The sequence below is a fragment of the Notechis scutatus genome, chromosome 4, assembly GCF_049901735.1.
Source record: "Notechis scutatus isolate UNSWTSFEM ecotype Mainland chromosome 4, rNotScu1.2, whole genome shotgun sequence".
Classification (NCBI taxonomy): Eukaryota; Metazoa; Chordata; class Lepidosauria; order Squamata; family Elapidae; genus Notechis; species Notechis scutatus.
The window spans coordinates 20,793,953-20,938,131 of record NC_142012.1 but is presented as its reverse complement, the minus strand read 5'-3'; the positions used below and the strand labels follow the sequence as shown (position 1 = coordinate 20,938,131).

The 144,179-nt window shown below is 38.0% G+C and overlaps 6 protein-coding genes across 6 annotated transcripts; 4 read left to right on the top strand and 2 right to left on the bottom strand.

Moving 5' to 3' along the window:
• Positions 1–13,561: 13,561 nt before the first annotated feature.
• On the top strand, positions 13,562–16,796 carry DDIT4L (DNA damage inducible transcript 4 like). Its single transcript, XM_026672692.2, has 3 exons — positions 13,562–13,672; positions 14,597–14,729; positions 16,168–16,796. Exons 2-3 carry the CDS (start codon positions 14,639–14,641, stop codon positions 16,650–16,652), a joined length of 576 nt encoding a protein of 191 aa, XP_026528477.1. The 5' UTR covers positions 13,562–13,672; positions 14,597–14,638; the 3' UTR covers positions 16,653–16,796.
• Positions 16,797–36,836: 20,040 nt separating this feature from the next.
• Positions 36,837–47,243, bottom strand: LOC148130665 (uncharacterized). The gene is made up of 5 exons (XM_087962891.1): positions 47,049–47,243; positions 41,728–41,869; positions 40,227–40,272; positions 39,163–39,249; positions 36,837–37,474 (listed from the first exon to the last, which is right to left on the bottom strand). Exons 1-5 carry the CDS (start codon positions 47,241–47,243, stop codon positions 37,381–37,383), a joined length of 564 nt encoding a protein of 187 aa, XP_087819017.1. The 3' UTR covers positions 36,837–37,380.
• A 4,950-nt stretch (positions 47,244–52,193) lies between these two features.
• On the top strand, positions 52,194–56,235 carry H2AZ1 (H2A.Z variant histone 1). Its single transcript, XM_026672691.2, has 5 exons — positions 52,194–52,393; positions 52,968–53,045; positions 53,426–53,539; positions 54,587–54,716; positions 54,824–56,235. Exons 1-5 carry the CDS (start codon positions 52,391–52,393, stop codon positions 54,883–54,885), a joined length of 387 nt encoding a protein of 128 aa, XP_026528476.1. The 5' UTR covers positions 52,194–52,390; the 3' UTR covers positions 54,886–56,235.
• A 701-nt stretch (positions 56,236–56,936) lies between these two features.
• Positions 56,937–79,225, top strand: DNAJB14 (DnaJ heat shock protein family (Hsp40) member B14). The gene is made up of 8 exons (XM_026672690.2): positions 56,937–57,388; positions 61,677–61,851; positions 63,450–63,595; positions 66,015–66,197; positions 66,775–66,869; positions 67,765–67,874; positions 71,367–71,539; positions 73,518–79,225. The coding sequence occupies exons 1-8, from the start codon at positions 57,256–57,258 to the stop codon at positions 73,640–73,642; spliced, it is 1,140 nt and encodes a 379-aa protein (XP_026528475.1). The 5' UTR covers positions 56,937–57,255; the 3' UTR covers positions 73,643–79,225.
• A 2,927-nt stretch (positions 79,226–82,152) lies between these two features.
• On the top strand, positions 82,153–91,350 carry LAMTOR3 (late endosomal/lysosomal adaptor, MAPK and MTOR activator 3). The gene is made up of 7 exons (XM_026672688.2): positions 82,153–82,287; positions 84,749–84,788; positions 85,233–85,267; positions 87,120–87,178; positions 88,140–88,273; positions 89,228–89,291; positions 89,869–91,350. Exons 2-7 carry the CDS (start codon positions 84,780–84,782, stop codon positions 89,940–89,942), a joined length of 375 nt encoding a protein of 124 aa, XP_026528473.1. The 5' UTR covers positions 82,153–82,287; positions 84,749–84,779; the 3' UTR covers positions 89,943–91,350.
• Positions 91,351–93,304: 1,954 nt separating this feature from the next.
• DAPP1 (dual adaptor of phosphotyrosine and 3-phosphoinositides 1) lies at positions 93,305–125,718 on the bottom strand. The gene is made up of 9 exons (XM_026672687.2): positions 125,458–125,718; positions 114,147–114,269; positions 112,641–112,774; positions 104,232–104,362; positions 102,650–102,697; positions 100,434–100,496; positions 98,555–98,640; positions 97,236–97,323; positions 93,305–94,911 (listed from the first exon to the last, which is right to left on the bottom strand). Exons 1-9 carry the CDS (start codon positions 125,541–125,543, stop codon positions 94,864–94,866), a joined length of 807 nt encoding a protein of 268 aa, XP_026528472.1. The 5' UTR covers positions 125,544–125,718; the 3' UTR covers positions 93,305–94,863.
• Positions 125,719–144,179: the final 18,461 nt, after the last annotated feature.

The following is a 144,179-nucleotide window of genomic DNA, read 5'->3' as shown; positions in this document are numbered from 1 at the left end:
ACAGATGTTGTTTGGGAAACATGTTTTGTTGATCTTCCTTGAATTCTTTGTTATTCCTTTGTTCTTCACATGCTGTGTTCGATTCTTTCTCAGCAAAACCTTTTTTGATCCGATTTCAGTTATCTGATTTTGGTCTACTTTGATTTTTCAATTCATACATGATCATAAACACAAATGAAGCTACAAGCTATCAGTATCCAGGGCATTATATAATAAGTGGAATTATGTGCTAGCAAATGTAAACTGGCATTAATATACTGTTGTACAGTTCATTAATTAATGTATTTATGCATTGTGGATATACAGAGTCATCATGCAATGCGTACTATAGATATGCCGTAGCTCCTGATTCAAGTACCCAGCTATTATTATTAATATTATTAGTATCATCATCATCACACAGTCAGCCAGATGTTCAAACTGGGCTTGGCATTTTTGCCTACCTATCAAGTCCTTACCAAGGACCTGGGATAGGCAAATCTGGATGTTTGATGGTGTTACAGATATCATCAAAGGATGGAAGCAGTTCCAAGTAAAGCTGTCTTCTGCAATTGACTGATGGAAAATTTGTCAATGCCAATGATGGGGTTCAAGTGGTGCTCCAGTTGTTTTGGGACTGCACCCAAGGTGCCTATTACTATTGATACTACACTTGCCTTTACAATTATTATTATTATTATTTGCACGCTTCTAACTCATTCTGTCATGACAGTGTGCAACAATATAATATATCACAAAATGTCCTTGGTAGGGGTGAAAAGAAACTCCACAAGCATAAAGACAGATTAGTATTCAATTAAAAGAGCTGAACAGATTAGTATTCAATTAAAAGAGCTGAACAGCATTGATACATACCTTTTATTATATAAATAGTTTTGAACTAATTTAATTTAATGTACTCAGATTCTCATATCTTCTTCTATCCAATGTAAATCTGGCATTCCATTTTTTGCTCATTTAAAAGCTGCAGCATCTCTCCCTTGTTTCCTACAGCAATAAATAAAGGTCTGTCTTCAACTTGAAAAATCTCCTCCTTTCCAAGTATTCTAATAGCAGAGATAGTGGGTGGCCACTTGAGAATTTTGACTCAAAGAGATGAATAAGGTCAATAGTCCAGGTTTCACAATTATGTCAAGTGTAGTCCTTCCAGACATAGGCACAGATTTTTCAATGGCCAGCTGCTGTGTAGGATACAAAGTACATACTGAATTACTAACGCTAGTATTAACAGCATGGTCTACTAGAGTTTCGACTCTAAAAAGCATAATACGCTTGTCTGTTCATATTCATTTCAGACTTTGAGCACAAAACCACAAAGGTACAGGGTACAGATCAGGCAGTGCTGTGCTTGTTCGAAAACCAGTGCAATTATTTTATCTCATAAATTATTGTTTTTGTTAGCTTAATCATATCTTACAGTTTGGGACCAAGGTTTTCTATCCCTCTGCAAATGTGCTCAAGCATTAAGGTAACCTATTCTGTACATTGTAATCAGAGTGCACAAGTTCTATAAGCTTTAAGGGATTGCACCAAGCTAAGCCAAAGTATGGATGTCTCAAATATTTGCATCCATTTTGCTCCTTAAAATCTCATTTAACCACTCTCAAAGAGCAAAACAAAAAACAAAAACTAAACCTTCAAAACAAAAATTTGGCTTTATCAATTTTCAGGGTCCAGCAGTCATGAGAGGAAGGTTAATGGGTCAATCACATGTGTGCCCTGATCCTCACTGTTTTGGATCCTGCAGTATGTTGAAGTATCAAGTGTCCGCATAGAATCAACCCACATGCCAAGCAGTTGAAAGAGTTGAATGCCAAACCCAGGAAATAATCTTCTTGGCTATGACCCTGCATAGAAGCTTTGAGGTAGGGTGGGGAAGATGATGAAAACAGCATCATGTCATTATACTCTCTGTAAGCTTTTTTCCTTTTCTATTTGTGCTGTGATATCTCAAGCACATGCAGTGGGTTAGAGTTAGGGTTATTCTGTTCTTTGGTTTCTTTTAATGTGGCTTGGATGATTGTTACAACAAAAATATTATATGTCATTTAAAACTATTTTTATTTTGCATAGGCTTTTAAATACATTGTTAATGCAAATTCTGGATTTACATCTACTCTGAGATTGGACTGTGGATTCTGAGTTTTCAATTAATCTCTCTCCTTTTTCACCTCTCTCTCAAATCCTTTAAATATTTGTTTCAAAAGCAAAGAGAAAGGGAGAAATATTTGTATGATTGGTTTTCCCCCTATTTTGTTAAAAAGACTGGCTTTGGCTTTTTAAGTGAAGCTACAGCGAAGGAGATGCATTCTTGTCTATGGTGAAAAGTTGACTTCATTTATACTGAATGTTATTAAAATTCAGCATTCTGCTGAGATCCAGCTAGTTCAAAGCTTCAGATAGGAAAGAGAAACAGTGATATATTCCACCTGGATAAGATTGGGGGGGGGGATATTGGTATAGCAACCTTAGAAACATTTATTTTGATTCCAGTACTACTGATATTTGATTGTTTGCTGCTATCCAGCTTGATATTCTAAGTTACAGGTAGTCCTCAACTTATAACCACAATTGAGCCCAAAATTTCTGTTGCTAAGTGAGGTAATTGTTAACTGAGTTTAGCCCCATTTTATGACCTTTCTTCCCACAGCTGCTAAGTGAACCATTGCAGTTGTTAAGTTAGTATCCCTGTTGTTAAATGAATCTGTCTTTATAAATAAATGAACCCTGAGATAAAGGGTAGAGGATATAGAGAACAAGCAGATTTAGAGGAGCTCCATTGTTTCTGCCTCCAGATTCTATCAAATAGATTGCTATCCCTGACAGTTATTTTAGCCAGTTAGAGATAGTGAATCATAAGAAAGCCTTTTCGATTACACGATGTCGTCTGCTTCCTTCAGCCATCCTGGACAGCAAATATAAGGGATGGTTGAAAGGCTTTGTCCTTGTGATTATGGAGAGGTGGAAACCTCTGGACACAGCCTTCTTCACTGCTCTTTTTATAGACACATATAAACCAAATTTATTTTCCTGATAATTAATAGGTATCCTGGCTGTTCCAACAGTTATCTTCAGTGGTTGCTTAAAAATAAACAGATCATAACCCTAGCGCAGGTAGCTGGATTCTGCGCAGCACACTAAAGTTTGGTGTAACCTGATGAATAATCCATTATAATCATTTAAATTTACTGCAGAAAAAACAATTACTACCAACCTTCCTTCAATCGAGGACCTGTATACTGCACGAGTCAAAAAGAGGGCTGTGAAAATATTTACAGACCCCTCACATCCCGGACATAAACGGTTTCAACTCCTTTCCTCAAAACGACGCCATAGAGCACTGCACACCAGAACAACTAGACACAAGAACAGTTTTTCCCCAAAAGCCATCACTCTGCTAAACAAATAATTCCCTCAACACTGTTCAACTTTACAAAGTCTGCACTACTATTTGTTTACAAAGTCTGCACTACTAGTACTATTAATCTTCTCATCACTCCTTATCACCCATCCCCTCCTACTTGTGACTGTGTGACTGCATCTTTGTCACTTGTATTCTTACGATTTATATTGACTGTTTCCTAGTATGATGTGATTGCTTATTGTACCCTATGACTATCATTAAGTGTTGTACCTTATGATTCTTGACTCTTAACAAATGTACCTTTTCTTTTATGTACTCTGAGAGCATTTGCACCAAGACAAATTCCTTGTGTATCCAATCACACTTGGCCAATAAAGAATTCTAATCTAATCTAATAAAGAATTCTAATCTTTACACAATTAATGCACCCAATTTTTTAGTATTATTGTCCTGTATTTTGGAATGTAATGACTATAGGTTTTCACAATTTAAGGACTAATATTACTATAACTTAGGTTGCATTCTTGCTTATATGCAACTGATAGATAGAATGCCAAGTTAGATTTTTAAGCTAGATTTTATTTGTCATTATTTTATTCTAGAACTTTTAGCTAGATACTCTTTAATTGTATTGACCTTTGACTGTAATATTTCAGTCCAATTCAGTTCACTAAATGGATGAGAGGGAGTCACTCATCTTCCACTGCACGTGTGCTAGCTCCAATCCTGATGAAACCATTGGTTTCTTGACTTTTAAATTATGTTCTTTTAATTTATGTCATTTATATTGTGTTATTGTTTAGAAAAAAGGAAGCATTGAGCAGCCAATCACTTTTCAAATGGTTGGGACACTAACCAACATGGAGAATTACCAGCAAATTGCTTGTCCTAAATTTGCTCTATCATTAATCCATGGGGGAGGGGGAACCATACCCTGCAATGTCATATTAACCTGCTCTTACTGAAATGTTGATATTTGCCAGTAAAATCATGTCGGGGCCAAGGTATAGCAGCTGTCCCATAATATATAAATCAGCTTCTTTTTGAGATTGCTATGCTAAGTGTTTGTCGGTTACATGTTCTAAATCAGGGGGTGTCAAACTCACGTCGTCACGTTGTCATCACGTGATATATTGGGACTTTTTCCCCCTCACTAAACCAGGGGTGGGCGTGGCCAGAACGTGACACATCGGCCCTAGGCTGTGATTTTAACACCCCTGTTCTAAATGAATTTCTATAGGAACACACATCATAGGATGGTGCTGATATTTCACAGTATAGAATCACTGTGCTATGTTCAGAATCAAAATACAGCTCAGGTTGTGATCAAACATATATTTTCTAACCAACAAATTATTGAGTGTTTCTTAATTTGAAACTTCAATGAGATCAAAATGGGGGCAGGGGGGGGATAAACATGCTTTCAGTTCTAATGTCAGCTAATACAGCATCTAAAGCAAATCATGGCATCTGAGATAAGGCCTCTAGTGTTTTTTCCTACATAATAGCAATATTAAAAAATATAAATCAAAAGAACATTGAATTCATATTTCATCTAATGCATTTTTAAGAAAGCGCTGAAACAATAGATGTGGGTCAGTCTCAAAAAAATGTAGCTGAGGTGCATAGCTTAAAACAAAAAATGTAAATAAAAAACAACCAGGAGATTTTGGATACAAACACATATACTCCTTGAGAAGATTTTAAAGATTAACATACAACTGAAATTGGAGGCTTTTCTTTTGGAAGTAATCGGAAACATCTGGAAACATAATGGAAACTTCTTTTTAAACATTTCAACTGTTATATGCACAATAGTGGATAGATTTGATATTACCCGCAAAGAAGGAATGGTTGGTGAAGCTGATGGAATTTGCAAAGATATCTAAATTGCCTTTCTTAATTAGAGAAAAGACCTTGTCTCTGTTTGTCACTAACTGAAAGTTGCTAATAGCCTTTTTTGATTTAGTTTTGATGATTAAATATAGATAATAGAAAAAAGGGAAACTGTTTTTGTAATCATAGAGTAAGAGATAAATGTTATTTGTAATTATACTTGCTATAAAGGAAATCAGAAACAACTTCTATTTCTTTCTATTTGTTCTTTTTACATTTTTGGCTTTTTCATTGTTCTTTCTCTTTTCATTTTACTTTATATAATTTATTGTATTTATTTTTTCTTTAAAATTCTTAATAAAAATTATTGTTGCTATTAAAATGATGCATTCCCTGTTGAAAAGGAATCTGATGTAAAGCTATAAACTTCATTATATATTTATAAAAATATATGTGCATTTTTCTATTCTGTGCATGTAAAAAAAAGGATACTACAGGGAAGATATGAAAAAAAAATACAATTGAGATGGCCAGGGGCAACTGCAAAATCTGCACGATGAAAGATTTGGTTTATTTTTAAGCTTTAAGAGGAATAACAAAATAACAGAGTTGGAAGGGGCCTAAACTATATAAAATGATTACTTTGGGCTTGAGGTTGTAATGATTGGGTAGTTGAATCAGGAAAGGACTTGAGAGGTGCAGATTGAAGGTGAGATCACCACTCTCAGGTAGACAGGGTTGGAATGGAATGGAATGGAATGGAATGGAATAGAATAGAATAGAATAGAATAGAATAGAATAGAATAGAATAGAATAGAATAGAATAGAATAACAGAGTTGGAAGGGACTTCGGAGGTCTTCTAGTCCAACCCTCTGCTTAGGCAGGAAACCCTAAAGCATTTCAGATAAATGGTTGTCCAAGCTCTTCTTTAAAACTGCCAGTGTTGGAGCATTTACAACTTCTGAAGGCAAGTTGTTCCACTGATTAACAGTTCTAACTGTCAAAAAATTTCTCCTTAGTTCTAAGTTGCTTCTCTCCTTGATTAGTTTCCACCCATTGCTTCTTGTCCTGCCCTCAGGTGCTTTGGAGAATAGTGTGACTCCCTCTTCTTTGTGGCAGCCCCTGAGATATTGGAACACTGCTATTGTATCACCCCCAGTCCTTCTTTTCATTAGACTAAACATGCCCAATTCCAGCAACTGTTCTTTATGTGTTTTAGCCTCCAGTCCCCAAATCATCTTTGTTGCTCTTCTTGGCACTCTTTCCAGAGTCTCAACATCTTTTTAACAATGTGGTGACCCAAACTGGATGCAGTATTCCAAGTGTGGCCTTACTAAGGCATTATAAAGTGGTATTAACCCTTCACTGTTATCACTTCACACACAGAAAAGGGTGGATTAATGTTAGAAAAGGGTTTTGTTTTGTTTTTGTCATTGAATCTTCTGCTCAGCTTAATGTCAGATCCAAATTAAACCCTTCCTCACAAATAGCTCGCTATCTAGCTTCTGCTTCAAAACAGACGGTGAAGAGGAGCCAACTCTGTATCTGGGTAATTGGTTTCACTGTCAAACTGGTCTTTTCGTAGGAAGGTTTTCTTCAAATTTAACCAGAATTTCCCTCCCCATCATTTAAATTTATTTTTCAAGATCCTACACACTGGGATGACAGAGAGTGGGTTTTTACTCCTCTGTTTCAAGAACTCCCTCAGGCATCTAAACAGTGCTGTCATATCCCACACTCAGTCTTTTCTTCTCAAAACTAAATATACCAGTTCTCTTAATATTCCTTCATATCTTTTTATTTTCCCGTTCTTGAGCATGATTGTAGTCTTTTCTGCAGATGTTCCAATTTTAAGTTTCCAAATTTGGACTCAGTACATACAAAAGGAGTTGAACAGTACAGAGTACGGTCATCCATTATTTGAAACCTGTATTTCTATCGGTATGCGTATGCCCCAAACTAGATAAACTGTGTTCATCTAAAATATTTTTTCAAGTAGTCTTGTGAGGTCTTGTGAGAAAAGGAGTCAACATATTCTCCAGAGCACCTTAAACCAAGACAATGGTTTAAGCAATTGATAGAAACCGATCAAGGAGAGATCCCACCTAGAACTAAGGAATTTCCTGGGCAGTTAGAACAATGAATTAGTGGAACAATTTGCCTCCAGAAACTGTGTCTGGATTTGATGAGTCTTAGTTAGAGCAGTTTGGATATTTGCCTGGTGACTGCACACAAGGCATGCCCTCAACAATCTAGCACTATTGAGGGGAAAAGGCATGCCTTCATGTCCTAGTAGACAATCATTTAATTATCAGTCAGCAGTGTGCTGGAGCTGCCAAAAAAGTTTCAGGCTGCATAAACAGAGGGATAGAATCAAGATCACATGAGGTGTTAATCAGTGGTGGGGTTCAAATTTTTTTACTACCGGTTCTGTGGGCGTGGCTTGGTCGGCGTGGCGTGGTGTGGCTTGGTGGGCATGGCAGGGGAAGGATACTGTAAAATCTCCATTCCATTACTGGGGGAAGGTTACTGCAAAATCCCATTCTCTCCCCACCCCACTAACCTGCTTTCCAGCTCCATTCTCTTCTGCAGGGCAACAAAAGAAGACCCAACCAATTAACTGGGTTTCGGGAGGCAAAGAATAGATGGGCGTGGGGCCAGTCATAGATGGTATTTGCCGGTTCTCCGAACTACTCAAAATTTCAGTTACCGGTTCTCCAGACTGGTCAGAACCTGCTGAATACCACCTCTGGTGTTAATACAACTTTATAATGCCTTGGTAGGGCCACGCTTGGAATACTGCATTCAGTTTTGGTCGCCACGATGTAAAAAAGTTGTTGAGACTCTAGAAAGAGTTCAGAGAAGAGCAACAAAGATGATTAGGGGACTGGAGGCTAAAACATATGAAGAACGGTTGCTGGTACTGAGTATGTCTAGTTTGATGAAAAGAACGACTAGGGGTGATATGACAACGGTGTCCCAATATCTAAGGGGCTGCCACAAAGAACAGGGAGTCAAGCTATTCTCCAAAGCACCTGAGGGCAGGACAAGAAGCAATGGGTGGAAATGAATCAAGGAGAGAAGCAACTTAGAACTAAGGAGAAATTTCCTGACAGTTAGAACAATTAATCAGTGGAACAACTTGCCTCCAGAAGTCGTGAATGCTCCAACACTGGATGTCTTTTAAGAAGAGATTGGATAACCATTTGTCTGAAATGGTATAGGGTTTCCTGTCTGTGCAGGGGGTTGGACTAGAAGACCTCCAAGGTTCCTTCCAAGTCTGTTATTCTATTCTGTTCTAACATATAGACTCAAAGAAGTCTGTTCTTCCTGACCTGGAGCGAGCAGAAAATACTCAGGTTTGAGTCTTGAAGGTAACAATCAACACCTTGACTTGTACCTGGAAACAGACTGATATCCCGTGTAGGTGTCAGAGAAGAGGCGTCATATGGGCAAACTAAGACGTCTATAACTTTGAGCTATAGTTTCCAGGTGGCCTTCAAGGACAATGCCACATAGAAATTGGAAGATGACTTATGCTAAATCAAAATTTATATGCACTTAGACATACACGTAAAAGAAAATCCAGAGTTACAAAGGAGTGAATAATCTGTTATAAACGGTGATTCACAAACAACCAGAGAAATCTCATTAGTGTATTAAACAAGTACAACTGCCTGGAGCTAGGCTTTATTGGATTTGTGATAATTACTACTTCTTCCATATGTTCAGGTGTTTTAAAAACACTAGTTGATACCCTGGCCAAAACATCTTTGACTAGACTGAAATAGATTGGATAATTGATAATTCAGCATGTTATAGGACTCTAGCTATTAGCACGTTTGTGTGAATTAATACATTAGCTTAAATCATAAGATGTTTTATTTAGGCATAAGATTTTATGTGACTATAAGAACTGTATTGTGTAACCTAAATTTAAAAGCCTCTGGCTTTTGTACAGAAAATACAAAGTATCTTGCAAAGATTTAGGATTTCAACTGGTAGCCTGAAATAGAAACTCAAAAGAAAGGGGGACTAACAAAATCTTTGTTGATGACTTTTCTGAATCTGAGCTCTTCTGCAGTGGTATTTTGCATTTCAAGATCACCTTCCAGTGTAACTGACACCATGTTGTTGACTGTGTTTGGAAGCACGTTGATCTATTTCTGAATTTTACGGACAGTCTGTTTTGTCATGAGTGGAAGTATTGCCTTGTCCTGACTCTTGGATGTGAGCCAGCCATTGCTAAAGCCCCTGCTTCCAAGGTGTAGTGTTCTGTTCCTACAGCTTCTCCTCTTACATACACTGGTTGGAGCTTCTCTCTTTCTCCCAATACAGTGTCACAGTAACTTGCAATCATGGCCAGCACTGTGGGGAAAGTATTTACTTGCAAAAATTGGTGGCATTTTATCTTCACACTTCTCAGGGGGCTTTTAAATGTAGCAAAGAAAGTCAGGTGGGAAGCCTTTAAAACATTTGTTGACATTTCTTAGAATTAAGGGCCCTCCCTTATAAATAGTTCCTTATAGCATCTTTTCACATTTTCTTTGCCAATACCTAGAGAAATGTATGCAAAAAATCAATTCTAAAGAACACAGAGAATGATACAACACTTCATTATCTTTGTAAGACATAACAGTGGGACTTTTTTTTTTTACTCCATAAGGGTTGGTAGCTCAGGGTGTGGGAATCCAATTGGATTATATTCCATGTATTCCTCCTCCTTCTGCAATTGAAGAAAGTTAGAAATGATCAAATCAATCATAGTGTTCTCTCTTCACCAATCTGGTTCTTTCCAAATGGTTGGACTAAAACTCCCAGATTCCCAGCTACATGGGTAATGTTTAACTGGAAATTATTTATCTGGAAATTGACAGGGGATTGTAGTAAATGCAGGCTAAAAGAGAACAGTGTAACACCTTTGACTGGATTCATACTTCTCCATGGTCAATTGAATCTACCATAAGAACAATTAACCTAGCCAGTTTTCCAAAATCAATCCAGTTCTGAATATTTGCTGAACTCACAGGTTGTGTCTCCATAGTGCAGCAACTTAAATGCATGAGGTTAGTCTGTCAATGCAAGATTAATGCAACATGGAAATTTATCAGAGAGCTTCAACCTAAAACTAAGGAGAAATTTCCTGACACTGAGAACAATTAATCAATGGAACACCTAGCCTTCCAAAACGCCAGTGCTCTAGAGCTCAATCTCTAGAGGTTTTGAAGAAAAGATTTGTCCACAATGGTATATAGGCTGTTCTGCTTGGGCAGGAGATTGGATTAGAAAACTCAAAATCCCTTCCAGCTCTGTTATTCTGTGTTCTATATATTGATCACTAAACAACACATGTTATTGTTTATCATAGGAATGATGGACAGGCAGCAGCTCTTGTTCCTTTTCCATCTGCACACCAATTGATCACATCTAATTATTCCCTTTCTTCTCCCCCTCCCCCACTAAATGGGTTAGGGATGTCAATCAATGGTTGACAGGTGCCTTTGCAAATGTATGTATCCAGTTCATAATCGCTACAAATATAATAATACACCTAGCAATTGCATCAACAGCGGAGGAAAAACTTTTTGGACATGAGATTTTACCACTAGTGGTGGAGGAGAAAAGGAACAAGAACTGGTGACAACTAGAACTTTTGCATACCTTCATTTTTGTGCATTTCCTGAAACTAGAGATACTTTTCAAGGTCAGTCCTGCCTTGGCTAGCTCCAATGGATTACTTCAATGTACTCTACATGAAGCATGATCTGCCCTGGACACCATGATACACCTAAATTGCACCTTTGTTCTGCAAACTGTACTGCACTGATTGCCAGTGGGCTTCCAGGTGTAATTCAAGATGACGGGTGTCACCTGTAACGGCCTTCATGGTAACCAAGATAACGGATATTTGGTAAAAGCTATCTGAGTCTGAGGCAGACATGTAATTTGAGAAAAAAACCTGAAGACTTGACCTCTCTTAGTTCTCTAGAAAATAAAAGGAGGGAATGGGGAGATTAAAGATTTTTAATATTGTAAGTGGTGCTAACATCCTAACTTTGGTTTCTTAATCTGGTTTACCTCAAAAAGAGTTTAACTCTTTTTGTTCCAAGGCCCTGGCTTTTATAATTTTGTAAAGCTTTAAAACATAACTCTTTTCCTAGGTGTGGGGATTGAGAGATTAATTGGACCCAGAAGACTGAGAGGTCATTTTCAAACAACTGTTCTCTTTTGTCTTTGTGCATCCGAGGTGGTATTCAGCAGGTTCTGACCAGTTCTGGAGAACCAGTAGTGGAAATTTTGAGTAGTATGGAGAACCAGCAAACACCACCTCTGACTGGCCCCGCCCCCATCTATTCTCTGCTTCCTGAGTCCTAGCTGATTGGCTAGGTCTTCTTTGGTTGCCCTGCACAGGAGAAAGGAGCTGGAAATCAGGTTAGTGGGGTGGGGAGGAAATAGAGATTTTGCAGTATCCTTTCCCCTGCCACACCCACCAAGCCACGCCCACCAAGCCACACCCACCAAGCCATGCCCACAGAACAGGTGGTAAAAAAATTGAATCCCACCACTGTTGTGCATGTTTATTATTCTAAATAGCTGAATCTGAGTTTTAATGCCATATTACGGTAGTGACCCAAAGTCAGTTTGAAATAAGCAGCAGTACAAATTGGTCAGAGAAAACAAATAAGTCAGCTTATAAATAAACCAGAAAGAGATGTTTCTCTAACATAATTTTTTTCTCAACCAGCAGTTTTGAAACAGTCCAGATGAGCTAAAACACAACTTCTCCAGGACATCTGACCCAGCAGCATTGTGCAGACTTTCTGCTCACATAGCAGTTATTTCAGATCTGGGAGAAGCCACTGGATCAGATTTCCCCTTTAACTCTAAAGTCTCGTTTTAAGCATACTACTAGTAGGACTTACACTACTCTAAGCACATACAAGACTGAAGTTTTACGTTGCTGCCACTTTGGTTAGAATTGGAGAGTAAATCTGGTGGCCAACGCTGAAATGTCTCCTAGGAAAAAAAAACCTGATTTGATCACTTCTGGAATGCAGGATATGTGCCAGGTTGAACATCCTTGCAACCAGCATTGTTCAAAATGTCCCTCAGTTGTTCTTCCAGCTCAAAAACCGAAATGGTGCACCTTGATAACGCACTTTGGGTCAGCTGTATTAACCACATGGTGAATTAGCAGCACTTTGGCATTATAACCCCTTTTATTCAGTGGAGTCCTTGGTGCTCTCTGACCTTGGTCGTTTGCTTGCAGACGTTTCATTACCAGAGCAAGGCAAACTCTGCAAACAACCAAGCCCAGAGAACACCAAGGACTCCACAGTTCAATCCTGAGCTGCAGATATTCTCTTCTGTTGGCTAATTTATTCTTTATGTTCAGCTGCCGAGGAAGGGGGGAAGAGGGAGAGAAGGAGCGGAGGGGGAGAAACAGAAGGAAGGAAGAGAAGGAGGAAGAGAAAGAGGAAGAAGGGAGGGAGGGAGGGAGGAAGAAGAAGGAGGAGGGAGGAGGAGAAGAAGAAGAAGGGGAGGGGAGGAGGAGGAGAAGAACAAGGGGGAGGAGGAAAAGAAGAAGGGGAGGAGAAGGAGAAGAAGAAAAAGGGGGAGGGAGGAGAAGGAAAAGAAGAAGGGGGCAGGAGAGAAGAAGAAGGGGGAGGAGGAGAAGGAGGAGAAGGAGAAGGAGAAGGAGAAAGAGGAGGAGGAGGAGAAAGAGGAGGAAGAAAGAGGAAAGAGGAAAGAGGAAAGAGGGAAGAGGAAGAAGAGGAAGAAGAAGAGGAAGAGGAAGAAGAAGAAGAAGAAGAAGAAGAAGAAGAAGAAGAAGAAGAAGAAGAAGAAGAAGAAGAAGAAGAAGAAGAAGAAGAAGAAGAAGAACCGGAGGACTCGCCCGTCTCCCTTTCTGACTCCAGAAGTTTACCGCTTCGGGACCTGGACCCCGTGAATCAAGGAGCCCTGTGGCCGCCCACCTAAACTTTCCCCCGGCTATTTCAAGGCCGCGCCGAGCGGGAAAGGAGCAAAGAAGCGGCTCCGAAGGGGTCAAAACGCTCCGGCAGAAGTGAATCAGGTGACTTTGACTGTCTCTTTTCCCCCCTCAACCTCTGGTTCTTCTTCTACCGTTCCCCTCATCCAACCAAATAGTCCCCCGCCGGGCTTCTCTTCTTTCCAATTCAAACCCCTCGCTCTGCCGGCCACCGCCTACCCTAAAAGAGCAGCGACCAATGAGAAGAGAGCTTGGCTGACAAATTGGGAGGGGGGCTGTTTGGCTAGCAGGACCTTGACGAATAGGGTGGGGCTGGGCCGCGGCGGAGGGTTACGGTCTATAAATGTCTAAGCTGGCATTTAAAAAGGACAGGAGGCTCATTGGTGGCTAGGACTTCGTATCTATAATTCCTCTCTTTATGCTTTCTAGCGACACGGGAGTCCCTGTCCTAACAAAGTTTCCCTCCTTTACTTTTTCGCAGGTAAGAGCTTGGGCTGGAGATTGTATTAATGAACAAAAGCAAACTTGAATAACCATGTTCCATTTCCTTTTAAGATTTTTTTTTTTTTTTTGCATTTAAACTCAAAAGACGTTTTAGAATGTGCTTTGTGCTAATGAAATTTTAAAATGTGTTTGTGAGTGACATGAGATTCACAGGGTGCAATTCATTTACCCAGGAGTAGCCCTTGTAAAAGCTGGTGGAATTTACTCCTGGGAAGTGTCTGGCTGAGCAGGTGTCGGTCACTAGATGAGCTTGGTTGATCTTGAAAAATTGGAATTTCCTCTGTTGTTTTTTTTTCCTCTTGGGGAGGGGGAGAGAGACTGTCAGGTAATTTCAGAGTTTTTGGGCTAGATTGGGGAGTTGGGGGAAAAAACATTTTAGAATTGGGCATGGCCTACCTGTCAATGAATACTTCACCTTCAACCATAACAATACAAGAGCACACAATAGATACAAACTCAAGGTTAATCTCACCAGACTTGATTGCAGGAAATACGACTTCAGCAACAGAGTGATCAATGTCTAGAATACTCTACCTGTCTCTGTGGTTTCTTCCCCAAACCCCAAAAACTTTAACCTTAGACTGTCTATTATTGACCTCACCCCTTTCCTAAGAGGTCTGTAGGGGGCATGCCTACCGTTCCTGTCCTATTGTTTTTTATTTTTCTTATATGTATCCATGTATTTATAACTATGTTTTTACTTATACCTATTATCTTGTACGCAATTGACAAACCAAATGATAAATAAATAAATAAAAGTCTGTATCATTGCCAAGAACATCGCAGGGTTGCCTTAGGTCTCTGGGCATGGCCCTTATTTTGCTGCTTCCCCTTCAATAGTGTTCACCTGCCTTATCTTCTAACAGTCTCTCAAGTCAATTGGATTTGCTTCCTCACACAGTAGTCAGAATTGTAAGGTGCACCACGGACTTGTTGATGGTGAATGCACTTCTTCAGAATGGTTGCAACCAACAACTTAAACAATAAAAATTCTGAACTGATACAGCAGCGATTTCAGCAGCTATCCTTCTCTGGTAAGTAAGATAGGATGACTGGGATGGGGCCAGGTGTCCAGATTGTAGTAAATTAGAAGTTGCCCCATCTGATACTGTGAGGCCTCATTTAGCCAAACTTCTTTGACAAATAATGCCTTGTAATAAAATACAATGTTAAATTTTCATCTGGGCTCACTCACTACTTTTGGAAGTCATATCTCTGGGTGTCATGCAAGCACCAAGTGTGCTCTTTGCCCAGGATTGCTACATATAGTATTATTGTATGAAAACATGAGGTGTAGCCTAATATTATATTTAGCATTTTGAATATTTTCTCTAATGCCGTATTTGTAGCTACCTATCTTTTGTAGACAGAAAAACAAAAGCACACAGTGAAACTTGGCTTCAAAATTCCATACCCTTTTTGGATAGGGTAAATTTAAATAAATAGCTTAATATTGAAAATTGTACTTGATTCATGGATTAAGAGGTTGAGGTATAACTTTTACACTTTTCTACCAGATTTAGACATCTCCGCATAATTTATCAAAATGATAAATAGTTTGCATTATAAAAAACAATGGAGCCCAAACTTGCATTAGGCTACAAAGATAAATCTTTTTCAGGTTTTGCTGAAAGAAGGAATAGTTCCTTCAATGCTAAGCCTTAGCCGTTCAGAAGCATATTGGCGTATTTCAGAACTTTAAGACTTAATTAGAAACTGTAATTATAAATTTGATGCTTCACTGGCATGCAAGCCAGCTGGATCAGAACCTAGATATTTAAATATAATTCCTTTATAAATAATGACAACTTTGTTGTTGGCTATGGGGATAATAGCCATTTAAAAAATAATAATGGCAGCAATAAAGATAATTTATATAATATCTAGTTAATGAAATGTAAGTAAATTGAATGCATTACTAGTTTCTGCAAAACTGAAGTCTGAAGGATTTGTAGAAAGACCTAAAGTTTAGGTCTAAAGCTTAGAATTAACCATTCAGACATGAGCTCACTGGTGTTTCACTGAAGTGTGAACAATGTGTGAAAATGGCCTCATTTTCTCTTATCAATTTCAATTGAGGGGTGCATCTATGTCCAGGACTCTCTTAATTTAGCAAAGTAAACAAGTTCATTCTTTTTTGGCATGCAGCGTGGAACAACTTAGCTCTGTTCTTGACAGCCTGCCAAAATTGTAATCTTTAGAAAAACATAGTTGGGTCTCCTTTTTTTTTAATGTGTCTATTGTGCTGGGAGTGTATTTTTCTGCATTTTCTGTTCCATCTGGCAAGCTGTCTGTCCCTTCTAGTGGCATTCTAGCTTTGGTCTGATGACCCACAGCTGTTTGTGATGGTATGTTTGTGCATATGATACTTGCAATGAACTTAAATATAATAATGGGATGCTAGAAGTGGTGGGTGGGCTAGTTCCTTGACAGTATGGAGAACCTCTTCTAATTTTCACTTTTCCCTTGCAGACTTTGACTATTGGGATTTTGTAGCGCCTGAACCCAACTTTAACGAGATGGTGTTTGAGGAACGAACGTGTCAGAATCTAATTAGAATGCTGGAGAACTGCCTCTCTAAATCAAAACAGACTAGACTGCATTGCTCAAGGGTCTTAGTCCCTGAGAAATTAACTCGGAGGATAGCTCAAGATGTCTTGCGTCTCTCTTCTACGGAGCCTTGTGGTTTGCGGGGCTGCATTATTCATGTCAACTTGGAAACTGGAAATGTATGTAAAAGGCTGGATAAGATTGTTTGTGAACCCAGCGTCATTCCTACTTTTGAGTTGACACTGGTGTTCAAGCAAGACAATTGCTCGTGGCCCAGCTTCAGGAGTTTATTCCCCAGAATTTGTTTTACTTCTAGCTATAAGCAGACTCTGATCTTGAGCCCTGGGTTTCGTCTAATTAAGAAAAAATTATACTCCTTGATTGGGACAGTAGTTGAAGAATGCTGAAAAAGGGCACTAAAAAGTGTACTGGAAAAGAGAGCTGAGCTTGCAGCCCTTAGAAATAGAAGGGATATTTGCACAATAAGCCATTGATGGTTTCAAAACTATCTGGTGCTATGTTAGAATAAGGAGTGCAGCTCCTTGATACTTGAAACATTCCTTGGTTAGCAAAGATATGGCATGCCCAGTAGCCATGATTGCTATTTATTGCTAGCAGTTGAACTAGATGGTTTGGCATTCTTTGATATTTATTTTTAATATGAGTTTCCTGGATTCACATTGTTTTGAATCCAATTTGGGGAAAATTTCTCATAAGCTTTCAAGAAACAAACTAGTCTCTAGAACTAAATAGATCAAAGAGGTAGGAATGATGCTTGCAAAATGCTGCTCATAGCTGCATTGGCACTATCAAATAAAAGAGACAGGTCATAGGATAATTATGAGAGATTTTGGAGCTGTTGTTGCTTTTTCTTCAAGGTTGTCTTCTTAACTAACAAGATTTGTCATAATTCCATTCAGAAGCCTTACCCTGGTTTCCTGCAACCTGGTATCTTCTTGAAAAATTTTGAAATTTTGAGTAGTTCAGAGAACTAGCAAATAGCACCTCTGGCTGGAGATTTTATGGTATCCTTCCCCTGCCATGCCCACCAAGCCACGCCCACAGAACCAGTAGTATCCCACCACTGATCTTAACCTGTGAATTATGATTTGCAACAAAAAAACCTCACTTGAATTAAAAATTGCTCTTGTCACTTGAAATTTCTCTGGATTAGCAACATTTGAAAGTAAATTTGGGGATAAATTCTACTCAGTTTAAGTATTAGTTATTTGGGCATCACTGTGAGAGAAACACAGTTCTCAGCATATGTTCAAGCCTAGGAAATGTTTACCTATAGCTGACATAGACTATTTTGTTTTTGTTTTTTCTAAAATAAGCATTTGAATTCTTAGTGTATTTCCTATTATTCACTATTTTATCTGGGGAGCAATAAGAACCTTCCCTTGTTTTGCTTTAGGTCTCAAAAGAAGTTGGGAATTTTCTGCAGAATTTGTTTTTCTAAAAATCTTTGCACTCAGATGAACTCAAATCTTCAATGCTTCAATTATTTTATATTTTATTGAAAACAGACTTCCCAGGAGAAGAACATCATGAAAGATGAAAGACAGTATATAGTTGTGAGAAAATCCTGAATTAAGTTTATTGTGGATTTTTGTGACAACTATGTCAGGACTTGTTCCAAGCCATAACATCTTTTGTTTGCAAGATCCAATCTGGGTTGGTCACTCTGATAAAGCAGTAAATCTCTAGTCCTGGTGACTGACCAAGAATGGATCGTGCAACGTTATCCTGGGACATTTATATTTGTCTTCATATTTTGTTTGGTTTCAGCTTAGAAAATTGTGAGAATCTAACTACAATGGTTTATGATTGAGGACAATATATAATTGGCCAAAATCACTTGTGTATTTGTGTGTGGGCAAGCAAGAGTAAATACTTGGTTTTTGCTACTTATGCTACTTTCTCACTCCCAATTTTTGATGGAAACAACAAATTTTCCCCATCATACACATTGAATTTAGCCCTTCCCTTCAACTGAATGTAGTAAAATTAATTGAACTACATTCATATATCATTTCTCAACTGCAAGGATAATGGAACCTGTACAAATGGAAACTACAAAAAAAGTTGCACTCTAGAGTGCTATTTTGAGTTTCTCTTTCTACACACACACACACACACACACACACCATTAAACATTCTCATTTTGCCCATTTTCAAAATTTAACATTATCTCAACCATTTTGACATTGTCTTCTTGGAATTCTTTGAACAGGTGGTTTTGCTTTGGCTTCAGAACTAACAGTGCTCATTGCTGGAGCATTAGAATGAAGTGGAGAAATTTGTTGGAGGGAAAACTACATTTTAAGTTTTGGGGAACTATTTATAATTTTTCAGTACTCCTTTCGAATGCCCTGAACTTCCAAAATGATGTTTAATAAATCTTGGTTTGGCATTTGCTTTGCTTCAACAGAAATTAATTGGCATGAGAATGCAGTAAAAAGCCAGCAATACCTAAAGGAAGTTTGGGCATTTTTCCCCCCTTTTTCCCCCTTTATGCACTTTGGGATTAAGCCAAATCCTTCCAAAAAGCTGGCAAAAAAAATCCACTCTGTATCTCTCTCGAGTCCAAAGGGGAACATAGTAAACATTTCCATCTATCATTCAGTGCTGCAGAGTGCTGAGAGGGTGAGATTTAACAACTGGTATATGATTAATCATTACAATTGGTCCTCTTTTTTTTTATATTGAAACCTGGAAGAGCAACCTGGAAGAGCTGAAGCAGAGGTCTTGACTGTGCTCTGTGTTTGTGTGTCTGCATGTGTGCATATTACAGAGATACATATCTTCTTGTTTATGCTGACTGTTACTGCCTTTTATGTTATTTCAGCGGTCTCCAATCTTGGCAATTTTAAGACTGGTGGACTTGTGAGCTTTGCTGGCTGAGGAACTCTGGGAGTTGAAGTCCACAAGTCTTAAAAGTTGCCAAGGTTGGAGACCCCTGTGTTATTTTGTCAATTATATTGTATTCTATCACATTTGATCATTACTGCCATGTCACCTGCTATTAAAAGAATGAAAAATACAGAGCAATAAATAAAGGAATGTTAGAAAACATTATATTTTTTGTCAATAAATGCAGAAAGGAAGAGAAGGATAGGCAAAAGGTGTTTTTTTTCCCCAAATGAAGACTATTGAACTGGGGGAAAAATAAACCTGTGTGTCCTTCATTTGGATACTACCAGATTCCAGGTCCAGGTTGCCGCAACCAACGAATATTGCCACTAATTGCTCTGCCATTGGTTCTAAGGAGGCTGAATGGTCTCCAAGCTTCTAAGGATGTGGTTGTGCTTGAGAACAAAACTCTTTGTGTTTTACTGGGTGGCCTTTTCTGGCTGATTATTAAAAGAACTTTCCCAGTAATTCATGTACTGCAGACTCTTAGTGAATGCTGCCTTTGTGAGCATAATTGGCAACCTTAGAAGACTCACGATATGGGCAGTGGTTGTTTTTCATTAGTTTTCCAATTTATTGTTTGTTTGTTTACTTACTTGCTTGCAGGATTTCTGTTTTACTGGGTTGCTCTTTTGCTGAAGTCAGCAAGTAACAAAACAAATCTGGTCAGCCTATTATTTAGCCAGGGCAGAATCTACTCCAAATTAAGGATTTTTCCAACTTGCTGACCAATGAGAGATTCCAGCCTGCAATTGATCCTCCTGTGGAAAGCAGTGAGATGTTTACAGGTATTGCAATTTCATCTGGATGGCATTATAGGTTTTACGACTGCAAAACTTGGTGTGGAATGAGAAGGCACAAAGGAAAGAAGAAGTTTCTTTCTAATCATCAGCTTCCTCTTCCAAGCTCTATTCCAGTGTTTCTCAACATTAGCCATTTTAAGATGTGTGAACTTCAACTCCCAGAACTCCCCTGCCAGTGTGGTTTATTCCCTGGAAATTGTATCTTTCCACATAAAAGGATTGCGGCAACTTGAGCCTTGCACCACAAGCCTGTTTTCGGCACATGAAAGAGTTTCTGCAATTCTGCTGACTTTGTTAACTTCCTCATTTAGCTGCAAAGATTGTTTTACATATTTCCTTTGCAGCTGTGGGTTAGTTGGTTTCCCACTGGCAAACACTCCTGCTTTTTCCTGTTTCCTGGTGTGTGGGATTCCCTCTCCCCTCCAGAAGTTGAGGTGTCAGAGTGATTTGGCACATTATTTTCAGTCAGTCCAAAAGGTGATGACACACTGGCGGGGTTTTCTTCCCCTCCTTAAAAAAATTAATATTGTGGTACTTCGATACTCATCGTTAATTGGTTCCAGGAGGCACGATGAGTACCAAACTATTTTTTCCCATAAGGAATAATGTAGTGAGTCACAAGGCAGATAACACCAACAAGTTCTAGCTGGTGCATCAAGTACCAAACAAACAATGAGTACCAGGACAAAATTTTCATGTCAAAATGCATTGAGTGCCAAACGCAATGAGTTTCGAAGCAGTTGAATACCAAGGTATCACTGTATACAGATAGTCCTCAACTTACAATAATTAATTTAGTGACCGAAGTTACAACAGCACTAAAAAAAGGGGACTTGTATCATTTTTCACACAACCATTGCCGCATCCTTGTGTTCATGTGAGCAGTATTCAGAAGCTGGGCAACTAGCATATGATGGTTGCACTGTGTTATGGTCACGCGATAACCTTTTGCAACCTTTTGACAAGCAAAGACAATGGGAAGCCAGATTCAATTAACAATTATGTTACTAAGATGATCAGTTACAGCGATTAATTTAACAACTGTGACAAGACAGGTCGTAAAAATGGGACAACTCTCACTTAACAACTGTCTTGTTTAGCAATGGAAATTTTGGGCTCGGTTGTGGTTATAAGTTGAGGACTATCTGTAATGAGCAATGACAAAGAATGAGAATATTTAACAGGATTGTTAAACCACTGTGGGCACCTCAAAGAGGTTATTTGGCAGCCAACCATGAGGGCACTTGCATAGTAGCGTGATTATAAAGGGAGAAAATGTGACTGTGTGAAAGTGCCTTGAGCAAACTCTGGTGGTTCAGAAAAAAAGGTATAAAATGGAGAGGGGTATTATTTCCATTCTCTATTGCTATAACAAAAAATTAATTTGATGATGTTGCTTTGCTAGAATAGCCTCGAGAGAGAAGGAACAGGAGTAGGAGGAATAGGAAATGCCCAGGAGAAGGCCCTCCCTGCTCTGCCCAAGCACACAAAGCAGATTTTAAAACAAAATAGTACAAAAATACCACGCAAGCCTTCACCATCCTGAAATACTATTTAGAACTAGGCTAATTATAACACTTACCTGTCATCCACATACAGGTGATAATGTACCTGTGACTTTTCAGAGATGTTGCTTACACATTCCCTTCTTTTACCAGAGGCAAAACTACCATTTCAGTAGAATCATCTCGTAAAACTTCCAAGATAAAGTTTGAAATGTTTATGCTAACAAATAGATTCACTTTGTTCCAGTGGTGGGATTCAAATATTGTTGCCACCGGTTCGGTGGACGTGGCTTGGTGGGTGCACTTTGCACACGTGCACACACTTTGCATGCAGAGGATGCACACTTTGCGCAGAGGAGTTTGCACAGGCACAGAGGCATTTGCGCAGGTGCAGAGGCATTCTAACTCGCCTCCTGCAATCCTGCACGATCCTGATCGCTTCAGCAGCTGCTGCGCACCACTATTCTCTGCCGCGCAAAGCAGCTGCGCTTCAAATTCAGCAGATAAAAGTGAGCATGGGAGCCCAAGTGGGCCCAACAGCAGAGCGGCGGAGAGAACTTGTTCAGTCTCCGCTGCTCATCACTCCTACCGGCTCGCCAGAACTGGGCCGAACTGGTTGAATACCACCACTGCTTTGTTCCCTCCAATATTATTGTACAACATATATGGACAGTAGATCCCAGCAGCCTCAAACCAGAGGTGGGATGCTACTGGTTCGGACCGGTTCTATAGAACCGGTTATGATTCTGCGCAATTCAGAGAACCGGCAAATTGTGCCCCTGGCTGGTCCCGCCCCTTTCCCCCCACCCCTTCCCTCCCCGCCCAGTCAATCCTTATCGCGTATGCGCAACATTGTGCGCATGCCCAACATCACTGACTGGGGTTCTTCCCTGCCCAGTCACTCCTAAGGCATTTCTTTTTCTTCCCTCCCGCCCATCCGCTGTTTTTATGATCAGCTGTGCGAGGATTCTCCTGCCCCCCCCCTCCATTTTTTGCCCTCTTGGGCCCGAGGGAAACTTCCTGGGAGTAAAAACACTTCCCAGGAGGCTTTCCTGAGGCCCAGAAGGCCCCCAAAATAGGGGGTGCTGCCCCCCATTTGAATTTGAATCCCACCCCTGCCTCAAACCATGAAGAGAACAACAGTAACACAATGACATTGCATGAGGGCAAGCAAGGAAACTCTCCATGGTTCAGTGGGGTATCGAGGGCCACACAATATGGATTTTGTAATACTTGCAATATGGTTGTTGTGGTACTGTCATACTGGCCGACTAGCCTGGGTTTTCTTGAAGGTTAAAGCTTATGGCAAATCATTAGCTATACATTTTGAAAAGGGCAAATTTAAAATACATATGTATCACCTTCATTAGTAGAAAATTCTATCTGCCAACACAGTTTTCCTCTCTACAATGGGCAAATTTTATTAAATGTGAAGTACAGTGGTGATTTATCTCATAATAAGTATTTGCATTTGAATTTGATCCTGCAACTGTGGCCTTAAACAATTTTGCAATTAATTACATAAGATTGTAATTCGAAGTCATAATCAAGGGTTTGCCAGTATGAAAACATTTCAGAATGTAATATTTATGGGCCTATGACCTCTTATAGCCAAGGGATACTAATTCTTGCAGTGCCATCTTTGGTAGCAGAGTTTCTGGGATTACAAGATTTAGAAGCACAAGCTAAAGATACGGTCTCAAGGAAACAGTCATTCCTCGAAATGTTTTGACTGCAGCTGCTTGTTTTGAGTCATTAAAGCATCTAAAACACTTTTTGTGTGCAAAGCTTCTGCAGCCTGGATAATGTGATTCCCAAAAACAACCTTGGAAGACAGATTTGAAAGCCTTGCTTTATGTGAAATTCAGACAAATTAGAGGGCTTTCCAAAACTGGTTTTTGAAATGTTACGCGCTCGACTTCTGTTTGAGAACCACAGTGAGCTAAATGTCCGTTTTTATATAATAAGGCAGCATTTCAATAGGATTGGCAGCAGAGGTGGTATTCAGCAGGTTCTGACCAGTTCTGAAGAACTGGTAGCAGAATTTTGAGTAGTTTGGAGAACCGGCCAATCCCACCTCTGAGTGGCCCTGACCCCATCTATTCTCTGTCTCCCAAGTCCCAGCTAATTGGCTGGGTCTTCTTTTGTTGCCCTGCACAGGAGAACAGAGCTGGAAAGCAGGTTAGTGGGGTGGGGAGGGAATGGGATTTTGCAGTAACCTTCCCCCAGAAGTGGGGAGGGAATGGGGATTTTGCAGTATCCTTCCCCTGCCAGGCCCACCAAGCCACACACATCAAGCCACACCCACAGAACTGGTAGTAAAATTTTGAATCCCACCACTGGCTGGCAGCCTGATGTAGGACAAAGGACCCCAAAATCTGAGTCAGGGGAGATCTTGAGGTACTCCACATGACCCCACGTAGCTACTTCTCATCAGTAGCCTGCTCAAATTGCCATTTCACGGTTTGCTTATGGGTTGGGCAGCTAGAAGTTGAGTGAGAAACCATCTTCATTCACAGTTGTTAACACAACCTTTTTAAAGGTCATTCAGCTCCATTAAGTCTCAATTCTTAATCATTTGGATTTGCATTTTTTTCCTGTTGTTTAGAAGTATTGGGACCTTTCAAAATGACAAGTTATACTGAATTCATCTAAGTGACTTGCCTTCTCCTTAGAGAAAAATAAATATAATTTTTAAAACATTTGAAAAACATCTTTTGGATTAAACATCAGTAAGGTGCTCAACATTGGATTTTAGTAAGTTTAATAATGGATTAAGGATTCAGATGGATTTAGGATTGCAATTTTAAATTTTTGAAATAATTCCTTTTTCTTTAGTGAAAACAAGACAATGGGACTTTAAAAGCTAGACACTAGAGGAGGTAGAAAAGAATGGAAGGGAATATTCTAACAGCTGTTTGATGAAAAACTATGAAAATTTAATGAAAATTTGAGACATACTGTATGGTCTTTAAAACTCTCAGAAATGATGTGTATAGATTGTCAGTTAAGGATGCAATGGAAGAAGAAAAAGATAATCTGGATAAGTTTAAAGTTTATTTATTTTATTTATTTATTTGATTTGTCAATAACCTACAAGATAATAGGTATAAGTATAAACATGAGTAAGAATACAGGGAATAGGTACAAAGAAATGGGGACAATGGGACAGGGATGGTAGGCACAATTGTGCACTTATGCACGCCCCTTACAGACCTCTTAAGAATGGGGTGAGGTCAATAGTGGATAGTTTGAGGTTAAAGGAGTTGGGGGTTAGAGGATGTAACAACAGAGTCAGGTAGTGCATTCCAGGCATTGACCACTCTGTTGCTGAAGTCGTACTTTCTGCAATCAAGTTTGGAGGGGTTTACATTGAGTTTGTATCTGTTGTGTGCTCTTCTATTGTTGAGGTTGAAGCTGAAGTACTCATTGATTGGTAGGACATTGTAGCAGATAATTTTGTGTACTACGCTTAAGTCCAACCATAGACGACTTAGTTCAAGGTTGTCCAAGCCCAAAATTTCAAGCCTGGTGAAATAGGGTATTCTGTTGTGAGCTGAGGAGTGTAGTACTCTTCTTATGAAATACTTCTGGACTCGTTCAATAGTATTAATGTCCAATATACAGCGGATTCCAGACAAATGAGCTGTATTCGAGTATTGATCTAGCAAAGGTTTTGTATGCCCTAGCTAGCAATTCAATATTACCAGAGGAGAAGCTCTGTAAGATTAGATTTACAACTCTTAATGCCTTTTTAGCAATGCTGTTACAGTGAGCTCTGGCACTTAGGTCATTTGATATGGGTACTCCAGTTATAAATATGGCAAGTAATCAGAAAGATGCAGAAAAGGACCTGGAAACTTTCAAATGAAACAGGATGGACATACAAAAGGTATCTCTTAAAATTTTGAAGGATTTTCAGAAAAATATCAGGAAAAAAAGAGGGACAAATTACTCTTACTGGGAATTACAAAACTTGATTTGAAGGGATTAAGAATTAAGAGCATTAAAAGTATAGGAAAGGAATATAAAATTGGTTTATCTGATCAAAGCTAAGATTGATAATTAGTTCTATATGATAACCCTTACTGGATTTCCCTGCTAAGGAATGAATGATGAGTATTTTAGATCTTATTTTTAGCTAAGAGATGAGATATGGGATGAAGAGAGTGTATGTTGTAATGTAAGAGTTGTTGATAAATTCATTTATATTGTGTATTCTTGTTGGGATGTAGGGTTGTTCTTTTTCCTTTTTTACACTACTTTTAGATTTTTGTAATTTGTATAATTTTTATTCTTTTTAATTATAATCTTTAATAAAATTATTTGTTATGCACCCATCTTAAAATTCAGCAGTAAACTATACAGGCAATGAAACTTCCTGCCCCTTTGTTGATCCATAGGCTTCCTTTCTTCTGGATTCAGTCATGTCTGACTTTTCTCTCATGGTAAAGAATTCTTTTCTCTGACTTGTCTGACTTTTCTCTCATGGTAAAGAATTCTTCTGAACCCTATTAAACACAGATGGACATTTGCTTAGTAAGATTTGGATCTGAAGGGAAGAACATGAATGAATTACATTGCCTTCAACACATCTTGAACCCATTGGGAATGCAGCTTGCACTTGTGCTTTCATAGTCCATGTATAAAATACTGATTTTTTTCAAGTTGTTGCCTAAGCTTCAGGATGACTAAATCCTATCAAGGAAAGGGGCAAAGTCTGGCCTACTTATATTGCTGATTTGGCTTTCCATCCAACCTCCAAAGACTTATTTTAAGAGCTGTTGGCTTTTGGCAGCAGGAGAATGGGGGCTTTTCCATTATGTCTCTATGTCACGTCTCCAACTTCATTTGCCCATCCATATATTTGCAGCTTTGTGATGTTCCTGAGATGGAATCAGAATTGAACGCAGGAGCTATGGAAATCTAATTGCATTTCATTCCAAAAACACAGCATTGCCTTCGTGTGCAACACAACCCAGTCACCAAAGCCTCCGTTTATCATAAACCAGTAGTGGCACATATGGAATATTTTTCTGGTAGAATTGAAGTCAGATGGAGTCAGCTACTATCACTTGTCCCAGCTCCTGCCAACCTAGCAGTTAGAAAGCATGCAAATGCAAGTAGATGAAATGGTATCACACATAAACATGCGAGAAGATAACAGTGTTCCGTGTTTCACCATACATTCTGTGCTACGTTGCGATATCATGCTGGCCACATGACCATAGAAACATCTCCGAACTACGCTGGCTTTGTGGCTTAAGAAATGGAGGTGAGCATCATCCCTAAAAGTTAGTTACAACTAGCGAAGTAAAACTTGTGGGGACATATTGCAATTTAAACAATCCTTCACTCCAAATGATGGAAGTGTGAAGATCAAAATGAGTGTTGGGACATGCTTGAGCATTCACGTAGAGCCAGGGGTGGGCGTTCGGGAGAGCCCCTAGCTAAGATTCTGTGCAATTTGGAGAACCTCCAAATCCCACCCATCCCACCCACCCCACCCCGCCTATCCCAGGAATCACCACACAGCCCATTTTGGACGCAGGTAAGTTCAGGATGCACGCGGAGGCTCGGGGAAGGCAAAAAATGGACCTCTCAGAAGTTTAGGATGGCCAGAAATGGGCCCGTTTCAGTCTTCCAGAAAGGAAAGCCTCCAGAGCCCGGGGAGGGCAAAAACACCCCCCACTGCCATGGTGCAGGAGGCTGACTTGGCCACGCACACCCAGCAACCGAGCAGAGAACCCTTTGCTAAAATTTTTGAAGCCCACCCCTGCATAGAGCCTGTTGAGGATACCTTAAAGCAACTCCATTCATCTTCCCAGTCATGACCCAAAGATACTTTTCAAAGGGTGTTCTGCTTCTTAATATAAGGCAGACAGAGTAACTCGACAAAGCATCCATACAAAGTCTTTTTATTGGTTCATCAGGCATCCTCAAATAACACGGTTATGAAGAGATTCTTCTCAATGTCCAATTCTCTGCATAGCTGCAGTTTATGGTGTAAAAAGATGGTAATCTTTTATCCCTTTCATCCCATATTGTAGGAGCAGGGATAGAGATGCTAGCATGAGGCTGGGTTCAGGCAAGAGTGAAGAAACCTCCCCCAACCCACCAAGGATCAATTCAGTGACCAATCAGGATTACTGATGTGGCCACATGACATGGATTACATTTCCCAGGATACCTTAACTACATTTACCATGATGCATTCCCTTAAGGGGACAGCTCCCAATTACCAACTAACTATACCAATTCCCATTAACTATAAACTGTCTGGATAGCATAAAGGGCAACTGGATTTTCTTGGTTCTTTTCTTGAAAACATCTCACTTTTGAACTGAAGAAACTTCTTGGATGAGAAGTGACATGTTTTCAAGGAAAAAACCAAGAAAGTCCACTTGCCTTTTGAAAAGCACCATGATGTGGGTGATTGACACTCTCCAAAGACATTCCCAGTCATAAGTGTCTGGAGTCAAGAAAGGCAGTACAATGTTATGTCGTGTCATATAGTGTTTAAACATACAGTATAGTTCATTTCTAGGCTGAACTAACTGCAGAGAAAGTTCAGCACTGTAGTATTTTGTAGTTAGATCCTCCCAGACAACCTTGTATTGGAACACACAAATGAAACAAATATATCTTTTGGAAGGGCAGCATATGCTCATAGAACATTTTATACCCTACTAAGCTAAAACAAATAGATCAAGGACAAGGACAATATTTTTTTTCCTGTAAACATATACAGAGAGGATGAACAGTTAATATATATCTTAACACTGGATTATGAAAAGTTTCCATAATATTAAGAAGGCCACAAAAGACAGAGGTGGAAAGCTGTTGTTTGTTAAAAACAAAAAACTGTTTTTCACAAAACAATTGCAGGGATTCATTTTTCTAAGTACAAGCGAGTTAGAATTAAAGTCTTGGGAGAATGTGATGGATCATTATATATGATTCTTTAGAATCATATATTACCAATTATGCATTTGTCTTCGGAGATGGTGTTTAAGATGCTGTGCTAAGTTCTCTTTTCAAGAACTGCTCTCTCATTTCCAGGGAGAAATGTTTTGGAAGTGTTAGAAAATATAAGCTGCAAGATATAAAGGGAAGTGTTGTAGTGATTAAAAATAAAATCCCTATGGGCTCTTTCTCATGGCCAAGTTGAAATCCTATCTAGAAATCCTTAAACCACCAGAATGCTATTCCTGCATAAAATTTATTCTCTCTCTTTTGCTGATTCTCATCTTATCTCAGATACAATGGCATCAAATAGTGCTTTCCTTATTTACAGTGTAAAAATCACATTAAGAAAAATAATTGGTGGATTTTCCCCAGCTTTATTTCTCTTCCTCTACTCCCATAGACATCCGCCAAAGTGGAAAACATCGGCATAACATGCAGTGGGAATAAGGGGGAGGGAAGCTGAGTTTTGACAGAGGGAATGGCAGATTTAGTCATTAAAACCCACTCCCCTCTTACAAAAATGAAATATTTTAGGATATACTAAAAAGGCAGAATATTTCCCCTAAAAGAGAAGTAGAAACTTAGAGAGGCAGAAACTCAGGGGCCCCCCACCTTTGTTAATGGACCATTAAGGCCTAGACCAATCTGTTCTACATAACGAAGATCTACCTTCTTCAGGCAGAGCCATTTACTTGCCCTTCATTGCACCACCACCCACCAAGTTTCAACCAAACGTAGCACACAGACAACCTACAAAGCTAGGTATGATCTGTGACAGCAACCAATCAGGATACTCTTCCTGTGCCCCAGGAAGTTCAAAGCCAGAGAGGGTATAAAATCCAGGGACTCTCAGCATGTCTTTCCTTTTTCTTCACCCAAGAGTTCCAAAGCATGTGATCCTGTCCACCATCCACCATTAAACCATCTTTCCATCTTTCCTCAATGTTTCCAGGGTCTTTCTCCCCACTTGGAACTGAACCCAGATGGATATTTCTTCCAACAGTTTGTATTCAAAAAAGTCCAACTATCAGCTGATACCAAAAGAAATTAAACTTGGTTTCAGTGCTATCCTGAAATACTCCCATTCCAAAACAGAGACCTTCTGGAATAGTGCTATTCTGGGATAACACATCCCATTTCCCAAAGTAGACCAACTATTAGCTGATACCAGCTAATAATTGAATCCTCTTTCATCAGAACCACACAAAATATTGGCCCAAAGCAAGTTTGGATATACAGTTCCTTTTCTACATGAGTTTAGAATAGTTTTAAATCCTTATTCAAAAAACAGCCCAGAAACAAAAGACAAGCACCAGGAAGCACCTCTCTCTCCTGTGTCACTAGCAAGCTTCCCTGCCACCATCCCTGGTCAGCTGCACCAGTTGCTCAAGTCAAAGGACACCTCAAAAGACCTAGCAAGTATAAAGCCTGATTTGAAAGGACCAGAATTTCTGTTGTGCAAAACAGAATTGCTCTGGAAAACAGGGAGCAAAAGATATAGAGAAGGAATATGCCTATATCATTAAGCAAGAGATTGTCAGCTGATCCCACCCGCTAGAAGTCAAGAGGTTTTGCCAGGTAGAGTGCTTGGTGTAGTGTACCTACCATACTTTGCATCATGCAATGGCAAAACTTAATGCATGTTAAAAGAAGGGACAAAATATTACTCTAACACAAGTATATCTAAGGATAGCTTGAGACTGCTTGAAACATGGACTGGGGATCAAAGGAAGGCAATGCTACAAAGAGCAGAAAGAAGAAATTACTGGTGGTTGTTTGTGGTGCAGCTAGATGCAAATGAAGAAGATTCTATCTTCCTCTGAAGTATTTTGGATTCATATTTATTTCCAATTCTTACTTAAATTAATGGCATCAATTGCTGATTGGTACTAGCAACTCAACCAAGAATTGGCTTCTGTATTACTTAACTCTCTGGGGCAAATCCAGTACAATGCACTTATAATTGTTCTACTCAGTAACCCTGCAAGGACAGGAAAAGCAATCACAGAATCCTGAAAGAGTCATGAATCTGTTCCTCCAGAGTTATTGAACTTAACTGACCTAAGCAGAAAACCCAGGAGATTAATCTAATTAAAATAGGATTTCTCCAGACTTAGATTTGATACCATTATATATATTTTTGAAAGCCAAGATGCTGTGATGATGAGATGGAGGCTACAAGTGTAATGCAACTTTTCTAGGAATAAAGCCCCAGTGAATGCAACAGAGTTTATTTCTGAGTAGACTTCTATATAAGCCTGGCCTATGAATGGGACGTGGTTCAGGAACCTAAAGTAGGAGAACAGGAAAAGTCACTCTCTAATTGTCTCAACAGAAGTCTATTATGATGTATTCTAATTTAAACTATTAAGAGCAAGGGTCTTCAAACTTGGTAAGTTTAAGACTTGTGGACTTCAACTCCCAGAATTCCTGAGCTAACATCACTGGAGGAGGAATTTTGGGAGTTGAGGTCCACAAGTATTAAAGCTGTCAAGTTTGAAGACTGATTAAGAGGCATTGACCTAATGCTCATAAAGGGATCACAGCAGTGGTATGATTCAATTTTTTTTACTACCAGTTCTGTCCAGGTCCAGTGAGTAGCAAACAAGAGCAGATTAGACCAAAGCAACAGGAGCCAAACTTCAAGTCACATTGCCAGTGTGAATTATTAGTTGTTGTTAAATTAGATGTTGCAAATTGCATTGGAAAATCACATGGGAGGAAACTGCTGCTTTTAGAGGTGTGTTTTAGGAATGTTAGAAAGTACTATCACACACTCCTTTCCGGTTCCTAGCAAGACCACCATATTTTTTGTTCTCTCAGCATTTGCCATTCTATGTTTCTTTCATAGTCCTTCTCTTGACAATTCCCTTTTCTACCTATTTCCAACTTACCGTATTTTAACCTATTTTCCAAAGCAAGACAAGAGGCAATGGATAGAAACTAATCAAGGAAAGAAGCAACCTAGAACCAAGGAGAAATTTTCTGACAGTTAGAGCAATTAATCAGTGGAACAACTTGCTTCCAGAAGTTGTGAATGCTCCAACACTGGAAGTTTTTTAAAAGATGTTGGGTAACCATTTGTCTGAAATGGTATAGGGTTGTGATGGCACCCCATTTGTGCAGGCACACGAGCCCCAGCCAAACTTACCTGCACTGCTCACGTGCATGCCTCCCAGCTGATTTTTGGCCCAGTTTGAGACAGTTTTTGCCCTCTGCGAGGCTCGAGAAAAACCTCTGCAGCCTTGGGAGGTCGAAAAACGGGCCTTCCGGAAATACTGGAAGTGCCGAAACGGGCCCATTTTCAGCCACCCAAGGTTGCAGAGGCTTCCCTTGAGCCTCCAGGAGGGTGAAAACAGTCTTAAACAGGCTGAAAATCAGTTGGGAGGCAAGTGCATGCACGGTGCAGGTAAGGGGGTGGGGCGGGGATGTTGCGCGTGCATGTGCAGTGGGGGCAGATTGCATTGCTTTGTGGTGTTGGCATGCGCGCACGCTATCACAGGCATGCACGCTTTTGGCACGCCATAACGAAAAGGTTCGCCATCACTGGTGTAGGGCTTCTGCCTGAGCAGAAGGCTGGACTAGAACAGCGGGCCCCAACATTTTGGGCACCAGGGACCGGTTCCGTGGAGAGAGTTTTTTCCATGAACTGGAGGGGGCATGGTTTCACATACTGCTTGCATCCCATGGATGGAGCTTTGCTTGCTTCTGCGGTCCGGTTTCTGGCATGCCACGGAGCAGTCCCAATCCATGTACCAGGGATGGGGACCACTGGTGTGATGACCCAGGGTAGGATACAAAACAAATACAGTCGCAGAATACAGGTGAATCCCCTTTTATTCCTTCAGTTTGCTTTCAAGGTCCAAATACCTTTGACGGAAGACATAAAAACTCCCACACAGTTACACGAAGAAGGAAAAAAGCAGCACAAACCAGGCAAGATAAGGGCTGGAGGATGTCCTCAGATAACACACATTGGGAAGGATGCCAAACTCAGAGAGGAACTATAAACTAGAGATATTTACTCGATTTGTTTCCAGCGTTTGCCAGTACACAGATCCAAACTCTTATTCAGTTGTCACACCTGCAGTCCATGAAGAGGATCACAGCCTTTCCTCCGAGGAGACCACATCTCTCCCTTATCCTCTCCTCCCTGCGTGCCCTAGGATGCAAAGGGGATGGGCCCGGGTCTTCCTCTGACTGCTCAGCCAGCCTCTGCCCTTCCCCAGCCTCCTCCACAACCTCTGGAGCCACACTTCCACTCCCTGCCAGCTGTTCCTCCTCTCCCTCAGAGTCAGTCTCCACCAGGGGCATGACAGCTGGACTAGAAGACCTCCCAGGTCCCTTCCAACTCTGTAATTCTTTTATAGCCTAATTTCTCTTCAAGTTGAGAATAAATAAAACCACCACTACTTCACCTGGAGACAAAGTAAGGATGCATTTATGCTTATTTAATAGCTTTTCAGTATTTGTCAGTTGGAGCTACCCAACAAACATACTCAGTTTTACTTCTTCCCTCTTTGGACCTAATTAGTTCTGCAATCGTGGCAGTCCTTTTCTTCTTTGGGACTATTTTTGCCTTGATGTCTTTTCATATAATTATTTCACCTTTTGCTTTGTTTTAATGTGTGGGAAAGATGGGCACACAGACTGCTGAAGTCAAACTTATTCTTGCTACAGTGCCCAGTTTGGTAGTTGTTGTTTTTTTCCCTGCTGGCTAAAGCTGAAAGGGCAGTAAATCGCAAGGAGAACATCAGTCACTTTACCTGTAATGAGTGGTACACTCGCAAATCAGAACATCATTTTTCACAGGAACTCGGAAAAGAAATAATAAGAGCAGAGCAGACACTGGAGACAGAAAATGTTATACCCACGTTTCTTGGGCCAGCTGAAGGAAAGGTAGATAGATCTTTAATATACAGTGGGAAAGGGCTTAAATCCCTATGTTTTGGGAAGTGATTTCTCAGCCTTGACAATTTTAACATTCCTGGACTGCAACTCCCAGAATTCCCCAACCAGCATGTAAGAAAAATGAGTTCATTAAAAGAAAATAAACTCTACGGAAATACAGCGAAAGCAATTATTTGACTCTTGACGAATGTATCTTTTCTTTTATGTACACTGAGAGCATTTGCACCAAGACAAATTCCTTGGGTGTCCAAACACACTTGGCCAATAAAAGAATTCTATTCTATTCTATTCTATTCTATTCTATTCTATTCTATTCTATTCTATTCTATTCTATATTTTTGAGATATTCTAAACATGTGATTATTGCTAAATAGTCAAGCTTACCACTGCAACAGGGTACAAGTAGGCAAGTGTCAACCATATCCATAGAAATCTAATGACTCTAACATAATAATGGTCTGTTGAATTTTGGAAAATTAAAATATCCACCTATGTCAAAATAATCGTGATAAGATATATCAGCTTAGAAAAAAAATTCTACAAATTTTTTTTTTCCTCTGGGAGAGCAGTCTACATCTGAAGTATTGGATGAGCATTAATTTATGTTCATTGTATCTTTACTTTCAGTAGAACCAAAATGTAAAGGCTGTATTGCATTGCATGTGTACATCCAGTTCTGTCCAAAACAAGAATTCGTTTCTACAAATTATTCAGACAGTGTGCTGGAGACCCCTAGTGTCCATTAAATGAAATGTCATGGCCTTAATCAGTAATAGTGAATATTTTTCTTAAGCTCATAATCGCCAACAGATCACCAGGTTGAAAGCAAGAATTTAGAGTTCCTTATTTCTTTCTTTTAAGTAAACAGTGTGTTTTCTAACAGAGTAGCATAGTGGCATAGAATTGCTTTTTGGTTTTTCATTTATGTTAATTTTCTTTGTTAGCTCGTTTGCTTCTGACAGTTTTTGCCATAAAAGCAGTTCATATTTTCTCAAGAGCAAAACAATCCTTTTCCTCCCTTCCCTCAAATTCTGGTCACCAGGAATACAGAGTATGTTGGCCTTTGGTCTAATCCATCAGGACTCTGATATCCATCTATAGACATATTAAAAATCTTAGACTTAGAATAACTTTATTGTCACTTTAAATCTACACTAAGCGGCACACATTAAAATGAAATTTTGTTACATACAGCTCTCAAAGGGCCTCCACTTCTAATATACACTACATAAACATAACAAAATGAATAAATACAAAATTATGCATATACCCACATATATGACATGGAGAAACAACACAGTCTAGTTCAGGTACATGGTGAGAGAAACGAATCTTGTGAGTTTACCAGACGGGTGGCATAGGGAACAGAGCTGTTACAGAATATGGTAGACCTGCTAGAAATACTTCAAAACCTCCCCCCAGAAGGGAGAAACAGAAACAGACTGTGAAGTGGACATGTGGGGTCTCTAACAATGCTTTGAGCTCTAAGCACATCACACTTATAAGCAGTATCCTGAATAATGGGAAGTGAGCTTCCTATAATCTTCTCAGCTGTTCTCATCACTCTCTGTAGGGATTTTCTATCTGAGGCACCGCAGCCACCAAACCAAAGAGTGATTCGGTTTGTTAAGACGCTCTCAATTGTGCCTCTGTAAATAGTGGCCAGGACAAGAGAAAGATGTGGTCTTCTCACCCGATGCAGGAAATGCAGACGCTGGTTTGCATGCTTCACTAAAATGACGTGTGGAGAGACCAATTCAGATTGTTAAAGAATAAAATATCGTCTGCTTTTCTGCCTGAGCCAAGAAGGCTGTACAGGTAATCCTTGCTGAACAACCCTAACTGGGACCAGAATTTTTGTCATTAAGTGAAGTCATTAAGCAAAGCATCATGTGACAACATTGCTTAGTGACAGTAGTATTGACAGCCCCAACTGTGGTCATTAGGTGAGGATCACGCCATTGTTAGGCAAAGACCCAGATTTCTTCTTCTCTGCTGCACTTGCCTCCGGTTCAATTCCCCCCATCCACCTCTCTGCTCCCACATCTGTCCTTTTGTACACCTTGGACTCTGATGCCACCATCCCCAGCTAATATTCATCATCTTCTTCCTTTTGCTGCTGAAGAGGCACATCCAGCTGAGGCCACTGCTGGCCCTTTGTGAGTCCTCACAACACTTTTGCAACATCTCACGGAAGCTTTGCAAATGGTCAACAGCTGCCTCGGCTGTCAACTGGGAGCGGCAGGTGAATAGGGTGGCTAAAGGGGCAGAGATAGCAATAGCATTTATATACTGCAAGCAGAGTCAGCATACTGCCTCCAACAATCTGGGTCCTCATTTTGCTGACCTCGGAAGGATGGAAGGCTGAGTCAGTTTTGAGCCGGTGAGAATTGAACTACTGGCATTTGGCAGAGTTAGCCTGCAATGTTGCATGCTAACCACTGCATCACCATGGCTCCTGGGGCATGGGGGATGGGAGATACAGGCAGGTGGGGAGAACTAAGAGCAGAACTGCAGTCATATTATTGGGGGTGGATTGTCAAGCTTTCAAATTTTGTTCATGTGACTGTGGAGGTGCTGCAACTGCAGTAACTTCAAGAACCAATCATAACTACTCTTTGTTCAGGATCATCAAAGCTTCAAATGGTCTCTAAATTAAAGGTCTTTCAACAAGGACTACCTGCATCTTATATGAACCTGAACAAATTATTTCAGGAGCTTCCATCCTACTTCACTTACTGTCACCGTTAAATAAACTACAGGGATTTTGTGATACTCTGTAATGGTATGTTGGAGTGACCTTGGGAGACCAGACCAAGAGACGCCACCAAGGGAATGATCAGCAAAGAGAGAGCATGACCCACAGCTGGGGATAGTGGATGGGGCAAGAGGCTCAGAAGGGGCCCTCCCTAGTCTTTCAGATGTAAAAGAGGCACAGGGTGAATGTTTTTTTCAAACTTGAAAGATTTTATCAACATAGCTTTACAATTAAGTAGAATTAACACATCTGGTTGTGTTTTCTATCTGGCTCGCCCCTCAAGGCCAACAGTCATACATCAAATTGCTTAAGTTTTCCAACATATAAGTAAAACTCCTTCTCACTTGAATATTTTTTATGGCTTCTAAAATGGCCCTACAGTTGGGCATTTATCCCATTTAAGGCTGCCTTTGGGCTTAATAGGAGCTGGGGAGGAAACTTCTATTATCTGATGTAATGGGGTTGCAGTGGGCCTTGTTTGGGAGCCAGGAGCATCAATTTGGGTATGATAGGATTAGCAATAAGTGAAGCTGGGTTTGATCCTGGTCACATAAAGGAAGAAGAGGTGTAGCTTCCATTTCTCCATCGCACTAAATCCTCCTTTAGATTTCAAATCTGACTGTAGCAATAACTAACCTAGGTTGACTTGTAAAATGACTCATGTCCACAACAAATAGGTTTATCAAACAGTCATAACAAATGCAGTGCACAGCACAGTCCAAAATGTTGCATGAAACAAGCATTTAATATTACCCACAAAATGTAACACACATTTAAGGCCAGGAGTTATGCCTGTTGTATAACATCATTACTCCCTTGGGAACATAAAAACAAAGGTACTCTATGACAAACATAGAGGCAGCTTCTGCTCAATGTAATTAGTGTCTCCTGTGATGTGCATTGTGATAGTGTGATGGTTAACCAAAGGCGGATGCTAAATACAGGCAATGCCTATTATGTATTGCACGGTAACAATATATCATGTTTACTTCTGGCACATTCAATTATTGAAATGCTTAATAAACTGCATCATTTAAACATTAGTCTTGAGTTCTAAACTACTTCATTGGTCTTATTTTAATACCAATGTTTGGTACATTAAATAACTTAAATGGAGATACAGCTGGATATTTAATAATTTTGTTTCTTCTTGTACTATACAGTAAACTATGGCAAGTCATATCAAATAGAAATTTCCACAAGCAAGTAATACAATGGGGGAACAAGAAGAAGCAAATACACTTGAAACTATGTCCCTAAATAATTCTTGTCTTCAAGGTAGCTCTCTATTCCTGATGTTGTCCAGAAGATTTTGAGCTTCTTGGACGCCATGACCAGCTGCGACATTTAGGAGTTTTTCTACATCCCTGGAATAGATTAAATTAGTTGTATAGAGAATGGCAGAGAATGAGCAATTCTGTCCTGACGTAGCTTCTTTATTATTTCTAATACTAGAATCCATTTCTATTTTATTGTTGCACTGTCTCTTTCCTGTGTCTCCATTATCTACTGAATTACTATATTTTGAGAAGTATCACTTGACATTCAGAGAAAATGCAGTACGGTGGTAGTCTGAGTCATCTCGATATATATATATATATATATATATATATATATATATATATATATATATATATATATATATATATATATATATATATATATATATATATATATATATGTTTTCTGAGGTTCTCGCAGGTATTTGTATGTGGATCTTTGGTTATTCGGGTTTTCTCCCGCGTAAGATTCAAAGTATCTAGGCAACGTTTCGGCGAGGTGGCATATATAGTGATCTATATAGATATATAGATATATAGATATAGATAGATAGATAGATAGATAGATAGATAGATGATAGATGATAGATAGATAGATAGATAGATAGATAGATAGATAGATAGATAAAGTTTTTTTTCAATATCTCTCTTTTACATGAGATGTATTTATACACTGAATGTTGTATAAACACATGTCAAACCGAAGTTTGCTACTGAGTTTTCCATGCGCGCTATGCTGAATAGAAGTCCCAACCTTGCCTCTCTACAAGAGAAAGGGGCAAACTTTGGCCCATCATCTGTTTTAATGCTCTTTGCAAGGAATTAGTAGATTTCTGTCAAAAACCAGTGAATATCGCTGTGACTAGTTATGATGGAAGAAGGCAAAAACTTCTGGTCCTTCATAAACTCAGCATTCACAGGAGTGCACTTGCAGCAGCTTGCCTCTAGATCCCTTTTTTTTGCATTTGAAAAGACTGAGCATATGGCATTTCTCTGTCTCCCAGCAAGCATGATTTCCACAAAGCAGTGAAAATAATACAATGCTTGCTGTCTACTAAGGATCATTCACATGCCCCAATGAGATAGTGCTTGATCTGTGCCTTTCCTGGTCACTTGCTTGTCACTTGCTGTTGAAGGAGAAAGAAAAAATGTCAGCAAGAAGAGAAGGAGGAACCTAAAAACAAAATGGCTTCCCTTCCTTTGTATACAGGTAGCCCTAGACTTACAACAGCTCATTTAGTGACCATCTGAAGTTACAGCGGCACTGAAGAAAGTGACTTATGACTGTTTTTCATACTTATGACCGTTGTAACATCCCCATGGTCGTGTGATATACATTTGGATGCTTGACAACTGACTTACATTTATGATGGTTGTGACAAGCCAAGTCTATGGGGAAACCAGATTCACTTAACAACCGGGTTACTAATTTAACAACTGCCGCAATTCACTTAACAAATGGGGCAAGAAAAGTCATAAAATGGGGCAAGACTCACTGAATGAATTTCTCTCACTTAGCAACTTAAATTTGGGGCTCAATTGTGGTCGTAAGTTAAGGACTAGCTGTATTCTGCATTTGCTTCGGCCTTGTGTACTCTTGGCCCAGATTTCAGCCTAGAAATTCCCTCCTCCAGATTTCAGCCTAGAAATTCCCTCCTCCAATGGGAGGAAAACAGGTTCCCCATTCTTGTTTTTGATGCTATATCAATTTGGCTATTAGTTTCTGAGAATTCTGAGAACAGAACTCCCACCAGAGCAGGAAGCAGTAGACATACCTGTCTTTAAGCCCAGTTGTCATATTCTTCAGTTTGCCAACAGCCAAATTAAAAGAGGAATGGGGGTGGCCTTTCTCAGCTGCTTGTCTGAAAAAGAGGAAGCAGACAGGCAATCGAAACCCCTATTTCTAAGAAATAGGATGGCTTTGTACTTCTCATCATGCTCCTATTCACTGACTTGTCATCTCTGGATAGTCAAGAATAATTGAGGACAGTAACAGAGCCAATATTGTAATCCTACAGCCCCACATGCAGTTTTTAACCCATAATGCAGAGTTGCACAATCTATAGTCCAGGGCCATTTGTAGATCCTTTCCAAAAGCCTAGCATACATTCTTAAAACAATCCAACAAATCCATTGTAATATTTAAGGGGGAAACATTATTAAATACATGTGGAGCAGTAATCTTAGCTGCATTTAATTCCATCAATGTAACTTTAATTAATGTACATTTATATTAAACCCAATCATATTTTACTTTGTTCCTGGTCCCATCTCCACTTTTTGCAGTAGATTCCCCCCATTTTCAAAGGGAAAAATGTGATCGTCAGTGCAAAAAGAATTTTGCAGCTCCAGCTCAAAGGAAACTGATACATGAAGAACGTTAAAGTTGTTCTCCCAATAAAATGACAATGTCGATCCAACCTCTACATCACAGACCCTCACACTTTTCAAGACAAAAGAAGGAACACATCTTCCCCAGAGTTATTGCTACACTAAAATTATATTGCCTATACAAGACTGTGAAAGGAAAGGTGTTATGTCTTTCTTTGCAACTCATCTTCTTATTGGAGCTATTCGATGGTACAGTTTAAATAGTTCTAAACGGCTTTCAAATGGTAATGGAATAAATGTTAAATTGGAGACCCTCCCATTCTCTTTCAAGGTGTCTATCCCTAAGTGCTGCCAAAATTGAACAAGAATTGTGGATGCAAAGCACTTTGGAATCATGTGTCTATTCTTCAAGATCTGTTCTAATAAACATACAGGAGAGTTAGGTGTAAAAATTGAGGGCAAAAATTCGATATTAGATTACAAATCAAATTTACCCTAATTCACTTACCTGAACCACTGCATGGCCTTCTCTTCATTCTTTTCTACACCAATTCCTAGCAATGAAAGTCAGAAACAATAGAATAATTTGTTGTTGTTTCTTGCTCCTGTTTTATGAACTAGCAGCCTTCAACTAATACAACATGTGTGCTAAATATAGGAGTCAGAGTTTGTCTAGATCAGGGGTGTTAAACTCAATTTCATTGAGGGCTGCATTAGGGTTGTGTTTGACCTTAGGGGGGCGGGATGGCTGTGGCCAACTTATCACTCATGTTGGGGGCACCTGTGGTGGCCCAAGCACTCTACCAGTGAAAATGGGCTCCCGAGCTTTGTTTTCAGCTGCGATGGCCTCCTGCAACCCTTTGGCAGCAAAAATGGAACTTGGGAGGGCCGCATGGGCCTTGAGTTTGACACTCCTGGTCTATATGGAATACAGGCTTGCAGACTAGATGTTCTTGGAAACTATGCAGGGTTTACTGCCTATGATAGGAGCCAGGTTCTTTGATAAAGTGATTGCTAAAATTTAAGATGTCAAATGTTGATGTCCATTTCTTCAAGAAAAATGACAGTTTGTCCCATGGACCACAGTAGTTGTCAATGATAATACAGCACTCAGCTTGCCAGTGATTTAGAGCAAATTATTTTGGTAACCTTATGCTGTAGACTCCATTCCAGCTTTCTCTCATGATCCTCATATATACTTTAGATAGCAGAACTGCAACATCTCTTATATCCTTGAAGTATGTTAAAATCTTGTGGTTCACAAAACGACATGCACAATTGTTCTAAAGGCCATACCATAGTTTAGTCTTTGTATGCAAAGCATTGCATATTTTTCTGGTACCTCAATTTAGAGAAGAATTGTAACCTGAAGCAACTTGAAGCAGTGGCTCTTAGCTCAAGGGAAGGAAAAGAAGGCTATGACAATTTTGTCTGAAGTCCTGTAAGCCAAATGAGTCTAATGAGTTGCATTTGGTCTTTGTCTGAAATTTCCCCATAAATGATAGAAAGTATATATTCATCTCCCAGATAATGCTGTGTTGGGAAAAATTATAAATCCTGTCTAATTGAACACTTGCCATAAGTTTCAGGAACCATGATTCTATTAAATCTTTAAGACAGCCAATAATATTAATGACCGATGTGCTAGAATGCTATTCACCATTTTCTTTCTATGTATATAAAATACAGATAGGAGAAATTCAGATATGCAACTACTGATCTGTGAACCTCACAATTATGTCTCCTTTTCAATATTTATGTTTCAGCATAATATGTGAAAACAGCCAATCTACTTCAATCATAAACATACATGAAAACCAGGAATCACAAATTAAGGTAATGAATAAATTTCCAATTTTCCAGAATGTATTTAAATGTGAAAATAATTTATATTTCAGTCATGCCAAGGTCCATATAAAGAAACAAAGATCTCTCATGTGTATCATTTTCACAAATCCAAAGGCTGAAAACCTGGGTTAAGGATTGGTCACTTCTCAAGTCAGATTTACCTTTCAAGTATCTCTGTCCCACAATATGCTGGGCATTGGGATATCCAAGATGAGCATACATGTGAGCCACGTGGAAATGGAAATTTTCATAACACAGCAAGATATAAAGGAGCAGGAAAATGGAGCCAACAATAGCCATCAACTATAAAAATAAAATAAAATAAATTGAAGTAGCCTGAAGTTTTCTATAGATTTTTTTTGTTCTCATTTCTATGATATATTCTCACTTCTCTTCCTTATATCACAAAAGCATGGGGATAGGCCAATGGACTATTTTTCTGGAGAGAATAATCCATTTTAAGGACTTAAAGTTGCACCCAGATCATTTGTCACAGGCTGCATCTAAACTAAAGTGAGATGTGTTGCATTTCCAGAGAAAATACAACATTTCTAAATATGTGCCCACGGATATTCAAAAGTCATGAAAAATCTGTGGTGTGTGTGTGTGTGTGTGTGTGTGTGTGTGTGTGTGTGTATACTTTTGAAACAGAACTGATTCCTGCAGACAGAAGGTTTCTGGAAGTGGTTTGCCATTATCTTCTTCAGAGTAACTAGCCCAAAGTCACGCAGAGGGCTTTGTAGCTAAAACAGGGTTAGAACTCAACTAAGGCATAAATTACCACCTTCAAGTATTGCCACAATAAAGTTCCTCTCCACGGCTCCTGAGGAACTGAGAATGCGGTCCTGAGCAACTATATCTCTAGGCCCAATGTAAAACTGGTTTATAATATTTATCCAAGGCTCCAGTGTACCAACAGAGTGTACCTTTTGATACAAAATGAAATTATTTATCCGGAACTACTATTTTCTTGTGTATGAACAGAGCAAAATTAGGCTTTCTGATTTTACTTTGCAAGAAAGCAACTGCAGTGATTCCTTTGAATCAGGGATAAATGCCTTCATCATAATAAATTTCAGCTTTTTTATTACCTCTGATTTTTTTTATTATCTCTTATTTATTATCTCAGTAGCTGGGACTGAAAAGACCCAAACTCATGCATTATAGGCTTCCCATACTGGTTTGAGATCTTAATGCAGCTAATATGGTTACTGAACAATTGAAAAATAGACAAAGGAACTGATCTCTGGTGCAAATTGGCAAGGGTGTTGCAGAAGTTTCTAATTGGAAGAAATCAAAAGAAATAAAGTAAATAGGGGCTTAAATTAAACAAAGGATTAAGAAACATATTGTTAAACAGCATTAAACCAGAGCTGGTCCCTCAGAATACAGATGAAATATCAGCGAAACAGGTACAGTAACAGATACAGTAAATTTAGCCTGAAGAACAGTAGCCAGCAAAAATTCAAGGAAACAGCCTAAAAAGAGGGAGCATAAGAATACAAAAGGAGCAAGAAACAAAGCTTTAAAGCAAGACACAGAAAGGAGGAAAGCAGCTAAAATCCCATTCCCTGCAGCTAATAAGGGGAGAGGGCACATTAGAGTGTTCAAAAAACTCAGAAATATCAATTGACATTTGTTGGTCAGTGTGGGAAGAGAGAAGGGCAGGCAAGGTTTTTTTAGGAGGAAATCACCCACTAATTGGCTGGTGGAGGCCAGAGACTTGAAGAGAAGGAAAATTGAAGGATTTAGATGAGGATAACCAAGCAGCAGGAATAGCCTAAAATTGCTCAGACTTTTGTAGTGAAAGGAATTGCTATGGGCATTTTGCAAGGGAGGGAAAAGAATATAAATATGTACCATATTTTAAAAATGCAATTGCACTTTTAATGAGACTGTCCAGCCTGTAATATACAGTATAATCTGAGGAACCTCTTTTTTTACAAGTTAAAGAGAGATACACTGAGCTTAATATCGTAGTGTCCTTTAAAGGTATTGTTGGAAGAAATATCCATCTGGTTCAGTTCCAAGTGGGGAGAAAGACACTGGAAACATGGAGGCTGTTTGTAAAGAGAGTTTATTGATGACTAGAACCACATGGGTTTGAAGTCCTGGTGCAGCTGAACACATGGAGTGGACAGAAAAAGGTATTCATATCCTCTCTTGGGCCTTTTCCTTGAGCTTCCTGTTCCTTTGCAAGAAATGTATTCTGCTTATCAGACTCCCAGGGGGTCATAGCTGAGGTTGTCTGAGATAAGTTTGGTTGAACCTTGCTGGGTGATGCAATGAAGGGGCTTGGTTGGGCCATATGATGAGCTCTGCTGATAGATAATCCTATTATGTCCTGGAGGGTCATGTCTTAATCCCATCATCCTGGAGCTGAAGGTCTAATTGTCTTGTAGATAGGATGGCTCCGTCTTTCTATATGGGCACCAAACATCTGCTGGCAGCAGGGAGCTGCTCTTTGTCTTTAAAAACATGTTTCTCCTTTTCTCATCCAGAGAAATATAATATTCTGCCTTTTTAATATTTCCTAGAATATTTCATTCTTCTAGGAGAGGGGTGAGGGCCAACTTTCTACAGTATATTTGTAACTGTGAGATGTTACCTATTTCTGTATATTGGTATGGTTGCAGCTTTTCCCATACAAGTAGTAATATTGTACTTGGTGTCCAAAATTAAATGATTTTTTTTTCTGTCTCTCATTGGTCCCTCCAGGAAATTGCCCCTTATCGTGGCCATGCCAGATACAGATCTGTTTAAAGTGAATTGTATAGGAGTGGAAAGGATCCTGACTGGAAGATCTCTGAAGAAGTCAATTTCTCAAATGCAGAGCAGCATTTTGGATACTATTGTAGATTTGTTTGGTTTTATTTCTTCTTTCGTGAAACAGGGTTTGTTTTTGTTTTAAGTATCCCTGCATGAGAAGACAAATGGAAGAATAGATGGATAGTTTTGTTTTAGGCAGAGTAACTGTGATCTGTTTTCTCCATGTAATAAAAAAATGGGGCATTCACACTGCTTTTGTACAGATTGTTGATGGGTTAGTTTATCACATATTCGCAGGCAGCAGCTGACAATTTATTGGAAGCCAAACAGTATCACAGCTAGAAAATCTCCACCTTCTACAATGGTTTAAATACCTACTTGACAGCCTCTGGCCAAATAAAAGTCAGCTGTCTTTTTAAGCCTGACAACTTGTGTTTTTAATCACCGTGTGCCTGGTTATCAGCAATGAGCTCTTGTAACAGAAAACACTGTCCTAGGGAACAGATGTCACATTGAATAGAGTTTTTTTATGCTTTAAAATTGGTTGTAATGTTTCTTCTGCAACTTTTGGATCTCTCCAGAAAGTTGTTTGAGATATTTACATACATTCAATCTAGGGATAGCTTGAAATATATTCTGTTTGTTTGTTTGCTTGCTTGCTTGACATGGACACTGCCTGATTCCAATTGAATCTGGACTGTTTACAAATTAAAAATAAACAACTGTATATAATCTAAATAAAAATCAATGTACAAGTTGGTAAATCTAGCTGATAATATTCATATACCCAGGAGTAGGATTCCACTGCTTTAACAACCGGTTTGCTGATCGCGCACTTCATGCACGCACGCCCCAAATGCACGCTCCGCATGCGCGCTCCGTGTTTAAAAGGGCTCTAATACTTACCTTCTACAGCAGTCCCTGTGAATAAAACAGCTGAGGCACAGCAAACCGCTTTGCCACATGAATCAGCTGTGCTCTAAAAAAAAAGAAATAAAGCACAGGAAAGAGCAGCAGCAGGCGGGCCCACATGCTCGTCGCAGCAATCTGGTTTGCTGCCAGCTGATCTTCAGAGCAAGGGGTTCCCCCAAACCGGTCCAAACCAGTAGAATCCTACTCTTGCATATATCCTACAAAGAGCTTCGGCTACCAAGCCCTAAGCCTGAGAGAACAGCCAAGACTTTAAAACCCTCCCTCATCTTACATGAAAAGAGATATCTATGCTGCATTTGTAAAATAAATGCTTCTTCTAGGCAGCTCATGTGTGATCTATATTTCATTTTCAACTTTCCTTGGGTTTAGGAGCATTATGGGTATAGCATTGCCAGAATACCTAGGATAAGATGGTCCGAAGGCAATCAATTGAAAAGTAAGGGGCAGAGTTCCATGGACCTATGGTTGTCTTCATGCAAAACTCATGCTCTACAGTTGAGCACCTGTCATTCTGCATCAAAGTTCTGACATCTCTAAAGAAGACTGAGAAAGCTTCTTGTTGGAAAATCCTAGAATATTAATTCTAGTCAATATGGAGATCAGAAGTCGGCTTCTTTTCTGACCTGGGTGCCATCAATTAATCTTCTGCAATAGCCTAGCCTTACCCCCACCCTAAAACTATATCCAAAATCTTGTAAGATTCCCAAATCGCAAGATTTTCAATCTTTGTTCTTGAAATCCTTTGAAACTTCATGAAAAAGGCAAAGAGCTGGTAAGATTTTTGTAATTTTTGTGAATGCTGTTTTTAATTTATAATTATTTGAACTTAATCTGAGAAACTCATGGAGAGCTTGGTTCTACAGATGGGTTAAACAAATCAATGGACTGATTTGGTATAAAGCAATGTCTTATACTTATGAGCAGTAGTTACTAGGAGTTCGGTCTGGTTTAGCTACGTAGCTCTCTCTATTCTGTATTCTCTGGGTGTGCTGGACTCTGATTTCTGTCTTCCTCAGCCAACGCAAATACCAGGTTGTTGGCTGGGGTGATAAGAACTTTAATCCAAACTCATGTAATGACAGGTTTTAGAAATGTGTCTGACAAGGACTATTAGGGATGCTAGCTAATAATTGGCAATCTGATCCAATATTTACAGCATCGACAGATATAAATGTGTCCTTTTCTAATGGAAAGTCTGTCAGTCTATTTACCAGGCAGACTGATGGACAGATAGACAAGGTAGATAAGACTATAATCGACAATTATGAATGAAAATACCAGTCAAAATTACAAATATTAATTGCGTATAATTAAAGTCCTTATTATGCTATAAATGCTGACTGTCGGGGGAAATGGCTTGAAAATTGAAGATTTGGTAAGGGATACAAAAAAAAAAAAAAAAGCCAAATGAAGTTACAGCTTCATCAGGTTCACTGATTCTATCTTGAACATTTCATGCACTTCAGTGTCAAATGTGGCCATCTCAGAAATCAGTAGGGGCCTGGGTTTTTATTAAATCTGAGCCCCAAATCACAATAAAAATGACAACACTTTAAACACAGTGTCCCAAATTATATGCCAAAACTTCAGTATTCTTAAAAACAAACGCTTTAATCTGACACATTCTTTAAACTTAAGCTCAGACTAGTAGGCTCTTTTGTCACCATTAGAATCCAGTTGATAATAAAATACTAAAAACATAAAGTTACAGGTGCCTTTGGACAGAGAGAGTCTCCTATAATATCCACCACCATCCCAAATCCCAACAATGGTCACTCACCTCCCATTTGCTCCACTTAGAAGGTGACGGTTTCTTAACCCTCTGGGGAAGATTAACTTCATTATTTCCTCGAGCACCTGCCTGGCTGCCCGCTGTCTGCTTCCGCTGTACCGTTCCTGATTTCATGTTCCTCCCTGCTCTCGCATGCTTATTATTAGCCAGCTTTTTACTCCAGTGAAGCATTGCCTGTCTCATCCTCCTCCTGTTGCTCCCATTCATGCTTCATACCCAATCCCTGCTCTTTTCTTAGCCACGCTTCTTGCTCTTGATTTATAGCCAGCAAGAAAAATAAAATATAGGGTTCATCAAGGTGCACACAAAAGAAACACCAGATTCATCACTTCTCTCTTTCCAGCAAGCAAGATTCCTATACTTTTTTTTTCCCCTGGGAAATAAAGCTTCCTGGATTCTGGGAAATTTGTCAGGGGATTTATTTATTTAGCGTATGACAAATACATGGATTTATAGTGGTTCAAATGTTAATGTCCAGTCCACCCAGCCATTCAAGGACAGGGTGGTCTATGTTGAAAAAAAATCAGACATTGGGCCGCTGCAAGCTCTTGATTTGACATTTGGACACAATGTGATGGATATTTTGTCGAAGAGCACCACAGTCACACTGAGGGGTAGAGGCAACACCCCACTTAAACAATGAGTCCTGGCAGACACCATGTTGGGTGCGGATCCTGTTCAGAGTTGACCAATGCTGGCGAGGAAGGTCAAAACCTGGCACCTTTTGTGTAGGGTCAACTACGGAACTGCCTGTATCTGGGCTTTCAGCAGCCCATTTGTCTTTCCACTGTGTGTTGATGTCAAAGTTGATAGACAGCTGTTGAGCAAGTGCTAGAGAGGGCTTTCTGGATTTAAGCCTCAGGGATACTTGCGTGAGATAAATGCAAAATGATGGGCATAATCAAACTGTCCTGTCCAACAAGGGAGATAATCTTGTTTTCAGCAAGCTTCTAGACATTTTTGGGTTTACATTTTGTTCTGTAAGACATTTTTCAGCTTTACTCTGATTTCTTAATAAATACCAGACCAATAAATACCAATTAAATGGTAACTAATTAGATATCAATTAAAAAAAGATGTGAACTATTTTAAAGAAACGTACAGTTTTCCATCAAGATAAAAGCAAGCTTTCCTTTGGCTTGAATTAAAATAATAGCCATTCTATTAATGTTCTAATAAGCGTGCATGTGCACAGTCATACACAATAGTTCTAACTGCATTGCTGCATTAAATTAAAAGTGAAATCTAAGTATTAGTTATTGCCATAAACTTTCAGAGTCTTGGGCATTTTGGGGAAGCACGAGAGGATATTTAAGACCATAGTTATCTACTTTTTATTTTTTACTTATATGCTCAATTTTCATAGCCAGCCATCTCAGACAAGTGACTCTGAGCGGTGAACAATTATAAAATAAATTAAAATCAGTACAAGCACCAATAAGTATTGTAAGTATTTGGCAGCCAAGTATTTATTTTTTTAGTTAATACACTATTCTACAACCTAGCATGAAAAAATTAAAATGTCTTCAAATCTTCTATATGCAAGACCAAACTTGAAATTTTAAAATATTGTTCTTACATATTCTTGCACTATACTTCACTTCCAGTTGAACAATAGAACTTCTTGATAGGAACGATTCCACAACTGAATCAATTACCTAGTGGGTGGCCAAAAATCAGTCTAGCAATCTTCAGACCAATACATCTTATTGAATAGCATACACTTGTGTGAACTGGAATGAAATTTAACAACTTGAATGTATTAAACACTCATTGTTTAAACAAGTGTCGTAAACCTTTTGATGTATTTAAATTAGGCAACCTCTCCTTTGATTGTGCTGGTAAAATTTCTTTTATTATTTGCTCATTTGAAATCAATCTTCTTGGAAGCCATAAGGCTTTGATATTACTTTGTCCTTTTTTTAAAATCTTGATGTCAAATTTGTGTCCGTTAATTCTTTTGAGAACGTCCGTCCTGTTAGTCCTACTAGAATCCAGAGGAGGGTATTGCTGTTAAACAATGGTATATATTACATTAGAGAAAGAATATGTGAAGGCATCTTGAACCTTGGATGTGAAGTTATTGGGGCCTGTGATAATGCTGTTGGTGTAAATGATGAGTTTCTTGTTGCTTGTGAGCTTTCATTATTGGAGATTTTAAGATAGGAATGTTTAACAGCTGTCTCTTATCTCTGAATACAACAAAATGGTAGTCTATATAGCCTACAGATCCACTTTAAGTACTATTATTTCCTGTCTCTCTTTGTCCTTTCCTCTTCAAACAATAGTGTCACTTCTTTATTTACTACCCGTCTTTCCCACTATGATGGTTGGACAAATTGGTCTCTTCCTTTGCTTCATTTTATTAACCTTACAACCTCGGTTAATTAATCTTAACCACCCTGACTCATAGGGTAGTTGGTTTCTTTTTCTCACACTAGCACCTTCCTTCCAATGTACTGGATTACAACTGACCCTACTTGTACTTTTCTTGGTACCAAATAAAAGATGGCTTGTAATTGTTCTCATTTGGGATATCTTATACAGCCCTGGTATTTTCTAGTGGTCTCCTGCCATGCCTGAATCTGCTTAGATTCCAGGCCCAGGCAAAATTAACCAGATGCTGCACCTGCTGAGACAATGATATATTTTCTTATAAATTTAGCTGTACTTGTTATTTAAAATTTATTTGCTTTTATCAGAGGTTTAGAGAGATGGTGGGAAATTGCCATATGCAAAGACCAATCTTCTCAATCAAGTGCCTTCAAGCTATATTAGGAGTGTAACTGGCTGGACTGTTAAATAGATAAGCTTCGACTGGTCACAGCTATCCAGGAGACATTTTGGATTCTATCTGAAAATGTCAGGTGCTGTACACAAATCTTTCTAAACACAAAGTGTATTAATCTACAATTAAGGTATAAGGTTCCTGACACAAAGTAGAGCTAAAAATTTTATAGTGATTAAGGCACTAGTGTAAGTGTAGGGAGACCACCGTATTCATGTCTATCATTTGTCAGGGAAGCACACTGGATGACTTTGGCCCAGTCACACTCTTTCAGCTAAAGACACAGTTTTGTTCTTGTGGCAAAAAAATGGAAACAGGGAGTGCAATATATATTATGAATTCCTAAAGGATGGTACTAACAAACAACAAGCATAATAAAGTTTTCTTTTCAAGAGAGAGAAAACTAAAGTTAATGACTATAACTACTTACTTGAATGTCCAATATATTTTTAAGAAAGCCTCTAAACTAATCACCTTCAATCTATTTTTATTGCACTATATTGAATGTACAGCAACTAATTAATGTACAAAGATTGGATTTCTGCAAACATACAAAATGGTTACTGGCTAATGTATTTCATCCAAGCTCAGCTCCAGATGTATTTTATTTTCTGTGGAAAAAAGCTGAAACCTGGACTAGCATACACATACCTCTCCCCGTTGTTCACCACTATCCAGTAAGCATATAGGATGGGTTTCCCAGGACATGCTGATTCATACATGACCCAAACAGTGGTGGGATTCAATTTTTTTTACTACCGGTTCTTTGGGCGTGGATTGGTGGGCGAGGCAAGGGAAGGATACTGTAAAATCTTCAGTCGGAGGTGGTATTTGCCAGTTCTCTGAACTACTCAAAATTCCCACTACCAGTTTTCCGGAACTGGTCAGAATCTGCTGAATACCACTCTGGACCCAACCCTATTTTAATTTGTATGGCATGCAAACTTCAAGGGAGTATTGGAAGAAAAATCCAATCCAGTGCCAAGCTAGGATAATTTTTTTTAAAAAATCAATGGAGGCTGGCTATAAGAAAACAAGATCTCTGTTTATTTGGTTTCCAGAAACTTCAGTGACAGGAGCATGTTTCTGGGGTGGCTGATAAAATGGCTGAGTGATGGATGGATCTTTATAGGGTTCTGGGTTTTTTGGGTTTTTTTGAGATGATCCAGGGGGTTGTGCAAAATAGTGGGCCTTGTGTCTTTTACTATTTCAATGGTGGTGAGTTAATCCTAATATGCCCTAAAAGTCATGTCCTATCCTTAGAATTTGGGGGGGGGGGGTGTAAATCTTAATCCCATCCACTCCCACTGAAGGCTGTAATTGTGGCTGAAGGTGTTTTGTTTATGAATAGATTGGCCCAGTCTTTCTGAATGGATGCAAAACTTGCATTCCTAAAGATCAGCCTCTTCAAGCTTCTTACTTTGAAACTGTTTTCCTATGGCAGAAAAACTGGGGCTGCTTTCTGCTTTTGTTAAAAAAAATTCTCTATTTCTCCTTTGGGGAAATATTCTGTCTCTTTTTAATATTAAGAATATTTTAAGGGGGCCTTCCTACAGGAGTCTATGTTTACAAACTGAAAGTTGATAAACATATCTCTAAAGAACTGGGTGTATCTTCAGTATGATTTGCTTTTTTCAATTTTGCTTTTTTAAAAGAGTGATTTCCTCAAGTTCTGCTTTTTTATAAATGCGATTGGATGCTCACAAACTTGTTTTTACATCCCCACCAGAAAGTTAAAATTGTGTCTTCTTACTTGATGGTGAAGGAGGAAGAGAAAAGAAAAGGAGTCAAAAGAAGTATCCCATGTATGTTTTGTTGACTAAAAACAAAAGAGGAATGCTTCCCATGCTGCAATGAACCTTAAAAGTAAGAGGACAAGAAGTACAGGATCTAAACTTATGCAGGAGAGATCCAACTAGAACTGAGGAGAAATTTCCTGACAGTGAGAACAATTGCCTCCAGAAATGGTGGCTGCCCCCATCATTGGAGGTTTTCAAAGAAAAGATGGGACAACATTTGCCTGGAATAGTACAGCATCTTCTGCTTGAGCAGGCGGTTGGATCAAAAGGCAACACTCCCCCCGCCTCCCCCCAAAAAGGTCCCTGTTATTCTGCTGTTCGAGGTCTGGGTCAAACCAACCCGCCTCGCCACGCTGCTTATGTTCTCTAATGAGAGATGGAGCAGCGAAGGACTGGAAAAGAGGCGGAGCTTTCAAGCGGCGAGTCCGCACGAGTTTCTCCGAACACTTAACAGTCCGTGGGTTCTTTTTTTTTTTTTTTCCCCATCTCACTTCCTATTGGTCGACGGAGAGCGCAGGGAGAACCGCCCCTTCGGGTCGATTGGCTGGGCTTGAGAGCAGGGTTCCCGGATGTTGAGACGTTACAACGGGTATAAAGGGCTCGTCGAAGGCGGGAGAGGGTGCAGTTTTGAACTGGAGTCGTCGTCAAAGAGCAGTGGCGGCAATCAAAAGACCGGAAAGTAGTCATCTTCGATTGGCCTAAAAACGATTCTCCTCCCGTGGGTGGACAGACCTCGTTGGAAAATGGTAAGATAACGGCTAAAAGGAACAATTTGGGAAGCGGGGGGCGCCCGGCTGAGCGGGCGGATTCTTCTCCCTCAAGGGCTCCCTTCAGAAGCGAGACAGCCTTGGGGGGGGGGGTACTTCCAACAGAATTCAGGCTTGAACGAATTGGGGAGGGGGGGAAAGCAAAGAGGGGCGCGGTCACGCACGCGGTACACCCTACTGCGGTGGTCGAGCGTTTTATAGTTCTTGAGGCGCATGCGCTCACAACCGTACTAAAGAGCGGTGGGCGCGTGCGCGGCGGCTATTTCAGCGGCGGGTGGGGGACGGCTGGCGTGGTTCCGCTCAATGCGCATGTCTCGTCTCCGCGCTTCCGAGGCTTTATTGGCTGAGGAACTCTGGGAGTTGTAGTCCACAAGTCTTAGAGTGGCCACGGTTGGAGCCCCCCTGCTCTAGATTTAAATGCCGAGGAACAGCCGCATCTTGTGCCTTTGCAAGGAAAAAGGGGCTCCTTTTCTCGGCGGCGGCGGGAGGCAAGAATACATGGTGTTAGTGAGGGACGTTTCTCGTGTAAGGGATTTCCTTTCTTTCTCCCCAGGCTGGAGGAAAAGCTGGAAAGGACTCCGGGAAGACGAAAACCAAGACGGTATCCCGGTCACAGAGAGCCGGTTTACAGGTGGGTAGGGCACGTTAAGAGTTTAGGGTATTTGTTTTTCGCATTTTCTGGCAAAAGGGAGGAAGCTAAAATATTAATCCTTTTAGAGCAGGGACCTCCAAACTTGGCAACTTTTAAGATTTGTGGACTTCACCTCCCAGAATCCCTCAGCTAGTCATGCTGGCTGGGCAATTCTGGGAGTTGAAGTCCACAAGTCTTAAAGTTGCCAAGTTTGGAGACTCCTGTTTTAGAGTTGAACTAGTTGCTGTTTGTTTTTTTTAAGCTACATAGATTTGAAACAAGTACAATTGTTACTTGTTGTAATTAGGTACAATTAAAAGATGAACAGTGGTAAATGTTGTATTTAAGTATTGAGCTTTTTTCTTCTTCTGAGTGTACAGTTTCCTGTTGGTCGTATTCACCGGCACCTGAAATCGAGGACAACAAGTCATGGGCGTGTGGGGGCTACAGCTGCCGTGTATAGTGCTGCTATCTTAGAGTACCTCACAGCTGAGGTGAGAGCTTGGTTTGGGTAAAAGCATCTTACAATTATAGGACCTATAGGATGTTGTTGTATTTTACCTTTTATTTCAAGTAGAATAGATGTATTTGTTACATTATTTACTGAATTTTTCTGGTCCAAAAGACAAGCTATAGTTATCCTAGAGCAGCATACAAGCAATATAAATCAATGCAAATAAAAGCAAATATTGTTTCAAAGGTCTCTAAGCATTTTTCTCTTGGCATAACTGATATAACTTGAGATAATAAAGGAAGAAATTCAGTGGAGAAAAAAACCCAAATTGAAATACAAAAGGGGATTGAAAAACACAATATGGTATATGAACTCCCAGAGTGTAGAGTAACTGAATATATTGTTGATATTGGTTATTAAAATCCAGGTGTAGTTGTCTACCAATTTACAAATAGAAATAGCAAGCACTCATGATCAATATAAGACATGACATTGGCTAATTGTCACTTTTGTACCTCACATTTTGGATTTCTGCCAAATTGTTAGTTTGCAGAACCAAATCTTTAAATGTTTTGGTTATTCAAAGCTTTAGATTAAAAAATATAAGATGGCAGCCTTAGTGTCCTCAATAGCTCCCACTGCAGTATATTCTCTGACTTATCTGTTCCTAAACTTCTGTTTCCTTCTGCAAACACTAACATCAGTTTTTTTTTCCATTCTTTACTACCCGAAATCACTGTTCAAAGCAAAGCAGCCATGGTTTGTTTGTGTGCATACACAACAAAATACCCAAAACATATTTTACAATGTGGCATGCACTACTGAAAATCACTGTTCCATAGGATGTTCTGCACATTTATATGCTATACTGATTGCCTTATTGCATTACCATAGCTCAGGGGAAATGTATCATTCTCCAAGTTCCTTTCCAGCATTTCTGATACGTTCCAGGAGCATGGACTGTCGAGACATCATTTGTTGTGGATACCAGCTTCTTTAACTTCTCCATAGGTCTCTATCTTCAATGAAGGCATGGTTTTAAATGGGATGCTTTGCAATTAACAATTTGTCTTGGTTTCATCTCTAGGTTCTTGAGCTGGCAGGGAACGCATCTAAAGATTTGAAGGTAAAGCGAATTACTCCTCGTCATCTACAGCTTGCAATAAGAGGTGATGAAGAACTGGATTCATTAATCAAAGCAACAATTGCTGGTGGAGGTATGTGCTAATTTTACTATTTTGTGGCATCTCTAGTTGGTGATGCTTTAACCTAATGATTCTGTGCTGCTGTCACTTAACTGAATCTTTTCCTTTTTTTCTTTCAGGTGTAATTCCACATATTCATAAATCTCTCATTGGGAAAAAAGGTCAACAAAAAACAGTTTAAAGGATTACTTATTAGAACTTTCAAAAAGCTATGTTGTCCATTGTTAGTGGATTTCCAATGGACTTCATCTGTGAAATACAATTTTGCCTTTCTTTAATCTTGAAGATGGAACCCATCAAGCTTTCTAACCAAAATTCTGCATTGAAGTCTTAATCTTATTTAAGTGTTACATGGCTTCAGAGAAGCTATTGTCTGTAGTGGTTTTTGACCGTTTTAGATATGTTGGATTTTAATGGGATTCTTGACATTGTTGCTAATATGTAATTTTTAATGCATTGAGTACATTTATTGAATTATACTATGACATTTAAAACAGATTTGGACATCAGCATTGCTAATTAAATGAAATTATAAAAACTTGAATTATAAAGCTTTGATGTTAATCTCTTGTAGTTAAGAACAAAAAGTTCCAAAAGAAACAAAAACTGTTTATGTCTTGTACAGAATCTGAAGGAGTTAAATGAATGGATTGCTTTAAGACAATATGTTTGAACCATTTTTAAGATGCTGACAATGTGTATGATTAGTTAGGTCAAGTTCTTGAAAAGTACTTTACAGTAAGCTATGTATTTATATTGTTTTAATTATTTGGTCCCCATTTCATGGAAGCTGCTGATCTTACTGAGTGCTAATGTGCATGCACTGTGCTAGCAACACATAAAAACCCTTGCAAAAACTGTTTCATGACCAATCACTGCCAAAGGAATCACATTAAGCCATATGACTTATATGGTTTTGGTTAATGTGTAAAGCTAAGCATTGTGGCTTGTATGCCACATCTGACCTGGGGTATTGTTCATGCTGTGCCTTCTAATGTTTTAAACTAATCTTCAGTACTTGCAGCTGTGTTGCTTCAGCTACCATTTGAAATAAGCATTCAGATAATTCCATCCAGTTCACTGTATATTAAAATTGAAATTTCCAATTGAACTTCATATACTCAGTATAAGGCTGTCCTGTCCCTTTCTTCACTCACCTAAAAATACATGCCTTAGAATGTATAATTTCAAAAAACTGACATTTTGTTACATTTGTGTCCTGAGTTTCCTGGGAAGAGACTATATTACTTGAATTTACTGTATTTCTGCCTTGTCAATGCTGTATGTCATAATAGATCATTAATTTCTTTACAGAAAAATGTACATTCTAAGTTTATTAAATTAAAACCAAATCATAAATCTTAAATATTTCTATACAGCATCAGTTTAGATTAAGTTGTTAAAAGATTTTTAACCATGATGGTTGTATTGACCCCAAATTAATGAGTTGGAAAAATGAAACAGGTATTACTTTACTTACCTGTTCTAGTGGGCATCATCTATAATGTACAAATAAAGTTACTGAAAAATATTTTGAATTGTGATGCTTACTTCACAAAGAAGCAAAGAGCTTTCAGCAATACAGTACTGTCATGTGGGAAAGTACTGAGTTGCATGCAGTGATTCATAGGTCTTGTAGTTCCAGACATGGCTTGCTAATGCCAGCAGCCTTGTCAAAAAATAAAGCATGTATCAGCCATCTTAATTTTGTCTTTGGGTGATGGGAGTTGATCATAATGGCCCTTAATGGTTACTAATTTAATTAGTAAATGGACTAGGATTCCTGAAACATGAAGAAATAACGTTAAACTGGTGTTAGAAAGTTTGCTTTTTTTTTTTTTTTAACTACCAAAGCTGTTCCCTGGTATCTGCTATCTTGCTTCAAGCACCTGGAAAAGTTTTGGAGATACTTAGGCGAAGGTCAAAAATAAATTTTGGGTAGTAGCACCCTCTTAATACTGCTAGTAAAACCAAATTTAAGGCAGCTTGCAAATACCTCAAGAGCAAAATCAATTGTAAAAATGACAGTGTTAGTCCACTAAGAATAAGCAAAGGCTGACGAGAACTTGAACCGTTGAAACCTTTTAAAAAGCGGAGTTGGATTAAAACTCAGCACTTTACAAGCAAACGGAGCAGGCCTGACTGGCGAGCTGTAACGACCACGGGCTCCGTGTGGGAAACCGACCGAGCAGCGAGCAGAACCTGCGTTTTAATCCAGGCAGTCCCGGCGGCGCGTGCGCAAAGGCAGCTCCGCTACCGGCTGCAGCGCTTCCCGGAAGCGAGAGGAGCAGTAGCGGATCCGCTGTTTGTCTCAGGCCGCCGCGACGTTTGCGGGCACCGGGTCCTGGGGAAGGGAGGACGATGTGCCAGAGGAGCGCCGGCGGCAGCGGCCTAAAGTGAGCCTTAAGGCCGTGCGAGCGAAGGCGTCGCCGCCGAGTCAGCCCCGGCGCCCGGTTTCCTCGGCGCCCGTCCGGCTGGCCCCGCCGCTCTGGCCCCGTCAGGCCCCTTTTCTCTGCGCTGCGGCGGGCGGAGGCGGCGGAAAGAAAAGCCCATGGAAGGGAACCGGGACGAGGCGGAAAAATGCATCGGGATCGCGCGAGAGGCCCTGGAAACCGGCAACCGAGAACGGGCGCTGCGTTTCCTCAATAAGGCCCAGAAGCTCTATCCGACAGAGACCGCCAAGGGTAAGCACGGGTCGCCCTAAGGCCGGCGGGGAGCCGGTAATAGCCAGCCCGGAGTCCTTTCCTTGCGGAGCATCCCCGCCGCTTGAGATACGTCAGTCTCGGTTAAGGGACGATGGCCTCGCGCGCTCCTTCTCTTCCTTCCTGGGTGGCCGGGCCGGGGCCGGGGTCTTTACCCCAGATGAGGTGGGAGAGCGAGGAACAGGCCGAAGCTTCATCAGCATCGAGGCTCTTAAACAAGGTCCTTAGATAAGCTATCCTTCGTAGACTAACCCACGTTCAACCCCCTAAAGCTGTAAAGTAAACCATAGCTTCCTAAAAGCAACATTTTGGCTTGTCCTTTGCGATACTGTAAGCCAAAAATCAGACCCTGGTTCAACAGCAGAAGTAGCTTGGAATACTGCGCTGTAACCAATTTGCCACTGAGGCTCTCTAATAAAGTTATTTATTCTAACAAATAATTAAGCCATGAGAAAAATAAAGGGAGATATAACTAAATCTAGTTTATATTATTACCCTTCAGTATACCTTTCCATACCTTTTTTTCAATGCAAACCATTTTTCCTTGTACTGTGGCCAGATACCATTTCAACACTCCCTTTTAAAGTCTTGTCTACCCATTTACTGTTCTTTCATAAATTTATATTCTAAATGTATTTGTATTATTTTGTGTTTTCTTTATAATTAGTAGAATGCAGACCCAAAGCTTATTGGCTTATAAAATAATATTCAGTTTAGAGATCATAGCTTACTTAAAGTAGTGTGAACATACTTTGGGGTTAAACTTGTCTTTGGTTGCAATTGTGGCATATTGGCCAAAATGTGCCAAAACTATCTTGGATAGTTGATAGTGATAATAACAATATTATCTTGATATTAGCAAGCAATGCTACATTAACAAGGACATAATCAATGCTGGTAACCTAACAAAGACTGTTTATTAGTTAATTAGTGATATGGTGTGTTTATGAGCTCACAAAATTTGGATAACCTACTAAACCATAGTTTTTATTATTAGATTTATATTGCACGTTTATTTATACAACTCAAGGTGGTCTACACAATTGTTCCCACCTCCTGTTATCTGGCCCAAAGTCACCCAGGTGTTCTAAGAATGGACTAGAATTCACATTTCCCAGCTTCTAATCTAGCATTTTAACCACTACAGCAAACAATTTAATGGATTAAATTAACTGTGGATAGCTATTTCATGTGAACATAACCACTGATGTAATGAAATGTGCAAACTCATCAGTTTCAGTGAACTATGTTTATGTGTAAAGTACTTTAGTGTTCTTGCAACGTTTTGTATTTTCCACTCTCCTATCAGTGATACTCTCATTTGATTCACATTTCTCCCCTTTTTTGATGTTCTTGCTGTGGAAGGATGAGTTATCTAGTCTTTCTTGTACTCCATTTTGTCTTGAGGGCCAACTTGAAATATAGGTTAATATAGACTTTTTAAGAAAACGTTATAACTTCAGTTAAACTCCAAAATAGTTTTATAATACAACATCCAAACAAATGTCTAAATTTGCAATTTCACAGTCAAGCAAATTCACCAGCTGACAATTACAGAGGCATATAATTGTTGAAACACATCAAAGGCATCATAAGAATAAAAAGGTTTATTAACATTTTCATTCTAGTTTTGAATATATTGCTTGAAAATGTGTTATTCTTTGATTATAGTTTATGGTTTTCACTTGGGAAAGGGAAAGGGAGAAAAGTGAATGAGATATATTAAGAAAAATTTATTGGGTATATTCGAGGTGCTGTTTTTTTTTAATTCTCAAATTATTTGGAGCTCTCAAAAATATTTGAGTTTAAATTAATGATTTCAATCCTATTAATATGACTTGTACTTTCTGAGTTGTTGATGAACATACTACAATAGCATTGTTGGAGATATCAATAATGCTTCTTCCTTTAAAGATTGTAAGCTGCTACTATTTATAGTAGTAGTTATATTGATAGAAATTAGCAGGTAAGGATCAGCATTAAAACCAGCTAATATTTTTATCTCAAGCTGTTATTTGAAGCAGTTATTTAAAACGGTTAGGTTTTCTTCCACTTATTATAAATGGATTATAGATGGAGTTTTCCGTCTCTATCCTTATGTCATTCAAAGCCCTGTAAGTTTAAAACATAGATTAGCTAAAGCAAAATTTAGTTTAAATCATCATACATAGTGTATGCTAAAGCTTATTCAGTCTAGTGTGCTCTAGTGGTGAAGGTGCTCAACTAGGAAGGAGCAGAAGACCAAGCTCTAGTCTACCATCTATCATAGAAGCTCACTGGGTGTCTTTCGGGAAGTCGCTCTCTCTTAGCTCAGTACACCTCAGAGCTAGTCATTGTTTTCCAACTGTTTCTTCAGAGACTGTTTGAAGCTACAGTGGTGTTGAAAAAGTAGGGTTTATGACCAGCCCTTTGAATTTGAGGCTGTCACAACATCCCCATGTTCTCATAGACATGATTGGAGCACTTGGCAACTAGCAACTTTTACAATAGTTGTAACATCCCATCATTATTTGCAACATTCCCTGCTGGCTTCCCACAAGTAAAGTCAGTGCAGAATCCAACAGTAAGTTGCAAGTCATGGTCACATGACCTTGCAATGAACAACCACAGTGATTTGCTTAAGAGCCACCGCAGTTGTAAGTTGGTCATGGTCATGTGAAGTTTCAATTAACAACCACATCACCTAGCATTGGAGTTGCTGGTCCCAATTGATGTCAGTAAGTGAGGAATAGCTTTTCCATTTGTAGTGTTTTTCTTGCTTTTTTTTTTTGTAATCAACTAAGTGTTGATCCACTGGTTGTGTGTGAAATTGACCAATCATCTTGTTGCCCAAGCTTGACATTGTGGGCTGAGAAAGACTGACTGGCCCAAAGTCACCCAGCCAGCTTTCATGCCTAAGGTAGGATTAGAGCTTGTGGTCTCTTGATTTTTACCCTGATACCTTAACCACAAGACCCAAGTGAGGACTACCTGTGTGAAGAAAAGTAGAATACTGATTGCCATCTTGAGCTGTGGCATAAGCTGCATGATGTATCTGAATCAAATAAGCGAACTAATAATTGCATACTGGGTGAAGGCATGAGTAAAAATATATGGGATGCCTTAGGTTAACAAAAAGAGAAATTCACCATGGTGCTAAATGTATTTGATAAGCTGTTAATTGTATGACATTCAGGGTACAGCAGTAGATTGTATCTTAATCTTTTTACTACAACAAGAAACAATTTACAGTTAACATATTTTAAATTAGGAATCTTAAAACTGACACTACAATTGCCAAATATTTCATTAGCTCAGATCCTTATCTAGATAGTAATTCATTTTCAAAGTTACATTATGTTAACACCTTGATAGCAAGCAATGAAATGAGAATATTTCATTTAGTTCATTAAATTTAAAAATTCTATAACTGCATTGGCTACTCCACACATATGTGATTAAATTAAATAACTTCATTATCTCAAATTTCATTCATATGTGCATTGTTCATGTAATCATGCATTTACACAAGTCTGTTAATGTTAAATTAATACATTATAAATAAACTCAATTGTTACACAGATTTTTATAGTTAGCCTTGGTTTTCTTTTATTACTAGCCTAATTTTAACTTGTAGCTACATGACAATTACTTTAAATGGTTTAACTATACACTTACTTATATGTGAAAAATTTCTCCAACATGCCCTCTCTCAGAATTTCTAGCTTGATGAATATGGGCTGCTTTTACATAAATTGTTTATATTTACTATGTCATTAAAAAAAAATTCATTAATAAATGATCATATACCTCTTACAGTGATTTAGATTATATGAAATGACTGTGCAACCACTTGGGTATTAAATGTTACAAATGTCTCCTAGATGATTGGCAGTGCCTACATTTATTGTAAGAGAAGAGGCTGATGTTCTTTGTTGTTTCTTTTCAGAAAGAGTAAGCCTACAAATCTATGCATGCTTACTCAGGGGATAGACTCATTGTACCCAGTGATAATTACTTTTAAGTAAACAAATATAGACTTGTGCTAGCAAAAGCAAGTACTATAACTAGATAAAAGTCAGATTTTTTTTTTTAAAAAAATGTATATCCCTACGTTATTAAAGATTGGAGCATGAAACCCTTCTCAATTTATTTATAAACAATGTACAGTGGTACTCTGTGTATGTATGTGCATTTCTACATGAACACTTGACTTTTGTATCTTCTCTTAGAACTGGCATAAGTGATGGGAATATTTGAATGTTTCATTTTCACTTTTTTTTCTCTTTAGTGTTATTGGAGGCAATTATGAAAAATGGGAGTGCTGCTGGAAGTGGTACTCACTGTCGAAAACCAGCAAGTAAGAATGATAAAAGTAAAACTAACAGCATGAAGGACAGCAGTGCATCTGCTGCAGGTGAACTTGGCAAGACTTACACCAAGGAGCAAATTGAAGGAGTACAAAGGTATTGATTGCTCTATAACACTTCATTAATGTAAAAATTAAATTTTAAAAAAATGTCTATAGGTAAATTAAAAAATACCCGATTTAGCACAAAAATGTGCTTTAAACTGTTTCATTGTACACTAGCTACAAGTTTGTCCTGATCTTTTTTCAACAATTTTAGGGAAATTATGTTTCTTACAATGATGATTTTAATGTCAGAGCAACCCTGAGTAACATGGTAGTAAACAGAATGAAGTTATCCAGTGAGTTTCGTAACTGAGTAAGAATTTTGCCTTACATTTATCATTTGCAATATAATACTCTTTATTGCCACACCAACATTGGTTTGTCTTGTTTTCAAGCAGAAAATATTTTTAGAAGTATTTCAACAATACGTGGAACACGTTGCTCAGTCTCTAAGTGGTAGTAATAAGAAATGTAAGAGAAAATAGGACAGCTAATCAATTCCATGTGCCTGAGTTTAGCCTATTTTGCTCTTCTCCCTTCTAATAATGTATGGGTAGGCACAAATATAAGCACCCAACGTAGACTTGTTTTCTTCTCTGCTGTGTCCTATACACAAGAGACAGTGCTCCCTTTCAGATTGTTGTAGCTCTTCAACTGAGTGTTGCTCAGTGACAGTTTGACTCAAGCGGGAGCTGGGAAAGATGCAATAGTTCTTTACTGATTGCATAAGTATGAAGCAGTTATGCATGAAGAATAAGAAGAGAACAAAGGGGTGCTCTTTTGGTTGTTGCAAAGGAAATCTGATAATGTCATAGGAGTCTTTCATTTCAGACTTCTAAAAAATGAACTTGGTTTTCTAATAAAGAAAAAGCATCTTCACAACTAACTAGTAATGTTTTGCTCACTCGACTTCAACTAACTCCCTAATCCATTATTTTTATGAATAAAACAAAGTTTTGTTATATTATATTACAATAAAATAAAGTGCTGTTTCTCTGAGAGAGAAGACATGAAACCTTTCCTTCTGAACTGACTTACTCTGGTCCATTCTGGAATAGTCGTGCTATCTATCCCTTGGGTGTTCTTTATTTTATAGTTTCTAGTGTTTGAAACATCTTTCTTAGTTGTTGCATCACTGACCTGATAATACTTTAATTAACAATGAAGATAATACTAATAGTATTGATAATGTTGAATAACATTAAAAATACAACTCATGTAACTTTGTCAGGTGACTGAATCTGGATGCACCTATTTTCTAGATGCTTTAATCTATCAAGAAAATAAATTAAATATATTAAAACATACTTTTATGTATGGGTTTAAATATTTGCAAGACTTTGGGAAAAAATGGTAATTGTTTCCCAATCAATCTTACATAAATAAATTTTAACCTCTGAAAAGTGTTCGTTGTTGTTAACCACAGGCACTTGCATCTCAGTTATAAAGATTTAGTTGAAATCATAGTGCTATAGATATCTGCTAGAGCATACCTGGTAAAATAAGTGTGAAGTCTAAGGTAAAAATATCAGCTCTAGAAACAGTAGGAAAGTTATGTAAGCTTGAAAATTAAACTGCTCATGTTGTGTTTTGAGATTTAATGTGCATTAATGTTTGGTCTCTAAAGAATTACTTCTTGTTATTCTGCAGCATAAAAATATGTAAGAATTACTATGAGGTCCTTGGAGTGTCAAAAGATGCAGGTGAAGAAGACTTGAAGAAAGCTTATAGAAAGCTTGCTCTGAAGTTTCACCCTGACAAAAATCATGCACCGGGAGCAACAGAAGCTTTTAAAAGTAATATTTCATTATTCTTTTATAAGGAAATGCTCCAAGGCAGAACTAGCTATCACTGCTGACCTACTGATTACGTTACTTATACATCTTTTTAAAGCAGGATGTATCCAGAAATTTATTCTAATGGCAATTAAAAAATAATATGTGTGAGGATAAAAGTTCAGTCCAACTTCAGTCTTTTGTTTGCCCAAAATGACCTGTCCATTCTACTATGAGGAAAATTCAGTTAGCATACTTACAGATGTATTGGCCAAGTACCTGTTGGTTTTCATTCTACTGTTGGATACTTGATTCCATCAAGCATACTCAACCTTTGCAAAGAAGTTAGTCAGCCTGAGTTGGCGAAAGAAAATTAATTATAAGCTGTATGCTGTATATCAGCTCTAGAAACAGTAGGAAAGTTATGTAAGCTTGAAAATTAAACAGTAACCTGCTCATGTTGTGTTTTGAGATTTAATGTGCATTAGTGTTTGGTTCTGAATAAATTGTAAGTTCTGAATACATGAATGAAGTACATGTAGTCCTCACTTTACGACAATAACCAAGTCCAATTTTTTGTTAAATGAAACATTTGTTAAATGAATTTTGCCCCATTTTATGACTTTTCTTGTAACAGTTGTTAAGTGAATCATTGCAGTTGTTAAGTTAACGTGGTTGTTAAGTGAATCTGGTTTCCCATTGACTTTGCTTGTCAGAAGATCATAAAAGCTGATCACATGACTCAGAGACACTGCAGCCATCATAAATATGAACCAGTTGCCAAGCATCTGAATTTTGATCGCTTGAATATGGGAATGCTGCAGCGGTTGCAAGTGTGAAAAATGGTCATATGTCACTTTTTTCAGTGATGTAACTTTGAACGGTCACTAAATGAACTGTTGTAAGTCGAGGACTATGTATATCAAATCAGTTCTGTCAATAGGTACTGAATTACATAATGCAAATATGGGGCAGTATTACAGCTTTGTTGCAGAAAAAGCTGTGATAATGTACTATATAACAATTCAGCTACAGCTTTGGGTTTCAAGCCTTCTGCTCTAAAAAGAAATTCACTGCAGTTTTTTAAATCCTCATTCTTTGCAGCTGCTCACTCTATTTTGTGGTTTGTTTTTTTTACATTGGTTGTTATTTCTTTTGAAAATGCTAAAAAAGAGCTACAGTTACATCCTCTCTAGGTTGTAAACAGAAGAATAGGTGTGTTGTAAGACAAAATCATTTGAAAACGGGTTTAAGAATTAAAGCCATAGTAAAAGAAAAAGAACAGAAAAAGAACAGGCACTAAATAACAAAGTCATTATTTACAGTCAGTTTTGATAGCAAATCTACTTTAGCCTTCTTTAAAAGAAACTGCAGCTGCAGCATAACAAAAATGGACTTTGTCGTTTAGAATATATTTGGAAGGAATCTGTTTTCAAGATGATGGATGCTGTCTAGGGTTTCAGAGATTCTTTAATGGATTCTGCTAGATTCAAAGAGGGGAGAGCTCAAATGGTAGCAGAAGAAAGATGAACAAGGTAGAGAAAATCAGCTTTGCATTTCTCACTGATCACCTACTAAATCCAGAGTTCCCTCTGAAGGGAAGGGAAGTAAAAGGAACCATGTTTTGGAACCAAATAACACTAAATCTTTCAAAACATTACTTTGGGTTTTTAAGCCAAATTTAGCTACATCTATATCAGCCTTTTTAATTGTTTTTGTTTACCAAGATCTAATATAACTTTCCACATCTCAGGAAGAATGCTTTTTGAAGGCAAAAATATCTTAGGAATTCTAGATTTATAGAATATTTAAATTAAATAGCAAAATGTGATCAAATATGGCAGGAAAATCTATCCATCATCTTTCTTCCAAAAAGGAAAAAAAAAAGCTTTTCAAAAATTAGTTTGTCACATTTCAGGAAAAACTAACACTTTATTTGGAAGGTGATACCTTTTGACCTTCATTTCTGTTATTTACTTGTAGCATATTATGAAACTTGCTACATTTTCCAGGATAGTGTGCAGAAAACAAACATAAAAGCAATTTAAATAAAAAGAGTTACATGTAAGTTTAAACAAAATTGGTACAAAATAGAATTTCTGTCATCTCAAGATTTTTTGCACACATTACAAAACTAAGCAGTTCAGGCTGCACAATTTTTTAAAACAGATGACAGGAATGGTGCACATTGCAGCAAAATTTTATTTTGGTTTTTTCCTCAATTCCCAAAAGGGGAAAATACAGTATGCAAAATCACACATTGCATTTTCATGGCTGTTGTGTTGTGTGGAAAAAGATATTGCAAATCATGCTATCTGGGTGTATATTGAATTTTTGCTTTCTGATCCAAACATTTTGATTTTGACTTGCTGGACAGCAGTAGTCATATCTGTATTTATTTCAGATTTTTTTCTTTTTTCCTTTTACATTCTACCTTCAGAGATTGGAAACGCATATGCTGTGTTAAGTAATCCAGAAAAACGCAAACAGTACGATCTCACAGGCAGCGAAGATCCCTGCAATCAGCCAGGCAATGGTAGATTTAACTTCCACAGGGGATGTGAAGCAGATATCACCCCAGAGGACCTCTTCAACATGTTCTTTGGAGGAGCCTTTCCAACAGGTCTGTTTAGCTGACAAAAATAACATTCAAACTTTTTGTTGCTCTTGTTATCTGTAAAATTGACTTAAACTCTTTCCTAAAATAGCTTTCATTTGTAGCATTGTAGCAAAGCAATTAAATACTATGTGTGTTGACAGATTATAAATTATAAAACTGCTGTAGGACAAAAATAGAACTCTTTTGAATTGCCTCATGCAAGGATGGGCAACTTTTTGATCAACCATAAAAATGGATAATTAACATTTCTCACAAGATTGAGTATTGCAGTGAGCATGATTGCATGCAGGATGAGGAAATGTCATACAGTTTGATGGCAGTGTATTCAGGGTTTTTTTTGCAATTAAAGAGCAGAAGATAGCTTAAGGATTTTTTGTTTCTTTTTATGCTACACTAAATTTATTTTAAAGTTTATGCTATAAGTTTCTATGTCTTCTACATCTAAATAGCATCAAACTGGTTTGACAGATGTGCTTGGAGAAGGTTCTGCAGGTTACCATTCCTAGATTCAAATAAAAGGTTTCTAAAACATTATTTTTATATTTAGGTTCTCATCAGTTCCCTCTGGTTTTGTTTATAGGAAGCGTACATTCTTTTTCTAATGGACGGTCTGGGTTTAGTCACGATAATCAGCATCGTCATAGTGGACACGAAAGAGAAGATGAAAGGGGTGACGTAAGTTTCTTCTGAATAACTGTTTCCTCAGTCTAATCTGGGGTGCCTTTCTGCATATTAAATAAGTGTGCAAGTAAACAATACAAATTGAAATGCTAATAGTGCTAATATAGTCTAATCTACATGATGGATTCATATGTGTGGTTTCTGAGGAATAAAGGTTACGTGGGTTGCCCCTAAGCACCAGAGGCCATTGAGGGGGAGGGAGGAGTTCCATTTAATACAGGGATTTGAAAAGGACATTTCTGTTGAAGAACTACGCTCCTTCCTTTAAACAATTCTTAAAAGATTTTATTTAATCACCTTAATATATTGCAGCCTGATAAAAGCTGTATAATTCTGGATTGTGGCTATTTAGTGATATGGGAACATGATATTGGATCAGTTTCAAGACTTGATTTTGTAGATTGTTATTCTGTACTGTTTTCTCAGTCTGGATCACATTAATTATGGGCATAGTGAATGTTCTGATTTCAAAATTCAATTATGTCAAGGAAACATAATATTTCAGGTTCAGAAGACCAGCAAAATCATCTAATAGGGTTTTGAATTTGGAATTGTTTGAACTCAGAACATTTTACATCTATTTGGCAAACCATAGATTGTTGAGATTAGAACACATTTTGAGGAAGCCTATTTTAACCCAAGGTAATGGGTTTTAAACATTGGTAAGTTACAATTAAACAATATTAAACTTAAAAATAGATTATTAATATCACAAGATTTATTAAGATGCACAGATTTCAGATGGTTTTAAGAAATGAATTTATAGGAATCTGCTATAGATACACATTTTCTGTTTAGCTTTTATGGGCCGGATAGATTCCTTTCAGTTTTTAAAAAAATAACAAAATATCCTGCAATTCTTTTCATCGATTGTTGTCTTGTTTTCCAGGGAGGGTTCTCCATGTTCATTCAGTTGATGCCAATTATTGTGCTGATCTTTGTTTCTTTACTTAGCCAGTTGATGGTATCTAATCCTCCTTATTCCTTATATCCAAGATCGTAAGTAACAATACTTTATAATTATCTTTATCGCTCCTACTTTGTTAAGTCACCAACTATAAATAATTCTCATTTATTTCTTGCATCTTCTTTTACCATTCTTTCCTTCCATTCCCTCTTTGGCCCTATCCCCAAAATAACAACTGGGTATATATAGGATATTTATTTTTTGGTACTATATTTGATGAACCTGAAATGGATTGTAGTCCACAAAATATATTCATAAATACTTAAAAAATACATAAGACTCTTTGTCCTTTTACAAAAGAGCAACTTGTCTATAAAATTGCTATTTTAAATTCATTCTGTTGGTTCTACATTGTTTAGGTCTTGTTTATAGCAACACTTTTTTCTCTGTTGTATGCATCAAATCAGTAACAATCCTATTTTGTAACAAGGAGGAATGCAATCTTTTCCTTTTGTACATTTTTGTACTGTAGATATTGATCTAAAAACCTGATATAACTAATTAAAAATCCAGGTCTCCTCGATAGCACGATGGAGGTAGATGATGCTGTCTAATTAAATGTTGTGACCATGCATGGATTTAAGTTAGAAATGAAAAAGATACGAAAGACATTCTATGGTTTTATTGTTTATCAAATTTACTATCTGAATGACTCTGGGCAGTTTATAGGTAAAAGCTATAAAACAATATGAAAAAACATGATTTAAAAAAACAGAGTTTAAAAAGTGAAGGAGCACTTCAAGACACCAGTCACCTCCAAGGTTGCATGCCACTCTTGTGTTAAAATCAAATGTTCGATTTTTAGAACTGGAATTCTGGGTGATGGCAATGAAGGAAAGTTTGCATTTGTGAGAAATAACCAACTTGCTAGTTTGAATTGTTTTAAACAATACATTTTTGTAGCTATTTCTGATAGTGTTACTAACGTTGATTAATGTAATTGTATATAACAGTAATTGGCAAATGTTGCTGTATTAAAAGCTAAATTCCAATTGCACGCTAGGATAGTGCCTCTGGCCTCATAATTATTATTATTTTTTAAACAAATTTTTATTGATTTTAAAAACAAACAAAACATAAGACATCAAAGTATAAAACCTCCTTTCTCAAAAATTACTTATAAGTTTTAACAAGGCAAATAAAGCATTATTTTTTAAAGCATAGTTCCACATTATCACATTTCCATTTAAACACATATATATCTTTTCCAAATTTCTCATTGTTTCTCCCTTCACTTTTATTCAATTATATTTCTTTCTATCAAGGTTTTATTAATTCTCCATCAAGCATAAACACACAAAATACAGAACATAAAACAAGACATAAAAAGATAAAACCTTCTTAATTATTATTTATACATGTCTTTTCCAAATTTCTCTCCCTTTAGTTTTATTCCTCCAAGGTTTTATTAATTCACAATCAAAACATAGCTAACCAAAACACAAAACATAAAACTTCTTTTGAAAAGTGGCTTAGCCCGGGGTTACATCTTTTTTTACAGACCTAAATCAAATTCATGCTCACCTTATATACCATTCATATCTTATTAACCATTCTATATTTTCTATATAACTTCTCCCTTCTTTTCACTCTCTTAATTATAATTTGTTTATTTCATCTTATTTCAAAATCATTATGTTTGTATCTTTTGTCCGTTCTTTTCCAATCATCTATTTATCTCTTCTCTTTAGCAAAGAATTTCCCCTGTAATCACTTTTAAGGTGTGACGCCTTTCCCTAAAGTAACACTTAAAATAATACATAATTTCTATCCTGATTCTGCTTAGTACATTCTACATGTTGCATTTTGGGGAAAAAAAGAATAATAAACTTATAATATAGTTAAGTATATAATTTCCATTCTAATTCTATTTAATAGTATAACTAAGCATTAATCATTTTACACATTCTCTTTAATATTTTATTAAATATTGAAATCTATCATTATAAAACATTTTAATATTTTAATATTTTGTTAAATCTTATAGTATTCCAATAGACTATTTCAAATGCAAATACTACAATACTATCTTATGTACTCTTGCAGAATCTTTCTTAAATTATACACTATTCTTTATCCTTTATCTATAAAAAAGATATCTTGTTTCAGACCGTGGCTTCTTTTCCCTTTTTCCCTCCCTTTCTTCTCCAGTCTGATCCTTTTGCCCCCCCCCCTCTTCTAACCTCCACCTTTTTAGCTTCCCCTCTCTGTTATAATTCTCTTTTCAATTGCTTTCTAACATTGTACCTTTTTTTCACCTTATTTTTCTTTTTCTTGGTTTTATTGAATCTTAAATTCTCATTTTTCCTTCCTCTCTTCCTATTTTGTTTCTTAATCAAACTTTTTTGTCCATTAAAAATGGCTTCCTTTTCTTCTTCTTCTTCTCCTTCTTCGTCAAGTATTTGCTGGTACATAGAAACCGCCATTTCTAAAAAGTGGAAGACAGCTCCCAATGAATTCTTGCCACTTTGTTCTCTTAATTTTTCATATTCCATTTTTAGTTGATCCACAGATGGTGCCATTGTAAATTTTTAAGAACAACCCAGATGTTTTTAGTCTTAAAGTAATTTGCAAATATCAAAGTTATCAAACAATCCAAACAGCCAGAGATTATTTCCTCTTCTTCTCTTTGCAACTTTTCCTGGGGCAAAATCCCAAATATATTTTAAAGCCGTATTGCAATTAGTTGTTGGTCTTATAATCTTCAAAGCGTCTCCTCCAATCAGTTTTTAAAGATTTTTTTTAGTCCTCTCCTTCCCACTTATAACAAAGAGCTTGTTTTTACCTTAAAGAAGCAGGTTTTTCTGTGCTCATTTGCTTTCTCCGTAAGGAAGGGGAGTGAACTTTCCTTCAGCACTTTCGCTGCTGTAGCAACTTTTTTTGGAAACAAATGTATCAATCCAAAAGTCAGGTTTCCAGAGTGTTTTAAAAGTAACTTGTGTTTATGTGTATTTATGTATTGTTTGTCTTGAAAAATAAAACTTGTTTTAAAAAAAAAAAAAGTAACTTAATGTCCCTGTTCAGCCAAGAAAACGTCTCCTTCTGTCTTCCTTCTGCACAGTCTTATCCAGTTGAAGATTCCTTTATGGCTGCCATTTCTGACAGCCGCTCCACCGCCTCAGGAAAAAGGAGTCTAGACGGCTGGGGAGGGGGGGTGCGATATCCCCAGACCCCTGCCCGGATCTCCTCTGTCTTCCGCTGCCTCTTCGGGGCAGCGACAACCCCCAAATCCAGTTGGATCGGGGGTACCTCAGCGGTGAGCGCAGCAGGGACCCGCAGAAAAGCGGATTCCTGCCGCCGCCGAAGCCTTGCAACCGGAATTGGCCTCATAATTATTGAGGCAGTGAATAACTAATGCAATATTAGTGGATTTCTAGATTTGCAGCAGTAATTATTTGCTTGGAAATTAAATAGTAAATGAATAATGTACATTATAGATTTGAAAGTCTTCTTGCTTTTCTTTACTAACTGTAGACTTTGAAGAATGCACCCATGCTGACAGTTGATATCGAATCTCTTTACAGGAGTTCAGGGCAGACTATCCAGATGCAGACAGAAAATCTGGGTGTTGTTTATTATGTCAACAAGGACTTTAAAAATGAATACAAAGGTCTAAATTTGCAAAAGCTGGAAAAGAGTGTAGAAGAAGACTATGTTTCAAATATTCGAAATAACTGTTGGAAGGAAAGACAACAAAGTAAGTTTTAACAGCTGACATTGAACATTTTCTCAAATATAACTATAAAGAAGTAGTGGGGAATTTCCTGAGCAATCTTGGCTGGATTGTTGGAGAAAAAATCCCTCCAAATTGTCCATAATTCACAGAGATTATATCAGTTGAATTCTTCTAGCACTACCTTTTTGGCATTTTATATAAAACTAGAGGTTACGTAAGTTCCATGTATCATTTACAAAATTTCCAGTTCTGTTTTACCTCAGTCATGATTACTTCGTGATTCTCTTCATTTTGCCTCCCCCTCCCCTTTTTTTTTTTTCAAATATGAGGATAAAAATAGCAATAGTGTTTAAACTTATGTACCACTTCACAGTGCTTTACAGCCCTCCCTAAGAGGTTTCCAGAGTCAGCCTATTGCCCCCAACAATCTGGATCCTCATTTTACCAACCTCAGAAGGATGGAAGGCCTGGTGAGATTCAAACCACCCTTTAGCCTGGTGAGAGTCAAACCGCCATATTGCAGGCAGCCAACAGGCAGCAGAAGTAGTCTGCAGTACTACATTTTAACCATGGCTACTATTGATAACTTTTCTGTATATTGTTAAACTAATTTGTGTAGAACTGCCTTCTATTAATTTAGTTCTTTGAAAGCACTAGAGTATGGAATAATGGAGTAAAAACTCTTGAGAAGGTCATGTAAACTATAAGTCCCTCGGAAGCATTGTAGCATTGGTGGCCAAGAAGCATTTTTCCTCACTACTGTTGCATCCTTGCAGTATCTATTAACTTCTTCCAAACAGCATAGCTTTTAACATTTTGGTCATTGTAAAAGTTCAATGCTATTTTTTACTATCATTTGTTACCGTTTGAACAAGATAATGATTGCTGATGAAGAAAAAGAGTTGTACAGAATCCCATTTGGTAGAAGTTTGATGAATGACATTTTTCTTCTGTATTGGAAATTGTAGTCAAGATGCTTGGTGAAGCCTTATTTTCTCTCTTTGCATACTTACCAGCTAAAGACATGAACTATGCACAAGGCATGTTTCTAATGAAAAAAAGCATAATTACATGCTGCTTAGGAGAGATGATTCTGTAGCAATTCCTAATGAAACATTTGAACTCAATTCCAATAGTAATAATAATAATAGCAATAACTAATAGCATATATGCACTTCCTAACCAAGTGGTTTATAAGCCACTTTCAAGCGTGGTTGAATAAAGTTGGTTTTCTGGGTACCTTTCAGTTATAGGTTTAATTGCTATGTGAGTTGTTATTTGCAAGGCAAGAAATTGAGAGGCTACAATTTTGTTAATATTCTGGTGCTGTACAGTTGAAGCTATATTTTATATTAATCATTGGTTCAGCTGCTAAGCTTCTTTCAGAAAGTAGAGTTGAATTTCTACTGATTTTCCTGCATTTATTTATATTTTGTTTGCAGAATTCTATCTTACATATTAAAATGCACATTTTAGTAATTACATACAATTATTGAATAAGGTCAACCAGAGGTTTCATATAGCACCTAACCCTAATTCTTTTTATGGTTAATCTGCTTGAGTTGATGGAGATATAAACTGAAGTTCAGTCCAAGCAAATGGGTAGTTTCTGTATTCAGTTGAATAACTGATTATGATATATATACAGAAATCTATCTGTAAATTTACATCATAGTAAAAAATAAGTAAAACATATTTAAAGCAACATGTAGAAGATTAAGATCAAAGCAACATTTCTATTATTCATAATTTGGATGGGCATCTTTTTCTCTGTCAAAATCTACAAGCTATATTTAATGGAATGATAATATTCCCTTTATCCATTTCTATTTTTAATGAAAACAGATATAAAAATATTTCACATTAAAAAGTAAATAGATTATAGATTATGAAATAGAAGAGACCATTTTGTTACTTGGCAATATGTGGAAGAACCTAGACTGGGGAAGAAGCTGTTTAAATTTGATTTTCTGACATATTTTTTCATTTATTTTTAAAGAAACCGATTTACTCTATGCAGCAAAAATTTATCGGGATGATCGCCTACGAAAGAAAGCAGAAGCTATTTCCATGGACAACTGCAAAGAGCTAGAACGATTAACCAGTATCTATCGAGGAGGATGAGCTAAATTTTTGACCTATACTGCTTGAAGTACATGCTTTCTAAGAAAAATACTATTTCATCATGACAACTGAAAAGGAGAGATGTAAAAAATTCACTCTGTAGCTATTTCCAAAACCTTACCCTGAAGTTTCAGTATCATTTAATAGCCTCTTTGTGTAGTCTGAAACATAGGACAACGATTGTTTGCATCATTGAATTGTCCTTAATATTTTACTCCCAAAACTTCTGAACTTTTCCACAAGAAAGAAAGCATTTTGGACAAGCACTTCCACTAGAAATGTAGATGTAGTGGTTCTCTTATTCAAATACTTGCCATGTAAATATATGTGAGACAATTACTTATATGTATATAAAAATGTTATGGACATCTGAAGGCATTTAGAATATTAAAAGTTTCAATCTTAATAGGTGGAATAAATAATATGACTACATTATTATTCAGATGTCAGGTAGGTGGAACTAAAGAAAATTGAGGTTTTAGGTTTCTTTTTTCATTTATTTTCTCCTCATTAACAAAATTAAGATCGGTGCTGGAAGAGAGAAATGTTGCATATTGAATGTACTTGAGTTCCTAATAGCAGAATATTTTGGTATTCCAAAAGAAATCAATTAAGCAAAAGCTGTTTTTCAGGCTCCTCCTTAGTTTGATTTTTATTTCACTTTTATTTAAATAATAATCATCCAATAATTTTTTTTAATCAGCTCCAATTTCTATTTTGCTATCAAAAATCAGTTAAGACAGTTGTTCTTAAAGTTCAGCCTTGTGCCTTTATTTTGTGGTTAGTTGGTTCATCTTATTTCTGAATTGTTGTCATCAATATTAATAGAAGGCATGGTCTTGTTCAAGGATGTTAGATAAAGTCATACTGTAGCAAGTTCAGGTCACATGTATATGAAGGGTTGGCACTAACGATAAAAGTGATCTAAAGATCATTTATGACATACTGCTTATATAACCACTTTTGCCAGTTTAAATTTAATGTGATTTTGAAAGAACTGAAGATAAGACATGGAATTTCAGAACTGAATTTATATGTTTATAAGCTACCATATAACTAATACAGAAAAATATTTATTTTTTACAGCCAATGTGGGATAGACTAGAAAGTAGCTTTCACATGAATCGGCACATCACTGTAAAATAAGGATGCCATTTTTAACTGAAAGATAGTACTTCAGACTTATTTCAGTGAAATAACTTGCATTGTGGTCTGCTACCTATAAAGTTTAGTTTTGAAAACCTGTAATTGTTCATAGGTGGCGCTTAAATTTCTTAGTACTGACTCATAAGGTCACATGAACAGTTTCATTACTGCTAGGGAACAAAAGCCTAACCAATATGTGAGGGGCTTTTCTTTTAAACAGATAAGTATAAAGCCACATTGTTTCAGAACTGCTATTTTAATAGTATTTCAACATTTTTGTAAAAAGAGAGAAATGTGAAATGAGTTTTGGGTAAAAAAAGCATTCTGGGAACATTCCCATTAGAACATTTGTTAGATAGCAAGTTTCTTTGTTGTTCTGAATTAGTTTAAAAATGAAATTCAGTTATGAACTTCACTGAAAAAAGCAAGCCTACTGTAATCTTATTTTCCTTCATCTGCAGTCAAATTGTTAGATAAATAGTATATGTAAGATTCTGTCAAATTATTTTAGTTATGTCTTCAGTTTTATAGAGGAATAAACAATACAGATTCCCTGTAATTTTAGTTATCTATTTCATTAATGAATTCAGCTTATTTTGAAGATCACTCAGGCTTTAGAGTTGCAAAAAAATTGTTTTTAATTTTGTGCTAAACTTAATATCATTATAACCTTAAGTTCCATATGAATACACCAACCTTGGTCTCTATCTGTTCCTCATAGAAAGAAATGGTAAGGACAGAAATAGAAAACATGGTAAATCAATTATTTAAAATGTGAATATTCAAAATTTTGTAAATTGGTTCTAAAATCAATTTAGATCACCTAATGTCTCATAAATGCTCCTTCACTTAATTCCAAGTAAAGAAGTTACAATGAATTCAATATTTTCTATAAATTCATGATTGCAAGTGTAGATAGTTTCATAACTTCCACACGATTATTTTTATTTGAATTGCATATTGGAACTGCACAGGAGCCTAACTAAATGTTGTGTGATAAATTTTTACAATAACATGTTCAAAAATCATTAAGCAAACTTGGACAAATTTTCCAAGTAATCTGAAGTTAAATGCATTCATGGTACTGGAATTTAACAGATTCTGCATTGATAGAGAAAGCTTTGAAAACCTGCAGTTTAGCCAGTAAATAAGCTGAATGTATATAAGACACTTCTGTGGTCATCAAAAATACTTGGTAACTTTCATTTGTTAGCTGATTTTCAAGATTTCCATAATCAATCTATGGGCTTGGATCTAAAGATGCATTTTCATTAGGAAGTTGTATTTGAAAGTGACTCTCTTTATATTGATTTTTCTCACCTGCTGCAGCTCACAATATACAGTAATACTTTATCTTAATCTCTTAAAAGCAGGTGCTTAGAAAATTGCTAGTAAGAGTAGTAGAAAGCCTGCTTGTTCAAATTGTGCCTCTAAAATCCAAGCCCACAGTGCTGAAATAAAACGGTGAAATTAATGGAACGTTCTCAAATAATATATGAGATTTGGATCTCCAAGGGTGAACTACTAGTTTATAACAGACTAATTAGCCCTATTTATGTGCAGATATATACTAGAATGCTTATACTTACAAATTGTATTAATTTATCCCTCTGGTCAGGGTTAAGGACGTAGTAAATTATGATGGTTATTTGCATCATACCTTCCTTTATGTTTCTAGAATTGGGATAATATTTGCTATATATGAAATGGATACATAATTAAGCTTCAATTTTCAAGAACATTTATTTTGCTAGAGGTATTTTCCTCTAGGATTAATAAGTGGAAAGCATATTAAATAGCATTAGTAATAATTGAAAACATGGACAGTATTTCACTTTAAACATAGCTTTCAACTATCATTTTAATCAGGATTTACTGATGACATAACTAAGTTTTATCTTCATTATTAAAGAACGTATATTCTTTAACGTGCTGATTTAATTGGGCTGTGACCTGATTGCCTTACACTTTTTATTTTTACTTGAAAATAGTCACAAGGACTATAAATTTGATGACGGAACTTTTCCAGGTACAGAAGCGTTAAATCATTTCCATGAACACCCTAATCTCAATTTACTCATTTTATTACCAAATCATTTTTTTTTTAGTTTTGGAAAAAATAAAGGGGTTTATATTAGTTAAAGAACAAAGGAAAAATAATTTTAAAAAGTCTTTCACCATCACAGCTATTCCAGCCAAAGATGAACTTCTTTTGAATGAATAAAAAGTTGGAAGATATGTTTATAGTTCTCTTGCAAATTGTCCAGTTCTATTTTCCATTCTACAGGTTACTTTAGTTTAGAGTTAGGGCATTTTGTATTCCTTTGACCTAAATGTTTCATGAATGGAAGGGTTACTGGCTTCTTTTAAGTTGCTTTGATATATTAAAAAAGAACAGTTTCAAGCTGTTGTTTCTTTCTTTAGAATGTCAGTTACAATCTCTGCTTACTGCTTCACTGCTTTAAATGCTGCAGTATACAATACTGTTTCCAGTTTTCAAAGCATTAGGGATAACTGCACGAGACAATGTGGCTATGATTTAATGAGCTATAATCCTTAGCAAAACCAAACTGGACTTCTGCTACTAAAAAATACAAAATATTCTTATTTCAAAATAATTTAAAACAAATATCAAAAGCTCTCTTCTAATACATCAAGAAACAATCCATCAAAATAAATGGAGCAATTGAGGGACAATCATATTTGATATGATAGGCAGATCTTGCAGTACAAGAATCTTTTACAGGCATAAAAATTCTATTAATAGCAACCTTACATGAACGTTTAAGCATGTGCTAAAACATGGATGATTGCTTTTTGTGAACACAAATCACCTGCTTAGGTTTCTGGATGGGCTTTTCCAAATCAGCCCCATGGAAATTAATACAGGCCACTCTACAAAAGTGCCTAATAAATTAGGGCCTCAAAGATTTAGATTACAACAGTTTTTCTGATTTACAACAGATTTTCTGATTTGCTGAATAACAGCACATCTCTAGATCATATGCCAGCTTTGTTAGAATTTTGATTTAAAAACAATATGCCTTACATTAAGGATTATGTTAAGGTTGCATATTTATATTTATTTATTTTGTTAGGTTATATATTTTCTTTATTTCTTTTCACTGCACCGAAGTCTTTTGGTTTGGGAACTGCTGCTCTTATAAATGACTAGGTATGTATGTATGCATCTGCGTATTGCTGTATGTATTTCCTAGTATCATACCTCCAACTTGTGATTGTATAATATTGTATGACTAAACATGTGCAGAGGATAGGACAAGTAGTAGGGATTTGGATGTCATGACAAGAAACATTTCCTAGAAATTGTCATTCCTTTTCTTGATAATCTTGCCCACTGAAAGGATACATCACTTGCAAAGAGAAAGTAGAAAAACAGAATCTTAATGGTGGATTGCTCAGTGTAAAGGTTGTGTGCAAATTCTTCAGTAAATATTACCTATGCTCATAATGATAGTTTGCAATAAGAACCTCAATCTGTGGTTTCATATCATGTCATTAGCCGATTTTAGTGCTAGTTCAGGTTTTTCAGATATGTTCAAATGTCTATGTTTGTATATGGGAGAACATTCTGGATGAGGAACAATCAGAACGAAGAGCAAGTCAATTCTCTTTTCCTTCTAAATTTCTCTCAAACTCTAAACAAATTTTCTGAAGGAGATATTCATGTAACACAGGAAGAAAACAGTTTGGTCATATGGGCAAACATTTGCTCATGAAACTTCGGATTTCACCATCTAGAACAGTGGTGTCAAACTCACATTGTCATGTGACATATCAGGACTTTTTTTCCCTCTTCGCTAAACCAGGCGGGGGTAGGGCCAGCACGTGACTCATCCAGCCCTTGGGCTGTGAGTTTGACACCCCTGCTCTAGTAGTTCTTACAGAATCTAGTGTTAATTAAACGTGTGTAGATTTGCTTTTTTGCTAAAGCTATACTTATTTTTCCATTTGAATAAAGTGAAATAATAGAGAGGTCTTACCAACAGACATTTCTTAACTATTTGCTAACCCTTCACATAACAATCAGACAATCTGTAGTTTGTTCATGAGGTTTTATAAAACTTGATTAAATATGCAGGTTTTAGTTGGAAGGGGTGCTCCCTGAGTATAAATAAATTTATTTTCAAGTAAATACATTTAGAATTTGTTTGATCTGTTTTGTCTGCTTTAAAAATATAAATGGACTTCAGTGTTAATTCTTGGAAGACCTGATAATGTTTTCAAACCAAGCTTTAAAAATCTGTCAAAGATGCCCAGTAACAAAAATCCTTTAAAATTTAGAATGGCATCTTACAAAAGAAATCTTATTTTATTTATCTGTACATTTATGGTTAGGAATAAAAAAATAAAATTTTAATTTGTAATGTACCTAATATCAGACTTATATCAAAATAAAACTATTTTCAGTGTGAATAGACTGTATCTAATTATTTGCCCAAACACATTCAGATACTAGCACAGTACATGGAAGCAACAGCACAGAGACTAAAATTCTCTTAAATCCTAAATCAGAGTTTACAATTCATAATGTTTAAACAAAAACTGTAAGTCAAATTAAGCCATCAAGTTAATGTGGTTTGTTTTGGCATACTATGTCAATATAAGTGTGTTTGTCAAATACAGTTTAATCTGTTGGGCAAACAAGTCTTATGCTAATCAGATACCTTTTATTCAATGGGATTAAAAAAATCAGATATTTTTAAAGTATTCTCAGTTTATATTTGAGTTAGTCCTGCTATGCTATAAAAACAATTTATTACATTTACAGAAGAAAATTTGATCAACAGAATATCTATTGTGCTTTTCTCCTGTGTAGCCATTAGTCTTGGTTTCCATGCTATATTCCAAAGATTCTCCCAACCTTAAGAAATTTAAAAGGAAGAAGAGAAAAATGATTACATGTTCAGTGTGAATATGTTTCTGCAGCCTTACTTATCTGCACAGAGGACAAACAAAGAATAAAATATAACAAAATTTGGATAAAAAAATAAAATGACTTTTTGCATGACAGAATTACTTCTCATAGCAATAGTTGCTGTTAAGAACTTGGTAACTCTGTTCATAGCAGGTTTCTAGCCTGAACGAACAAACCACTTCTTCATTGAAAGCTTGGTCACTAATAGGAGGTAGTAAAGGTATACCAACAAGTAAGTTCTTAAAGAAGAGGCATGAAGAAATAATGGACTAAGGTCTCAGGTTCATTCATTAAATTTTATAAAAACTCCCATCCAACATTAACATTAAAGTAGGCCAAAAAGGGTTCTAGAGTGTGTTGAACAAACCAGATTGAACAGATAGTTTACAGGTTTAAAAGGTTTTCAGGAAGGAACCCATTCAGTTGCCTATAGTCTTAATGGCAATTTTTAAAAAAACCAAATATTGGCTTTGGCTTTTTCTAGGCCTAGTAAGGAGTGAATGAAAAGAGCCAATAGAAAATAGAACCTTGAGCCAATAAGAGGCAGCATATCCAAATCCTCACCTGCAGTAGGATCATTCCTGTTACTATGCAAATAGAAAATGTGGAACTGAACCTGGAACCTATTGTACAAATGCACAATGAGTGAAAAAAAATCAGACAATATACATGTAATTCTTTATGTTTCAGTTTTCATTTATATTCAGTATAATTATGTGGAGATAGGATTATTTTCACAGCAAAATGCTTTTAAGCAGCCTGTCCTATTTAGGGGCCTTTGGCATCCTAGTCTTTTCCGATGCATCTCAAACTACAGAACACTGGCTTCTCCCCCCTCAATTTCAGATGGCTTTCGCAAATTTTTACTTTTGAAATCTTTATTGAATACCTACGCAATTCATTATAGTGGAGAAAGCCCTGTTTCTCACAACAAAACAGGGTTCCAAGTTAAAAAAATGACTTAGATCCAAGTGTGGAGGAAAAAGAAACTGATCAGGAAAAATATTCCTCCAAACTTTGAGCCACCAGTAGCATTTCTGCCCACCATTCTGCCTTAAAATGGAAGGCTTAGGACAATTGAGCCCAGAATTTATGTTGCAAAGTGAGAAATTTGCTATGTGAGTTTTGCCCCATTTTACGACTTTTCTTGCTGCATTTGTTAAGTGAATCACTGCAGTTGTTAAATTACTGAGAGGGTTGGTTAAATGAATCTGGCTTTCCCATTACTTTGCTTGACAGGTCACAAAAGGGGACCATGTGGCCCCCCTCAGGGGTCTGCAATGGTCATAAGTATGAAAACTGGTCCTAAGTCACTTTTTTCAGTGCTGTTGTCGCTTTGAATGGTCACTAAACAAACTCTTGTAAGTCGAGGACTACCTGTACTGGAGCTACTTAGAATGGAATGAAAACTAAGTTGGGAGCCAGGAAGATCGATCACCCACTGAAAAGGTTTGATCATTTTGTCTAAAATTCCCCTTGTTAAGACACTAAAAGTCTGTTGATTATTTTCTCGATCATTCAGGTCATGGTTGTCCCGAAGGTGCTTTTTTCAGGAGGTAACGACTTTTTTTTTTTTTTCTTTTGAAGATGTTTGACTTGTCATCCAAGAAGCTTCTTCAGCTGAGAGGAAAATGGGAATGGAAGGATTTATATTCCTTGCAGACAGCTGGTCATTTGCATCCTTTTAGTGGGTAGTTGAAGCACTTAGAGGTTTACCTATGTCCTCAGGGTCACCTAAGTGGTGGGGTCTTGCTTCCCGTAGTCTGCAATTGGTGTGGGAGTAGGAATGAATTTCTAGGGGGGGAAATGCAGATTACAGGAACCAGGAGCACTACTCAGGTGACAGTGAGGACACATAAACCTCCAGGTGCTTCAACAACCCTCTAAAATGATGCAAATGACCAGCTATCTGCAAGGAATATAAATCCTTCCATTCCCCACCAGCCAGTCAGAAATGATTAAGGTTCTTGGATGACAAGTGAAACATCTTCGAAGAAAAACACAAAGTCCAGTTGCCTTCTGAAAAACCACCTTTGGGACTTGTTAGACACTATCATCCTTTGTGCCGGGAGTGGAAGTCCACACATCTTAACATGAGGCAGGTTAAGCGAAACTACTGTACGCTACCCAGCTACGTTGACTGCTCACACATTCATCTTTTTCGGTTGTTTCCCTCATCTCCACAACCCCCCTCGGCACTCCTCTAACGCTCCCGCCCTTTTTAGTCTCTCTAGCAACGTCGCCTACGCCAAGCTGGCTGAGGAATTCTGGGAGTTGAAGTCCACCAGTCTTAAAGTTGCCATGGTTGAAGACCCCTGGTCTACGCAACGTCCAAGTCACGTGAGAGATGGAAAGCCTCTTCTCGCTCTCTCAAGACCCCACCCCTTTTTTAAGTATCTCTAGTCATCTCCGGGCTAAGGGGGGCGCCTGACCGGATGTGACGAGTCACGTGAGGGATAGGCGTCGTCGAGAGTCACATGACGACGGGAAACCCGGAAAACGACTCGGGCGCAGTATAAGGTCGGCCGAGAAGAGCGTTAAATGCTGGAAGGGAGTGGAGGTTCGTATGGGGGAAGAGCGGTTGCCGTATTCCGAATGCCCCGAGGGAGGCGGCGGGGCGGGGCGGGGCGTGTCGTCCTCCTCACGTGGTTTGATTTTTCTTATTAGGACTCCTTACCCTCTGAATATTTAGGGCGATGAGAACCTCCTTGTGCCCCCTTTCCCGGGAGGACAAGAATAGTCCGATCAGACTCGGGAAATGCCCGGCCGCTTCATCGCCCCGAAAACCTCGTTGCTCCTCCCCAAGATATTTCTCATTCTGTACATCCGCCTTATTTGGGTTGCTTTTTTACTTCCCTTTTCTTCCACACACATACATACATACATACATACATACATACAACAATTTTTTGAATTGTTTGAAAAACGAATTTTGAAAACAGTTACTACCAACCAGCCTTCCATTGGGGACGTATACTGCACAAGTCAAAAAGAGGGCTGTGAAAATATTGTTTTTAAACTGTTTAAATCCTACCCTCAAAATTAGCACTGCACACCAAAACAACTAGACACAAGGACATTTTTTTCCCCAAATGCCATCACTCTGCTAAACAAATAATTCCCACAACACTGTCCAACTATTTACAAAGTCTGCACTACTATTACTATTAATTTTCTCATCACTCCTTATCACCCATCCCCTCCCATTTGTGACTGTATGACTGTAACTTTGTCTCTTGTATCCTTACAATTTATTTGATTGATTTGATTTGATTTGATTGCTTATTCTACCCTATGACTATTATTAAGTGTTGTACCTTATGATTCTTGATTCTTGATGAATGTATCTTTTCTTGTATGTACACTGAGAGTATTTGCACCTTGTGTGTCCAATCACACTTGACCAATAAAAGAATTCTATCCTATTCCTATTATATTCTATATACCACAAGAAGAACAGTGCCAGGACATTAAGGGCAAGTTTTCCATAAAGCAAAATCTCACAGAATCAAGAAACCAGGTCCACCCCCACCCCAAATTCTTGCTTTCCAGCAGCTTGCTTCATCACAAAATTCTTTTCTTGTCAATGGTTTCCCAGCTGGGAATCGAACCAGGAAATTCCTTCCAACAATCCAATGGAGAGCCCAGAGAAAATTGGCCAAGGGAAAACCACCCATGCGGTCATTATTTATTTCAATATTAATTGAATTCAGTATTTGAATTCACAAAAGGTTTGACTTTTCCAAATCCAGAATTCAAAAAGTTATTCCTTTTTGCATGATCATGGAAGTGATCCCTGTGGACATGGTCACTGAAGTTTCTCTGTGCTTCATAATGGGGTTGATGTTTGCCATTATCTGTAGGGATTATTTCTTTTCTAGCATTCCTTTCATTTATCTTATTTTGAAGCCTAAGAAAGCAAAGCTTTCCACCTAAGAGGTAAAAGGTACCAATGACCCTGGTTAAGGTAATTGATACCAAACTTGAGAAGCACAGATTGACTCAGTGCAGCTTTCCCCAGCATTTTCTGGACTAGAGGGACAGATGTCAGGGCTGTATAGAACTCCAAATTCAATGGCGGGGGGAGGAATAAATTGGACTGTGTGAGGGCTTGTACTTTGCATCTGTTGGCAATTCATATTTTCCTCAGTGTTGTGAAAAAAATCACCCATTCAGATTAGAAACCAAAACATTTTAAAATAAAATGTGCTTACAGGGAGATAGGATGGAACTGGAATTTGGAAATAGATTGTGCAGACAGAGGGAGAGAGGGTCCCACAGGCAACACTTCTACATTTATAAATTATACATTTATCAAATACATTTGAAAGAGAACAGAACAAATACAATTACACTGCAATCTTTCTTCTGGAATAGATTAATGAGCCATTAAATTGACTCCCCTATTAAATTGCACACTTGTAATAGCTTTCCTGATATTGACATGTACAATAAACAATGTTGTTTATGTTGTAGTCTCCTTTACATCATTCAATTTCTCCAGCCTAGAAAGACAGTGGTCTGGTTTATTTTAACTGTCTCTAGCCTGGGGTCAAGTATAGGCACTAAGTATACAAATACATTCCTGTCTATTAGCTTCATAAAGAATCATATTTAAATATATGGGTATGTGTATTTAATTTTATTATACCTCCACATGAGCTTGTACAATGGCTCCCAGAAAAAGATGTGTTTGAATTAAGGTAGTGTTAACAATTATAACATGCATACCCACACATTTTTATAAGTTAACATGACTAATAACATATTTAAAAGAATGAAAAAAATAAAGGATAATTGTTTACAAGGCTGACAAGGATAAACAGGCAAAACAATAAAAAAGCATCTCAGTGGGGCATCTAACCTCCCAAACCCAAATCATTTTTTAACCTTTGAATCCAGATCATTGTGCAGCCCAGTGCAGCTATGTTTTGCTTGCAATACAAACAGCAGAGAGTCTGATATCACTTTAAAGATGAACATATTATCTTTTCTAAACATATATCATTTTGGCTTTTCAGTGAGCTGGCAAGTCATAATTTTTTGAGTATCATGGCAGATGTAAGTACGAATATCCTTTGAATGATTGGAAACTTTTTTGTAACAAGTTACATACTGAACAATTTCTACTGATGTTTATGGTATATTTATTTTGCTTATTCTAGTAGTCTATAACCTATATTGAATTAGTAATTCATGAGTAATTGGTTCGAATAGGAGGAACAATCTGCCCGTATGGCAGCTTAATAATTCAAATGCACTCAAAAATGTTGCCAAGAAGCTTGGGATGAGAAGGTCATGAAGGTTTACTTGTTTGCCTATGATTATTAAGCTTATGATCCTGGCAGTATTTAGGAATTACTGCCAATTCCTAAACAAATATCATCCTTTCTAATGACAAAGCATTGTTTCTCCAAAATCTAGTTTAATTCAAACATTTAGGAGTATGATCTCTTATAAGTAATATAAATGACTAAAAAAACTGCTTGCTTTGTTTCACTCTAGGATTTGAAAAGGTTCCTGTATAAAAAACTACCAAGGTAAAATACTTATTTTTATACCATCTAGGCATGTAAACTTATCAGTGTAAAAATGCTCTGAGTAATTTCAAAAACCTCTTGAAATGATCTTGCAATTCTTCCCATTCTTTTCTGATGCCACTAGTTGGTTCACTTGAATGTTATTGCAGGATGACATTAGTTTTACCAAAGGGCCCCCAAGTTACTATATGAAGTATGCAGATGCAGGTCCATCTGGCTGTTTCTTCTAATCCTTTGGTCAAATATGTAACTGCTTCTGGGCAATCCCTGATTATAAAACCAGAGACTTGGGTTACCCCCAGCTGAAATAAATAGCATAAGAAGTATCCATCTGCCAGAGGATTTTGAATTACTTGTTGAATGGCAAATTATGGGTGTTTGTGCTGCAGAGGGAAGAATAGTAATGGTTACTTTTAAAGCTAAGATTTCTTTTTTGACAGCCCCAAATTACAAACTGCAATCTGATGTATATAGGAAGAAGGGTGTGGGTTGTTTTTTTCCAACCCATCCTTTTCCATTACAGCCCTGGCTGATGTAGTACCAGAATGCATAGTATAGATTAGAAGGTGGATAAAAGCAGAAATATAGATCATCCATTTCCTAGTGGAGATTTCTTTTTCCTGCTTGTTAAGAGCTGTAATTTGTGAAAGAACACATGCTCTGCTTGCAAACATTGCCAGATTCCATTCTTGTTTTTCTATGCAGGGCTAGAAAAATCTCTAAGCTGAAACTCTGGAAGTCAGCCTTGACAGTGAATGGCAAGGTCAACCAATGCACTGCAGTATAAGGACAACTTTCTGTGGTCACAAAATACAGAATAGCTAGTCCTTGACATACAGTCATTCATTTAGTGACCTTTCAAAGTGACCACAGTATTGAAAAAAAAATGATTTACAACTGTTCCTCACATGTACAATGTCTCCAGAGTCACACGATCAAAGTTTGGGCACTTGGCAACTGGCCTGTATTTATGAAGGTTGCAGCATCCCAGGCTTAATGGGTCACCATTTGCAACCTTCCCAGCCAGTTTCCAAAAAGCAAATTCAGTGGGGGGAACCAAATTCACTTAACAACTGGTGCAAAAAAAAAAGATTGTAAAATAGATGCAACTCACTTAATAACCACATTGCTTAGCAATGGAAATTCTGCTCCCAATTGTGGTTGCAAGTCAAGAACTTCCTGTATGGAATACTTTGGTTGCCAGCAACTGTTGAGTAAACATAACTTGCAAATGTTACATGGCCTCAGAAGTGTGGATAATGTAAACAGAATGAAGATAAGTGTATTTCAATCATATTTTCTTCCCTTGCATTCTGGTTAGAATTTGTGGCTTTCCCAGCCTATCTCAAAGACCTAAAATCTGTTTAGCTTCAGAGTTACACCTATAATAAACAAGCACCTTTGGACCATTTTTTGGGAATAAAAATCCTCAAATAACATTTACAAAATAATTGTTACTGTTGAGAAAACTGTGTGATTGTCAGAAGGTATTTGATGTGAGCTCATCTCAAGAGATTCAGATAATGTACTACGACCAGGAAAATAAGATTCAAGTTTTCATATACACAAAAATCTAATTTGATGAGATTTGCCAGTCACACACACTCGGTCTAATCTACCTCCAGGTTAATTTTTGTGATGATAAAATGGGGAATCGCCTTAGCTACAACATAAGGAACCCAAAATTATGGAGGGGAAGATAATCAAATTATTTTATAAGCATATTAACAAGTTTTAAATTGCTATGTTTATTAACTAATTAAAAATAAAAGCAAGAGACAGCAAACTCAAATGGCTTACTGTCTTTCTAGACAGCTGACTAAGCAATCTCCTTTTATTTTTATATTTTTAGTGTTGAAGGACTTCATGCTATTGTAGTATCAGACCGAGATGGTGTACCAGTAATTAAGGGTAAGGAATAATCAAAGAGGGATAAATTGCTGAATTATCCCTTTGCAAATCGATTGCATGCTTGGTATTGAACTGTCTGTTGAAGAACAACATTCCAACCAAAACTGAGATGACAAAAGGAAGCTGTTTCATCTTATATCTCAACATATCTAAGTTTTAGTATGCAGATTCAACCTGATTCCAAACTGGATTTTTCAGTACTTTATAAGCTAGCAAGCATGCATCAGCATTAATCATAATTTGGTTACTCCATTTTGTTGGCCTTTAGCATAGTTGTTGGTCAGCAGGAAGCGTAATGCCAGTTCATCAGCCATGATGCACTTCCTTAATGCGACTTATGGAAACTGTCGAAAACAGTCACATGCCAACTTTCTTTGTGGGTGTTTTGAGTTTGAGTGACAATGTGGGCTTATCTCATGTTCTATGAAGGGATGAGTGAAAGCAACTTGTACTTAAAGCTAAGCTGTACATCAAACTTATCTACTAAACCTCTTCTAAAAAGAGGAAGAGGTTTGTCAGATCTCAAAATTACTTTTGCTTTTATGTTTAAAATGTACTGGTCGGCTGCATATTTAGGGTTTTAATTAATAGCATTTCACAGAGGACTGCAGTGGGTTGGTTTTTGAAACATACTGAAGCAAGAGCCACAGTATTCCTTGCTCTTCCTTGCTATGGTCACAGGTGTACCATATTCATGGAAGAGCTGATCCTGTTTCCCAAACTTGGGTGCTCTCCAAATGAATGGATCATTTTTCAAAGGTCATGCTGAATCTGCACACCTGTATGGTGCCCAAGTTAGAGAAAATTGGTCTCTGCTTTTTGACTGCCAGTACTGCTTTTAAGACTCGTTAGATCTTGTCTGGATGTTGAGGACTCAGGAGTTTATAATGCTGTCCAAGACGATGATACTTTGCATTCCTGCTTATTCTGTGAACAATTACAAAATGACTTATTTTTCCAGTTGCCAATGATAATGCCCCTGAGCATGCTCTTCGACCAGGTTTCTTGTCAACATTTGCACTTGCGACGGATCAGGGCAGCAAACTTGGGCTTTCCAAAAACAAAAGCATAATCTGTTACTACAACACTTACCAGGTAAGAAATTAACCAACAAAGGTTGTTTATTAGTGAGAATGCTAGCAGGTAAATAAGTGTAAAAATTATGGATCAGTTCAGAAAAGTCATAGAAAAGTCTGTTCAAAATCTATCAGCGCCTATAATTTAAACAGTTTGGAGTTTAATTGGCGTGATGCATAAACCTAGGTCACTAAGAAATTAAATCAGCATCGATTTGTGGTTTTGTTTGCTAGGTGAATCTGGATTCAATGATTTGTTTAACAAAGTACTGTATGTTCAGGTATGCAGCTTATCGCAATGTATTAACCCAGCCAGTATAAAAGATTTATGCAACGTAAAGAGAAACCAGAATGTTCTTTTGAAATAGGGTATTGTGATGTTTCATATACAGGTAGTCCTCAACTTAACAACCACAATTGAGCCCAAAATTTATGTTACTAAGTGAGAAATTTGTTAACTGAGTTTTGCCCCATTTTACTTTTCTTGCCACATTTGTTAAGTGAATCACCGCAGTTATCAAATTAATAACACGGTTGTTAAGTGAATCTGGTTTCCCATTGACTTCACTTGTCAGAAGGTTGCAAACGGTGATCACATGACCCCAGGACATTGCAGCTGTTATAAACGTCAGTTATCAAGCATCTGAATGTAAATCATGTAACCATGGGACTGCTGCAACGGCCATAAGTATGAAAAATGGTCATAAGCTATTTTTTTCAGTACCGTTGTAACTTCAAATGGTCACTAAGTGAACTGTTGTAAGTCGAGGACTACCTGTTTTTAGATTTAAGTGTGACCTGTGTGTATGTACCTAAAAATATATGCAAAAGATACTATTAGCACTTTAAGGGTAGGAATAGAGAATTGCTAATTGCTAATCTGCCAGCTAGCAGTATATACAACCCAAACAGGTAAACTGACCATAACAAAACACTGACATTGAATGTTGAACTTGTATTTCTTTTCTGGTAGGTGGTTCAGTTCAATAAACTTCCTTTGGTAGTGAGTTTTATTGCCAGCAGCAACGCCAATACAGGTACATTTTCAAAATTGAAAAGTCCTCTGTGTTTTTAGCATTTCAATACTTAAAGGATATGGTTGGTCTGTGCCCATTTTTTAAGCTATGTTCAATTTTTGCAAATAATTTTGAAATTAGTCATTCCTGTCGTAAGGACTAAAAGCTAGACCTAAGGAAAGCCTTATACCAAAGTTTTCACAGATTATCCTTGGTCAACAACAGTGGCAGAACCAAACATTTCAATTTTCCTCCAAAGAAAGGGAAATCTATGTCGTGGTAGCAGTGATACTGGTCCTCACCCAAGTAATAAGTTCTTCCTAATACTATGAAAATGAAGTAACTCCTACTTGTGCCAGTTATGGATTCAGTAGTGCCTCTATAAAAAATCTTGGGCAGGGGTTGGCAGCTATGGAAAGGGCAACCTGTGGACTTCAGCTCCCAGAATTCCTGAGCCAGCATAGTGTAAATTGTGAGATTGCCCTTCTAGAACAATAGATTAAGATGGAATTTAAATCTTCCTTTACTTTTTTTCATTCCTGCCTGAGGGACAACAGTTAATTGTTATATCTCATCTTATTTGCCTATCTTTACGTAGGTCTGATTGTAAGTCTGGAAAAAGAGCTGGCTCCGTTGTTTGAAGAACTGTGGCAAGTGGTTGAAGTCTCGTAACTCAGTATTTATGTCTAGAGCACAGCAAGGGTTTAATATGAAACAGGGAAAGATTCAGTCATTTTCACACTGTACAATGAATGTCTTGGAGGAAATGTCACTTTTTCTTAATTATATGTTAAAAACTGTACTGGATAATAAGGTAAGATTGGGATAAATGGGCTGTAGCTTTTCCTGTATATCTTAGGCTGCTGGGTATATTAGTGAGCATAACAACTCCCATGGAGTTAACTTCATGCTAGCACATATTTCATAGTAGAAAAAATACCTTTTGTGTATAAAATGCCATCCACAACTTTTCCACTGTACCAGCAATATGTTGCCTCTGTTTAGATAAATGGAGACTAGTGCAAACATACATTTTACAGTCAAATCTTCCTTTATGCTTAGAAGAAGAACATTATTGGAAAAATGATATGCAATCAATGGTTCTTTGTTTGGATAACAGAATTTTAAACTTCAAGGTAGCTATTTGTAAACAAGTAGCTATATGCTAGTTGTTTTTGCAGAGTTCAAATTAATCAATGCATTGTCTTTCTGTATTCTTGGTAAATCTGATGTTTTGAATACATGTAATTATGATACTTTGCTGACTTATCTGGCTTTGTATATTCCTAAGCAAATCTGAATAAAAGAAACAGGCAAGGTGTATAGTCTGATCATTATCACAGAGATAGATGCAAAGCAACATTATTGCTGTCTTTAATCTCAGTATGTTGATTTATACAGTACTGTTGCCTTGGATTAAGAAAAAAGGCAGGGAAACCTAACTCGGAATATTTTTTAAATGAGAGAAAGAATTTTGAAAGTTGGAAAGTATAAGAATCATAACACATAAAAAGGAATATTCTATATATGGAAGAAACCCACTTTGACAGGACATTAACAGCTACATATATGACTGCACTCTAACAAATAGGCTTCAAGTGAAGAACAGATCAGGCATATAGGTGGAGTCTAGACCAGAGCATTTTTTGTCAATCATGGCAGCTTTCAGATGTGTAAACTTCATCTCCCAGAATTCCCTAGCCAGATGGCTATTATGGAGAAATCCAGAATTTGAAATGTACACCTCTGGAGATTGCCAAGATTGAGAATAAGTAGCTGATGTCCAAGATCCATTCTAACTTTTACATATTATGATTTGGAAATTGTCACAGTTAAGGAACATTGAACCAAGAGAATAAACAAGTATTTCCCCCCCCCCAAAAAAATTCGAAATCTCATTTGAATTAAGAGCAGTCCCTAACCCTAGCCTCAGAGCCCCCATTGAGAAAGGAAGGTTAGTTATATAAAGCTTGAAAGTATTTGTACTGTCAATATTGTCTTATCCATTGCATAACTAAAATTGTATTTTCTTTTTGTTCCTGGTTTATTAGAAATTTTATAATAAAAATATAAAATATGATACATTTGTTCCCAATACATATTTGTGCGATCCTTCATTCACTTGTTCTTACAAACTGACAACAGTGTAGCTTTGAAATATTCCTATTGGTAAACATAAAAATATTAAATAATAAAACATATGAGAAAACATGTTTTACAAAATTAAAAAAATACAAGAAAATGCTGACAAAAGAGAGAGCCATAGTTGGCTGTATATATTTTGGAACTCTTAAATGGTATTAATTCTAAATAGTAATTAATGAAAATTAATTAAATAGTAATTTAATGCCATGTACAGGTGAAACTCAAAAAATTAGAATATCGTGCAAAAGTTCATTTATTTCAGTAATGCAACTTAAAAGGTGAAACTAATATATAAGATAGACTTACATGCAAAGCAAGATAGTTCAATCCATGATTTGTCATAATTGAGATGATTATGGCTTACAGCTCATGAAAACCCCAAATCCACAATCTCAGAAAATTAGAATACTACATGCAATCAATAAAACAAGGATTGTACATAGAACAATATCGGACCTCTGAAAAGTATAAGCATGCATATGTACTCAGTACTTGGTTTGGGCCCCTTTTGCAGCAATTACTGCCTCAATGCGGCGTGACATGGAAGCTATCAGCCTGTGGCACTGCTGAGGTGTTATGGAAGACCAGGATGCTTCAATAGCGGCCTTCAGCTCTTCTGCATTGTTCGGTCTCATGTCTGTCATCTTTCTCTTGGCGATTCTCTATGCGGTTCAGGTCAGGCAAGTTTGCTGGCCAATCAAGCACAGTAATCCCACGGTCATTGGACCAGGTTTTGGCAGTGTGGGCAGGTGCCAAGTCCTGCTGGAAAATGAAGTCAGCATCCCCTAAAGTTCATCTGCGGAAGGGAGCATGAAGTGCTCCAAAATCTGGTAGATGGCTGCGTTGACCCTGGACTTAATGAAGCACAGTGGACCAACACCAGCACGTGACATGGTTCCCCAAATCAACACAGACTGTGGAAACTTCACACTGGACTTCAAGCATCTTGCAGTGTGTGCCTCTCCATTCTTCCTCCACACTCTAGGACTTTGGACTGCTGAGCAACAGACCAGTTCTGTTTTTCTTTAGCTCAGGTAAGATGCTTCTGATGTTTGTTGTTCAGGAGTGCCTGGAGAAGAGGAATACGACATTTGAAGCCCATGTCCAGGATCCGTCTGTGTGTGGTGATTCTTGATGCACTGACTCCAGCCTCAGTCCACTCCTTGTGAAAGTCCCCAACACTTGAATGGCCTTTTCCTGACAATCCTCTCCAGGCTGCGGTCATCCCTGCTGCTTGTGCACCTTTTTCTTCCACACTTTTCCCTTCCACATAACTTTCTATTAATGTGCTTTGATACAGCACTTTGGGAACATCCAACTTCTTTTGCAATTACCTTTTGAGGCTTTCCCTCCTTATGGAGGGTGTCAATGATAGTTTTCTGCACAACTGTCAGGTCAGCAGTCTTTCCCATGATTGTGATTCCTACTGAACCTGACAGACCATTTAAAGGCTTGGGAACCCTTTGCAGGTGTTATGGCTTAATTAGCTGATTAGAGTGGGATACTTTGGGCCTAGAATATTGAACCTTTCCACAATATTCTAATATTCTGAGATTGTGGATTTGGGGTTTTCATGAGCTGTAAGCCATAATCATCTCAATTATGACACATCACAGCTTGAACTATCTTGCTTTGCATGTAATGAGTCTACCTCATATATTTAGGTTCACCTTTTAAGCTGCATTACTGAAATAAATGAACTTTTGCACGATATTCTAATTTTTCGAGTTTCACCTGTACATGAATGCCAATTTGTTCCCTAATATGTATTATGTTGTATTCTATTTCTTGTTGTGCTACTTTTCTTTAAACCCAAGTTGTCTGGCCTCTAAAATTATATTGGATAGATTTGAGTTAGTGGCATAGAACATCACAATATGTCAAATGCATACACTAACAGAAAATTTTATTTCATCCTTCCAAAGACATTAGCTGACAACTGGAACTAATAAAATGCTATGCAGATTTATGTATCTGATTCTACAGGTCTCTTATGATCTAGCAAGTAAGGTATGCTCTCACGTGACTTTATACTTAAGTATGCCGAATATTTGCAGAAAATCTATTGCTGAACCAGGATATGAATACGTATATTAGATGTGTATTCAGCATAAAGCTTCCAATAGATAACCATAGTTTCTACTATACAGCAAATATATTTAAACAGTGTAGTGTAGCTGAAGCTACATCTTACCATCTACGTATATCTTGAGATGTGCAGTTTCTCTGTGTCTTGGAAAACAGATACATTGATTTGTCTGCATGGAGAATATCCATTGTGGCATTTTGAGACTGTGCAATAAATTTAAAGCAGCCGCCATCAGTGACAAAGTACAGTCACTAATGAATGAGGGCCAGGGACACAGAAAGCAGCCATTGAGAAAGCATAGTACTAACAGCTTTTCCGACCTGAAACTGACTTATAAAGTAGCATTTCATTTGTCACAATATACGGATATTTCTTGACTTACGACCACAATGGAGTCCAACATTGCTGTTACAATGCAAAACAGTTGCACTACTTCTTACCACAGTTGTAAAGCGAACCACTGTGGCTGTTAAGTGAATCATGTGGTTGTTAAGTAAATCTGAATTCCCCCATTGACTTTGCTTGTCCAAACCAGCTGAGGAGGTTACAAATGGTGATCACATGACTCCGGGACAATGCAGCTGTCATAACTACATGCCAGTTGCCAAGCACCCAAATTTTGATCACGGGACCACAGGGATGCTACGATCGTGTGAGACCCGGTCATGAGTCACGTTTTTCGGTGCCATTTTAACTTTGAACAGTCACTAAACAAAATGGTTATAAATTGAGGGCTACCTGTACTCCCAATATTTGAAAAAAATCTTACTTGCTCATAGAAATGTGTCCCACTAGCAGTAGATTATCTATAACGATTGCTCACCAGGGAAGTCAAAACTACAGAAGTTCTGAGAAAATGATTTTGAAGTGTGAACAGACGATTCTTAAACCCAAGCAAAGCCACAGATGAAATCAAAACTATTTTTTAAAAAACTCTGTGCAAGTGTGTCTTAATAGACCAGTGGGTAAATGGTTTGAAGCATATGGAATGGCAGCCAGAGGTGAGTGGGTTTGAGTGAGTTCAGGTTCATGCTATGAAACTTTGACTGAAACTGCTTACATAAGAAAGAACTGGTCAAAACCTGGCAGCAAAGGCAAATACAGAATGCCAGCAACCACTGAGCATATCCAGAATAATGAAGTGTTGAATAGGTGAATATCCATCTTCCAAGGTCTTCTGCTTTAACAGTGTTCAGGAATCCCCTAGAAATCAGTTGTCAGCAAGTCAGCAGCTGCAGAGCTTAAAAACCTCTGATCTGATCGGGTGCAGCCCTTCTTAATGCTGATTAACGAATCTGAAGGCGTATGAATATGAAACAAAGTTGGTTTCTGCACAGTTAGCATTTGTAGCCAAAACTACTATGGCCTGAGTGTGGCATCATTCTGGCGTTTTTTCCTTATCTGGGACTAGGAAAAAAAAAAGTAAAGGTGAGAAAATATTTGTTGTTGAAATTAATTTGTAAATAAAAGTAAATTAAAATACCATGTAATTTAAGAGCTTCTGATAACCCTCTGCATATTGCTAAGCTACATCTCCCATCATCTCCAATCAGTTCACTACAGTATATATCAGAGGTGTCAAACTCGCATTGTCACGTATCTGGACTTTTTCCCCCTTCGCTAAACCAGACAGGGATGGAACCAGCACATGATGCAGCTGGCCCGCAGGCCATGAGTTTGACACCCCTAATATATATCATACACAATAGGCAGTATATCAGGAGTGGGCGACTATGACAACTTTACGACCTGTGGACTTCAACTCCCAGAATTCTTAGCTGGCTCAGGAATTCTGGGAGTTGAAATCCACAGATCATATAGTTGCCCAACCTTGTAGTATATGGTAACTAGCAATAATTAGAACTATAGCCCACCTAGAAGATCTGTTTGAAAGTACAATTTGTTCAAAATGCAATGGGTCTCATGTTAGAATAAGGTTGCCATCACCACAATATTGTTATTGCTGGATTGGCTGCTCAGAGGCCATGTTTGGGAAAAGCTTTTCTTCAGAGAAAAGCTTAGCACCCTCATCACCAGCCTTCTGGAAATGAGTGAAAATGCAAGTCCTGTGAAGGGCATCTAGGGACTGAAAAGCAGTGTAGCTTTGCATCTGTATTTGCTATATTGATATTTGTTTATATTACTGACTTTTATTGTTGCAGCAAATATTCAATATGTCCTATAAATGTAAGCCACTGGGATTCCCACTGGCTGGGTAAATAAAACTAAACCAACAACACTGCAAGAGGGGCAATAATTCTCAACTTTATATATTTTAAGCATGATTGACTGAATAAAGATTAAAGGATAGTTTGATAAGATACCAAGATATCAGCATTAGGGAAAAGAAAGCCGGTATCATAACACAAATTGAAAAAGAAAATGGGTCCTATCATGTAAATGACTATTCACCACTCAGTTATTTGAATTTAAGAATATTTCCCTTCAAATCATTCCCCCCAAATCATTGAGCATTTCACAACCCTTTTTTATTTCTCAGACCAAATCATTATATTTGCTGAACTCTTACCGATTCGATGTATACTTTTTTTCTTTTAAAATTAGTCACTAAAGCAAGTTTAGCTTTTTATTAGGCCATTTTATATATTTTATTTGGAAAATGTAAAGCAACAATTCTGCTTGGTGCTGCCATCATCCCATACCCCTGCTGATTTCAAAGATCAAAAGATTTCAAACATTATTTTAAGTAAACTACTGCAAATTTAGCCTCCTGCCTATTTTCTCATTCCTACCAGAAAGGCAAATCACAGTTTTTTTCCAGAGCTGAGATTCTCCATTCAGCATTTAATCCAAATCAATTCCTCACCTATACTACCCTTCTCTTTCACTAAAAGCCTGTTCCTGCGTCATAAAGCCTTAATTCATGTGACTACTCACACTGAGCACCATTGTTCAGTATTAAAGGATCACTTAAAAGTCCAAATAACAGCTTTTGGGGGGTGGGAGGTGAGGGGGGTGAATTTCATTATGACTCAATCACCTGCACCAACTAAGCTCCAAAAGACAGCAGAGACACACTACAAAGAAAAGTGAAGTTGAGTGTGCTCTGTGACATGCATAGAAGCATTGGACCCTAACATTTAGTACAGTTTCATTTCCTTTTGGAAAAAGAACATAAGAAATTACCGTATATCAAGTCACATTCTTGGGCGATCTAATTTGGTGGTGTTTGTACAGAGTGCAGTTGCTGTTAACATCTGTTTGTTACCTGGAGTTAAGAAGGATTGAACTTGGAACCCATACGGATAGTCCTTGACTTACAACTGTTGAGCCCAGAGCTTCTGTTGCTATGCAAGGCAGTGGTGAAGTGAATCACACCCCATTTTATGACCTTTGCTATTCTTAAGTGAATCACTGCAGGAAAGTGAATCATGCGGCATTAAGCGAAACTGGCTTCCTTAGTTGACTTTGTTGTCAGAAGCTCCCTGGGAAGGTTACAAATGATAATCCCAGTGCTGTTGTAACTGTGAACGATCACTAAATGAATGGTTGTAAGTCAAGGACTACCTGTATAAGCAAAGAAACAGAGTAGGGAATGTTTAAATGTCCATGAGTAAGTGTGGTGTAATTTTCTCTTTTTAAATATTTCCAAGGCTACCATTGTGGGATTAAATTAGAGAAATCAGCACTGTCAGCATTAACTATTATTTGTCACTATATTGCTACCCGTTTAATTCTGTTCAAATCTTCTGTGATGGACATTTCCTTACCAATTTCCACTGCAATATTTTAATCCACTCATCGGCTTCTACTCCAGTCTTTGCAAACATGTAATACGTTCGCATTGGAAATACTAAACTGTAAAATATAAAATTATAAACATTCTGTGTCACAAATATAAGGAAACCATAGTCATCTCCGATATGAATATTCCATTTTCCCAAAGAAACTGAAGCTAAAAATATTATTTTATTTATTTTAAAAAAATAATCCTGCTTTTCTTCTTAGAAGAAATAGAAAGTAATTGAGGTAAATATTTGAAATTTGACCGAAGCCTTATGATAAATAAAATAATAGCATTAAAAAAATTGGTTAAAAACAAACCAGAGAAAAACTTATCAGCAATAAAGATGCATCCAAAGTGCTCCATTCAATGTGAATCAGAGATATTACCAAATGCACAGCCTTCCAGAGATGATACTCATCAGGCCTAATCAACATGCTCGAGTAAGGGCTCCAGCTTGGGGAAAATATCAAGCATCTCTAAATTTTATTTCTGAGAAACAGCAGAAGGTACGGCTGCTTTTTTCTTTTAAGTACAGGTAATCCTCATTTAGTGACTGCCTCATTTGCAAACATTTGCAGTCATATTGGTGATGAAAAAATAATTTTACAAACAACCCTCACATTTACAACTTTCAGCAAAGAAAGCTGACGTAAGATTATAAAAATTATAATAGTTTCTCTTAAAGGCTGCTTTGCCAAACATCTGCGTTATTGGTAACCATTGTGGTCACTATAAGAGGATTCCCTGTAAAATTGAATGCATATTTTGTTATAATTTTAAAGTAGATTGACAGAATTCAAAGAAAGTAATTCCACTGAGTTGAAACACAACTATGGCCCAAGCCAGTGTATTCCAAAGGCCAAGTAGGAACAGGTAAATTATGGAAGCTGCTGTTCAGCTTGTTTGTTAGGATGGCTAAAAATGCAGCTTTTTGTTTCAGTCTTAAGCAACACATACAGTATGTGCAAGTGGAGCTAAGCAATCAAATAACATACATGGGTGTGCTGCTCTTTCCTAATTAAACTAGAATTCTTGGGATTCAAGCACAGCCCTTTTCTAAAGCTGTTCAGAAAAGAAGAACAAAAGGAGAGCAGCAAGCAATTAGTTCTGATGGCAAACTGACAAATCAAGGAAAACCAGCACAACATCTTAATTGAATTCATGAGAGATAACAGTAATTTGGTTAGCAGTGTGGTGAAGAAGAAAAGAAAACAAAGTTTACACAGAATAGCACTGAGAAACCGTGGAAGAAAGAAAAGACATGCTAGGATATTCCAAAGTTGTACTTAAGCTTCAACTTACCAAAAGCAATTCACTTTTTCTTGGGAATAGTCAAACTGCACTGCTGAGCATTCAGTTAAATCAAGTGCTCTGATTGGCTCTGTGGACTTGAAAAAATGTTAGTTTTGAAACAATTGCTCTGTGTTATTTTTTATTTATTTTTATTTGTCAATTGCTTACAAGATAATAGGTATAAGTAAAAATATAGTTATGAATACATGGATACATATAAGAAAAATTTTAAAAAAATATAAAGGAAACAATAGGACAGGGACGGTAGGCACATTGGTGCGCTTATGCACGCCCCCTCATTTAAAATTTAAAATATTTTAAAATATTTTAAAGTTTAAAATATCATTTAAAATGGTTACCCACCTCGCCCCCATCATAGATATCAGGTAAGAAACAAAACAGTAAATAAGGCCTTCCAGACAAAGATTATTTTGCACTCACTAGTGCAGGGGTGCCAAACTCAAGACCCGGGGGCCAGATCTGACCCACAGGGCCACCCTGTGCTTAGATCTGACCCACAGGGCCACCCTGGAAACAGCGAATGACTGGCCTGCAGTGACTCTGTCAGCAAAAACAGAGCTGGGGGGGGGGGGCACATGTGACCCACTTGAATTCCATTTTCACTGGCAGAGGGTTGCAGGAGGCCATCACGGCTGAAAACCGAACCCTTTTTTTTGCTGGCAGGGTGCTTGGGCTGCCACAGGTGCCCCTGACACAAGTGACAGAAACTGGCCACCCCCACCTCAGCCCCCAAGGTGAAACACAATCCTGATGTAGCTCTCAATGAAACCAAGTTTGACACCCCAGAACTAGTGGGTTTGATTTAATACATTGCAAAAGACATAGTACAACTGGAAGGAAAAATACCTTAGAACAGGGGTGTCAAACTCAAGGCCCGTGGGCCAGATCCATGGGGTGCTTAGATCTGGCCTGTGGGGTCACCCTGGAAACAGTGAAGGACCAGCCCGTGGTGCCTCTGCCAGTGAAAACAGACCTCGGCAGGGCCTCACACAGCCTCCCAGTCTTCGTTTTTGGCCATGACTGCCTCCTTTTGTCCTCTGCACGCAGCCACCTGACCTCTGTTTTCACTGGCAGAGGGGCAGCAGGAGACTGTCGTGACCAAAAACGGAGCTTGGGAGCCAGTTTTCGCTTGCAGAGTGCTTGGACCACCTCAGGCGCCCCCGACACAAGTGATGTCAAGCTGGCTACGCCCCCAAGGTCAAACACACCCTGATGTGGCCCTCAATGAAATAGAGTTTGACACTTCTGCCTTAGGAAAAGAAATCTAACATGGGTGGATTTTCCTTCTCCTCCAATAGCAATGAATGTAGTTTATCCTGCTATAGCTTTAGGCCTGTTGTGAGTACATTTCTATAAAGGAGGGGCAGCTCACATTTTTGGGCCATGCATTAAAATTGTTATTGGCCTCCAAAGCCCACAGGACCTGTATCTCATCAATTATGATGATGATACCAGTGGGCAGGGCAACCTCATTTTATTTTGCAGAGTTGAGGTGTACATTGCAAATATGATTAAACCTTGAAACCTTGAAGAGACTATTTTGGTGTCCAAAATGCATAATTACCACACAAAAAATAATTTTTGCCACTAACTTTCAGGAAAGAATTTGGGAGCTAGGGAGGAATGTGCCACCTGCATTTCCTGACTCTGCTATAAAAGAAACACAGTCATTGATATATTAGAGGTTCCATGTATGTGTAGCCCACTAACTGAGCTGATACACTATGGAATAAAAATGGAAGTGAGTATGAAGTCCATCTTGCTTGGCACTGAGTTTCACAGTAGCTATTTTGGAAAGAGTATTTCCAGTACCTTGTTGATTGCTTTGTGTTACCTCTCACAAGCAACAGAGTAAAACACAACTCACCGTCTGATCTTTGTAGTATTTCAGCTCATTCCTATGCAGCGTAAACCACCTAGTTTTCCAGTTCTAAAAGAATAAAGAGAAGGGAAATTGAAAGAAATTCAATACAAAAGAAGGAACATGTACTGGAAAAAAACCTTCTCTTTCTTCCCTTCCTCACCATGATACAGGTAATTCCCGACTTACAACTACAATTGAGCCGAAAATTTCTGTTGCTAAGTGAGACAGTTGTTAAATGATTTTTGCCCCATTTTACATTGTTTCTTGCCACAGTTGTTAAGTGAATATCTGCAGTTGTTTTATTTAGTGAATATGAATCTGGGTTCCCTATTGACTTTGCTTGTCAGAAGGTTGCAAAAGGTGATCACATGACCCCAGGACACTGCAACAGTTATAGAAATGGATCAGTTGCCAAGCATCCAAATTCTGATCACGTGACCATGGGGGATGCTGCAATGGTTGTAAGTGTGAAAAATGGTCATGAGTCACTTTTTGTCTGCACTGTTGGAACTTCAAATGATCACTAAACAAATGGTTGTAAGTTGAAGATTACCTGCATCTAACACACATAGCATCTCCCATACTGGATGAGTGAGTGTACATGGACAGGAAATGCAACTTGCATTAACAAGGTAAAACAGAAACAGTGAAATGAAACCTGGAGGTGCCACAGAGTAGCCTTCCCTAATCTGGAAGGCGCTAAACACATTTGTTTATCAGATACATGATATGGAACCCATATCATGTATCTGATATTAACACAATTGAAAAAGTCCAGAAATATTTCACAAGAAGAGTTCTCCACTCCTCTACTCGTTGCAGAATACCTTATGCCACCAGACTCGAAATGCTAGACCTAGAAAACCTAGAACTATGCCGCCTTCGGTCTGATCTACATAAAATCATACAGTGCAATGTCCTACCTGCAAATGAATACTTCAGCTTTAATCACAACAATACAAGAGCACACAATAGATACAAACTCAAGGTTAATCGCACCAAACTTGACTGCAGAAAATACGACTTCAGCAACAGAGTGGTCAATGTTTGGAATACTCTACCAGACTCTGTGGTTTCTTCCCCAAACCCCAAAAACTTTAACCTTAGACTGTCTACTATTGACCTCACCCCCTTCCTAAGAGGCCTGTAGGGGGCGTGCACAAGCGCACCAATCGTGCCTACCATCCCTGTCCTATTGTTTTTTTATTTTTCTTACAAGTATCTATCTCATGTATTCAAAACTATATTTATTCTTATACCTGTATCTTGTAAGCGATTGACAAATCAAATAAATACTAAAATACTAAATTTGGAAGGTACCAGGTTAGAGAAGAGTAAGTCACACTGGAAAAAAAGGAAATGCAATGGAAAGATGGCTCAGAAGAACATTCTAGAAGTAAGGAAGACAAGGCAGGCAGATTTAGTAAGTGAAAAGGAAGAGGGTGTTGCAACCTCCTACATGACATGAGATGTGAACAGGAAAAGACAACAGATGAATCTACATGAAAAAGGAGAAGTGAGATTGAGGCCATACACAACTCAAGTGAGATTGGAGATTAGAGAAAAATTATGATTAATCTTGCCAGTAAACACATAAAGAGCATGGAAAGAGGCTGAGATTGGCTACTTATTTCTCTGATTTGAGAATATTCAGCAGTCAATTCAGCCAAAACCTTGAACATACTATAACTCTAAATTTGATAGAAAGCTGGATCTAAAATTAAGTCTTAATTATAATCAATAACAACTGTTTTAATCACATAACTCAACCATTCAAAATAACAATCTGGATTTCTCAGCATTTGAGGTGAAAATCCAAGAAGTACCTCTCTGCTCTATAGCAAGAAAATTGCATTTTTAAATAAATATACTGTTTGCTATCTTTTCAAAATGAGCTACTAAAAGCAGCTTCATATGACTTCTACTTCATACAGCTTTCATTAAGATAGTGTCCCCCAGGGACGTGGGACTATAACTCCCATCATAACTATACTGGCAGCGGATTGTAGGGGTGACAGTACAATCTGCCTAGAGGCTGCTATACCAAGGAAAAGTAAGTTTCTTAACAATACAGCGATTGTTGGATATTATACAAACATGTATTCCAGATCCTATTTTGGTCATACATGTCCAATACAATTTTCAAGCTCTGCTCCTTAGCATGTTTGATTTTTAATGTGTAAGAAAATAAACAATAGAACAACTTTTAGATTGCTTACCTTAACTATTTTGCCTTGCTTTGTTAGATAACCTTCTTTAGTCCCTAACTGTAATGAAACACAGGAAAGTTTATTAGGATGGTTGAGAAGGATGTGGGGTGGGGTGAATAGGGGAAGGGAGGAGGCAGGTAGATCTTCATCTCAAACTTGAGTCTTTTCAGAGTCTTGATGTGGCTGACACAGCAAAAGAACTTGGTGGTTTTCAGCTGTAATTGTTCCTTTTCTCTTATAAATGAGTTATCTGCTACCACTTCCCAAAAGGTTCATCTCAATGTACAACTATGCAAAATTTATTTTGCCAATAAATAGGTGAAATATACCTCGGGAACACGTATTAAAGTGGGTGCTGACTATAATGTGCAAATATATATATTGTAAAGGGATCAAACATAAACACTAGCCAACTGTTTGTTCATCAAAATTAATATGATTTATCAAATTCAATCAACATTCATATAAAACATCCAGTTAGGGCAAAATGGAATTGGCTTATCTGCAATTAAGTGCATCATAAGGAAATCCAGCCATTCACTTAGAACAGTGGTTCCCAACCTTTTTTTCACCCTGCACCCCTAAAGAAATTTCACTCGAACCTCGCACCCCCTGAAATTTAGACTTTAGGAACTACTGAATGCGTTAAATATATGGTAGGATTGAATCTTTTCAGCTATGTATGTGACGGTCACTAAATAACGATACTTAACTCTAAAATGAAAACAAAGTTAATCCATTGCATAATAAATAAAAATGCCAACATATAGCCAATATCCTATTATTTACCTGGACTTTTCTCGCACTCCCTGGAATATCGTCTCGCACCCCCAGGGGGTGCGAGCACCCCAGGTTGGGAACCCCTGACTTAGAATATTGTATGAATTAAATATCCCATTGAACCCTAATATTGAGAATACCATATAATATAAACACAGTGGTTGTGTTTTGTTAACCAGGTTTAAAATTTAGACCATTTATGATCCCAGCCTTCATGTTCATGGATCTTTATGCTATAAGTTACATTAATAGCTGAAGGGAGGTGCAATTGCTCAGCAGTTAAAGACGCTGAGCTGGTCTGCTGGAAAGCTGACTGACCAAGTTCAAGACACAACCAATTCATGACGGAGAAAGCTCCCATTACTTGCCCCAAGTCCTGCCAACCTAGCAGTTCAAAAACATGTAAATGCAAGTAGGTAAATAGGTACCACTTTGGTGGGAAGATAACAGTATTCCGTTTCAGTCATGGTGGCCACATGACCATGGAAGTGTCTTCGGACAATGCTGGCTCCCTTGGCTAAGAGATAGAGATGAGCACCCCCACCCTAGAGTCAGACATGACTGGACAGGGGAAACCTTTCCCTTTAATTGCTGAAATGCACCATTTGGAGGAAGAACATTTTCTCACTAAGACCATCTTTCCCAAACTGATGCCTTCCAGATTTGCCAAGCCTTCAGCTCCAAGAATTTTCAGCCTGGATGCTTTCTTCTAAAGGATTCACTTCGGCTCTAATCAAAATCTTGTCCTAATTCCATAGTAAACTATGGAAAGCTTTCTTTTCTCCAACCAATTGTCCAAATAGGAACTCACCGATGGAGCATTGGGAATGAGGTCAAGTTCTGTTCTTCCCGACTGCATAGCCGTGTGGACTCGCACAGATTCATAAATGGAAGGCTCTTCTACTTTCTTGGGATATGGATGCTTCAATACAATCAAAGTCCCTATAAGAAAGAAAACCCTAAGTATCCATAAAAGTGAATTCAGAGCCTTTTCCCTTACATAACAGGATGTCCCAAAGGTGCTGTTTAGGAAGCAACTGGACTTCCTAATTTTTCTTTGAAGACATTTCGCTTCTCATCCAAGTTCATAAATGCATGGCACAACATAGGAGAACAAACCCATCAGGACAAGATTTAGCAGTCCACATGCATTTAAAAGGCAAAGGCCACTCTTTTGAATACAGCAAAGTCCACATTTTGGACAGAAGGACTGCTGGTTTGAAAGAGGGGTCAAAGAGCCCATTTATATCAAAATTAAACAGCCCTCTTTCAACAGAGGGGGAGGGATATGACATCATCTATCTCCAGTCTACAACACAGTCCTTTCAGCAGTTCCAAGAAGGCTTCTCAAAAACGCACCTTTAGGACAACCATGACCTAGATGACTGAGAATATCCTTAGATACGTAACAGGATGCACGCAAAAAAGAAAGAAAGAAAAATGATCTTAAAAAGCCATTACAACATATCACTTACTATATTTACCTAGATCTAATCTAGCATCCTGCTATATAAACATTAAACACTTCGATAACTTAACAAAATATCAAAACATATTTGTCTATTTTTGTTTTACATTTCTCCCTTTATCTCAGATTCACCAAAAACCTACTGAGATCTCCTTCAGATTCACCTAAGCCCTATTCTGGACTTCAGCCTCACCAATCTAAAAAGTACAATCTGCAAAATATGTCAACCTACAGGGAAGTATCCCTGCACTTTGATGTATTTTGGCATGGACTTTCTTCCCAGCTAAATAATAAATAAAGCCCCAACAAGGTGCAGTAAATTAGATACCTTACCTTATCCTAAACCCTAAACGATTTACTACTTGCAGAACAGATTACCAGGAAATCCTACAGTTGTCGGGTAGTTAGGAATTGAACAAGCATCCCAGAAAAAGGTAGTGACCAGCCATTTCTAGATTGTTGCCAAGAAAACTACGTGGCATCTCCATGAAATCACCGGCTGAATTTGACTCAAAGGACACCTTGCTTATTATAGAGTCCTTGATGCCCTCTAATCTTGGTTCTTTGCTTGCAGACATTTTGTTACCTGACATCAGCAGTACTAATGAGTGTGGATTTTGCTGCCTGTTTATACACAGTAGTTTGCTTTGCAAATGTTTGGCAGGGGTGGGGAGAGGGGGGGTTATCCTTAGAAGTTCCTTGATTAGGGTACTTTTTTCTGCTTGATTGTCTGGTATTACTCCCTGCTTATCTGGGTGAGGCTGTGTTCTGGTAGTTTTGTTTCCTTTTTAGCTTTTTTATTGTCTCTTTTGTATGGTGTGTAGATTTGGTTTATCTCTGTGTATCTTTGATGACTGATTTGTCTCAGCATGCAGGAATTCCCTCTAATTTTTGGATTTATCTTGGTCTGGTATGCTTACAGTCTCTCAGTTGAAACTATGGTTAGGTCTGTCCATATGTTGTGAAATTAAGGATGTCATGTTTTTGCTTATTTTTTTAATAAATATTTAAAATGTTCCTTTTTAAAGTGTTTTTAAATATTGCTTCATATTATAAAGGCTAGGGTTAGGGTTATAATAGAATCCTCAAAATCAAATGAAATAGTTGACATTTCAAATAAAATTATCCATTATCTGTAACTGTGAAAGAGTTTCATTCCAGATTGTTCTCTGGCCTATGGAAAGAGAAATATAATCTATTGATGCGGGATCCAATTTGGGTCGGTCACCAGGACCAGAACTTTTGTCTTCTGAGCTTTTGGATTTGTGCTAGAGCCCATCTGAAGAGAACCGAAGTGATTGCCACACATTGGATCCTGCAACATTATCCTTGGACCCTTATTAAACCTACTCTGTGGAGTTTGGGCTATTATGGTATTTGTTTTTTCTGGTCTTAACTTTTCTTTTCTATGCATTGCTTCATATAGAAAAATAACATGGAAGGCAACAAGTTTATAGGTATTATGAGGTCCAACACCTATCTCCCAGCTGGTGGCACTTTCCATTTTAAGAACATGAAAGGAGTTTCACAGAGCCAGCAGAATCTGATTTCGGAGTTGGTAAACCATAGGCCAAGTCTATCATTCAACACTGGAGATCAAATTCACTATTATATAGTGTGAATTTCTTCGCTGTTAACAGATATAACAGATGGCAGGATGGCAGGTGGTGAAGAAAAACTACAATAAGGTACAAGGTGCATTAGAAATATTTAAAATTGAATGAACAATAAACTATAAGATGGAGATTCCTAGGCAATAACATATAGTATATCTAAGATACAAGCCTTGAGAAACAATTTCTGTCAGTTAGGACTGGAATAGATGACCTTTCTAAGAGTAAGGCTGTTTCTATGGTTCTTGAACAAATAAATTTCTAATGGATGATGCCATAATCAGCAAATGGTGGGATGTTATTACTTTAACTAGGCAATTTGTATCACTATTCATCAAGTGGTTTCCCATTCAAACATTAACAGAAGTTAAATCTGCCTTGCTTTAACAAAGTTGGTATCGAAAGCTACTCCTCAAGCTATGACCATAATTAAAACCAGAATTTTGGTTCCTAAGCAAGGCAGTCGTTATGCCCAATTTTACAACCATTTTTGCCATTGGTTGTTAGGCGAATCACTGCAGTTAAGTGAATCATGCGATCAATAAGTGAATCTGGCTTCCCCCATTGACTTTGCTTGTCAGAAACCAGCTAGGAGGGCGATTACATGATTCCAGGAAGATGCAACTGTCATAAAAATAAGCTGGCTGCCAAATGCCCAAATTTTAATCACATGATCATGAGGATGCTGTGATGGTCATAAGTGTGAGGAACAGTTGTAACAGTTGCCATTGTATCTTTCTTCACTAAACAAATGTTTATAAATCAAAAGCAACCTTGTGTTGGTTTGATTGAGACCATTTCCCCATTAGTGAGTTATAGCATTTTGTAACAAAACAGAATATCAGAGTTGGAAGGGACCTTGGAGTTTCTCTAGTCCAGGGGTGTCAAACTCAAGGCCCGCGGGACAGATCAGGCCCACAAGGTGCTTAAATCTGGCCCATGGATGGAAATAACAAAGGACTGTCCCACCGGCCTCTGGCAGCCAAAATGGGGTACTGGGAGGGAGGGCTGTTTTTGGCTTGGACAGCCATTTTGGCCAGCAAGGTGCTGCAGGAGACGTCCATCCCATCTCCCACCACCAGCCAGCCCACAGAGGAGAACTACAATGATGATCTGGCCCCTGAAGAAATCCAGTTTGACACCCCTGCTCTAGTCCAACCCCCTGCTCAATCAGGAAGTCCTATACCCGTGATGGCGAACCTATGGCACGCATGCCAAGAGGTGGCATGCAGAGCCATTTGTGTCAGCATGTGAGCCACAGGCAAACTTACCTCACTGCGCATGCGCGCACCTCACAGCTGATTTTTGGCTTGTTTGAGGCTTGTTTCGGCCTCCCAGAGGCTTGAGGAAAGCCTTTGAAGGCCCCAAAATAGGCCCCTTTCATCACTTCCTGTATTTCCGGAAATAACGGAATTGACTAAACAGGCCCATTTTTCAGCCTGCAAAGGCTGCAGAAGCTTTCCTCAAGCCTCTGGAAGGCCGAAAAAGGCCTCAAATGGGCCTAAAATCAGCTGGGAGGCGCAGTGCGGGTAAGGGAGGGATTGCATGTGCATGCGCAGGGGGAATAGGGGCGCAATGCCTTCTGGGTGCTGGCACACAAGCTCACATGCGCAAGTGCACACACAATTTTTGGCACAGTAGCCCAAAAAGGTTAGCAACCACTGCCCTATACCATTTCAGACAAATGGTTGTCCAATCTCTTCTTAAAAACATCAAGTGTTGGAGAATTCACAACTTCTGGAGGCAAGTGGTTCTACTGGTTAATTGTTCTAACCAGGGGTGGGCTTCAAAAATTTTAGCAAAGGTTCTCTGCCCGGTTGTTGGGTGGGTGTGTCCATGGTGGGTGTGACCTAATCAGCCTCCTGCACTATGATAGGGGGTGTTTTGCATACAAAACGGGCTGCGTGGTGAGGGGCGGGGTAGGGTGGGCAGGGCCAGCCAGGAGTGGGATTTGGGGGTTCTCTGAACTGCATAGAATCTTAGCTAGGGGTTCTCCCGCTTCTCTTACTTGATTAGTACCTGTACCAAGCCTCTGATTTCGCCCCCAATCTGATTGATTCTATGTTTGGAAACATGTATAGGTAGTCCTCGATTTACAACATTTCATTTTGTGACAGTTCAAAGTTACAATGGCACTGAAAAAAGTGACTAATGACCATTTTTACATTTATGACCATTGCAGTATCCCCATGGTCACATGATCAAAATTCAGATGATTGACACCTGACTCATACCTATGACATTTGCCGTGTTCTGGGTTCATGTAGTCACCTTTTGTGACCTTCTGACAAGCAAAGTCAATGGAGAAGCCAGATTCACTTAACAACCATCTTACTACCTGAGACTTCTCAGAAAACAACAACTGAATGAAAAACTGCTGGTGACCTTCTACCACTGCACCATAGAGAGTATCGTAATTTACTGTACCTCTGTATGGTTTGCCAATTGCACAGTGGCAGATAGGACAACACTCCAGAGGGTTAATATCATTGCCCAGAAGATCATTGGTTGCCCTCTCCCCGCTTTGGAAGAGCTTTATAGCTCCCACTGCCTTAAGAAAGTTCAAAACATTCTCAAAGATCCATCTCATCCTGGGAACCCTTTTTTTGAGCTATTACCATCTGGCAGATGGTACGGGGTAATAAAAAACATGGACAAATATGCTGAAAAACAGCTTCTATCCCAGGGCAGTAGTACTATTGAATTCTACTGTATAATGCAATATCAAGGGTTTTCAATTCAATGTATAAAATGTGAAGGATGTGTGTTTGTGTTTATTTTCATAGTCATAATTTACACTGAAGTTGGTATTTAATTTTGTTGTACAAGGTGCAATGACAATAAAGTAAACTAAACTAAACTAATTTAACAACTGCAGTTATTCATTTAACAACAGTGGCAAGAAAGGTCATAAAATGGGGCAAGACTCACTTAACAAATAGGTTGCTATCTGCTTAGCAACAGAAATTTTGGGCTCAACTGTGGTCATAAGTTGAGGACTACATGTATTTTGGAAATATAAAGAAATGGATTTTTAGTTGTTTTTTCCTCTTAATGAAGGACAGTAAGGAATAAACGAAGGAGATATACTCTATTTTGTCGAATTGGTGATCTAGATCAGCAAAGACTTAAACACAAGAAGACAAGAAAAACAACTGGAATGATCCGGATGTTTGTCCTCTTAACACATTTCCATTGATTTGCATGTGCCCTATAAATCAGGGAATCTTCAAATGTGTTTAAATTGAAACCAGTGTCCCAATGCCTGATCCTGAGTACAGAAAAGCAAAGAATTTGAAAGATATTTGAACAAAAGTAAAGTAGGACCTCCCTTGGGCAAAGGGAGAATTCTCTTAAAACAAAACCTTACTGAAGTGATACTGCCATCAAACAAAACAGAACGAAACAAAAACCCCTGTGAATTGCTTATTGCTCCTTATCATCCTTTCCTTTTTCAGCTACTTTAACATTCTTGAAGGTTCAACCCATTGATCTTACTTGACACATAATGAGTTGATAATGAGAGCTTCTTCATCTGGACCTGCTCCAGTAGTAGTTGCTCGTCAAAAATATGAAGCATATCTTGTGTTAAATAGCAACCTATTTAGGGACTGTAACAACAGAGCTCAAGTTTCCAGGTGCTGTGTCAGTTGGGGCCAGTCAATGAGTTTTAACACTTGTATCAGGAAACAGACTTGGCACTTGAACAAGATTAAACCATTTCTCACCTTAAACTAAATGTATATATCTCAGTGCTCCTTGTCTCTCTATCTTCTCAAATGCTTTCTTAAACCACCCAGGATGATGTAATAAAACTAAGTAAGGATAAAATCAGTATTTATCCCAAATATATGGTATTAGCATTTTTGCTGTTATGTTATTTATTTATTTATTTATTTATTTATTTGATTTGCCAATTGTTTACAAGATAATAAGTATAAGTGTATACATAGTTGTGAATACATGAAATGGGTACATATAAGAAAAATAAAAGAATAAGAGAAACAATAGGACAGGGACGGTAGGCACGATGGTGCGCTTATGCACGCCCCTACAGACCTCTTAGGAAAGGGGTGAGGTCAATAGTAGACAGTCTAAGGTTAAAGTTTTTGGGGTTTGGGGAAGAGACTATAGAGTCGGGTAGAGTATTCCAGACATTGACCACTCTATTGCTGAAGTCGTATTTCCTGCAATCAAGTTTGGTGCGGTTTACTTTGAGTTTGTATCTATTGTGTGCTCTTGTGTTGTTATGGTTGAAGCTGAAGTATTCATTGACAGGTAGGACATTGCAATGTATGATTTTATATACCATGCTTAGGTCAGACCGAAGACGGCGTAATTCAAGGTTTTCTAGTTTTAGAATTTCAAGTCTGGTGGCATAAGGTATTCTACAACGAGTAGAAGAGTGGAGAACTCTTCTTGTGAAATATTTCTGGACTTTCTCAATTGTGCTAATATCAGATACGTAATGAGGGTTCCAGACTGATGAACTGTATTCGAGTATTGGTCTAGCAAATGTTTTGTATGCTCTGGTTAGTAGTGTGATATTACCAGAGAAAAAACTACGTAGGATTAGGTTAACAACTCTTAATGCCTTTTTGGCTATGTAGTTGCAGTGGGCTCTAGCACTTAGATCATTAGAGGTGAGTATTCCAAGGTATTTGTATATGGTATATTTGTATACCATATACAAATATATGGTATACAGCATTTTTAGCCAAACCAAACCAAACTAAACCGTTTGTATCAAGAAGGCTTTGTTTAAATTTTTAAGCTGTATGAGAACAGATCCAAAGATTTCAAAAGAAGTCTATGGAGATTCTCAATCATCTAGGTCATGGTTGTCCCAAAGGTGCTTTTTCAAGAGGCAACTGGACTTTCTGGTTTTTCTTTAAAGATGTTTCACTTCTCATCCAAAATGCTTCTTCAGCTCAGAGCCAGAAACCAGAAAGTCCAGTTGCCTCTTGAAAAATACCCTTTGGGATTTCAAAAGAAGAACTGCAAAGGAATGACTTCTGTGGAATCAATCCAGCAAAACGAAGAGTGCCAGTGATTTTAATAAAACAGACAGTTATTAATAGGAAAACTACTGGTTATGCAAGCAGCCAGTGTCTGCAACTTTTATCTTTTAGTTAAAAGGCAGCAGGAGAAAAAACCTTGAACTGAAGGAGAACAGAAATACTGAAGGGAAAAAAAATATTTAACTTAATTAACTGCATTATTGACCTCTTCTCCAACTACTGTATCAGAACTATTTCTTAATTAAACTTTTTTCTTTCTTTCCACTAGCAATACTATTGTTTGCCACTAGACAATCAACAAATAAGGGACAAAATTACACTTAAAACATAACACACCTTGATTTTAGCACATTCATAAAAACAGAAAGGTATCACCCACAAGGCTAAAATCTATTTCAGCAAAAAGGCTGCAGAATTGAATAAAAAAACATTTTCACTTGCTAGAAAAAGGAAGAATTGGAATCAATCAACCAAGAATTGGAAGTGTTGGAATCATCCAACTCTGCAACGCTTCCCTTTGCAAAACTGTAATAAATCTTGCTCATGTGACTATGGGGAAGCGGTGATGGTCATGAGTGAGAGGACCTGGTTATTGAAAAGTGCCACCATAACTTTGAAGAGTCACTAAAGGAATGGCCATAAGTATAGAACTACCTATAAGGTGTTTTGCTTCTTTTTCATTTGAAGCCATTCTTTACCTTGGCCTGCCTTTGATGACAAGAGACTTTAAGGAACCAAAAAGCTTTTTCTGAAAAGCATTGAATTAAATGCATTGCAATTTCCATGCTAATTTGTGCTCTACTCTCCTCACATCCTGAATCCACGACGTTCATAATATTTATCCTATTAGGAAACGTTTTCTAGTATGCCACATAGACTAACAAACTACTGTTGCAATACCTGAACATCTGACAACAAAAAGTAATTATTAAATATTAATTTAAATACCAAGAACTTTGTTGGAGGCAGCAAATCTATAAAACTTACAAAGGAGAGGATTGATCTGAGGAAATAAAAAAGAGCTTTGGTTTAAAGCAAAGCTACAATATAAAAATCTTTAAATTAAATTTTCGGAATACAATATTTCAAAAGAAAGAGAAAAAGAAAATTTTGATTACCTGTCTCACTACCTATTAAAGGCTGATTTGCAAAATGCATAATCAGGTCTTTCAAGTCTGAAAATTCATTGAAGCCAAACTTGTATGAATTCCCTGTGTATTCCACATGAAAATGCTTTACAGAATCTTTTGCTCTGAAAAAAGAAAAGAAAAGAAAAGGAAGTGGTTAACTGTACAAACTGTTTGTATTGGTTCCAGAAGACCATTAAATAAGAAAGTTAGCAACAAGAAACTCCCTTATCTTCATAAGGAACTCATTCAGGTTTTCCTTCATTCCCAGTAGTCTAAGCCCATGGTACTCCCTATCATCCACCCTTTAGAAAAGATCACTAGCTTCGTTGTGAGAAAGTTAAGTTTCATCTTATATTACGCCACTTATTATTTTCCTTTGATGTATACGAGCCTTCCTTAGCCAGGTGTCTTCCAAGTACTGTACGTTGAACTGCACTTGGCCATGCTGACCAGGAACTTTGGAAGTTGGATGGCTTCCATATATGAGTTCCAAACCAGACTGAAAGCAGTTGCATGTTTCTATGTACCTGTAACTGAATCAGCACTGGTGAGCTGAGCTGATTTATTTGTGGCTCAACTGTCTTATAGGAGCAATTATGAAGCTCTTGATGATTTTGAGATAAGGTGGCTTCTTTTTATCCACTGGAGAACACTATTGGTTTACTCTTCCAGTTCCTCATCTTCAAATCAGATCTTATGAGAAATGTTAGCTTGGTGGCTTTGAGGCTCTCTCTCAGCAGCCCATATGAAAAGAGCAGGAACAAAATTGTATTTTCAGGTCTTGTTTTCAGCATTTCAAATAGAAGAAGAGATTTGAAGAGAAGACAATCAGAGATTTGCCTATCTGTTACACCATTTATTCTGTACCTCTGACTATCATCTGACTATTATCAGCTAAACAAAATGCAGTTATCTCTTATCCATTAATAGGAAGAGTAAGTATATAATATCATTAAAACCAATGCATTATCACTTCAAAAACATGAGTTTCAGACTGTAATTCTCAAAATTATAATAAATGAAAGGTCATTCTAGTTTGCATGTATTCGAGACTTCAGCATTTTACAAAACCAATCTAAGCAAACAGTCATTATTTTTAATGTAAGTCGAATATGTTTTTCATGTAAGCTGAAATCCAAGTAAGTACGTGTAACCTACCAAAATGGGCTGCCATTAACTGCATTAACTGATTAATTATGAATATTTAAATTATTCTATTTCTGATTTTTTTTAAAATTTTTTGTATTTCAGTCAAAGTTAAATGTTCCTGAACTGTAGCTATTTCACTGGTGTTCTGATGAATTGCATTTCACAACTGACTTGTGAAAATTGATCAGTGATAGAGTCAAGAGGATTGGGTATACAACAGTAAGACTTTGGTTCTTGTACCAACTGCTACATATATGACAGTTGTGGGAAAGAAAGCAGATACTGTACTCAAAATATGAGCAGGCTCACATGTAAATAATGTAAGAAATATTCATACTACTATACCTTACAGAAAGCGAAAAAAGAGTAGTCTTGCCATTGCTTTTTCTTAGGAGATAGCTTCCATCACTGCCATTGGAAAGAAGAAGAGCCTCTGCTGCATGACGTGTGAGATTGTCATGATACCATCTAATGAGACATCAAAATTCGTATTTCATTAAATCCATGCCTTTTGCAACAAGTGTGAAGTCCCATGCAGTTGGACATGATTAAGGAAGCTAGAATTACACAGATTTTCAATAACATGACTTTAATAGCAATAATAGGGAATTTCCAATTCTCCTTTATTAGTGAATTCATTACGATGGAAATTCTCAGAACATATTGAATAATTTCTTCTCAGGTTTGTTGACATTTGGATTTAGTTACTGTTTATGAAATGAATTGTCAACAGATTTGTTTCTTATCTCTTGGCTCTTTACAATTGAAATTCCTTCTATTAGCTTCCCTAGAATCTCTCACGAAAAGTGACAGAGAAAAAATGAAAATCTCATAGGTATAAGGCTCACTGCAAAACAAGAACCTTAGAGCATATCTGACAAATACCCATGAGGATCCCTATCCATTATGACCCATGTCGAATCTGCAAAATGGATCAAACTAGTCAGTCCGATGAAGCGAAGTCTTGGCTTCTTGGTTCATCAAACACAAATCCCAAAGTGTGGGGCTTATGATGCAGTGGTATGATGGTGGTTTTTGTCATTTAATGAAGTAGCTGGAACCTGAAGATGTCTACTCAACCAGACCTGGGTTTGAGGTGGCTACGCAATGTTTGGGTGAGCACTGGAGCCAACTTCTAGAGACGAATTGGTCATATTATCACAGAAAGTTGCTGATAATAGCTTGTAAATTTATGAACTTATATTATAGAAACAGGCAAATATGCAAATCATACAATACAATGGGCACCATGTGATTTTTTTTAAAAAAAAATGGCTATTAATAAAATGAATTTCTGAAGTGCAAGGCAAGGATAATCCTTACATGCTATGAAGTAGCACTTTCAAAAAGGCCAGCCATGGTAAATTCCCACCTATGTCTTGGGTACATGATACCATAAAATAATATGGAGACCTCAATATTTTTTTTATTGTAAAGACAATTTTCTAGCATATATTATGACCGGGAAAGTGTTTTTTTGAAATATCTTCTGGAACTGCAAAAGCCAGAAAAATAACTGAATAAGGTTTTGAGAAGAGGTTTCTTTCTCCTTTCTAACATTATCAAAATAAAAAATAGGGCCCTGACTCATACTGTACAGAAGTCTTTAGAATTCATTTCTTATGACCAGACATTTGGAATATCTGAAGGCAAACTTTTATTTTATTGTTTGAACAGTAAACTACTCATAGGGTCTTACTTCTTCATTATAACTTAATGCTTATTATTTCAATCTAAGAAGTTATTCTTGTCCCAGTTAGTCTCCCTTGGTTTGATAGGTGTTTATCTGGCTCAAAGTAAAGTGCTGAAGACATTTGCAGGATCCGACCAATGTACTGAATATTGCCACCTAAACTGGAACACATAATAACAGCATCCAGTCAAGAAGCCAGCCAGAATACTTTGAGATGGAGAAGGCCACTCTATACCTTTCTTCTCCCTGCCAGGAAAAATACAACCAAAAATATACTTATTCACCCTTCATCACAGCTCCTTGTTGTGAACAGAAGTGATGAAATATGCACCTGGAAAAGGGAGGGGAGAATTCCAGCAACAGCACCATGGTTTCCCAAGAGGAAACAGCAGATTTCAAAAAGAAACTCAAATTAAGAGTCCCAAACTGGATGGGGAGGATGGAAGAGGTCCAGGGTAGCCTAGAATCTCTCAGGAAATGTCTATTAGGTTAGACTGTTACAGTTTTAGTCTGGGAAAGATTTTTAAGCAAATAAAGAATTAGACTTGATTGAATTTCACCATGTCAGCTTTTGGCTTGGGCTTGGTACCATCTCATTCTGCCAAGTAATAAGCCTAGTCTATACAAGTGCTCTTAAGTGTTGGAAACTATCATGATAACTTTCTAAATCACTATTTCCTGAAGCCATCTCTTCAGGAAGTCTGCTTACTGGTTCCTTCCTCTTTTAGAGAAATGAAGCAATCTACGTATACGCAAATGCATATTACAAATGCTGAAATCCCAGACCAACTTGCATATACATTTAATGCATGTTAGTTTGATCCAGTTAGGCAGTTTGAGTGAGAAGTTATGGTTAAAAATGAGTATTATGAAATGGAGGAGGTTTCACTCTTTTTGTTGTTTAGTACGTGAAAGTAGTAAAGTGATGTGTTAGAATCTCAGCTGTTGCCCAAACTGCCTACAGAGTTTCCTAAATTCTGAGAACACCAGAAGAAACCTGCCAAAGGGAATGTGTAGAAGCAATGCAGAAAAATTCATCTGTCAAACTGAGCCTCTGACAGCACAGACATTTTTATCAGGTCTCTTTCCTACAGAATTGAATACTTGGACTGGGCCATCAAACATAACACTATACTCCATGCAAAAAAAAAAAGGGGGGGGGATTGTAAGCTATTTGAGACATTAATGTTAGTAGGGTAAAGTCTTCTTCAAGTTGAACTCAATTACTAGTGATTACCTGAACATATCTGTGTCATTGGACAAGCAACAATATAGCAATGTTCTGCCTTTGCCTTCTATTGAGGTTCCCCCACCCACTTTTTTGTCTAGGTTATTGTTCTGGGATTCCTGATAGTCTAATACAGAAGTCTAACAAAGATGGGATAACTAGGTCCATGCTTCCTCAGCTATTCAGATCAGCCAGGCTTGTCTCAATGATGCCATCGGGATGTCATTGAAAGCTAGTTTTGTGCAGTGGTTAAGGCACCAGGCACTCTCTTGCAGCCCAACCCACTACACAGGGTGATTGCTGTGAAGTAAATAAGAGAAGGAAGGTATGTTGGATGTCTTCACCACACTGAATTAAATGTAAAAATATTAAATGCAGGATACAAATAAATAAATAATCCTTAAATAGACCTATACCAAGTACCCTATGGAGGCCAAGCTACCACTGTTTTGTGTGTAATATTATTAAAATTAGAAGCTGCTCAAAACTCTGTCTATCCAGCATGCATAAAAAGATCAAATGTCATCTTTAAAACACCTGTTGTTCCAAGTAAGTTCACTAAGTAAGTGTCAGAACAAGAAAGAGTTGAAGAGCAGATCTCTGATGAATGGATACTTTAAACAAGCATTTATCTAATATAGCGGAAAAGATGGGACTTTTAAGGTTCCTTTCCTGACGTATTTCATGGGAATATAAATAAAGTGGGACTTGAGACTTGCATGATTAGATACAGTAGGATGGGAAAGTAACCAAGATAAGGTTACTTGCAAAATGCAAATACATTCTTCTCAGTTTCACTTGTACACAAATGTGCATAAATTAATACCCTACATTAGAAAGTATTAGATTAGATCTGACATTATATTAGATCTGATCTTTATTTCAAGGCAGTGACAACGTGATTTGAAGTGAGGAGATATTTTATTTTATTATTTTTAATTTAACCTGGTTAAAATGAAACTTGTACACAAGTGAAACAAAAGTAGTAAAATCAAATCACTCTCTGCTGATACTTGAGTTCTCTGATGCGCACTTCCCTACAGGGAGACAACACTTATTTGGATGGTCCCTGATGCTTCAAATGAAACATTGGATGCCATTTGGAATGAGTGGGTGACATGGGCCTTGGATAGGATTGCATCTAGGCGGACTCTTGTGATTCAGCAGGGGCCCACCTATCAGGTGGCTAAAATGCCACTGGATAAAGACAAAGACTGCACTTACATTGGAAAAATGGACTGTGAAGAGAACTTGCATAAATGTCTAAATTGACTTGGATTAGGGAGGCAAAAATAACTACTTTTCTAAAAGAGCGGAATCCCTTTATGGACATTATACTGAAATTTGATAAAAATGAACTGGTGATTTCTGGATTAATTATTTAATAGGGTTTGAATATGAGAAGATGGGAAACGTCATGTAATTTTGAAGCATTTTATTTTTCTGCCCATATTGTGTCTGCAGAGAGCCTGTCAGTGGCCCTGTTTAGGATAACCTGGTCCCTCCTAGGAAACATTTGTTCAGCATTGTATTATTCTAGTCATCTGTTTAATAAAGTTGTTTAGATTCTTTCAGAGTTGGAATCTAGCTGTACAGGTCCTGTGGAATTGCCTAAGGCAGAGTCTTGCCCAGCTAGATGAGAGAAGTTGAAACCTGTTTGCCCTGATGAAGTAGACATCCCTGGAATTGTCTTTTTGGCCTCCTGTATTTGATCCCTATCCCTCCTGACTGATAGTTCCCCTGAGAGGTGGCAGGTAGTTGGGTCCAGGCAATGGGGAATGCTTCTTGTGAGAGGGGGACGATTCCTCTTAATTCGAAATAGATGGTTTCCACCTCCACCAAAGTGAGTCTATTACTGGACCCAGTAGATCTTGACAAAACTAGATCTAGTCTCCAAACTTGCTATTCTGGAAACAGAGTTGAGAAGGTGGTAGGCTTACAGCTCCAGAGGGCTCGGGGGGGGGGCATTGTCTGGACCAATTCCAGTCAGGATCCAGGTCTTGCCATGGTACTAAAACAGCAATAGCTGCATATGTGATGATTTTTGACAGGCTTGGAATGGAGGTAATGCATCCATTGTGGCATTCCTTGATCTCTCAGTGACCAATATTGTTCGTGATATTTTCCTGGATTGGCTCAGGGGATTAGAAATGGGAAGTACTGAATTACATTGCTTCTCCTTTCTCCAGGGTCAGTTCCAGTCAGAGATTCCTGCTTTGTGGGTCCTTCAGAGCTCTACCCACTCCTTGCTTCTAATTACTATCGATGAAGCCATTGGGGGAATTTGTAAACTGTACTTGTATTTGTATCAGTAACTGTATTTGTATCAGTACTCTGATGGCACTCAATTTTACATTTCTACCTGGGCTGACCAAGTGTTCTATCCCAGTGTCTCTCATAGAAAAAGAGGGTTGCTCCACAAACCATACATACGTTGTTGCCTCAGTAGATCAAACATTTTTCCATCTGATTTGATGTTTTTATTCTCTGATGCGCATCAGCCTTTCATAGCCTTAAACAGAGATATTCTTTTAAGCCATAGAAATGCATAGAATGCACACTAGGATGAATGGCTCTCTGTGACATGATTCAGGGCTTAAAATAGAAAAAAAAAAGGATGGTTAAGCTGATATGGCCTAAATCATGACACAGTCTCTGTATGGAAGTTATATGAGAGAGAAGAGAGCCAAACCTCATGTATTAATGTTGATGTGTAGTGTAATGGGTATAATGGGAAAAGGGAAAGCAAAGTTGGCAATTACAGTACAGAGGAATGATTGCACATTTTAATCACAGCTGTCTTTGAATCTATTACTAAGATCTCCCATGATTCATTCTTAATATTTACTTTCTTTCCAAGTGTTTTTGAAACTAACTTGTGAAATAGTGCTTTGTGGTGTCTCTAGTCTAGCCCATTTGCCTATTGCTTTAGTTGCCAGCAGGATTAGTTAATACCTGTCTCCCTGCCACTTCACATGTAATGCAGTATGTAAGAATATATGTTTTATCCCACTGAGCTGGCATTTTCACCTCATGTCTACATTGGTTCCGCTTCCCTTGCCGTACAAAGTTGCATGCCTGTTAGAGCTCTACAACCCCATCATTGGAAAAGCCATTAATCATCTAACAAGTTTTGCATTTGACAGATTTGATTCACTCATGAGCTTTTTAGGCCTTGAATATGTAGGTTTAACCAGAAAACCAGAGTATGATTAATTTCAATCACTCTTGTTATTGAAGTCATTAGTTAGTGTCTGTTTTTTTAAAAATTGAATAATTGAAAAATTGAATCCCAGGCAGGGATGGCAGCTGGGTGCTTCTCCCGGGGTGGGCCGATCCTGTGCTGTGGCCCTGGGAGATTCACCTCCTCATGTGGGGTTGGGCAGCCCTCTCGGGCAGGGGAGGCTTTGTCGTACTGGTAGTAGGGCGTCGTTTTTAAAAGAATAGGCTTTGCCTTCAAACAATGCCCAGGAAGGCAGTGACAGGAGCGCCTGAAGCCGAATGTCTCCACCGGGCTCCAGTTGCAGGGAGGAGCCCTGGCTGACCGCGCATGGCTGTGCCAAATGCTGCAGCATTGCTCTAAACACTGTGGCAGCACGGGGAGAAGGGAAAGCAACGGCGGCAGAAGGTCTCCCAATACAAAGTGCCCCACCAACGCCGAGGTCAATGCAGGCAGCACCATATCCGGGTATGCAACAAAAGTACTTCCTAAGAGCAAGCCCCCCGCCATTCCCCCCCATTTTGCATGTTTAATATAGGCCTTAATTTGGGGGGAGGGGCTTAATTTCATTTTATGCCTATAAAACATGCTGGGACTTCCTATTGGGGGAGGCCGTATTGTTGGAGAAACACGGCATATGGTTGGACTTTGAAAAAAAGTTAATAAAATCATTGGCGATTGACTTAGCTCAGCTGCTTGGAATAAGAAGGTAAGGGCTCTAGTAGATCAAGAATTAGTTTAAAAACTGGAAAAAGAGTTCTTCCACATTTGGATGTACCTTTTAGCTTTTTTCTTAAACTGGCGACCATTTTGAACACATTTTGTCACAAATATGCTAACGAGGTCATAAAGATAGGTTAGCCATCAAGTGGCTTGATTGCTATCATCAGGGAAGTGGAGAGTTTTTGTTTTTACTATTTGTATATTGAGTTTTTATTTTTTGTAAGCTGCCCAGAGTCACTGAGAGTGAGTGGGCAGCCATATAAATTATCTTTAATAGATAAATACATAACTAGTAAAGGACAAAGATTTCCCAGTTTTTAATTTAATTAATTAATTTTTATATTAATAATCTTTATATTAATAAATTTACTTTCATTTATTTATCAAATTTATATTCATATTTTATTGAGAGCAAAGGATTGGTGTCTTTTCCAAAACATTTAAATAAATTAATATTAAATATATCTGGACCTTGGACACTTCAGAATTACCCAGGGATCTACTCTGTATTGTTGATTGAGGTATATTTTAAATATTGTATATTTTAATTGTTCAAGATACAGTGGAACCTCGGGTCACGACCGTAATCCATTCCAGGACTTCGGTCGTAACCTGATTTGGTCATGACCGGAAGTGAGACTGACTGTGCATGCGCCTACAATTCTGCGCATGCGCGACAGGTGAAATCGCCACTGCTGTATTTGATCGGCACCCGAGGATCTGTTTGCGACCATAAGCAACAATTTCCCCAAATTTTTGATCATCACCAAATTTTGTCATGAACAGAAGCGTTCATGACCTGAGGTTCCATTGTATGTTTATTTTAATGCAATGCAAGCCACTCTCAAAAGGCTTGATTTTCCGAGTTAGCAAAGAGCAAACAAATAAAATTAATGCCATGGGTCACAACTGAAAGATGGATTCTCACTGCTGTTTTACTGGAAAGTTACTAACATTTCTTAGAAAATTCCTCATTTGAGATCTTATTTCTCCTCTGAAAGTAGCTAGGCAAAAATAGCCAAGCCCTTCTCAAGACATCTGTGCTATTCTATGCTTAAATCATTGAAACCAAGAAGATGGAATTTATTCTACTTTTGTGGAAAACATTCAAGAGCATTCTTCTACCAGTCCTGCCATGCTAGTTTTCATGTCTTTCCCAGATCATCTGCATATCCAGCCACTGCAGCATTCTAACAGTGTCCACCATGAACATTCTTTATGCATGCTCAGTTGCACAAGCAGACAATCTGGGAAAGCTTTCCAAGAACTTGTGATGAGCCTTCAAGACGAATTAGCTGCCTCAATGCTTTCCATAGCATTGTCTTGCATGTGCTAACATGCTATTCAAAAAACCTCTTTCAATGTTTTGGATAACCAGAGTCTATATTGTATTTATATTATATATAGCCCTTGTTTAACAACCACAATTGCTAAATGAAATTGTGACTATGCTTCTGGTCTTATCTTGGATTTGATTTGTTTTATAGACCTGCAAAGGTCATAAATGCAAGAATTAGTTACAAGATTACTTTTCCATTACTGTTGTAATTGTACAAACAGTTGCTAAATGAGACAATCACGAAACAAGAATTATTTGGGTTGGATAGTTTCTACAGATGTCTTGCCAAGATCATTAGCCATTTGCTAATGTCTTCCACACCAGCAGATGCCCTCCAGCAAATAAATAATAACTTCCGGGCAAGTGGGAGGTAGAGCCGAGACACTTCATGTACAACAAAGACCTGAGATCACATGCTATGTACTGACATATATAGAGACTGCAAAGGCACATAATAAATAATGGAAATGTTAAATAAGAATCAGTATGTTGGATTGGCATTTGACCCAGATTCCAGTCTACTCTCAGCCACAAAAGCTGATCGGGTGACTTTGGGCCAGACACACTCTCTAACACATTTATCCATCTATTCTTCACTGTTCTAAGCATGATTCTGATTGCATGCAAAAAATTGTCTGAATGAGTTCTATGAGAGGAAGCTTCAAAAATATCAATTCATCATTCCTCTAAGAAAGATCTATGAAAGGGCAACAACAGCCCAGAAACCCAGTTCCTAGAAATAAGAAAATGAACAGCACAAGCTTCACATAACTTCAAAAATGCAAACATTAATTTTACCACTGTGAACCCAATGAGACCAGGAAATTAACTAGAGATAGTCTTTTATCATAGAGTCCTCGTATGGAAGGGCTTATTATCTTAAACTCATTTCAAAAGAACACAGAAAAAAATGACCAAACTTGTTTCTACTAACCACTTAGGCTGATATTAGGAAAAAAATAAGATTCCAAATGGGACAAATTCCAAAAGATAACTATATATTAACCTGTCATAGCAAATAGGGACAAAATGACTCTACGTGCTATCTGAATATTAACATGGATTTTTACTTTAAGCTCATAACCATTTATTATACAATAAAAATATATAAGAAATCAGTTTAAGTTTAAATCTAGCCTAAGTTTCTAAAGAAGAAATTTCCACCTACGTAGAAAGCTGCTGTTAAGGTGTCTATTCTAGGAAGCTTTTATTGTACTTCCACGGTTTGTAAAGTTACCATTATGACCATTAGCTTTCCAAGAAAACTGATGTTTAGTCTTGCAAGAGGTAAGTTGCTTATATTTTTGATCAGGACTAATGAAGAGATTGCCTGACCATGAATTTTCCACATGACAAAACATGTTTTATTTTGTGTTACATGCAATTTGGAAAGTACTTAATTACTTGATTGGTCAGATTAGCTGTTCAGAAGTGACATTAGTTTACTTGGAATAAAATGAATGTCTGTTACCTAACTTAACTCTTTTACGATTACTGTTGCAAGAAGAATTAACTAGCACAACACAATTTGACTTTTGCTTAGTATAGTATCTAGACTTAACTCCCATTTCTGTTAATACTAAAACTTCTTGTAATCCTCAATTTATAACCTTTTTTTAATGACTGTCTGATGTTACAATGGCACTAAAAAAAGTGACTGATGACTGGTCCTCGCACTTATGTCACATCAACTGGCATGGATTTTTGATGGTTGTAGCATCCCAGGTCATGTGATCACCATTTGTGACCTTCCCGGACAGCTTCTGACAAGCAAACTCAATGGAGGAAGACAGATTCACTGAACAACCATGGCAAAAAAGTCATAAAAGTGGGCATAACTTACTTAACACTTGCCTTGCTTAGCAATGGAAATTCTGGTCCCAATTGTGGTTGTAAATATGTTTTCCTCTACTTTGGTTTTTTGTTTATCCATGTTCACAAATGATTTACCTAATATTGGAGACAATTCTACACTCGGCTGGATTTTACATTTTTTTTTACATCCTTGTTTGTGCACAGATTCCAGAGTATGACCTGAATCCTATCCATTATGTATGAAAGCATAGTAGCTTAACATTAAAATCATGATTCTTCTTTTATTTCATCTTGAATCCCTATTCATGCAGACCTCATAAATTCATCCTCAAGTCATTCGTTTTTCTCCTCCTCCTCCTCCTCCTCCTCCTCCTCCTCCTCCTCCTCCTCCTCCTCCTTTCTTTCCTAGCTTTTTCCTAATGAAAAAAAACTCAGATCTCCAAACTTTGTCCACAGTTATATATAAGGTTGGTTGGTTGCTTCTAACGAACATATTAACCATAGATGTTAGAACTGTTCTCATAAACTCCTTATTAGTTTCAAGATATAATGTGAACCCACTTGACTTTCAAGAACACTTTGCAGATATTACTCAGTTGCTGCAAGGATTTATCAGAGTTCCCTTATTTAGGAGAAACCACAAGTCTTTCAGTAATACCGTGACAATATCCTACTACTCAGAAAAAAGCAGAATCGTGAGTTCAGTGGGTTCGTGCATGATAGGGGCTCTTGTTAGGTAATGCTATGGCATCACTACGGACCTAATGATGTCTTGCTATTATGAAGTACTCCCTCTCCCTTAAGCTGCAGCTTTAACACTTTTTTGAAAAACAGAATGGCATTATGGGTATTCCATTACAGCAATAATTAGCAACCCCAAGGCCTTTATGACTGCCAAATCTCTAATTTGAAGTTTAAATAACTTCTCCATCCACAACTGCAGAAAACAGGCAACTTGTTTCCCCTCCAGCCTTTGTGAGAAAATACATAACATCTGTAGTATAGACACTGTCGTAAATTGTCATAGCGTTAAAGTAAAAACCCAACTCCCTGAAAAAGTGAGGAGAGATGCCTATAGACAGGAAGAGAACTGGGATTGACTTCTTTGGCCACAAATGTGGTTTAACTTGCCCACTGATGCCCTCAGGTCTTAAAAAAACAACAACGAAACTCACTCAATCCATCAGTGACCCACCACTCTTTCAGTTACTGAGCATTGCATCTTGTTTTATGACATCAACAAAAAAACTTTTCCAATTAAATAAATGTTCCTGTAGCAAACCTCTTCTCTTGTTCACAGCAATCGCTGTCATTTCCTAAAGCATTTTCTTCCTCCCTTCTGCATTCTTTAAGGCTTAGAACTTGTTTTTCTAATATCGAAATCAGTTGATTCTATTATTCTAAGTATCTGCCCTGTTTAAAGAAACAGGAGAGAAGGAGCAAACTGATTTTCTTGACTATCTTTCAAGACCCCAACTTTGAAAGGTGGATCAGAGCTCAGACTAAAGGAAGAAGATGGGGGAGGGATCACCAGGAAAGGTCAACTGGATAATGTCAGCCAGCTTTCATAAGCTACCCAGGACCCTCCCAAGAATGGAAGGACCCACAAACTACTGTAATTATAACTCCTGTTCTTACTCTAGGTTCTGGAGCTCCTCTTCTGCTTGGACATGAACGTGCCGGTAGCTCATCCTCCTTCTGTCTTCCATCTCTACTATGCCCATCCACCACAGTTGTCGCAGCTCCTTTTCAAAGTACCACTGGCCACAGAAAGAAAGATAAGAGAGATGGCAAACAGGTCAACATCCTTTTGTTTCAGGTTCAGCTTCTTGCTGTTCGTGATAAACAGTGTGGACACCCTGTAAAGACGAGCAATTCTCTCTGGAGCTTGAACAGGGTGAATGAGGAAGTGAAAACAGAGTCCCTCCCTGTCTTTGACGAAGTGCCCTCCCTGGCCTCTCCAGCTCAGTGCAGGGAAAAGAGGAAGCTGCCTGGAGAATGCAGCTGGGGCTGTTTCATCTCTTCTTCTGTCCTGCATCACATACCACTATTACAATAGACAGGCAGGGTAGCCCGAGTGTTAGTTGGGAAGGTTACGCGGCCCACATTGCAACATCCCACTACTTACCTGTTTATGGACACCATAATGAGTTTTCCTATGTTTACAATTTTATTATTAAGAAAACAATAACTGAATATCCATGAAAGGCACAATATCATTCCAGATTTATTTATTTTTAAAAATCAGGACGTACTTTTACTGTAAAGTAACAGCAAGACTGTATCATATCTTTTATGCTCTCTCACTGCACATTTTTCCTATTTCCTATATAAAGCAACAGAAAGATTTCTTTTTCTTTTTTTAATTTTCTGGCGTGGTTGGGAGTGGAGAAAGCTTAATTTAAACCAATGCTATGAAGCATGATGAAAACTTTCTTCATGTTTTACTCTTCCTAACTACCTTACATGCACAATTGCAATCAGGACAGAGAGAAAATTCCTTACAATCTTGGAAAAATGAACAATGAAAAAATTAACTTAAAATGAAGTTACAAGTTTTGTTAGATTTGCTTCTCTCCACATACACATACACACGCACACACACACACAAACACACGCTCCATATTTTTCCTGGAAGACCAAAATAACCAGTCAGACTCTATCAGGGTTGCTGAGCTGTTGGCTGTTGCTTGCATGCTATATCAGCTGGGTGCAGAGATGGCACTCAGTTCTGCTGACTTTGCCAATTCAAACAGCAAACTAAAATAGGCACCAAGACAAAGAATCAGTCTAGACAAGTAAAGTGATTTAAATTGGGAATTGATTTTTCTCCTATTATTTACTTTTTTCATATGTTTTCTGTTTAATACTAGAGGAAGCATGTAGACCTCTGGTTTCTTTGAAAACATAGCTTTCTCTAGCATAATGCTTCCTATGAGACAGACCAGCTGCCCTGACCTGGCATTTTCGAATCACATCATGTGCTTAGAAGTACAGTCTAAGTACAGTTTCTCACTAGACTTATTGTTCTCTGGTTTTTTATCCTTGCTTAGACTTTCCCTTTGGGCTTTGAGCCTAACTTTTAATCTCCTGTAGTGCTAACCCACTTTTGATGGTTTCTCTAGTAGACACAGTGGCAATCTTTCTCTCCTACATTTAACACATATGCAAATACAAGAAATGAATCTCCCATGTAATCAAGTAGTGTCTGAAAAACAACAGACCAACAGAACATAGATAATGGTTTTGCTACTTCACAGATCCTTTAAGAGGGAACGCTTTACAATCTGAGACTTTTTGGTGTGCAAATATCATACTGTAATAGTATATAGTTCATTAGCAACAAGAGACTGACTTCTGTTTCAAACTCAGCTTATCTTGAGAATTATTGCTCAGAAAGAAAGAAAAAGGGAGTCTTGCAGAATCAGTGCTATATAAAAAGATCCATTGTATAGAATCATCAAGTCACTAACTGATCCAGCTGCCTACTATACCACGCAGCATCGTTAATGCAAACAATCTCAGTTTGAATCCTATATGAATGTATTTATCTTGCTCATATATTCTAGTTATATAGATTCTATTATAGATTATATAGAATGGGCCCTTCTTTCCTAGTGTGTTCCTTTGATATCTTTTTGTTCAAGGGAAACAAATGCTACATCGCCATCAGAATACATTCCCTGTTGTAAGAAGTCTGTTTACTTATTGTATGAACTGCCTTTGCACCATTATGTTGGCTCTAAGTAAGATGGATGTGAAAGTAGTACTTCATATAAGTAGGTGATTTCCAAAGAGGAAGTACTAAATATGGCAAGTGCCTTTCAATGTGTACATATTGAATTACTTTTTAATCAAAGACTCAGCTTACTTATCTTACCTCTAGCTTATTGTTTCCCTGCATATTACCAAAGGCTGTTTAGATATCTTTCCAACAGAACAGATGATATAGTTTTTTCTCTCTTCCATTCAATAATATCCAGTTTAGAAAGGAACAGTAAAAGATAGAGAGACACCAATGATCTGTGTTCAGAATGATCTACACTAGGGGTGTCAAACTCAATTTCATTGAGGGCTACATCAGGGTTTTGTTTGACCTCGGGGGGGCTGGGTGGGTATTGCCAGCTCAACATCACTTGTGTCGGGGGCACCTGTGGTGGCCTGGGCGGGGTTGGGAGAATCCATTGTCTCCAGCTCTGTTTTTGGCTGCGACAGCCTCCTGCAGCCCTCTGCCAGCGAAAACGGAGCTCCCTTTTCACTGACAGAGGCACCACAGGCTGGTGCTACAATAAAGCATCCTAACTTCAGCTCCCCAAGTGTGAGTCAACAAGGAAACCTTCCCTATATATGTTCTAACAGCCCAGGCCGAATTCAGCTGGAGATGGTAGTCCCATAGATACTCAGGTTCTTAGCCATGAAGAGCCTTATAGCTCTACAAAATAGAAAATAAACAATCATACAAAACCCTCCTCATCTACCTAACAATTCTAAGTCCTGCCCACTTATCTAACAACACTGCATCAATGCCCTGCCAACTGCAGCTTTTCCCTGCTCCAAAAGTAGATGAATAACAAAGCATTTAAAGCCACGCTAGAGGCTTAGCAATGTCTCAATATCAGGATGGATTTTATTTTCCTGCATTCTACATTCTCCTTCCTCCTCAAGAGTGCAGTAGTAGCCGCCTCAGGGAAATCAGGCTCCTTTCTCAGATCTGTGGTTATATTGCTCCCCCGCATAACCAGGGGAAATAGAAGTTATTGCATGAGCGATTCAGCAGAGAAAACTATTGATGCAGATTAGTCAGAAGGAAGAAGTAGAGAAAACAGGCCATTTCGAGCACAGGATATAAAAATAGCTCCCACACAACAAGTTGGTTATCTGACAAGTCTGCTAAGCATATGGCAAGAACATTATGACTATGCTGGAATGCTCATATGGTGCTCTAGGAGTGCATTACAGCTCTTTGTGCTGAGCTTCTGTCTACTGACATCCACATAGTCCTCTTAGGAGAAGTATGTCAAAAAGAAAGGGCCAATTGCTCCTTTTATTACTTCCTAATCCCTAATCAATACATTCGACCTGAAGTAATCCGGCCATGTAAAGGTGGAGTATACTTCAGTTTAACAAGGATGTTGTTCTTTGGCGGCAGCAGTTACCTGACTTTAGCCATGGTCTTCGTCCCATGAAAGAATAATGTCAATAAAAATGATATCTTGCTATCTAGCAGCATCAAGGTGACCCTTGGTGATTTCTACAGCTATGCAAGATAGAACCTGATTTGTACTCTTCTGGCAGACTACAAGATAACCCCAAAGTTATAAACTAGAGTGAAAGATGTAAAAACATCCTAACCTAATACCATTTCTGCATCTTTGCCAAAAACAAGATATCCAGGAATCCATTTTGCAGAGGAGAATTCAAAGGGGTGATTTCTTCATGTGGATGTAAGGTCATAGAGAGCATTATGACATATTCTTTTTACTGTAAATGTATGCAGTGCAGTCATGCTGCATACTACACGTGGACTATCAGACCGTAGGCCAACTTTTCACATTTGAACGTTGCATTCTGTGAGGTTTTTAAAAAAATCCATTGTAAGTCCTAGCACAGCTGCCTCTTTCAAGAAAGGTTGATGCAGTGGTTGGTACAGTCAGCAAATGCACTATATGGACGGAGTGTTTTTAAATTCAGATGATTCATTCATCATAAGCATCAATACTCTACATCAACCTTTAGCTGCTGCATGTGCAGATGAAAACTAGTAGACCAAGTTCAAAAGAAAGGGGCGTGACAGTTATTTTAGATCAGGAGGATGCCAAGAAAGATTGTTTCTAACTACAGTAGAAAGTTCTGCTAGGCGATATTTGCATAGTATATCACCTCTGCTGCACAAATCCTAAAGGGACATGGTCTTCATTGAGATTGGTGGCTAGATTGGAAGGAATAGGAGAGCTCAGCTTGAAGCAGATTTTATTTAGATGCAAAACGTTTGTTGTCTCAGAATGGCAATTATACTTCAGATATAAGGGATTATTTTTCTATACCAAAAATAAAACAGGACACATGAGATAGCCATAATTTTGTTTGAATTGTGAGCTTTACAGAGGCAGCTGACTAAAATTAGCAATTGACCTATGGGTCAGGATGGGCCTAATTTGATTTATTTTTATATCATAGGTACACTGTACACGGTTTTAAAAATGCATCAGACAATAAGTAATAGGAAAGAAACATAATTAGAGTTAACATATCCAGGTTGCAAAAATCCAGCTGACCATTACATGACAACAAAGAACTGCTGGTGCTGCTGCTTTAAATTTCTTTGCTATGGTCTAATTACCATCTAGACTTGCAATCCAAATATGATTTATCTGTTTTCTTTTCTACTGCAAATCTCCAGAAATTCTTTCTTTAGGAAAAGCCTCCTCTGCAACCATATCTGCTTGAGGAGGAAATCTTCCACAAATGTTGGCTGGATTACCTTGACATGCAAATACTACCAACTGCAGAGGGGTTATCTTTAGCTTCTCTATATGATTTAAAGCTTAATTGCTTTTTTGGAGTCTCTCCTGATCCCACCAATAATTAACCCCTCCCAGGTCATTCAGGTTGGCTGAGTGAATTTGAATGCATTTACTATTTACTATTATATTTACTTTAACTTGAAGCCCAGCAATAAAGAAAGGGTACTATTTTTTTTTTACATAATTGGACGTAGACTTAGAATAATTTTATTGTCATTTTAAATGTACACTAATTGGTATACATTAAAATTATTGGAAAAAAAATTACAAGCAGGTATTAGTGCAAGAGTCTGCAGCAGAAGGAACTGGAAATCAGGCTTTCTTAATGTATTAGTCCATGTGGTTCCTCCTTCCAACTGTTTGTGTAATCTTCAGCATTTTTTTTGTTTCCCATTTCTTCTCTTTTCCATTCTGCACTGAGTCTTTTAAACTAAATATAGGTAAGCTTTAGCATCTTTTCTGGTTGAAGAACAGAATAAAACATTTTAAGTACAGTGCTGTACAAATACTAAATGTAATAAATATCAGCCTGACTTTTGTTGGAACCAGAATGGTGGACTAAGGAGAAATTAAATCAGGCAATTAACTGCAACATAGTGACAACTTGTTACCCTTCTAAAACTGGATCTGGAGGCTGTATGTTCAGATAAGAGCAAGAAAAGCAATGGTGTCCTTTTTAACTTCTGTGTCTTCTGACTGCTAGTTGGTGTTCATGGATGTTGTCTATTAGTCTACTGTCACAATGTCCTAGCTGTTGAAGACATAAGAAATAAAAATTCCTTAATGTCATCATACATGCACACATGTAACTACAGTTTCACCTGGGAAAATGTGGGCATCCTAGATCAAGCTAAATCCAAAAACATAGAGAATTCTTGGAAGTTTATCATTCATACAAACCAATCATCTATAGACATATGGAAATAAGCCATATTTACACACCATTCAGAAGAGACAACAAAATCCTAAGAACAAACAAGACCAGAAAACATCCCCTCCAGAAGCCAACACTCAGATAAACAGGGATTAACATCAGATAAACAATCAAACAGAAAACCATAATCTGATTAATAAACTATCAAGAAAACCACACCCCACCAAAACTAGCAGAGCAAGTTACAAGATATAAACAGAGAGCAAACTCCACACTCTCTCACAATGATGATGTTGCCTAACTTTGGTTAATGAAACATCTCAAATAAACAGCCAAGCTCAGAAGGCATCAAGGATTTCACAGTTCAGATCCAAACTATGTATATTCTCTTTTAATCTCTTCTACATATATTTCTCTTTTGGAAATGAAGATTTCAGAAAATTCCAACAGTAAAGAGGGGAAACATTCTCATTCATGTTAAATCATTCATGTTCTGTCTTTGAAGAAAGAAACAAAAAATAATTCAGTTACTTTTTGTGTATTGAGAGAGTAAAGTTTCCAGTTATGAAAAAGAAACATAGCACAAGTACTGAAGGGATAAAATGTCTTGTATCTTTTCATGAAAGGAAGAGTGTGCAAACAATACCCAAAAGGGTGTGTGGGATTGCAGATTCATATTCTACCCAGCAATCACAATATACATCAATGTAACCACAGAACCATCTGTTAGAATGGTTATTTTCTTTGCACATTATTAACATTTGCAGAGGGTATTATAATCTTGTATCATCAATGAATTATTGAATTTTTTTTTTTGCATAGAGAATAAATAATAGGGTACACTTACTGAAAACTCATTAGAAGGATTTGATCAAGGAGATGGACTTTACTATGCCTTTGCTGTGCAGTTTTTTAGAAGTTGACAGAAATGTGCATAAAGTAGTGTTGTGTGAATTTTAAAATATTGTGCATACTGTTTATATAGTACAGAACAGATGGTGAATTTTATGTGGATGGTCCTACCTTGCAGGAAGAATTACATTTGGTGGCCTTCTGAACTGTATTTAGGACTGTCATTCCATCCCTTGAACATATAATTCCTAATATTTGGCATATAATTTCTCCATATACTAGTCAGGGTACTCTTTCAACCGTGATTTTATCTCCTCTTATTTTGGTAAGAGGCCACATAATCACTACTTACATGTATGAAACCAGAAACCAAGAAGGGGACAAATGGGAATCTGAAATACAACTGGCATTTCCAAGTCACTGACAGCTTGATTTGTTGCCAGATGCTTATTTAAAGTCCCAAATGTTTTTCCTGGTCATTGCACAAAAGACTTCTAAGATGAAAAGAGCCTCCATTCCATAAAGGAAATCAGAAGTTCAAAAGACCTGTTGGGTGGCATCCAGTGCATCATATACTATATATCTCTATTCCCCTATCGTCCCTCTGGCAGGGCTTCTGGCCCTTCACAGTGGTTGATATGAATAATGAATCTCTGTTCTGCTGTCTTCCATTTTGGGTTAAGGTATTTGGGCCATGATAAAAACCAATACTTTGTCACATTAACACCTGGCTGCTCAGCCTATCAGAGTGGTTGTTATAAATAGAGATCCTCTCAAGAGGTGTAGTCTTACCTGGAACATCCATGTAGGAATATTAAAAGCTACAATTCGTGCTGGTCTATTACTTGGCACTTCTTATTGGTTTTCTTTTTCCCTCTGAGGGGAAAAAAGAAAAATGTTTGTTGTACTGCCCTGTGATACAATGTGCACTAAGACAAAAATACACACTTAGATCCAGAACAAATACTATCTTGTATTTATCCTCTTGTGACCACTAGAATCATTTATTGACTACAGAATCCACTATGTTACCTTTTTTGCAAAAAAAGTGTACATATTTCTTACCCAAATCTCTTATTAAAATATCCCACTTTTCTTAAAAAAAATAGTATTTTGTGCTGCATTACTGAAGAATACTTTGAAGCCTTGAGTAAAAAAACAAATAGCCAATTACTGCAAAAATTGTCATTTCAGACCACTTATAGTTCTGAGATTTTGAGAACATAAACGTGCATTTCCCCACAAATTGATTGCTGATACTATAGTATCTATATATCAATCAGTCAATCTATCTATCACCCTACCTACCTACCTACCTACCTACCTAATAAAACTAGTTCTCTATGTTCTATCATTATTGTAAGCAAAATAATGAGACAGTGTCCAATCTGGGTTGGTCACTGAGACCAGAGGTTTTATCTTCCAAGCTTTCGGACTTGTGCCAGAGCCCATTTTCAGGGAACTTCTCTCTAGCAGAGTGTGTGAGAGAGAAAAGTTCCTTGATGGGCTCCAGCCATGAATCCAAAAGCTCGGAAGTTAAAACCTTTGGTCCCAATGACTGATCCGGATTGGACTCAGCAACGTTATTCTGGGACATTTATATTGGCCTTCATTTGTAAAAGAATAAACCCTACTGAAGTTTGTTTTTGATGGCTAGTAATTGTTTCCAAGTAAATTTTATCTTGCTGATTGTTGCTATGCTGTCCAAGTGGAGAAAGCATTGGCTTGCAGCCAGTGTTGTGCTTTGATGACCCCTATCCATCTCCAACTCTGATGGTTCTACAAAAATGATCCTCATGTACAGACGATCATAGCATTAGGGCTGACACAGGTGTTGAACCTCTGAAACAGATGAGATGAAGGCAGTACTGTAGCTTGATACCCCACAAAAAAATCATGGATTAGAAATCAGTACAAAAGAAAATCAGATAAACCCCACAAAGAACATTTTTCCAAATTATAGTACTTAGCTATATACCACTTAGTTATAATCCAGTGGTAGCTCCCAACAGGAAAAAATCATGGAATGCTGTGAAAAACAGATATCTGAATTGCCCTGCAGTTCTTTCTTAGTCTTTAATGAAACTGAGAATCTGAACTTTTTTGCATGTTTCTGGATAAAGCATCACAAAATCTGCTACTAAGAGGTGGCGATATTATGGACTACATTCTCACTGTCCCTTACAGCTTGCTGTTGTGACTAGTTTTCATGGGCTTCAATCCAAAATATCTGGAATATTTTGTAGATACAAAACCAGTAGACAAATCCAATGGACATTTTGCTTCTTTCTCATTATACAACACAAGCAGATTATTACAAGTGCTACCCAACGTAAAAACAACCTACCACCACATTAAATCCTCTCACATCTCCTTGTTTGCTGTTTTTCCATTGATAATTATGCTAAGATATTTAAACTTAATAGCTGGGGTAGTGGGGTTGTGCAGTGAGCCACAACCACAGTTATAGTTGATTGGTTGGAGAGGACCGGCTCCTCTCCACGATCTGCACTGTGATTGGTTGCTGTGGGAGTGGAGGGAGAGTTTCCCTGTTTTCCCGCCTTTTTCTTCTGCACGCCCTGTATGCTCTGTGATTTACCTCACGATGCTCCCGTGTGCCTGTTTGCTCTATATGTACTTGTAAAATATACACTGCTCAAAAAAATAAAGGAAACACAAAAATAAGACATCCTAGATCTGAATGAATGAAATATTCTTATTAAATACTTTGTTCATTACATAGTTGAATGTGCTGACAACAAAATCACACAAAAAATATCAATGGAAATCAAATTTAGCAATCCATGGAAGTCTGGATTTGGAGTTACACTCAAAATTAAAGTGGAAAAAAACACTACAGGCTGATCCAACTTTGATGTAATGTCCTTAAAACAAGTCAAAATGAGGCTCAGTAGTGTGTGTGGCCTCCACGTGCCTGTATGACCTCCCTACAACGCCTGGGCATGCTCCTGATGAGGTGGTGGATGGTCTCCTGAGGGATCTCCTCCCACACCTGGACTAAAGCATCCCCCAACTCCTGGACAGTCTGTGGTGCAATGTTGCATTGGTGGATGGAGCGAGAGATGATGTCCCAGATGTGCTCAATTGGATTCAGGTCTGGGGAACGGGCGGGCCAGTCCATAGCATCAATGCCTTCATCTTGCAGGAACTGCTGACACACTCCAGCCACATGAGATCTAGCATTGTCTTGCATTAGGAGGAACCTAGGGCCAACCGCACCAGCATATGGTCTCACAAGGGGTCTGAGGATCTCATCTCGGTACCTAATGGCAGTCAGGCTACCTCTGGCGAGCACATGGAGGGCTGTGAGGCCCCCTAAAGAAATGCCATACCACACCATTACTGACCCACTGCCAAACCGGTCATGCTGGAGGATGTTGCAGGCAGCAGAATGTTCTCTATGGCATCTCCAGACCCTGTCACATCTGTCACATGTGCTCAGTGTGAACCTGCTTTCAACTGTGAAGAGCACAGGGCGCCAGTGGCAAATTTGCCAATCTTGGTGTTCTCTGGCAAATGCCAAACGTCCTGCACGGTGTTGGGCTGTAATCACAACCCCCACCTGTGGACGTTGGGCCCTCATACCACCCTCATAGAGTCTGTTTCTGACCGTTTGAGCAGCCACATGCACATTTGTGGCCCACTGGAGGTCATTTTGCAGGGCTCTGGCAATGCTCCTCCTGTCCCTCCTTGCACAAAGGTGGAGGTAGCGGTCCTGATGCTGGGTTGTTGCCCTCCTATGGCCTCCTCCACATCTCCTGATGTACTGGCCTGTCTCCTGGTAGCGCCTCCATGCTCTGGACACTATGCTGACAGACACAGCAAACCTTCTTGCCACAGCTCGCATTGATGTGCCATCCTGGATGAGCTGCACTACCTGAACCACTTGTGTGGGTTGTAGACTCCGTCTTATGCTACCACTAGAGTGAAAGCACCGCCAGCATCCAAAAGTGACCAAACAATCAGCCAGAAAGCATAGGAACTGAGAAGTGGTCTGTGGTCACCACCTGCAGAACTACTCCTTTATTGGGGATGTCTTGCTAACTGCTTATGCTTTGCACCTGTTGTCTATTCCATTTGCACAACAGCATGTGAAATTGATTGTCAATCAGTGTTGCTACCTAAGTGGACAGTTTGATTTCACAGAAGTGTGATTGACTTGGAATTACATTGTGTTGTTTAAGTGTTCCCTTCATTTTTTTGAGCAGTGTATTTATTTATATAAAACTACAAATATGTGTCAGTACCTCTGGCTTCATTTGGACACGCTGCATATTTATTAATATTAGGAAGTCTTCCAAAGTACTTTTTTCCTGCCGCTCTCTTATGAATTTTATAAATATAAAAGCTATAGGTGAAATTAGATATGTGCACAATTCTAGATTAATTACCTTTTAGAATCAGTTATCAGGTCTGAACATTTACTAAAATTTGTAGGCCAAGAATTTGCTTACAAAGTTGATGGCAGAGAAGAATTCCATGGGAAAACATTTGATTAATTGGATGGGAGATAAGGATATTTAAACAATAATTACATTTTTTTTAATTTCCTAAAGTTTTTCCACAATATGCTTCCCATATTGAAAGAATGCTGTAATATTAACCCAGAAAAAATCTGGCGAAGAAAAGAAACTACTTGTTTTACTTTTTTCCTTTTGATGTCCTTGATGCAATGGATACAAGAAGGTTTTTTTCACACTGCAAAGTTACAGTTGTCTCAAAGTACTGCTGGCTTTTTGATATCTTTCTATGCATTGCATATCTTTCTATGCATTGTTTGTGACAGAGCTATACAGAGAGAGAAAATACCTACACATCTAGTTCATTTAAAGGGTACAAATCATGTTTTTTATATAAAAGATCCAATCCATTATATCTCCAGCTCAAAAGAAATCAGAGAGTGACTGCCTGCACAGGAAGGGTGAAACATTTGAAAACCCAACTCAGCCATGATGGAAATTGGGAAAGAGATTCTTTCAGCATTACTTACATTATAGAAATATTGTGATGTAAAATGATAGATGGAGATTTGCATTCCTGCATTTCTCAGGGAAAGGATAGGATAATAAGGTAAAGGAAAATATTAGCTTTAATTGTTGGCTAATTCCAGACATGTGGCATTGCAGAGAATTCTGAAGGTCTATGTGCACATCTGTAAGATGTCAAGGTATTCAAACACTATTATAAACAACAATACTTAATTTAATTGAGGAGTTTAGGAATGGTTTTCAGACCATTAGGTAGGTAAGTTGCCTACTTCTGCAATTCCACTTCAATCCAGTCTGATCCAGACCTGATCAGATCCTGATCCTTTGGTTATTTATTATTGCATAGGTGATAACAGCTGTTCAAAGGCCCCACATGAGCAACATGTCCATTTTCTACCAACAGGTCAACCAGTCCATTAAGGTGTTTTTTTTTTTTAATAGATGGCATCTATTCATAGCAGATCTCTCGACCCACTTCAGAAGAGATATAATTAGACTGTATTAAACCCCATTCAAATAAACAAATCACAGATGGTGTACAAGCAAGCGAGACCCAAATTAGTTCAACTTGCAAAAAAAGAAGGGAGTCTCGCCTCCCTTTAACCTTTAATCTTACTGTTAGAGATTGGGAAGCCTTTGTGCAATGAAATTCAGTTTGGTCTGTTCATCAGGGAAGTGTTTGTTTTCATTATATTTGTAATACTGCATGTGGCTATGGCAACATAAATCCGATCACATTACAGTCCCTTGCTAGCCTGCCTTATTTAAAGTATGCTTGGCCTATTTAATCTCACCGCTGTAGCGGTCTTTTGTTCAAACCACTACTCTACATCTATCTGTGTCATTTTCTGTATACATATATCCAGGGTATCAATGGGCACAGTGAGGCTTTATATGAAGCTCCTTCTCCTGCCATTGTTGGCAGACTCCTTTGACCCCCATATTTTTTGTTCCTTTGAAGCAAGATGCACATGGAAATCATCATGCAAACCTAACAACAGGAGGGTTTGTAAAAAATAAATAAATAGAATTTGCTCCCAAAAATAAGAAAATAAAGATAGATTTATCCAATTGGTATCATTGTTCCAGCCACTTTAGTCCTTAAATTCTCCCCCTCCCCCAAAGTTGTACACACCCTTTTGAGGACTAGATAATGGCTAACATTGCAGAAGTGCAGACTAGCTAAAAGAAGAAGAAAAACAACAAGGATGCTTTTTCAAAGGGCAACTGGACTTTCTTTGTTTTCCTGGAAGAAGTTTCACTTCTTATCCAAGAAGCACCTTTGGGACAACCATGATCTGGATGATTGAGAAGCTCCATAGTCATGGGAAGTAACACAGTCATAATTCCTACCCAAATTCTGTAAAATTATAAATATGCAAGCTATACTTCTGGCAGATGCAAGGTTAAAGGAGGCAAAAGAAAAGTTGAGGAGTTTGGAAGCAGAGACAAGAGTTTAGTGTAGTGGGTCAATGCCAACCCCCAAGCTCTGCAAAGCTCCAGCACCACACTAAATATGGAGTTCCTACCCCAGTCTTCTTCAGTTACCCCATGCATGCAAGTAACAATGTGGAATCACGGGTCATGTTGTTGATTCTGGGGTGGTAGCTAAGCCATTGCAAAAGTTTCCTGAATTTCAGAAGACTTGCCATGAACAAGCAGTACTTTTGTTTACAGCAACTGAGGTCTTTCTGCTGGTCAAGAAGCTACATTAATCAGGAACATGAGAGCAGATTGGGTCACACAAGGGAAGATCTATGCCTTTTTCTGGACCTTATGCACCATAATGGAGAAATGCGCTTGCTTTATGCATTCCATCTTGTTTGGAAGCATCAAAAGTTTAGATGCAATAGCCTGTATACTGTATTCCTTCTTTGCGTAGCAATTTATGCTAGTAGAAAAAGCCTAGTGGGTGGAAATGAGCTACATACTGTTTTAATATATGGTACAACAAAAAAGAGAATTACCAAATAAATCAATTTCAGATCCTCACTCCTTTCTTTCTTTTTTTCTTTCTTTCCTCCTAACATGAGACTGTCATGAACCAAATGCAACTTGGCAGGAAGTTTTTGGCAAACCTACAACTAAACACTCTACAGTAATCCAAATCTGATTTATGTGAATGATACCTCAGAGGGCTTCATGTTGGCAGATATTTGTTTCATATTTTTCAGGTGATAAATGTTGGTCTATACATTTTGATACATAAATTATCACATCACTATAACATAGTTTAAAAGTCAAAAATAGCCAAGACTTCTCTGAGAGATGCAAAACAATATAGCAGTCAACATCAGATGGAAATGTGAACTTGGATAGATGGTTTACTTAGTATCAGGAATGAAAACTATTTCCAAACTCAGTGGCCTGGGGGGGAGGAGGAACAATGACCTGGAATTGGTGGACCTGTCCTTGGTCCCCTTCAGAGGTGGTATTCAGCAGGTTCTGACTAGTTCTGGAGAACCGGTAGCAGAAATTTTGAGTAGTTCGGAGAACCGGCAAATACTACTTCTGACTGGAGATTTTACAGTATCCTTTCTCTGCCACGCCCACCAAGCCACGCCTATAGAACCAGTAGTAAAAAAAAATGAATCCCACCACTGGTCCCCTTGTCATGGTCAGATCACAGTCTGGTGGCAATGAGTTTCTCAAGAGCTATATCCCCCTGCAGGGAGGCAGGACCTATTAGATTGGTCCGCCCCCGTCAACTAAAGAACCCGGATGGGTTCCAGAAGGAGCTAAGGGTTATAACTGCAGATCTACTGTGCAGTCCAGCCAAGGTCTTAATCACTGTTTGGAATAGGAAGGCGACTGAGGCTCTGGACGGGATTGCACCCATGCAACCTCTCCTCACCCGTAGACCTCTTTGTGCCCGTGGTATACAGAGGAACTGAGAGGGATGAAACACACGAGAAGAGCGCTGCTGGCAGAAGACAGGGGATGAACTCGATTGAACACGGGTAAGAGCGGTCACATCTACCCAGCCCATCAGAGTGGGGAGGCAGGGAATGTTGTGGGTCCCATCCCTGAGGGAGATATACACTTTGTGGGACCCAGAGGAAGGGCCTTCTCCATGGTGGCTCCCTCTCTCTGGAACATCATTCTCCCAGAGATTAGAACGGCCCCCCACTCTAATACTCTTCCAGAAGGCGTGCATAAGTGCACCAACGTGCCTACCATCCCTGTCCTATTGTTTCTCTTATTCTTCTTTTATTTTTCTTATATGTACCCATTTCATGTATTCACAACTATGTATACACTTATACTTATTATCTTGTAAACAATTGGCAAATCAAATAAATAAATAAATAAATAAATAAAGGTAGTGAAGACCTGGTTCTGCCAGCGGGCCTGGGGAACCCAGAGTGGGATGGAGTCCATTAAATGACTCGTATGATCTGCTGTTGCCGGGGGGGGGAGGTGCGGGGTGATTTTGTTATATTGTACTATATTAATTTATTTGATTCTTTTTGTTAGTTTTTATTGTTTTAAATGTGGTTTTTATATTCTGTAAGCCGCCTTGAGTCATCGTGGGCAATATAAATTCAATAGATTAATAAATAAACAGTGGTTCAGACACTGTTTCTCAATCTTGGCAATTTTCAGATGTGTGGACTTCAATTCCCAGAATTTTCTCAGCCAGCAAACTTTAAATATTAAATTTAAGATTTAAATTTATCTTAAATTCTGGGAATTGAAGTCCACCCATCCTAAAGCACAGCTGGCTTGGGAATTCTGGGAGTTGAAGTCCATCTATCTTAAAACTGCCAAGGTTTTAAAAACATTGTTTTTAATAAGCTTGGCTGATGCAAATAGTCACCAAAAAAGTTTGTAAAAAGGTCCTATTTACTCAACTATTTCATATAATTTCCTCAAAGAAAAGTTAGGCAGGCCAGCATTAACATTTCACTAACAATTGTGTTTATAGACATCACTTTAGATCAGCTACAATAGTTCAGATTGTATAACATTCTACTTCTCAGTACATTTTTTAGGGTTTTTCTGATTGTGTTTCTACAGGATGATTTATTTTTTTTTGTAGCTAATGGAGACGGCTTGAAATAGTATCTTGAAATAATATCTGTTCCCTGAAGCAAGAGCACCTCTTTTAACTCTTTATGGTAACTACTTTTAGAACCTTTTGCTTCTATTAACTTGAATTGCATTTTTCCTTTCTTTTCTCTGCATTTTTGAATGCAGCTGGAGACAAAACTGAAGCAAGACAGTGCAAGACAAAGAAAAGGAGAAGGCTGAAATTGCTGCCAGCAGAGCTGAAGAAAACATAAGCAATATGCAGCTACTGTACTGTGAAGATGGCATCAGTGAAGAAGTAGCCTCCTCACCATATTGTATGGTGCCAGTCAGATACTGGTGCAGATTTAAAAAATTCCATAAAGCAATATGAATTAGGTAATAATACCCGACAATTTTTAGTCATGTAAGATTGGATAGATTTCTTCATAGCCTTGTAGTATACATAAAAAAAAACAAGCCTAAGAATTAAGATCTTCCCCCACAATGCTGGATGTATCTAGTTTTCATATCAGGATAAAGGCAGATTTTCATCTACACCTGGACTGTCAAACTCCTGGTCCGCGGGCCGGATGCAGCACACTCTGGCCACGCCCACACCCAGTTTAGGGAAGGGGGGAAAAGTCCTCATATGTCACGTGACAATGTGAGTTTGCACCCCTGGTCTACACTTAACATCTATGGACTATTAAAACTCCCAATTTTGTAGCCTTTAATTGGGCAAAACAATGCATCATTAGGCACCAATTTTTGAATCAAGCTATTTCAAATGGGCCAACTTACAGAATGCTTCCAAAATGGGCCCCATGACTCCTGAAGGAATATTGTGACAGCTTCAACTGCCAGGCTGTTGCTGCAGTCATACGATCCTCATTTTCAACATGTTGGGACAGTTTCCTAGCCATTCTTGCAATCCCTCACTCCCTCTACCATGCAGCAGCAGCCACTTATCTGCCTGGTGGAAAGGGAAGAGAAGGGAAGGGGAAGGCAGGAGAGAAAGCGGGGAAGCCAGGCTAGCCATGTTTATTTATCAAATTGGATTCATAGTCATTCACTTAAAATTGTTATTTATACAGCCCCTCACTTTTATGGAACAGATGCAGAAAAAGATTACAAAAACTATCAGATGAAATAAGACAGATAGCCAGATTATTCATTTTATGATGGAAAGTTGAACTGGAGTAAGGTGTCTCGTGGATCTGAAGTGGATCTGAAATGAGATTGAGAAATGTTAAGGTTAAGCAGCAGAAAATGAGCGAGAAACTTAAAGAAACCTAAAGAAACTTTAATGGGTCAAAGCTAATTAATAAAACACATTTTGCATCAAGATGGTTAACTAAGGATCTATAATAAAATCACAGTAGGAGAATGAATTGCAAAATATTGGCAATACAATTGCCAAAGAAAGAAGACCTATTAGAATATACTTTTCCTTCAAGGGCTGAACAAAGCAGCCAGTGAAAAATTACAAATGATGGGGCTGAGGTAGTATGAAGGCTAGTTCTACATCGCAAACTATCAGAACTGATAGCAACTGCTGTGGGTTCTCTCAAGCACATAAACATGGAGTGGCTGATTGCCATCCCAGTTTGCCACTTGGAAAACCAGATCAAGAACTTGATAAATGCAATGAAAGAAACCTTTGAAAGGAAGGACATTTAAAAGAAATACTTTGAATACTTAAATATTCAAATAAAAATATTGGACAGAGATATAGAGTATTGTAGTGTTTACTCATGTATGTGATAGTTGTGCCGTTTGGTTCGCCCACTCTGTCTTGTGACTCTTTTGTGGCTTTTCTTCATTTCAGATTCCACTATTTTGGGTGCTCATACATAAAAATATTTTGTTATGTTACAGAATGGCATATTGTGCATTGTCAGCACAACCTGAGCTTAAAGGCTGATCCTAAATAATTTTTTTTTGCATGGTTCAGGTGGATTTACAGGTTTGAAATGTATAAGTTGATACTTCCCATCACCTTTTCCCCTTTCCCTTTAAAATGTAAAATAAGCCAAGGCCAGGACATATGAACCCCTACTAATTCCAAGCTATGGGTAGATAGTTTCTGATGAAGCATGTATTTTTACTCTCAACTCATCTTGGACTGATGTGCCACTTGGCCATGTGGCAAAGTAATCACTCAGACTCTTCACTGCGCAATCAATGCAGCTCAAGCCGAGCAACCTTGACAAAATGCAAAAGGTTAGAGGAATGAATCTCAGCTAATGTTGGTGGAAAACTGAAATTTCAATAGTGTATTTAATTTGACATCCATCATCAAAATAGGTAGACAGACAGATATTGCAGCTCAAGTTATTTTGTTAAAAAATACTCCTGCCAATACAGGAATGGCTATCAAATGCCAATAAAATGTCAATATTTAATAGGTATATTTCAGTGAACAATTTCACTGGCTCACACCCTTTTCCCTTTGTTGGAGAAATTTGGTGCAGCTTTTGAAAGAAATTTTTCCTGTGGAAGATCATAGAAAATTAACAGAATATGGATAGCTTTCATATGAACATGTAGAGCATTGGCAGAAATGTGCAGGCAGCATTTATTATAGAATCCTTCTGAATAAAAACTTGGTTAAAAATGAGGGAGGGAAACTAAGAATATGAAATAATTATGTATATTAAAAACATTTCATATTTATGTAGTGCTGTCACACTCTAAGTGGAGGATAGCCTTGTTCCAACGTTTACCAAAACTCTGTAAGGGAAGTTTTTGCCATTGCATTTCTGTAGTAAAGGAGAAGTCAAAGAGAGATGAGAAATTTTTCTTGCAGCCACTTTTTTGCATTTTGCTAAATTCATGGCACAAACAAGACTCAAACCAGCGACATGTATACCTCAGTTGCTTCTTCACCACTCTACTACAGTTATTGACTTATGATAGATTATGGAAAAGACACCTGTTCAGGGCTTCACATTGACCTTAATGCAGCACTTAAGATTATTTGAGAGACATGTAACAAGCAATAGATTCACAGCCTTATTTGCTCCTATTTTAGAAGAATAATGGCATCTCTTCTAAAAGTAGTTGACCTTAGTCTTATACCACACA

Coding starts and splice junctions, on each gene's coding strand:
- DDIT4L (XM_026672692.2), top strand. CDS start 14,639: ATGCACTTCTTCAGAATGGTTGCAACCAACAACTTAAACAATAAAAAT. Junction 14,730..16,167: donor TCAGCAGCTATCCTTCTCTG/GTAAGTAAGATA, acceptor TTTCCCTTGCAG/ACTTTGACTATTGGGATTTT.
- LOC148130665 (XM_087962891.1), bottom strand. CDS start 47,243: ATGAGACAGGCAATGCTTCACTGGAGTAAAAAGCTGGCTAATAATAAG. Junction 40,273..41,727: donor GGGACAGAGATACTTGAAAG/GTAAATCTGACT, acceptor TTTCATTGCTAG/GAATTGGTGTAGAAAAGAAT. Junction 37,475..39,162: donor ACAACTGGGCTTAAAGACAG/GTATGTCTACTG, acceptor AATCTATTCCAG/GGATGTAGAAAAACTCCTAA.
- H2AZ1 (XM_026672691.2), top strand. Junction 53,046..53,425: donor CACAGAGAGCCGGTTTACAG/GTGGGTAGGGCA, acceptor CTGAGTGTACAG/TTTCCTGTTGGTCGTATTCA. Junction 54,717..54,823: donor AGCAACAATTGCTGGTGGAG/GTATGTGCTAAT, acceptor TTTTTCTTTCAG/GTGTAATTCCACATATTCAT.
- DNAJB14 (XM_026672690.2), top strand. CDS start 57,256: ATGGAAGGGAACCGGGACGAGGCGGAAAAATGCATCGGGATCGCGCGA. Junction 63,596..66,014: donor AGCAACAGAAGCTTTTAAAA/GTAATATTTCAT, acceptor TTCTACCTTCAG/AGATTGGAAACGCATATGCT. Junction 67,875..71,366: donor TATTCCTTATATCCAAGATC/GTAAGTAACAAT, acceptor ATCTCTTTACAG/GAGTTCAGGGCAGACTATCC.
- LAMTOR3 (XM_026672688.2), top strand. Junction 87,179..88,139: donor TGGTGTACCAGTAATTAAGG/GTAAGGAATAAT, acceptor TTATTTTTCCAG/TTGCCAATGATAATGCCCCT. Junction 89,292..89,868: donor CAGCAGCAACGCCAATACAG/GTACATTTTCAA, acceptor ATCTTTACGTAG/GTCTGATTGTAAGTCTGGAA.
- DAPP1 (XM_026672687.2), bottom strand. CDS start 125,543: ATGGGCATAGTAGAGATGGAAGACAGAAGGAGGATGAGCTACCGGCAC. Junction 104,363..112,640: donor TTTAATAGGTAGTGAGACAG/GTAATCAAAATT, acceptor TCTTTCTTATAG/GGACTTTGATTGTATTGAAG. Junction 94,912..97,235: donor AAATATTGCAGTGGAAATTG/GTAAGGAAATGT, acceptor TTTTTTTCCTAG/TCCCAGATAAGGAAAAAACG.